General features: G+C 40.1%; 3 protein-coding genes across 3 annotated transcripts; 2 read left to right on the top strand and 1 right to left on the bottom strand.

Moving 5' to 3' along the window:
* Positions 1-6260: 6260 nt before the first annotated feature.
* Positions 6261-7988, top strand: npbwr2b (neuropeptides B/W receptor 2b). Its single transcript, XM_055188972.2, has one exon. It carries the CDS (start codon positions 6261-6263, stop codon positions 7266-7268), a length of 1008 nt encoding a protein of 335 aa, XP_055044947.1. The 3' UTR covers positions 7269-7988.
* Positions 7989-37255: 29267 nt separating this feature from the next.
* Positions 37256-40489, top strand: LOC129454584 (uncharacterized). Its single transcript, XM_073875705.1, has 2 exons — positions 37256-37401; positions 38111-40489. Exons 1-2 carry the CDS (start codon positions 37256-37258, stop codon positions 40485-40487), a joined length of 2523 nt encoding a protein of 840 aa, XP_073731806.1. The 3' UTR covers positions 40488-40489.
* Positions 40490-83032: 42543 nt separating this feature from the next.
* oprl1 (opiate receptor-like 1) lies at positions 83033-140076 on the bottom strand. The gene is made up of 4 exons (XM_055188240.2): positions 139749-140076; positions 139209-139420; positions 100965-101317; positions 83033-84705 (listed from the first exon to the last, which is right to left on the bottom strand). Exons 2-4 carry the CDS (start codon positions 139415-139417, stop codon positions 84182-84184), a joined length of 1086 nt encoding a protein of 361 aa, XP_055044215.1. The 5' UTR covers positions 139418-139420; positions 139749-140076; the 3' UTR covers positions 83033-84181.
* Between the last annotated feature and the right edge of the window lie 4103 nt (positions 140077-144179).

Raw genomic sequence — 144179 nt, 5'->3', positions numbered from 1 at the left:
TCGCCATCATTTATAAAGAAGATTGCATTTATGTATGAATCGAGATCGTGAGTTTTTATAAAAATTGCCTTAAAGGGGAATCAAACCCGGGTTACCCGTGTTATAGGTCCGTGACACTAACACAGTGCCACAGAGTCATATAATAGAAGTTGCTCTCTACATTCCTTCAGTAGCCTCCAGCAAAATTCACGTTCAAAAAAATTGTGTGGAGGAAGTGACGTATGCCATAAAGCAGTCGAATTTTGTAGGGTTTTTTGTGCTCTGGTTACTACCCGAAACCCTAAGTTTTAAAGTACGAGTAAAAGGGATACAAACCCCGTCAGGCTATGGTAGACATGTCATTCAACCTATTTAAAGTCGATGTACTATCACAAGGGTCTTGAAAATTTATTATGAAGGTTGAAAAATGACATGGTGTCACTTTAATACTGTATGTTACACTAAATTAAAACTTCTACACTTAAATATACGTTTTCATTTTTGTCTGTTTTAATTAGGGATGCACCGAATTCAGGATTCGGATTCGGCCGAATACTGGGCTTTTTGACGGGGTCGGGTTCGGCCGAATCCTAGATTTTTTTTCCACCGAACCGAACCCTAGGCTTGCGCTACGCTGGTCGACGTCACGCGGCCGTTGATTACACACATCGGGTGCTGACGTGGAGATGAGCTTTTTCTTTCGGTGAGCCTTAGGGGCTGGACACACCAAAACTTTTAAACACGTCTGAAAATGCCTTGAGGACGCCAAATGCCAGCTGTTTTTCAGCCGAGCGCTTGGTAGCTGTGATGCTTCAGCTGTGAGCCGGTTGGTTGCTGTGGTAATGTCCCGCCCCTCCTCCACTGTAATTTGACGGCCGTGTGAAAACGGACATTGACGAGCGGAGCTTCTCACTCAAAGTTAAATATAGGCTGTTTCTCAATATGCGTTCTTCAGCGATCTTGCGTCCTCGTGTCCTCGCTCTACGTCATCATTAACGGTCGAAGTTCATTCCAATTCTCAAGAACGCAAGGACAGAGGACGCATGAAAATACCCGGATGTGTTCTTGATATCGAGGATGCATCGAGTGCAGACTTGCTGAAATCGCTTTACGACCCAGAAGTCATTGCGGCAAAACTTCCGAGTTCGTTCTTCCAAGGTCGCCTGGCAAGACCGATCTCCACGAGGACGCAAGTCCGTTCTTTGCGTTCTTGGAATTGAGAAACAGCCATAGTTTTCAGCGCGGAGCTGCTTGCTTATTGGAAAAACGAGTGTGTCGCAACGCATCGCTTTCATTACGCATAGGCTTACCATGGTAATTGTCAAAATAGTTTTCCAACTTGTCATCCTGGCATAATGTACAGTTCAAATTAAATAAAATGTAAAAATACATTGCTGTGGACGTTGTTTACTTCATTAGTGTGTTTTACTGTGTTGGAATAAGGATGCGAGTAGGATTCGGTATTCGGTTTCGGATTCGGCCGAATCTTAAACGGTGGATTCGGGATTCGGCCGAACCTAAAAAATCTGGATTCGGTGCATCCCTAGTTTTAATTTAACTGCTATGAAATTTTTTCTGTCTTTCTTGTGAGGAAAAAATAAATATGAATGTCTTTATGTGTGCGGAAGACAAACAGCAGAAAATATACTAAATATGGACTTTATTTTAAACTTGTGTCAAGCCAGCCAATGAGATTAGCTCTTACTGTAGGTCCAGAAAGTCTCACTGCAAAAGGTTGCATTACTCTGTACTACTAATAATACAAACCTGCTTTATTTAACACTACCTATTAACTCAGAAACTATTAATATACTCTATCAACCTTGTTCTATAACTTGGTTGAATATAAAATAATCTGTGGATCTCATTATAAGTAAAAATACTAACATTAAATGTATTGAACAGCTACCCAGAGGTTTCTGGTGCTGTCTGAACATTATGAGAGACATAATTTAATTTAATTTAAATTGTAATATTACAGCAATTCGGCACTGTGATGCCCACAGGTCTAAAAGCACTTTCAGTACTTGGGACCTGCCCCTCTCGTCATGCACTTGCAATTAACTCTTGATATGTGCATATTAAAAGTCAATTTGCTTTGATTGTTGTTAAGAGGGCCAATCAGACAGTAGTCCCTCTGAAACAGTCCTGTTACTGTGGCTTATGAAGCACATCATTTGAAGACACAGATCAGGGGCGCTGGTGCAGAAAGAGAGTTTCCCCTTTAATCACTGAGTCGAATGAGAAACACAAGTTGTATAATTAAAAAAGAAGGAAATTGAAGGGACAGAAGATGCTTCAAACAGGATATTTACTATTCCAACTTAGTAATTCACAATTCATAACACTGCAGCGCCTTTGTTTCATTTTTCAAGATCCACATCCTTACCACATGACCTCGGAATTCTCACTTGAACAGCTGAAGTCAATTAAATGAAATCATTTGATCAAGCTTACAGAGATGAACTCCTAAGTACAGCTTTGACAAGAGTAAAAGCGTGTGCTTTATACTGTATACAGTTAGTGACTCTATATTTAATTATGACTGATTGCAGTTCCTATTATTGAATATCTTTAAATACAATAGTAGCTTGTATTGACATACTGTACTGTATAGCTATAGCTTCACAATAATTCAACCTTAATACACAATACTTGTTGTAAAGACATCAAGATCAGACAGATATGCTTGCTATGTTGGTGCAGTTAAAACACTATAACATTTTTTCCCTATAATTATTTAAACCCATAATTATAAATTCATGGTTTTATATATTAGTTAAATGCATCTATTAACTGTAACTGTTATCTGTAAACACCTCTGAGAAAAGTAAATTTTGTTTTGTGATGCGAATTTTCATGATTGAAGATTATAACAGATTCTTTAAATTTTATTCAACTTGTATTGAATGCCACACATGATGTCAGTCACAGCTCACGAGCTCATCAATAATTAACCCCCATTCCAGTTTTTTTTACACCAAAACCCATCTAATTGCTACTTAAAAACTAGGTCAAAACTAGCCCAATCGCATTTCGAGGGGGATTCTCTGCACAGCAAAATGAGTACCACCAGGTCTGATGGTAAGAAAAAACGCCAATGGCAACAGTAGTAGGTTAATTACGCTGGAAAACCGCAGACTTGGCAACCCTGCCTCAAACCAAACATTCAACCATTGCTTAACTTTTAAATAACTGGATCCGATTTTATTTGGAAAAAAAAACAGCCAATAACTGGTGCTGATGGTGAGCAATCAGCCAATCATTTACACTCATGATAACTGGTTGAGGTTAAATAAAACAGCTAATCCCTAGACCCCATCTCACTTTGATATGCGGCTTTCTTTATGAAACACTGGACTTGAGCAAAATAATAAAGACTTCTAATATGTTTGGTATTAAACTATTTTTGCACATGACTGATGTGCATTTATTTATACATTATGCATAGATCTGCATCACAAATTTTAGGAAACTTCAAATACAGTGTTTGTGACAGCTTTATTTTGCCACAAATACAAATACAAATCTGTAAAGCAGTGCTAATAAGAACACTATCAAATAAACATTATTGCTAATCAGATGCTGTGTTGTTTTAAACTATGGTGGGAAAATTTAGACAAACTCATCCATTGATTGAATCAACCCAGAAAATGTCTGGATCAGACAAAGCCATGGGCCAATCTGAACCCAAAGGGTGGGTCTGCCATCCAACCGTAGACTAAAGCAACCCAGCATTTTAAGAGGGTTATAAAACACTAATACCACAAATAAATGAAAATATGCTTTTCAGCATCACTTTTTAAACATGCCTAAGGTAGTGCCATTAAAACATGGATAAGGATAGCAGTTCTCTCTGTAGATTTAACATCTAATGCTTTACATGCACATTCATGTCTGTTTTGTAGTGTCTCCTTACACTGTTCACATCATCCGTTTAGTTCCTTTCAAATTTATTGAACAAAACAATGGTGACTCTTTCTAAAATCCGCGCTCTAGAGGAGGGATATTGGGAGCGCGCGGCTGATTGTGACCAGGGGCGGATCTAGAAAATTATTTATGGGGTGGCAAGGGGGTGGCATGAGAACTACGAGGGGTGGCAATAAAGTAAGCATCCTTGCATGGTTGTCGTGGATACAAGAAATTATATACTGTATATACTATATTCGGTGTATACACTGGACCTCAAATTTTTATAACATAAAAAAATGCAACAACAAATGTTCCTATAAGTACCCAAGCAGCTACCTTTACCATCTCTACTGTAGCACCCTTTGTCTTAATACACACATCTTACCAAGACCTAAACACACTGACTCTAATGATGAGCAAGGTTGAACATAAAGACTGTTATATAAATAAAATAGGTTTGCCTAGTTTATATTAATGTAAAACATATTTGAAAGGCACACATCTCTTTCTCTCATAAGCCTCTTCTTTAATCCTTTCACTCACTTCATGATGGATTTCTGTCTTTTCACTTCTTTTAGCTATTTGCCATCCATATGTTTCTTTCTTTCATGACTTCATCTACTCCTTTCCCCACAACATATTTTTGTGTTTTATTTGTACCTTCCACTCCCATAGTATTTGATTCTTCTATTATTTTTGGTTAAAAAATGGATATCAGCCTTCTTTTCATAGTATCATTAAGTTTTGTCTTTCAAGCTTTCTAAACATACACAACACTGAATAGTTTTGTCTCCTTAATGAAGACTATATCATAACGAGTGATTTCATATATGCACGTTTGGAATATTTTGATTGCTGCACTAGCTAACAAGACATGACGGGCGGCTAACTCTAGAAAGAACTGCTTAAAAGATATTTACTGCTTACACAAACGTGCAGGTTCAGTTGTTTTATATATTAATATTAAACAATCAACAGTTTAACTTTTGTATTTTTATCCTGATGCAACATTTATCTGTAAAATATGACCGTATTCAGTACTCTGATTTGCTGATGTGATGCTCAACTTAATCACTTAAAGACACTAAAGAGAAACCACTAATGTTTTGCCAGCATGTGATGATGTGAGGTGCTTTATTAGATCAGAATTACTTGCTACAGACGTGAAGAGACTCTTTCTTCATGGGCATAAGTTGCACATTCATAAACATTCTTGCCTTTCACTTCAAAGATGGAAAAGTAACGTTTGTGCTTTTTATACTTTGTGCTTGCGTCCGCTACCTTTGTTTTGAGCTCGTTGTACTTTCCATCGCTCTGTTGTCGCGGGTTTGTGCGACTCGGATCACGGATGGACTGCAGCGCGAGAACCGTGCTGCATGTGAATGCCTTGGATGGGGTGATGCATGCTTTCACGGCAGTTTCCAAAAGTTTCCAACGACGCCAGAAAAGATCGCTAGATTTGTCCTAGTCGTTTTAAATTAAGTCGCTAAAGGGGTCTAAAAAGTTTCTTAATATAGCGACCAAGTTGACAAGACTGCACGGACTTTTTTTACACTGTAAAAGCCTTTCTGCTCTGACTGACTGTTCGTGCTTGTATATGAACTCTGCTGGCTCTGGTTGGCTAACGATGGAAATTAAGCCAATCACAATCAGCTATGTGGTTGTCCCACCCCCTCTAAGACACACACACCAATCATCGTCAGATATGTGTCTCCCACCCCTAAACACACGCAGAGAAAAACTACATTGCCTTTCTGGTTAAAAGAGCCTACTCGGGTATATATTATATATATTAGGATACCAGCGCTGGGGTGGCATATGGGGTGGCAATGCTTTTATTTAGGGTGGCAACTGCCACCCCGTGCCACCCCGGTAGATCCGCCCCTGATTGTGACGTCACCAGGCGCACTTGGTTCGACTTCTCGTGGAAAGCGCGAGGCGAGCTGTGTGGCACAGAGAGTGGAGAGAGCGCGCTGAGAAATAATATCCTACAGGGTAAGAGCTTGCGCGCTTTTACTGCAACACAAGTTAGCTTTTTTAATACCATGGGTTACATTTGCGTTTTGTAAGTAAATGGGATTATTTTAGTAAAATGCATTTTTATCTCTTTGTATATTTTACAATGTATATTTTGCAGTCTCCTACTAAGCTAAAGTGATCGCGCGTGCGTATTTCCAAAGTATTCATCCTACAACGTGCATTTGTTTATGTCGCCTTCAATTTTGTTTGCTTGAGTGTGTCAATGTTTTGCATCATCCTCAGATCTCGTGATGTGCAAAGAGACAGATGAGAGACATCGACCACCTTAGTTTCGTGGACATATCCAAAACGCTTTACAAAGTAAAGAAAGTAACCACAACTGTGACAATATGGAAAACATCACGAGCATATCGGACCCAAATCCAACATGCAACTTCAGCATGGACTTATATTACAACTCTCTTAATCGGAGTGATCTGAACTGCACGCCTCCAGCCGACTACTTCTTTTACGCGGACCTCTATGTGGTCCTGCCGGTCATTTACTCCGTGATATGTGCCGTAGGTTTGACGGGCAACACGGCGGTCATCTATGTGATCCTCAAAGCGCCCAAAATGAAGACCGTGACCAACATGTTTATTCTCAACCTGGCGATCGCCGATGACCTCTTCACTCTAGTGCTGCCCATCAACATAGCCGAGCATCTTTTACACTACTGGCCATTCGGCGACGTGCTTTGCAAAATCATTTTAAGCATTGACCACTATAACATCTTCTCGAGCATCTACTTTCTCACTGTTATGAGCATAGACAGATACCTGGTGGTGCTGGCGACGGTGCGCTCCAAGCGCATGCCGTACCGCACATACCGGGCAGCAAAGATAGTCAGCCTGTGCGTGTGGCTCCTTGTGATCCTCATCGTCATCCCCTTCACAGTTTTCGCAGGAGTGTACATAAGTCCCGAAAGAAAAAGCTGCGTGCTGAGTTTCCCCAGTCCTGAAAGTTTATGGTTCAAAGCAAGCCGGATTTACACCCTCATTTTGGGCTTTGCCATTCCGGTGTCCACCATTTGCATCCTTTACACCATGATGCTGTACAAATTAAGAAACATGCGGCTGAACACCAACGCCAAAGCACTGGACAAAGCGAAGAAGAAGGTGACTATAATGGTGTTCATCGTACTGGCCGTGTGTCTGTTCTGCTGGACGCCTTTCCATCTCAGCACCATCGTAGCGCTGACCACGGATCTGCGGACCACACCGCTTCTCATCGGGATCTCGTATTTCATCACCAGCCTGAGCTACGCCAACTCCTGCTTAAATCCATTCCTGTATGCCTTCCTGGACGACAGCTTCAGAAAAGCTTTTAGGAAGATGTTAGAATGTAGACCTGCTTGAATGTAACTTTGTTTTTAAAATGCAGTTATCCAACATGTAAAATAGTATACTTTAGCATTTACTAAAGTAAATTGTAGTATGCTTTAGTAATTAGCATACTACATTTTGTCAATGTATAGCCTACTACCGGAATTGATAAACTGTGAAAAATACTGTTGCATACTTTATTATTTAGTATGGTAATGTTTAAAGCACTATAGTATTTTGGAAATGTACTACAGTTCACTATAGTAAATACTAAAGTATCCTATATTTTTTTATCCTAACAGAATAAAAAACCTAGTGAGCAACTCCTGTAGACACTATCAAGTTTACTAGATTATCATTGTGTCTGCTACTCATTTTAAAATCAGTATTGACAATAACAGGATGTTTTCCTAACTGTGCATTCAAAAGTAAGCGTTTGTCTCCCTCTTGTGCTTTTCAAGCGCCTGTGCTTTCTATATAATGAAATATCGGGACTAAAATCTTTTCAGATGTACTGTAGCATTTTAAAAACACAACTGTCTGCAAAAAAGCTTGAACTTTTAGTAGTACATTACTAAAACTAAAATAAAGGTTCCAAAAAGGTTCTTTATGGTTACACAAAGAACCTTTAACTTTCTGATGCGGTTATGATTGTACAAAGTAAGAAAGAAATGGTTCTTTAAAGCAGTGGTTCTCAAACTTTTTTAGCGTGTGGCCCCCCTTGTGTACGGTGAATTCCTTCGCAGCCCCCCCCCAAAGAAAATTTATGACAATTTTGCTCTAAAACATAACATTTTAATTAGATAAAACATATAAAAGTATACAAAGTAGTGCTGTTGGTTATAGTAGCCTTATTTTTTTTTAGGTTTAATTACACAGAATTCGTGATAAATTTATGTATTTTATAAAATATCATAAAAATTGGGCCCCCCTGGCACCATCTTGCGGCCCCCAGTTTGAGAACCACTGCTTTAAAGAACATTTGACTATAAAAGGATCTTTGGGGAACAGAAATTGGTTCTCCAAGAACTTTTATTTTTAAGAGTGTTGCTGACATCACATGTTTAAGCAGAGGTTAATTAATATGTACTGTATATATTTGTATAGGCCTGCTTTTGTCACATGAAACATCATTAGTTTAATAGCAAATCAGAGAGTTGTTTAAACATGCAGCTTATTTCGTTTAAATGAATGAATATAATAAAAAACTTTATGCTTGTGTTATCAATAGATGTTGATCTAAAATGCTTTAATACACTGAAAAGCTATATATGAAAAAAAACTGCTTGCTGGGATGCCGATTTGAAATCATGCAGATGAGGCATACATTAGGTACATGGCTTTTTAGATGTTGCAATTAAAATGGAATAAATATGTTTTTTAGATATAAAACTGGTGTATATTGTCTTATTTGGTAGTTTATAATAGTTATTTTGCCCAAAGTGCCCACAGTTTAAAGCATCATCTTTTGGAGACCTCCAATCAGGGTGCTACTCAATGGAGGGTAAGTGAAGCAGTGATAAAGTTGCATCCTACCAGGACTGTTGCTTATATGAATAGTACATTGCCCAAGTTTATTTTAAAAAACAAAAGTGAGGACATGGTCTGTAATGCTTAATGATATTAATAACATAGTGGCAGTGAAACCACTAAGCAAAATGACAGCAGACTTAATGAAGTCTTAGGACTTTTACAAGGCTGGACCCCATCTTTACATGCACATCACCCAGTTCGATACCACTTGATTAAGTTATTAATATTAAATAGTATGAATATTTATGGCATTTTGCTGTCCAGGATGTTAGTTTACTCTTGGTAATTAATGAAGTAAGTAAAAAAATGAAAAAAAAATTAATGGTGATGAGGGACTTTATCGTACGTTGCGCTTGACAACAATATAAGACATCATTCATACTAAACCCTTGTCTAACTCCATCCAGTAATATTGACAGCCGTAACCACGCTTTTACTAAATAGGCTTGACTAAATAAAACATACTGTTCATTTCATACATTTGCAGTACTTGTCAAACCTTGAGACAGACAGACAAAGAGACAGACAGATTCTCTTACTTTTTCGTCTTCAAGAAGCAGAGTGAGGACTCGCAGTATTTTTCACGACGAAGGTTCCAAACAAACATATGCCACCTGTCGGTACAGAAAGTCAGTTGTACCGCATTTATGCGCGCTCCTGCTTGGATTGTCACCAGTGACGCGCATCGAGGGTGAACGTGCGCAGACAAGTCCAGTTTGTGCTAGACATACAGAGTACAGACCTCTCAACCTTGATTGAAACCATATCAACTAAACGTTTATACCACTTTCATTTCCCCCAAAATGTTACTGTAAAAAGACAGTGGTAACTTGCCGTAAAAAATAAATTCATTAGGATTTTTCAGTAGTGGAAACGATGAGGGTGTCATATGAATAACTTCACACTGCAGTCGACGTTTGTGAACTTACAGCACGCGCATCTGCGCGCAACAGACAGCAGAGGGCAACGCGCGCTCACATTTGCAGCATGTTGCGCCCTTTATTTAGTCATTTATAATACGAACGTGTTTAAATGACTCAGATTGTGACATTATCAACGTTTGCAAATTACCGTAAAGCGTTCAGTGTTTATCACGTTGATTTTTGTGCAAGTCTGGCAAAGTGTGAATGAATCGCCTTTTTATCATTTTCAAATATAATTTAATATAACATGTCTTCCCCGTAAGCCATCAGATCAAACTTTAAATAATTCTAGTTCAGAATTACACTAGATGGCGCTCATTTATCACCATAAACCATATCTTGCAATGCGCCATTTAACACCTGCGAGATCTCGTGGCATTTGATATTGGCTACCACGTACATCCAAGTGTCACTATAATTATGGTTGACCAGACTGATAAGGCATTCAACACTCGCCGATACTGATCCCGTAGCCCTATCCTTACAAAGTTGATGGCTTCATAGAAAAGCTCTGCTGTTGCCTGTCGTTGTGATCAGGTTACATTGCTTCAATTGACTTTGTGACACTCAGCCAGCTCCGTTGCAAACACAGGAACTGCTGGCCTTTGATTTGTCTGTCATCGTATGTGAGATTGAAGTCCCTGCTGCATCCTGATGTGTCCACAAGTCAACACTCTCATACACGCTTACAGGCACCCAGTCAGGAACTTCAATTACGGTCCAGTCTCACAAATCAATGACATGCTGTTACAGAGAAATGCATATCCTGTCTGATGGGATGTGTCTGTCTGCGATAAACAAAATGGAGAGCATTTTGAAAAGAGGAAGTGGAATGCACCGCTGTGTTAAGGTTTCTGTTGTTCTTCATTTATTGTGCATAACATTCAGTACAGGACTACAGGTTGATAACGTGTAAAAAGTATCGTCTCTCGAAATTTTAAAGCTGGAAAGATAATGCTGCAGAAATCGTAGGATATTTTCCGTGTTTGAATGACACACACAGCTTTAAATTGCAACATTCAAAATATTTTGATTAATGCAGTTTTTGTGTGATATCATGTTCAGTGCAGGTGAACGCAGCAGATTTGAGCACACTTTTGAAATAGATATTGTAGTATTAGTTAGATTGAACTGCAGAGACCTGAAACCAAAACATAAATGTCCTCCTGAGACCCCAATCTATATTGCTTCTAGGATTATCATTTGCCATTACTATACACTGTTAGAAAAAATTGTCAAAATATGTTCCCCAGTTGTCACTGTGGCAGTACCCTTTAAAAAAATATCAATAATATATACCATTCTACTATATACCATTAGGTACAAATATGTATACATTTGGTACCAACATCAACCTTTTACTAATATCTTTGAGGTACTGTACTAATATGCCGTTTTGGTACCAATATCTGAAGTACTTTACTATTATGACCATTGGCAGCCGGTGACTTCTTTTTCAAGGGCGCATGCTCGTCACAACATGTATGTATTTACGTGAACTTATGCATGACATGTCATGTCAAAATAAGTGCCTGCTGCAAACGCGTCAACGAGGTTTGTGATAAAAGAGACGCTTATGTTTGCCAGATACTCACTTAATCTCATTTCAAGTTACTGTCTTGCGAGTATTTTGTGAACTTGAGTGTCTCTTTCATCATAATCCCTTTTGACACATGTGCAGCAGGCATGTATTTTGAAACGATTGCACCTGATTCACATGATGCACACATATTTTGACATGACTAGTAACACACATGACACTCCGAACATGTATTTTAAATTTGCACCCCTCGGAAGAAAAGTCACCAGCTGCCACTGATTATGACATGATTATATTAAATACATAACATTTATTTTATGTTACTTAAACTTAAGTTCAACAATTTCAATTTGTTTTTATAAGTTATGTCAACTTATCACAAGTCAAAATTTATAGGTGAAATGTGTAACTTTTAAGGGGATCTCTTGACAGAAATGAAAATATAATAAATGAAGAGTTTGGTTCCAAAACGCAATAAATCCATTTTGACTAATTTGGGTAAAAATGTGTTTTCTATACCATGAAAGTGACAAGATGAAAACCACTTTTTTTCTGTTACAAACCTTTACATAGCATCTTTAGATTATAAAAACATAAAAAAATCAAATCCATAATTTTGTTTTCAAAGAATTATTATAAAACAGATTATTTTTTTCTGTGAAATGCGATAAATCCATGACATTTTTTTTCAAAATGCTGTAAATCTATTGAATCAATATATAAATGTGCATTCATCTTTGCCAGGTTATATTCATTTACTGTAGTTGACAAGTGGTATACACTGATTAAAAATCAAAACATTAATGGCATTAATCTAAACACTTACTTTGTCATACTAAGAAAAATGTCATTGCTGCTGTTATACTTGGGATGTCTTCACTGAACTTTATTGACAGCGATCAGCTGTAAAATGTTTTTGTCCTGCTCAATTTTCGTTGACTTAGTAAAATGATGGAAAGTTTTTCCCCTGGGGTCAATGTGTTAGCGTGACAGAAGCTTGATGCTGTCGTGTAAGAACAAGCAACAGCCTGCATTTTTCCTTCACCCGAGTGCCTCTTCCATAAATTATTAGATTTTGATGGCTTACGCTTCTTCCCCACCACAGAAAAGTACCACAGGTTTATGAAAACTGTTAGACTTAACTGTAATTTCTACAGTTACTTACCATAAAATACCCAGTACTTACCCAGTAAAATACCATAATTTTCTTTTCCAGTTCATTACTGTAATATGCATTGCATTATGGGCATTAACATTTAATTTACAGTGATTTGCTGTATGTTTTGAATTTGCAGTAGACTCCTGTAAAACAACAGCAGTAGTGCTACTGTAGTTGAATAAAATAGTGTAATAAAAGCATATAAAATGGAAAAATAAAATATATCTATGAAATGAAATACATTTTATTTGTTCTGCTTTTAGAAGTGAAGCAAATTTCAAAATGTGAATTGTTTTTAAGCAGTGTAAATAATTGATTGAGAATTGACAAGAAAGGGATTATGGATAAATGCTTGACCATCAGATTTAAATTTGACCTCAAGACTTCAAAACACTAGTGATGCCAAGATTTTGCTCCTCCGAGTTTAGGGAGAGTTACAGAAGAGGCTACTTGAGGAGGAGTGTAGCAAGTAACTTTCATCAAGTGACTCTGTAGCACTGTGGTAGTGTTATGGACCTATGACATGAGCAACCTGGGTTCGATTCCCCTTCAAGGCAATTTTTAAGAAAAAACTAGGTTACATTAAGGGTATAATACTGTAAAATGGAACTGCGGTAAAGGCATCATACTGTAAAAAACATGTACAGTTATGGTACTGTAATGGGGCAGTTACAGTAACTCACTGGCGTTACCGCATATATACAACAAAAAGTCTAACAGTGAATGCCATCAAAGTATTATTGTGTTTGTTTGTTGATCACGAAGTACAAAGTAGATGAGGAAAACTAGGATTCTGTGTGTATTCATCGCACCACCATTGTTGTTTACAATGCGTGGAATGGTGAGCTGTGATTTGTTGAACGGATTTATTGCATTCTGCAGAGAAGAAGGACTGGCGTTTATTGTGTTTTGGGAAAAAAGGAGAAAATATGACAAAATAACACAGCGGATATTGGATTTTGGCGGTAACAATTTTTTTTAAAATGCTGGTTATCACGTTTTTGAACCAAACTCTTCATATATTATCAGTGGTGTATAAAGACCTTACATAATGAACTGTATTGTTTTTATTACCTTAGAATGAGGCAATTTTATCTAGATACCATGCTGTCCCCTTTCATAAAAGTCTACAGTGTTCCCTTTCGAGTGAACTCGCGCTGCGTCGCCATACAGACGCTTTGGGAACGCCTTCAGGTGTGAATGCGTCTGAATGTGTATATCAAATCCAACCAATGGTGGGGCGTGACGTCACCGGCGGGGTGACGCAGGAGCCGGAAAGCATAAAAGGCGACGTACAACCACGCCCCCACTATCTCTATTGCCTCAGACGGCTATCTGTGTGTGTGTGTCAAAGAGTGTCTGAATAGCTTAAAAACTGTGTGACTGAATAGTTTAACTGTGTGGCTGATAATGTAGAAAAATAAGAAATCAGAAAGTTTAGGAGCTGACCACGCTCACGCCGCTCTTGAGGGCGCGGTGTGACGTGTGTTCATTATGATAACTTACTTTTCAAAATGCTCCGTTGTTCCTCCGCTGGGTGTGGAAGCCTGCACTGCAGTTACTTCCCCTCATTGAGAGGGACGTGATCTCGTGTAATCTTCCCCCGAGGGGGTTGATATATTCGAGTTTACAGGGTAGTGAGGACGCAAAGCTATCCTCCTTCCGCAATGTAATGATTTAATCAAGCCCAGTATACGAGCTGCATGTGTCGAAGTTTAATCCGAATGGCCGGAAGAGCGTCCGCACGTTAAGCTGCCAGAGCCCTTCCAACATGCTAAAACTCAGCCACACACCACTCGGGCTGTGTGTCGTTGTTTTGATGAGTCAAGACAATGATCGCGTTTCTCGCGGCTTAAGTCCTGCATCCACTGAGGTGGTGTAGTGTACTTTGACCGTGAAAGCTCTGCCTCGGAAGGGTTTGGAAGCACGCATTGCGGTCACTTCCAACCCGAACGGGAGCTCTATGCAATGTTTTACCTCTGAGGAGATATATGTTGTAAACACAGCCCTTTTCTTCACCGACCGGTTCAGATCCGCGTCCGCTAAGGCGGTGTGCACTTATCATTGCTATCGGGAGGGATTCGGGAGCCCGCATGTCGGTTTCTCCCGCCCCGATCGGTAGCCCGTGCTTTACTGTTTGACTGTGTCAGACGATGTTCGCGTGTCTTACGGTTCGAGGCCCGCCTCGACCGGTCTTATTAAATGAGAAGTTTATCGAGGTTGTTTCTCGTAACTGCTAGTTTTAATATGTATGAACCAGCATATATATATATATATAAGAAACCTATATCATCCAGCAAATTAGATGAGAGTTTTCTTACAAAATGAGTGCAATCTCAACCCCAGAGGCTTTCTTTCTTTCCTGATCTCCATTATTATGCAAGTCATGGAAACGACCATCTGACCATGTTTACACAAGCACTTCAGCTAGCTTTTAAACATAATAGGCTATATTTAGATGATGTTTTTATGTTGCCATGAGTGGCTTCATCCCTTAAGCCTCCAACATTGTCAAATATATGTTTAAAGCCCTATCAGGGTATGCCCTCCTGGGGAGTGTGGGTTTTATCCGCCATTTACGGGTCCCCACACTTCTCAGTAGGCCTACCCTCCTGTATTAACTGTGAACACTCTGCCTCTTGTAGTACAGAGCACAGTAAATCAGGTTCCCTTGGTAAAAATTATAATAGCAGGGAAAAACATTCCAAACATATCTCAATGGGTGTTATGCACAGAAAATTAGGCTATCCCTAATTTTAGAGCAGGAATTGGAATTCCTTTTATTTAAAGGCTACACGAAACTGTCACAAAATTATGTTTCATGATGTTGACAGTCACATTAATCTCAAATCAGATCCGAGGACTGGTTTTTGTTAATGGATTTTTCCTGCTTACAGAATCTCAGGTTTGCCTTTGGGGGCATGGCATACCAATATCAGCCTTCCCTTCGGCCTAGATCTATCCCTTCACATATTTACAAATTTTGTAAATGCTGCCCTGGCGCCATTGCATCTTTAGGGCATTTGCATACTATTTATATTGACGATTGGCTAATATTAGCACAGTCAGCACAGATGGCAGCACAGCATCGAGATGTTGTGTTTGCACATCTAGATACCTAGCGTTGAGACTGAACACCAAGAAAAGTATGTTAGTCCTAACATAGGTGATCACATTTTGGGGATAATTTGGAACTCTACGATGATGCAGGCACAGATGTCGCCTGGTCGTGTCATTTCCATTTTTCACATAAGTGAATGAGTTGAAGCTAGGTCAATCGCACACCAAGTGATGGTTTTAAAATCAAGGTTTTTCCTCGAGGGGCAACCCTTTTTGCATGTTCAGGGTTACGCGCACATGTCTTCGTACTCTAGAATATGTAAAGATTTCGGGTTTCTGTCTCAAAGCCGGAGGTGAGGTGTGGTCTGTCGCTGCATGACATTTATGACAGATGCATCTCTCTTAAGCTGCGGATCAGCTATGGAAGGCCAATAGGGCAAAAATGTCCAATCAGCTAAAACGCCAGGAAAAGTGTGCTTCTCCAGTACAGAGGACCTCTTTTCTGGGTGTAGTATGGATTTCTACGATAGCAGGCACTGTTGTCTCCTGCTACTATAGAATCCATCCTTTAACAATGGGGTTCCCTGAGGGGCAACCCGTTTTGCATAATGCTTTGTGCCTTAGTATTATGGCAGGAACTATGGTTCCTTTCTCAAAAGGCCAGTGTTGGCTTTTTTTACATGTTCAGGGTTACGCGCATATGTCTTCGTGCCCTAAGAATATGGAAAAAATGTTGGGTATTTGTTTACAGGCCCCAAGTTAGGTGCGGTCTGCCGCCGCATAACATTAGTGACAGATGCATCCCTTTCTAGCTGTGATCAGTTATGGAAAGCCAAAAGGGCCAAAATGTCCCATCAACTAAACGCCAGGAAAAGTATGCTTCTCCAGCAAAGAGGACCTCTTTTCTGGGCGTGGTATGGATTTCAACGACTGCAGGCACGGTTTTCTCCTGCTCGTAAAGAATCCATCCTTTAACCATGGGGTTCCCTGAGGGGCAACCCGTTTCTCATGATCAAGGTCACACGCAGATGCTTTGTGCCTTAGTATTATGGAAGAAACCATGGTTCCTTTCCCATGAAGGCCAATATTGGGGGCTCAGGGTCGTCACATCAGGCTTACGACGGATGCATCCCTTTAAGGCCGGGAAGTGGCTATGGAAGACCATAAAGTCAAAATCTATGTAAGTCCACATGGAGCAGACGTTCTGCTGAGGCAGGCGTTGAGCTTGGGGAATGAAGACTCCACCCACATGTGGGGGAGCAAATTTGGCTCAGGTTCGGCCAAGCGAAAGCTGACCTGTTTGCAATTCAGGAGAATTCACATTGTACTCTTTGGTTTTCTCTTTTTCACCCAGTCCCACTCGGACTGGTTGCCATGACACAGGAAGGGTCTGAGGGCCTCCTGTGTGTTTTTCCCCAATTGCTCAGCTCCCGGGAGTTCTGGAGAGAGTCCGGCAGCACAGGCACAGCTGTTGCTCGTAGCCACGTGTTGGCTGACCCGAGTGTGGTTTTCAAACCTGGTCTCCCTCCTAGACGGCTCCCCATTTCAGGGGCCGATCTGGAGGGATCGGTTGTCTCAGGCAAGGGGCACGGTGTTTTACCCCTGCCTAGAGTTTTTGGGTCTGGCCTCTGAGGAGGACAGACTCATAGAAATGGGTCTCTCAACTGAGGTTGTGCAGACTATTTTATTTCCAGAGCTCCCACCACCAGGAAATTATATGCATTTACAGAAAGACTTTTATTACGTGGTGCCAAGAGCACTTATATGACCCAGTTAACTGCCCCTTGGTACAGTTCTGGAGTTTTTACAGGAGCAGTTTGCAGCAGGGCTGCCTCCTTTGACCATTAAGGCTTATGTGGCAGTTATATCTGTCTCTCATACCTTAGTGGTTAGTCCCTCATTAAGTAGAGACTATCTATTCATGCGTTTCCTGTGTGGCACTTGGAGGCTGAGGCCTGCGAGTCATTTGAGGATCCCTGTGTGGGATCTGTCTGTGGTCCTGGAGGACTTATCAGGGGCGCCATTTGAGCCATTGGATATCATCTCAGAATGTTTCTTACTCTGGAAACTATATTTCTCCTAGCTTTTACCTCCCTTAAGAGGGTAGGAGATTTAGAGGCTCTCTCAGTTTCACCAACCTGTCTCGAGTTCGCTCCAGGCATGGTAAAGGTTTTTCTATACCCTAGATCGGGCTACATTCCGAAGGTTTTGAGCAATATACCACGCTCCATAGTCTTGCAGGCGTTCTGCCCTCCACCATTTTAGAACGCGAGCCAAAGAAAGCTTAATTTACTCTGTCCAGTATGAGCACTGGACATGTATGTGCTCAGAATAGCGGAGTTCAGAAAAGCAGAGCAGTTATTTTTGTGCTTTGGTTCGGCCCGGAAAGGTTTCCCGGCCAGAAAGCAAACTTTGAGTAAATGGATAGTCGAGGCTATCTCTTTTGCTTATGAAGCCTCTGGACGGCCCTCTCCTTTAACCGCCAGAGCGCATTCAACTAGAGGTATGGCAGCATCTAAAGCCCTGTGGGCAGGTGCCTATGTCCAGGATGTCTGTGATGCGGCAGGCTGGTCCTCACCGCTCACTTTTGTACAGTTTTATGAGTTGGATCTCACTCCTTCTCCTGGATCTTTGGTGCTTAGGTCTTAGTTGTGCTTTTTACACACAGACAGGCACTCGTAGTCTGGCGGATTGGGTATAGCGTTCCCAAAGCGTCTCTATGGCGACGCAGCGCGAGTTCCCTCGAAAGGGAACGTCTCGGGTTACGTATGTAACCCTTGTTCCCTGAGAAGGGAACGAGACGCTGCGTCTCCTTTGCCATACTTCCTGCGTACCTGTAAGCCGTCTTCGGCAGTATTTCAGATAGTGGGGGCGTGGTTGTACGTCGCCTTTTATGCTTTCCGGCTCCTGCGTCACCCCGCCGGTGACGTCACGCCCCACCATTGGTTGGATTTGATATACACATTCAGACGCATTCACACCTGAAGGCGTTCCCAAAGCGTCTCTATGGCGACGCAGCGTCTCGTTCCCTTCTCAGGGAACAAGGGTTACATACGTAACCCGAGACGTTTCTACAGTAGCCCTAAATAGTGCTGCATTTTTTACATTGTGTACATTCTGATCTTTTTTCTGACAATGTAAAAACATACAGTACCATGTCTTCATTGTTACAATACATTACGGCAAATCTAGCTCGACATTGCTCGACTATTTTTATGTTGCAATGTCTCGATCCGTCTGTATGGTTCATTTTCAGTCGATTGGGGACTTGAGTGTCAGCTGGCCTCCCTCTGTGTGAGCACTTGTTATCTTTACACAGAAGCTGAGCTGGCATGGGTTTCTCCTGCAATGGCCCTTTGAAGGTAACATCCATTATTAAAAGACCTTTCCTAAACTCATCTCAACACGCATTTTATGCTTTGTCATCTGCCAGCTGCTTCCACTTCTGCAGCAACATGAGTTCAGTTTTGGAAATACCAAAATGCTGATGGGAGTATTTTCCTATAGTCACAAAGAAGACATGTAAGAGTCTTCAAGTATGAAAACCCCTCAATGTCCGATTACTGTTTAAACCTAAAAGAAACCAATTGTGTCCTCTAACATGAGAGACACTTAAATCAATTGCGTATCGCATTGTCTGGACTCATGTTGCCTACATGCAGATGTGGTTAAACAAGTGGCCAGTCTGTCTGGCTCACATCCATTCAGTGCAATTAACAATTCTGTTTTGTGACATTGATTCAGCCATAAGCAAAGCAAAAAAAAGCCCACATTACATTTCATAAGATGCCATATTTTAGGAAATAACGCTTTTGAAAGGTTAAAAGCAACCCAATATGTCAACAAGTCATGCACACTTAATTTTAAAGACTGATAGAGACCTTTCTCCTCTCCCGGTGTAACATTTGCTTCTGTCTTCTGTCTATTGATCGGGGACAACTTATTTAAAAACAAAATTGATTACCAACTTACAAATTGTTCAATGCCTAGGCAGTTTGCCCTTATCCAAAGAAGACAAATGAGCTTGCCGGTAATTCCATAATGCATACGGATAACAGTGTTGCCATGGAACCCAAAACCAATTGCGGGTCGCCTTTGGTTGTCTTCCAAGTTTCCTTATGAAATTGGTGAAACCTTAATTGACTGTTTCTGCACAGCATACGATACGATTAGTGTATGTGGCAGATAAAAAAACACTTTAAAAGTCCAGCACTGATATTGATTTAAACGCAAGTTATCTGCCCTTCTGCTCTCAAGCAAGGTAAAAATAACAGTGAAAAGGGCAGATAAGTCTAAACCGAAGTTATTTATTTATTTATTGTGTTTTTATGTGGATGTTGTGGAAAACAAATGAAGGTACATGGTTTCCTCACTATTGACTAGAAGTCTTCACACTGTGTCGTAATGTGATCGACAGCCATTTCGGTTTTTGAAATGTGTCAACAGAAAGTGTTTATTTTATGGGCTTCATTTTCAAAATCTAATAAGGAAATGCTTTGTGTGTTATTATCGGGTCTCCCTAGTGATAGTGGATGACATAGGAAAAGCAATGAGGGCCGGAAATGTCTGTGTTTACCTGGAGTGGCCCAAATGATATGTCATCATGAAATGGTCAAAGCATGTGTTAATTCTGTTTGTTTATTTATGTATTACTTAAAGGATTAGTCTATTTTCTTAAAAGAAAAATCCAGATACTTTACTCACCACCATGTCATCCAAAATGTTGATGTCTTTCTTTGTTCAGTCGAGAAGAAATTATGTTTTTTGAGGAAAACATTGCAGGATTTTTCTCATTTTAATGGACTTTAATAGACACCAACAATTAACACTTAACTCAACACAAAACAGTTTGACAGTTTCAAAGGACTATAAACGATCCCAAACGAGGGATAAGGGTCTTATCTAGCAAAACGATTGTCATTTTTGACAATAAAAATAACAAATATACACTTTTAAAGCACAACTTCTCGTCATGTAGATCCGGTTGTGATGCGCCAGCTGACACCACGCAATACGTCATGACGTCAAGAGGTCACAGAAGACGAACGCGAAACTCCGCCCCAGTGTTTACAAGTGTCTAGAAAGAGGACCGTTCCTACGTTGTTGTATGTCAACTGATACTAATTAATGTCTTTTGTGTCAGTTTATTGTTTACAATGGTCCGCAAATGTGCGTTTTATATATGTAACACGTGACCTCCCTGCGTCACTGCGCATTTACGTTAGGTCGCGCTGGACCGGATCTAGACGAAAAGTTGTGTTTTAAAAGAGCATATTTTTTATTTTTATTGTCAAAAATGACAATCGTTTCGCTGGATGGGACCCTTGTGCCTCGTTTGGGGTTGTTTATAGTCATTTGAAACTCCGTTGAAAAAAACTGTTAAGTGCTGATTTAATTATTACATGTTGGGCTCTATTAAAGTCCATTAAAATTAGAAAAATCCTGCAATGTTTTCCTCAAAAAACATAATTTCTTCTCGACTGAACAAAGAAAGATATCAACATTTTGGATGACATGGTAATGAGTAAATTATCTGGATTTTTCTTTTAAGAAAATGGACTAATCCTTTAATGCCATTCCAGAATCTATGGCTATATTCATGGTGAGAACCAGCTAATCTATACACTGTTAAGCCCTATCCGAATGGTAATTGTTTCTCATGAGGATGTTTGTTTGTAAAAATATATTTGCATGCATCCTCTGCGATAAAACTCTTGCATTCGGATGGATGAAGGTCAATTTGCAGTAGATGTGTGAGTTGTTAATTCGAAACACTTGGAAATGCGCTGCATGTGTGGTTACATATATGATAATGTCTATGACCCTGAAACTTGATTATATGTAGGCTATAGAAAACTGTTGTGTAATTTAATCAATTTTTTAATTGTATTTAGGACTTGTTGCTGCTAATATACATTTTAAAAGTTTTCGTGAATTTCTTCTCTTAATTTTTATCAGCTTCTACTCGCTGTAGTGGATCAATGATGAAACTTTCTTCCCATATACTTCATTTTAGTTATAGGTGTCAATGTTTAAAATACAGAATAAGTGCATTACCATACGGTGCTTTTCAGTGGTCTAAAAGGAAGTGCAAAACGACTTTTGCATTGATCCATTTTTATAAACTCGGAGATCTGAATTCAGACAATTAAATTACCACACGACCTTAGTGTTTATCAAAAAACAGTAGGTAATGCGGCCAGGGATTTTTATGTGGGGTGGATGGAGAAAATCACTTCTGAATGTTTTACTGAGATTTCTAATCCCGTCCGAGTTGACCATTAATATTACAGACGTCCTGTGGTAAAATTACATTAAGCCATCTACCCACGTAAAACTAAAATCACTCAGAAGCTCTGATAAAAATAGTTTTACCCCACCTCCCTATGTAAAACTGATCCCGTCCGAATAGTACTATAGAGGGTTTTCACGGCACGTCATCAATCCGGAAGTCGGCCATATTGGCGATACTCAGCGTAAACAATGCCATTGAACCAAATGGACCTCACACATTTTTGCTGCTGAAAATGGTCAATTGGAGAAACAATTGGAGTACTACAGACTGCCAAAAGTTATAACAAACCAAGAAGAAGAGTGCAAAAAAACTGTCAGAGGAAAGAAGGCGCTTGTGGTTGGCCAAACTGAACCAGGATTTCAGGGCAATAATGTTGACAACATTCGTGTTTGTTCTTCCCAACCCACAAGTTGTATTTCTTATCCGTACATCATGAATTTAAGGCCACTTAAGGTATAACTAACATTTTACAAAACTTGTAAATCTTGTACTATTAAAGTAGATTATGAAATTAGAATCGGATTTTTAGATAATATCAATATGAGTGGATACTATTACACTACAAAGTTAGTTAGATATTAAGAAACGGTAAGAACAAACACAAATTTTGTCAACATTCTTAGTCCACGACCAAATAGCCATCTCATATGGATCTTTACTGCTTAATAACTTTAGTTTATCAAAATATAGCGCCCTTTCCTGCTTACCAAGTCCTTCTCTGTATGATTTCCCTACTGAAAAATCCAGCTAAGACCAGCATAAGCTGGTGAGCTGGTTTTAGCTGGTCCCCACCTTGGTTTAAGCTGGTTTTGCTGGTGTAGGAAGCTGGTTTTGCTGGTGTAGCAAGCTGGTCTAGGTGTGTTTTGGTCACATTTTAAGCTGGTCTAGCTGGACTTAGCTGGTCATGCTGGAATACCAGCTGTCCCACCAGCATGACCGGCTTTGTCAGACTGGCAGGACCAGCGTAAACTACCTTAGACCAGCTAAAACCAGCTGGAGCCAGCTACCAGCTTGTGCTGGTTTTGGCTGGATTTTTCAGTAGGGTTAGCAGCTTCCACAAACTTTTTCTTTGCTTTCGTCATCATAATTATGTAGGACAACGCTGTGAATACAACTTCACCATACAATCCATGCTGCTGTTACATCCGAGTATCTCCACCCTGGCCGCGCATCGGGGTCTGACCAAACCGTGACGTCGGTGGGAACCCTCTATAGTGCTTTAGTCTCAACAAGTTAATCTACAGTACACACAAGTTACGGGAAGGACAACTAAACATGCACTTCTTTGGACTGTTGGAGGAAACCGGGGTAAACCATGCTGACAGAGTACATGCAAATTCCACACAGAAAGGCTGAAACCAGGGACCTTTGCTGTGAGGCAACATTGCTACCCTTTGAGCCACTCTGTTGCATTTAAATAATTAAACTCTTTTCTGGGCTGTATAAAGGAGAATTTTTAGCTGATTTTGAAATAAAACTGCAAAAATTCTTATGGATTTCAAGCTAGTATTTATCTATTACTTTCCATGCCTGGAAATCACACTTTAAAAATTCCCTCATAATTCCAGGTTTACCATGACCGTGGGATTTCCACTCCCTTAAGCAGCCTCCTGACCTCTGTGCAGACCCTGTACACAACAAATACATCCACCCCAGAGAGAAGAAATACACCTCCCCCTGCTGACGTTTGAGTTATGGTTGCTGTCTCATTTTGCTTTGCCTTGGGATATGAAGGTATGTGTGAGAGACGCCATATAAGCATTAGTCTGCTATGCATTTTATTACCCCACATGTCTTCTTGTTGTCACCAGATAGCTGATACTAAGACATTAGGCTAGAGGAGTAATAACACGCACACACACAGCACAAACACAAGTTAAGATTTACATCAGCGAATCAGTCCATCCATCCTTACCTTTCATTGCTTGATGGTGTCCCTCCACAACATCAAACATTGGTCAATATTCTGCCATACCGAAGCATCAGTCATAAACGGTAATATTTACCCGGTTAAAAGTATTAGGTCAAGGACTGACAGGATGGAAGGAGGTGGAGATGAAGACTATGCAGGAATCTGTACAGGGGCAAGAGTTCCACCATATGTTAGCCTGTACTAATAAGAGGAGTAGAGAGTGCTAGTGTGCTAATGAAATGTCCTTATGTGACTGCCTGAGGGTGGCACTTGAATAAAATACTGTAGAAACAAGGTGAAGCCTTTTTCCAATCTGTTAATATGTGACCTACATGTTGGTTGTGCATATCAAGCAGGGACAGAGCTCAACATTATTGATTGTGTTACTACTCAGTCAGAGGAATAAATCTTTTGGGTTTGCTAATGCCTACTTATAATTCATAATTATTCACTTTGCAGAGGCTTTTATCAAAAGCAACCTACAGTCCTTTCATTCAGTTTAACATTTTGCTTAGTTTTAATACGGAAATCGGACCTACCATGATTGCTGCAACATGCGTTAGAGAAAACGAACGTAAACGATGAAGCTGCAAATAACACTTTTTCATTTCTTTTGAGTTGTTACTGCCCTTCTAATCAAAAAAGTATTGTTCTTATACCGTATAGCCAGGGTGCAATTTGCTGGGGGGATGGGGGGTTATCCCCCTCTGGTCTTTATATCCATGCCTTTGATTTTTGATAATTTTTTTTTAAACCTGGTGGGGACAAAATTTATCCCCCCATATTTAATGACCATATAAATGGTCTAAAATAAAGATGTTTTAATAATATAACTTAATACTTATGGTTCGAATCTCATTTGAGTTGGACTGGTTACATTTCTATACAAATATTATTTTAAAAGCTAAGAAATTGCTTAATACCGTGAATAATCAATATACAGTAAGCTCTCGGTTCATAATTTATTTTCATAAATAAATAAATAAATAAATAAATAAATAAATAAATATATATATGTCACGGGGTGACGACTTTTCAGGGCGGAACCAAAAGTTGAGGAAGTTTGGTTCCGCCCGGATGTTTCCGCCCCGACCGGAAAAATAGAAACACCGGACATCCGGCGGCTCCGCGAAGGTTGTAATCAGCCGATTGGGCACAGCTGTGCCTAGTTAAAGAGATCGCTGGGTAATTGGATACCTCGAGTGTAAAGAGAAGTATAAAAAGCACAGTTAGATGACAGTTGGGAGTTTTTAGTGTGTGCTGAGGAACGGAGCTGTGCTCATTGATAGACGTGGTGACTGGCTATATTCCTCTCTCTTCCCCCCCCCTCTCTCGTTGCAGTTACGGTGGACCGGCTGAATTTATTGAATAACCCTTCGGGTAGAAAAGGAACTCTGGTTCAACTAGTATTTTGGAAGGAGTAAAGCGAGAAGGGATTTGACTTCGTTGCACAACGTAAACAAAGGCTATCTGCTGTGAGTATGTCCGTTGGTGTAGCATAACTGGCAGAAACCTACATTGTGTGATCGTTGGAGTCCTCCAGGATTAGGAAGGCGGCCCTACCCCTATAATTAGCGTGGTGGGCGAGCCGCTAGAAGCATACGTCCATACAGCCACAGCAACGCGACTTTGGTCTGGTCGGTTTGCCATCGCCTCTACGTTAGCCCCAAGCACAGTGGAGGATATCGGGCGTTTCCCTTGTGGTGTTGCACTTACAGTGTGGTGAGTGAGACTTTACAGATCATAAGCTTTTTCACGTTAGAGTGGTGCTGTGTATTTTGCTGTGGGTTGCTGTGTGTCTTGTCAGAGAAGCCCCGCACCATCCATTCTCTTCCCTGGGCGGAGGACGGAGGGGCCAACGACCTCAGACCTCATTGCCATCATACGCTGTGTGCTGTTTTAAGAGTACGAAGAGACGCAGACCAAGAGCTGTGAAGGACTGTGAGTAAAATACTAGAAGCATTTGTGGTGCAAGCTTACCTGTGTTTGTATTGTCGCAGAGTCGGAGGCGAAAGGGTCCGCCGCCCCCGTGGTCTCTACGAAAGGGCGCCCCTATCCGGGATTCGATCGGCCTACGGACAGTGGGGATAGGGCAGCGCTCGACCCGGCGAGGTGGTGTGTGACCTTCGCCCCCCTGCTGACCTACAGAAGAACCGACTGTGAACGCGATACTTACCCAGAAAGCTGTAAGCAGCGGAGCCGGTGAGAAACATTCAAAGTCCAGTAACAGTGTTTCTGTGTCCTAGCGATCACCTGTGGAGAGAGAGAGGAAAACGAGAGTGAATCAGTAAAGAGCCGACTGTGAACGTGATACTTACCCAGAAAGCTGTAAGCAGCGGAGCCGGTGAGAAACATTCAAAGTCCAGTAACAGTGTTTCTGTGTCCTAGCGATCACCTGTGGAGAGAGAGAGGAAAACGAGAGTGAATCAGTAAAGAGCCAACTGTGAACGTGATACTTACCCAGAAAGCTGTAAGCAGCGGAGCCGGTGAGAAACATTCAAAATTCCAGTAACAGTGTTTCTGTGTCCTAGCGATCACCTGTGGAGAGAGAGAGGAAAACGAGAGTGAATCATTGAAGAACCGACTGTGAACGTGATACTTACCCAGAAAGCTGTAAGCAGCGGAGCCGGTTAGAAACATTCAAAGTTCATTAACAGTGTTTATGTGCCTTAGCGATCACCTGTTGTGAGATAGAGAGGAAACGAGAGTGAATCATTGAAGAGTCGACTGTGGACGTGATACGTACCCAGAACGCTGTAAGCAGCGGAGCCGGTGAGAAACATACAAAGTTCAGTAACAGTGTTTCTGTGCCCTAGCGATCACCTGTGGAGAGAAAGAGGAAAACGAGAGTGAATCATCGAAGAGTCGACTGTGGACGTGATACGTACCCAGAACGCTGTAAGCAGCGGAGCCGGTGAGAAACATACAAAGTTCAGTAACAGTGTTTCTGTGTCCTAGCGATCACCTGTGGAGAGAGAGAGGAAAACGAGAGTGAATCATTGAGGAACCGACGGTGAACGTGATACTTACCCAGAAAGCTGTAAGCAGGGAGCCGGTGAGAAACATTCAAAGTCCAGTAACAGTGTCTTTGTTGTCCTAGTGGCCGCCTGTGGAGAGAGAAGGCGAGAGTGAACCATTGGGCACGGACAGTGGGAAAGACCTCTACCAGTCACACCAAAAATTGTCTGCCTCCAGGAGAGAAGGAGGGCGCCACGGCTAGCAGGGTCCAGGCGGGAGCCTGACGTTTCCCTCTTTCCCCGTTGACGGTGGTTGGCACCCCTGTTGTTCTGTCCCTGTTTACCCGTGGCTGTAGTCTCCCTGGAGGGAGGAGAAGAAGCCCATTAGTTTTAAATTTCCCTTCCCCAATTTTCCCAGTCTTTTTAAGTATTTAAATTCAATAAAGCTTGTTTTAAATTTTACTTACCTGTTTCCGTGTTTGTCTGGTCATTGGGTCGGCTTTGGGGACCTCCTCGAGGTGGGAGTTAAAAAGGGGCGTGGCTTAGTCAAACATAGCCAGCCCCTAGTGGTGACAGATTTTGGCGTAGTCGGCAGGGTCCCACCTCGAGTTGAGTAACCAAGGTCACCCAATGACTGACAACGCGGGGCCAGCAGCCCCACCCCGTGCCACACCCGTTATCATGGGCAGCCCATGGGTCCAGAGATATGGAGGAGCAGAGTCGGAGGTACGCCTGACCGAATGGAAGGCCCAACTGGAGTACTTGGCCGACTTGCAGGGCCTTAGCGCCGCCCAGCGGCTCCAATTTGTGTTGAACTCCCTAGAAGGAGAAGCACGGCGAGAGGTACAAGCCGCCCCCGAAGCAATTAGAGCCACCGCCCAGACTGTGTTCCAGTTCCTTGCTGAACAATATGGTGACCATACCCCCGTAGCTGTCCTCCGTTCACAATTTTTTAATTGTAAGCAAGGCCCCCGACAACCTATCCGAGCTTTTGCCCTCAGGCTGCGGGAGCAGTTCACTCGCCTGCAAGCCCGACGAGACCATGGGCTAGGAGATGGAGAGGCTTTGTTACGCGACCAGTTCCTCCTGGGGATGAAAGACGGCCCCGTGAGACAAAGTCTGAGGGTCCAGTTTCGGAGGGACCCCGGGCTTACCTTCGAAGATCTAAAGAAGGAGGCGCTGGCCCTGGAGGGTGATGAGGTCGAAGTAACCGAAACCCCTGTATGTGCAGCTGTAAGTGGAAACACAGCAGCGCCACCTGAACACGCAGACTGGAAGCAAGCCCTGAGGGTAGAGTTGTTGAAAGATGTCCGAGAGCAGATGTCGGAACTTTCTAAGACCCTCTTGGGAGAACTTCGCCAAAGTAGGGCGCGAGAGGAACCGAGGCCGGCACCCCGAGAGCGAGTTTACTCTGAGAGGGGCCGAGAGCCACCGGGACGCCCGAATCGTTTGAACCGGCCCCGCTTCGAGTGGGATGACCAAGGGCGGCCAATCTGCAATCGGTGTGGAGAACCAGGGCATTACAGTCGCCAGTGTGGGCCTCGCAGGGCATCGGAGGGGGGTTTTTAAGACGACCGGCCACAGTGGGTCGTGTGGCCGGGACCCCTAGAGAAGACCCTGGAAGACGTGGTAATTCTAGAGACCAGATGGTTGGGCACAGCCCAATGGCGGAGGTGAAGGTATGTGGCAAGACAATACAGTGCCTAGTAGATACGGGTTCTCAAGTGACATTGTTTGCGGAAAGTCTCTCGCAGGAAGTATTTGGGAAGCAGAGTACCCAAGGAGGGGAGGCCCCCTGGCTGACGTTGCGGGGCGCCAACGGCCTAGAGATCCCTTATATTGGCTACCGGCTGACGGACCTAGAAGTTCATGGGGTGTTGGTTCCCCAAAAAGGAGTGATTATCGTGGAGGACAGATGTTTGGGTGTCCATCGAGCCCTATTAGGTATGAACGTCCTCTCCGAATGTTGGGAGGAGTTATTTCGGGCTAAGCCCGGCCCTAGGATCTCCCCTGTCGAGAGGCCCCTATGGGAGCAAGTAGTAGCCGACTGTCGTCGGGTCCAGATGACCCAGGTCCGCAGAGGCCGGGAAGAGGTAGGAAGAGTGATGTGTCGCTTTGCTCTGTCTATTCCCCCTAGGAGTGAGGCCATGGTGTGGGTGAGAGTAGCCCCCCGAGGAGTTGGCCCCGAAGAATGGGTATTGGTTGAACCTCACGCCGATTGCCCCCAAGTGGAAGTAGCACGAGGCCTAGCGGCGGTCCGCCGGGGGAGGGTCCCTGTGAAGGTCCGAAATGACCACCCCTACCCAGTATACTTGCACCGACACCAGCGGCTGGCCCGATTAACGGGGGTTGCGCCCCATCAGGTGAGGGAGGAGAGAGATGTTAGTTTCCGTCAGGTGTGCCCCACTGTCATCGAGGTGGCCCTGACCCAGATGGAAGCCCCTTCGAACAACGGGGGGAGGGACGTGCCGAGGCACTTGGCAGGTGAGTCCCTGCAAGGGGAAGAGTTGGAACAGGCGCAGACACAAAGACTCCGAACCCTCCTTCAGAAATGGCAACATGTGTTTGCAAGACACGAGGAGGATTATGGGTGCACTAAGGTGGTGGAACATCATATACCGACTGGAGATGCAGGACCCAGTAGAGAGAGGTACCGGCCGATCCCACCCACCTTGTATACAGAGGTACGCTCACTACTGCAGGGTATGCTGGAGCGAGGCGTCGTCCGGGAAAGCAGTAGCCCATGGGCAGCCCCCATCGTACTTGTGCAGAAAAAGTCAGGAGCTTGGAGGTTTTGTGTGGACTATCGGAAGCTTAACCTGGTGACCAAGAAAGACGCTTTTCCCTTACCCCGGATTGAAGACTCCCTTGCCGGCCTCACACGGTCCGCTTGGTACTCCACTTTGGATCTGGCCAGTGGATATTGGCAGGTGCCAGTGGCCGAGGCCGATAGAGAGAAGACCGCCTTCACGACCCCGTTCGGACTATTCGAGTGGGAACGGATGCCTTTCGGGCTCTGTAACGCTCCGGCCACGTTCCAACGCCTCATGCAGCGCTGTCTTGGAGGTCAGTTAATGGAGTCAGTCTTGGTATATTTGGATGATGTAATTGTGTATTCCCCAGATTTCGATTCCCACCTCCGACACCTCGAAGAGGTTTTCCAGGCGATGGAGAAATATGGGCTGAAGTTGCAACCCGACAAATGCCATCTGTTGAGGCGGGAAGTCCAGTTCCTGGGCCACGTGGTCAGCGCTGCTGGGGTGGCCGTAGACCCTGGGAAGGTCTCCGCGGTAAGAGATTGGAGTGCACCCAAGACTGTGAGGCAAGTGCGGTCATTTCTAGGGTTTGTGGGGTACTACAGACGGTTCATAAAAGATTTTTCAAAGATTGCCAAGCCACTTAACCAGCTACTGGTCGGCACAGGGCGAAATCGGGGACGGGGGTCACCCCCTATTGATTGGGATGAGTTCTGTGAGGGGGCATTTCAGAGATTGAAACAGGAATTGTTACAGGCTCCTATCTTGGCCTATGCAGACTTTACCCAACCATTTCTCTTGTATACAGACGCTAGCAACCTGGGGCTGGGAGCAGTCTTGGCCCAACGACAAGCGGGTACGGAACGGGTGATCGCCTACGCAAGCCGAAGCCTCCACCCAGCGGAGAGGAACGATGCGAACTACAGCTCATTCAAACTGGAACTGCTGGCCCTGAAGTGGGCCCTGAGCGAGAAGTTCAAGGACTACCTCTGGGGTGCTAAGGTAACGGTGATTACAGACAATAATCCTCTGGTACATTTACAGACAGCGAAGTTGGGGGCTGTGGAGCAGCGCTGGGTGGCACAACTTGCCAATTTCAATTACCAACTGCAGTATCGGCCCGGCCGGGAACACACGAACGCGGATGTCTTGTCCCGATTGCCAGAGGTGGACGGCCCCGGTGGCTGTGATGGCCAAGAAGAGGAAAGTCAGGGGGAAGGCTATCTGATAGGGGTCGTGGAAGCACCAGGAGGCCAGCAGGAGGCGGTACCCGGGAGCTGGGGTTGGGACCCCTGCCGGTGGAAGGAAAGACAGGCCCAGGATCAGGATTTACGGCAGGTGAAGATGTGGGTGGAGCAAGGCCGGCGGCCAACGTCGTCCGAGAGGCTGACCCAGACAGAGACGGGAAAAAGACTGCTGGGACAGTGGGACAAGCTGGAGATACAGGAAGGGGTACTTTGCCGAAAAGTTAGTGATCCGAAGCTGGGCGAGGAGGTGCGCCAGATCGTGGTGCCCGCCGACCAAACAGCAGCCCTGGTGTCTGCCTACCATGACCAGCTGGGGCACCAGGGACAAGAACGGACCGCATCGCTGCTGCGCAGGTTCTTCTACTGGCCGGGGCTGGAAGCATCAGTACGTAGCTTGGTCCAAGCTTGCCCCAGGTGTATGTTATTCAAATCTCGACGAGAGGCCCGAGCGCCGATGATACCCATATGTGCCAAAGCCCCCCTTCACATCATGGCGATGGATTTCCTGACACTGGGCCGGCCACAGGACCGCTATCCGAACATCTTAGTAATCACCGACCTGTTTACGAAGTATGCATGGGCAGTCCCCACCCTTGATCAGACGGCAAGTACCACCGCAACGGCTTTATGGCGGCACGTCTTCCAAACGTTCGGATGTCCAGAGTTCTTACACTCAGACCAAGGGGCCAATTTCGAATCAAAGGTGATCCGGGAATTATGCCAGCTGTATGGGTGCACGAAGACCCATACGACGTCATATCACCCTCAAGGAAACGGCTGCTGCGAGAGGTTTAATCAAACCCTGTTGGGGCTCTTAGGGACCTTGGATCAACGGAAGCAGAGTGATTGGGTGAGTGCTCTACCGAACCTCTTACAAGCTTATAATAACAGCATTCATAGTACGACGGGGTATGCCCCCACTTATCTGATGTTCGGTAGGCATGTGCGGATGCCGACGGACCTGGTCCTGGGAGCGGCCGCGGGCCAGGAGGAAGGAAGCGTGACGGAATGGGTGGGGCGCCACCACCAACGGCTGCACTTTGCCTACGAGCAGGTATCCCAGAAAATACGGGCCACAGGAGAAAAGAACAAGCGGTTGTACGACCGGACGGCCCGGGAAGCCCCCTTGTTACCAGGAGAGAGAGTCCTGGTACGAGACAACCGGCGGCAAGGCAAAGGAAAGTTGAGCGACCGTTGGGAGGCCACCCCGTACGTAGTCTGCAGGCAGCAGAGACCGGGCCAGCCGGTGTATACCATCCGGCCGGAAGGAAAGGCCGGCCCGGAACGGGTGGTACACCGAAACATGATTCGCCCTTGTCCAAATTATCCCGAGGTCACGGAGGAGGTAGTTGCGGAGCCGGCACCGACGGCCCCCTGGATGGAAGGATGGGCTGTGGTACCAGGCTTACCTGTGGTGGCACCACCCCCGGCCGCCCCAGGAGAGCCAGAACTAGCGCCTGAGCCAGTTGAACCCCCGGCCGCCCAGAGGCAGCCAGGATCAGCACCAGAGCCAGCCGAACCTCTGGCCGCCCAAAGACAACCTGAGGTTGTGCCCGAGCCCGCTAAACCTGACTCCCCTGTAAGGCGCTCCCAACGGGAGAACCGCGGCCGGCCCCCTTCCCGCTATGGTGAGTGGACTACTCAAAGGCATTCCAGGGACTGGAATGTATTGGCGGGGGAGGATGTCACGGGGTGACGACTTTTCAGGGCGGAACCAAAAGTTGAGGAAGTTTGGTTCCGCCCGGATGTTTCCGCCCCGACCGGAAAAATAGAAACACCGGACATCCGGCGGCTCCGCGAAGGTTGTAATCAGCCGATTGGGCACAGCTGTGCCTAGTTAAAGAGATCGCCGGGTAATTGGATACCTGGAGTGTAAAGAGAAGTATAAAAAGCACAGTTAGATGACAGTTGGCAGTTGAGTGTGTGCTGAGGAACGGAGCTGTGCTCATTGATAGACGTGGTGACTGGCTATATTCCTCTCTCTTCCCCCCCCCTCTCTCGTTGCAGTTACGGTGGACCGGCTGAATGTATTGAATAACCCTTCGGGTAGAAAAGGAACTCTGGTCCAACTAGTATTTTGGAAGGAGTAAAACGAGAAGGGATTTGACCTCGTTGCACAACGTAAACAAAGGCTATCTGCTGTGAGTATGTCCGTTGGTGTAGCATAACTGGCAGAAACTTACATTGTGTGATCGTTGGAGTCCTCCAGGATTAGGAAGGCGGCCCTACCCCTATAATTAGCGTGGTGGGCGAGCCGCTAGAAGCATACGTCCATACAGCCACAGCAACGCGACTTTGGTCTGGTCGGTTTGCCATCGCCTCTACGTTAGCCCCAAGCACAGTGGAGGATATCGGGCGTTTCCCTTGTGGTGTTGCACTTACAGTGTGGTGAGTGAGACTTTACAGATCATAAGCTTTTTCACGTTAGAGTGGTGCTGTGTATTTTGCTGTGGGTTGCTGTGTGTCTTGTCAGAGAAGCCCCGCACCATCCATTCTCTTCCCTGGGCGGAGGACGGAGGGGCCAACGACCTCAGACCTCATTGCCATCATACGCTGTGTGCTGTTTTAAGAGTACGAAGAGACGCAGACCAAGAGCTGTGAAGGACTGTGAGTAAAATACTAGAAGCATTTGTGGTGTAAGCTTACCTGTGTTTGTATTGTCGCAGAGTCGGAGGCGAAAGGGTCCGCCGCCCCCGTGGTCTCTACGAAAGGGCGCCCCTATCCGGGATTCGATCGGCCTACGGACAGTGGGGATAGGGCAGCGCTCGACCCGGCGAGGTGGTGTGTGACCTTCGCCCCCCTGCTGACCTACAGAAGAACCGACTGTGAACGCGATACTTACCCAGAAAGCTGTAAGCAGCGGAGCCGGTGAGAAACATTCAAAGTGCAGTAACAGTGTTTCTGTGTCCTAGCGATCACCTGTGGAGAGAGAGAGGAAAACGAGAGTGAATCAGTAAAGAGCCGACTGTGAACGTGATACTTACCCAGAAAGCTGTAAGCAGCGGAGCCGGTAAGAAGCATTCAAAGTCCAGTAACAGTGTTTCTGTGTCCTAGCGATCACCTGTGGAGAGAGAGAGGAAAACGAGAGTGAATCAGTAAAGAGCCAACTGTGAACGTGATACTTACCCAGAAAGCTGTAAGCAGCGGAGCCGGTGAGAAACATTCAAAATTCAGTAACAGTGTTTCTGTGTCCTAGCGATCACCTGTGGAGAGAAAGAGGAAAACGAGAGTGAATCATTGAAGAACCGACTGTGAACGTGATACTTACCCAGAAAGCTGTAAGCAGCGGAGCCGGTGAGAAACATTCAAAGTCCAGTAACAGTGTTTCTGTGTCCTAGCGATCACCTGTGGAGAGAGAGAGGAAAAACGAGAGTGAATCAGTAAAGAGCCAACTGTGAACCTTACCCAGAAAGCTGTAAGCAGCGGAGCCGGTGAGAAACACCTAACAGTGTTTCTGTGCCCTAGCGATCACCTGTGGAGAGAAAGAGGGAAAACGAGAGTGAATCATTGAAGAACCGACTGTGGAACGTGATACTTACCCAGAAAGCTGTAAGCAGCGGAGCCGGTGAGAAACATACAAAGTTCAGTAACAGTGTTTCTGTGTCCTTAGCGATCACCTGTAGAGAGAGAGAGAGGAAACGAGAGCGAATCATTGAAGAGTCGACTGTGGACGTGATACGTACCCAGAACGCTGTAAGCAGCGGAGCCGGTGAGAAACATACAAAGTTCAGTAACAGTGTTTCTGTGTCCTAGCGATCACCTGTGGAGAGAGAGAGGAAAACGAGAGTGAATCATTGAGGAACCGACGGTGAACGTGATACTTACCCAGAAAGCTGTAAGCAGGGAGCCGGTGAGAAACATTCAAAGTCCAGTAACAGTGTCTTTGTTGTCCTAGTGGCCGCCTGTGGAGAGAGAAGGCGAGAGTGAACCATTGGGCACGGACAGTGGGAAAGACCTCTACCAGTCACACCAAAAATTGTCTGCCTCCAGGAGAGAAGGAGGGCGCCACGGCTAGCAGGGTCCAGGCGGGAGCCTGACGTTTCCCTCTTTCCCCGTTGACGGTGGTTGGCACCCCTGTTGTTCTGTCCCTGTTTACCCGTGGCTGTAGTCTCCCTGGAGGGAGGAGAAGAAGCCATTAGTTTTAAATTTCCCTTCCCCAATTTTCCCAGTCTTTTTAAGTATTTAAATTCAATAAAGCTTGTTTTAAATTTTACTTACCTGTTTCCGTGTTTGTCTGGTCATTGGGTCGGCTTTGGGGACCTCCTCGAGGTGGGAGTTAAAAAGGGGCGTGGCTTAGTCAAACATAGCCAGCCCCTAGTGGTGACATATATATATATATATATATATATATATATATATATATATATATATATATATATATATATATATACCACGTTCTCACCAAGATGCGAACAAATGACACGCAGTGTGATTATCGTGCAATAGATACGCCAAATCCGATTTTGCGTGCATATGATACGCCAGTCCTTCCCATTCACTTATATGGCAAATCGTTTCGTGTCATTTTATTTATTGTTTTCTCATTTGTTTTCTGTTTTTTCCCATTGTCGCTTGGGTTTAGGGTTAGATTTCATATTTGTTTAAGCAGGTTCTCTTTCAAACATTCGCTCGGTATCTCACTATGGGAAACGCCTCTGGCGTGACAGATCATGGAAGCACCAATCACACCACGTCTGTCGGTTGACAGACCAATCACGGCAGTGATGCTGGAGTCCCGCCTCCCCACCTTAAATATCACTGCCTTTGGTACCTTACTTCATTCTCGATCTCTTCCCCGTGAAGATCTTTTTTTTGGGAGCTATCCGTCAGCAGGCACCGTAGGAAATAGCTGTTTAACGGTTCTAAGACGAGCTGTCAAGGTACGTCGTTGAGCGCAGCTGTTCTTTCTTACGGGCGATTTTTCACTGTCACGGTGAATTCTTGCTGCGGTATTGGACATCGATTGTACTAAGTAACACGTTGTGGTGAACTTAGAATGGCTAGTACTTCAAAGGCTAGTGCTTCGGACGACGGGGCAAAAGCGGCGACCCCGCGTCCATGTGCGTGTGGATCGATGATCTCGGCCAGAGATTCTCACCCCTTATGCATCGTCTGCTTGGGGGTGAAACACGCGCAAGCGGCCCACGCTCACCCGGAATGCTGCCCGCACTGCTCTCGATTCCCGTCAAGGGTGCTAGAGCGAAGGGTGCGAGTAGCGGCCGCTAATAAAGGAGACCCCTGTCTTTCCCAGTCAGTCACGGGAGAGACTAAGAAGCCCCCGGAGCCTGACAACTGGGGCGACATGATGGATGAACTCTCCTCTGACCTACCTCCCCTTTTTGGGTCTCTGCCAGACGATGGAGAAGAGGAGGACGATTACGACGATGAAACGATCGCTCGCTTGTTAGAGGAGGGTGAAGAGGATGAGGATGATGCCATCCTCCCACCGAATCCTTCCCGACCGGACAGCGCGTTAAGCGAAGGGTCCCCCCCCCCAGCCCAAGCGGAGTTCGACCTGCTCGAAGTATGTCGAAGAGCGGCGGAGAAACTTAGTATTGACTGGCCGTCTCAACAGACAGAGCAGGGAGCAGAAAGGGACCTTTATGACGGGAAAAGGCTACCGTCGCGAGCCCCGGCGGCGAAGCAACTTATTCCAGCGGTCCCGGCATGCATCTCGGAAATGAAACGTTTCTGGGATAAACCATTCTCTCACAGGGTCCCTGTTAAAGGGTTTTCGAGGTTGGATGTCGGGAATATGGAGGAGTTAGGATTATCAAACCCCCCTCCCGTGGAGCCGTCGGTGGCGAATCATTTAAATCCCAGCCGCAGAGCGGCTCTGTCCTCGGCTTCAACCTCTCTACCGGGTCGTACTGAGCGCCTAACAGCCTCAGTTTTTCAGAAGATCTACCGTTCCTCAGCCCTGGCGGTGCGGGCTCTTAATGCCACTTCTCTTATCACTGCTTATCAGGCAGAACTCATGGAGGAGTTAGGAAAGCAGATGGACGCCGGCACTGTTAACCCGGGTCTCTGGGAGGAGGTGTGTGTTATTTCAGATCTTAATTTGAGAACGTCTCGGGGCGCAGTCCAGAGCTGTGGCCGTAGCATGGGCCTGGCGGTGGCAGGGGAGCGAGCTCTTTGGCTGGGACTGTCGGGACTGTCAGATAGAGAAAAGCTGGACTTCCTGGACGCCCCGGTTGAGCCCAAAGCCCTCTTCGGAGCTTCGGTCGCGGCTATGAGGCAGCGGTGTGACTTAAAGAAACAGGAGGGGGAAGCTTTTCAAACATGCCTTCCCCGGAGGCATACCGCTAGGGCCCCTCCGCCGGCTAGACCCAGTTTTGATGCCCCTCACCGGGGTGGCCAGGTAGCATTTAGAGGTCACAGCCATAGACCTGCACAGCCTCAACAGGCAGAACCGCAGTCAAAGCCCGCTCCGCCGAGAGGAAAACCGTCTTATGCAGCGGCTGCGGCTAGACACCGGCCGGCTAACCCTCAGGGCGGCAAGAAACGACGGGCAACCTAACATTTCCCGCACAGGACGACGGGATGAACGGCAGCACTCACGGAGTCTCTGTCACGTTCCTCCCTTCAGAAAGGTTATTTTCTCCCCCTCCCACCAAGAGAAGGTGTGGGAATCGGGAATGGTTCAACGAAACAGGTTCGTGTTCAACCAGGTCAAGCGTGAGTTCGGCACCAGTTCCCCCAGTGCCCCGCTTAAGAAATTCCCTTCCTCCACCCACGGGGTTGAAACGGAGGACAGAGGACAGTTTGCACAAACACAAGTGTGGTGTGAGTTTAATAAAATCAGTCCCTGTGCATCCAGGCAATGCGCCGAGGGCACAGCAATGTTCAAATATAAAAATAAAAAGTCATATAAAAATAAAGACACAAATGACAATGAATCTGTCTGTTTCGGAGCTGCAATCCCCAGCTCTCCCACTAGATGGCGCCACCGCGCCACTGGTGAACGAGAGTTTCAGCGGCCCCCTTGCTGTTCAGTCGGCGAATTGGCGCGCATGCGCAGTACACCCCTGGGTTTTGTCCACGATAAAAAAGGGGTTATCGCCTGCAATTTGCTGTAAAACCACCACGTTTCAGCAAAATTCTAATGTCAACAGCAGAAGGGGCCTCGGCTCAGGTTTTAGAAGAGGAAATAAACTCTTTATTGAGCAAAAGAGCCATTCGGGTGGTACCACCGGAGCACAGCCATCAGGGGTTTTACTCCCGGTATTTTCTCATCCCGAAACGAGGGGGGGGTCTCCGTCCCATCCTAGATTTGCGGAGCCTCAACAAACACCTCAGGACGTACAAGTTCAAAATGCTCACACTCAAAACACTATGTCAATTTATTCGTCCAAACGACTGGTGTACATCAGTAGATCTGAAGGACGCTTACTTTCACATAAGCATTTACCCAGCGCACAGAAAATTTCTCAGGTTTACCTATCAAGGCACAGCCTACGAGTTTTTGACGGTTCCATTCGGGCTCTCTTTAGCACCGAGGGTGTTCAGCAAATGCGTCGAGGCAGCGCTCACGCCGTTAAGAGTAGCGGGGCTCAGAGTGACAGCTTATTTAGACGATTTGCTCCTTTGTGCCCCGTCACGAGTACAGGCGGAGAGGGATACGAAAAGGCTCGTGTCTCATTTAGTGAATTTAGGCTTCAACATAAACGAGGCAAAGAGCTGCTTAGTACCCACACAGGAGATAATTTACTTAGGGCTCAGACTGAACTCAGCCCGGTATCTGGCTTTTCTATCGGAGGAACGAATCAAATCGATTCGCGGTTGCCTTGCCCTATTTCAGAAGGGGAACAAGGTTTCATTCAGACTGTGTTTACGCCTCCTGGGGCTTATGGCCTCTACGATATCAGTCGTTCCGCTGGGATTGCTGCAAATGAGGGAGTTTCAGCACTGGATAGCGGCGCAGCGCTTGTGTCCGAAACGTCACCTCAACCGCAGGGTGGTAGTGTCGTCTCAGTGCATGGATGCCCTCCGTTACTGGAGACAACGCTCTTTTCTCGAGTCGGGAACCCCGTTAGGGACGGTCTCACAGAGGAAAGTGGTGACGACGGACGCATCTCTGTGGGGTTGGGGTGCAGTGTACGAGGGCAGAGCAATAAATGGAAAATGGCCCGACACGCTCCAGAACGCGCACATCAACTTTCTGGAACTATTAACAGTTTACCTTGCACTAAAGCACTTTGTGCGGTTCCTAAGAAACCACCACGTTCTGATCAGATCGGACAACACAACGGCGGTGGCATACATAAATCGCCAGGGGGGCACTCGGTCTGCTCAGCTTCATTATCTAGCACAGAAGCTGATCGTTTGGGGGACAAAGCATTTTCGTTCACTACGGGCGACACATGTCCCAGGGATATTGAATGCGGGGGCGGACCTTCTGTCCAGAGGGAATCCCCTGTACGGGGAATGGACTCTCCACCCGGAGGTGGTGAGTCAGCTGTGGCTGAGGTTCGGCCGAGCTGCCGTAGATCTCTTCGCCTCGCACGAAAACACTCATTGCCCTCTATACTTCTCTCTAGCAAGAGACGGTGCACCTATGGGTGTGGATGCTCTAGCACACCCGTGGCCAAAAGCTCTGTTGTACGCGTTCCCCCCACTGAGCCTGATTGTGCCAACTCTAAGAAGGATAAGAGAGCACGGACATTCGGTAATACTGATCGCTCCACGCTGGCCAGGCAGGATCTGGCTGGCGGAGATAATGCAGTTGCTATGCGACCAGCCGTGGCCTCTCCCGCTGCGCAGGGACCTTCTGTCACAAGCGCGAGGAGAGATTTTCCATCCTGCCCCGGACAAAATAGCTCTTTGGGCTTGGCACGTGAAAGGTTAAACTTAAGTGCCACCGGATTGTCGCCGGCGGTTATTGAGACGATTCAGAGCGCACGGGCGGCGTCAACGCGCTCTGTGTATGATAAGAAATGGAACGTTTTTGAGCGCTGGTGCGCTCTCAGGAATACGGTTCCTTTTATTTGCTCGTTGGCAGAAGTGTTGTGTTTCCTGCAAGATCTTTTAGACAAGGGCAGATCTTTTTCTACGATAAAGGTATACCTAGCCGCAATTTCGGCGTGTCATGTGGGTTTCGACCGGAATACGGTTGGTCAGCACCCGCTAATAAGCAGGTTTATGAGAGGTGCAAGGCGTTTGAAAAGGGTTGTGAAGCCTTTGATTCCGCCGTGGGACCTATCCGTGGTTCTGAATGCATTATCTCAGCCCCCTTTCGAGCCTTTAGATGATATTGATTTAAAGTTCCTTTCGCTAAAGGTGGCTTTATTGTTGGCTCTCTCAACGGCAAAGCGTGTTAGTGAACTTCATGCTTTGTCTGTTCATAGCTCTTGTATGGTGTTTGCTACAGATCTCTCTAGAGTGATTTTTAAAACAAATCCAGCGTTTATACCTAAAGTGAGCGAGTCAGCTCTCGCGTGTAAACAAGTGGATTTAATGGCTTTTCACCCGCCGCCTTTTTCCTCACCAGAAGAAGAGCGACTTCATTGCTTGTGCCCGGTTCGTGCATTAAGTTGCTATGTGAACAGAACTAGGGCGATAAGGAAGAATAATCAGTTATTTGTTTCATGGGCTGACACTCACAAAGGGAAACCTATTTCTCGTCAGCGCTTGTCTCACTGGGTGGTAGAAGCTATTATATTAAGTTATAATAGCAGAGGTCTTACTCCCCCAGCGGGGTTGAGAGCTCATTCTACCAGAGGTATGGCCACTTCTTGGGCACTTTTTAAAGGTGTCTCAGTTCAGGACATATGTGCGGCAGCAAGTTGGGCTTCGCCTCACACGTTTGTTCGATTTTATAGACTGGACGTTACAGAGCCATCGCTGGCTCATTCTGTCTTAAGTGTATAAAATTTGGCCATAATATGAGTATGCTATTAGGAAGGTAGCTGCTCAAATGACTTTAAGTTAAGTTGCATAATCACGGGTTGGTTGACAAGCCTGCTTCGGACAGCATATCTGCAATACGGGAGTTGTCTATATCCCATAGTGAGATACCGAGCAAATGTTTGAAAGAGAACGTTAGGTTACTTACGTAACCCCGGTTCTCTGATAACATGAGTGAGGTATCTCACCACACCACCCTCCTTGCAGTAGCTACACGGAGAAGAGATATGCTGAGAATGAAGTAAGGTACCAAAGGCAGTGATATTTAAGGTGGGGAGGCGGGACTCCAGCATCACTGCCGTGATTGGTCTGTCAACCGACAGACGTGGTGTGATTGGTGCTTCCATGATCTGTCACGCCAGAGGCGTTTCCCATAGTGAGATACCTCACTCATGTTATCAGAGAACCGGGGTTACGTAAGTAACCTAACGTTATTTAATATACAGGTTTCTCTATGCTTTTGTCTATATTTAAGCCATGGTCGCTTGGAGTTGGGGTTAGAGATGGGGTTTGGGTTAGGATGTCATTTTTATATAACAAAAAGTTGTTCTAACCCTAAATTCAAGCGACAATGAAAAAAAAACAGAAAACAAATGAGAAAACAATAAATGAAATGACACGAAATGATTCGCCATATAAGTGAATGGGAAGGACTGGCGTATCATATGCACGCAAAATCGGAATTTGGCATATCTATTGCACGATAATCACACTGCGTGTCATTTGTACGCTTTTTGGTGAGAATGGGTTGATATATATATCATATATATATTTTCACAAATCGCACCCTGCATCCTAGTGAATGAATGACCAGCAGATTTATAAACAGCTCACTTTGCATCTCAATCTAGGCTACTTGTTTCAAGTGCACAACCTGTTTTTCAATCTCTGTGCTTATTCGAGTGCTGCACTTTCATCAGTTCCAGATGATCGAACTTTAAAATGCACGTATGGATCTCGCCTCACATACTTCAAGCCACATGCAATCTTACATTCGGAGAAACTCTTTTTGTACTTTCCCTGAATAAAATCTGTACATGTGAACCTAGTCTGCATTTATGAAAAATGAAAGATATTATTACTATCATCCAGAGCAGGAGAAAAGAGTGAAAATACAAACTTAAGTTTAAAGTTGCTCCATTGGATACGCTCTCGATTACAGGAGAGATTCTTTGCGGTAAAACCAGATGCATTTTATTGCTTTCACAGAAAAAGAGAAATCTACGCTCATGGTTGTGCATTCTTTAACCTTTTAGATTGTACTATAAATACACAAATGCACAATGAATGAACATTTAATTAAATGAATTTGATGGAAGATTCACACAAAAGTCTATTACTGGCAGCTGATTTAAATGTATGTTATTTACTGGCAACAGTTTGATCAAAGGCAAATGTACATTAAACATTAACAAGACTTTATCCTTACAGGAAAAAACTATAAAAAACAATCATGCAAACTCTGAAAAAAAGATTCATTGAATTTAATCAATGGTAAGTGGTTGTAATCAATTTATTTAAGCTACATTTAAACAAAAAAGATTAGTAACATAAAATAAAATATAATACTTTTGTTTAAATGTAGCTTAAATAAATTGATTGCAACCCCTTACCTTAAAAAAATTGATTAAATTCAATTAATATTTTTTTCAGTGAAGGTTGATGAGGATTTCTGGTTCCCATAATGCTTTGAATGAGGCTGTCTCTTATAATTTTATTCTGTAAAGACAAAGGCTTTTTAATGTTTACCGTTCATTTTTCTTTAAACAGACTGTTGCTAATAAATTAGATAAATATAAATCTACAGTAAGTTACTGGCAAACTGCTGCATAATACAGCAAATTTGCAGCTCTCGTTTATTTTCTTATTTTCTGTGATTTTAAATTATTAGTTGCATTTGCTTCAAAAAGCAATTGCGTCATTGTTGAGATAACATTAATGGCGAGTTCATTTAACATTTCGCTGCATTCTGTGTTTTGTTTCACTCAGTTTACTTTTCATTAACAGCGAGAAACATCAGAGAGTTGACCCGAATCTCTTTATCTCTTAAATATTTAGTTTCACAATGTCGCTTATGACCACATAAAGAGAAAAGATGAAGGACCTATCAAAGGAAACGTCTCGGTTACGTATGTAACCCTCGTTCCCTGAAGGAAGGGAACGGAGGCGTCACGTCGTGACCGACGAATTGGGAACCGCTTCGCGGGTGACCTATCTACTTCGAGAACTATCAAAAACGCCAATGAACTTGGCATGCAGGTATTTGCATAATGCCGGCGCCGCCCCGCCAGGTGCGTATATAAGGCACAGGTGCATAATACCAAATCAGCTATATTATTGCTGAGAAGCCGAGCAACAGTGCCCGGCCTGAACAGCAATGGAACAGCAAACTGTGGCGACGGGACGTGACGTCTCCGTTCCCTTCCTTCAGGGAACGAGGGTTACATACGTAACCGAGACGTTCCCTTTCAGTCGGTCACTACGACGTCACGTCGTGACCGACGAATTGGGAATCCCTACCAAAACGCCACTGCAGCTGAACCCTTCCAGTGCCTGCAAAAGCCCTCCGCCCTCCACATAAGGGGCGGAACCTAAGGCGAAATGCAGAAGGCCGGTCACTACCTGTTCCTTAACCCACGATAGTGAAGCAGCGAACTGGGAGAAGCGTCTAAACTGAGCGGAGCTAGAACACTGCGGAAGCCATCCCCTAAGAAGGTTAAATGGATGACATAAAATATATGAAACAACCGACAGGTTGCTCAAATAAAGTCTCTGAACAATACATGGTATGTTGAGAGATGCAGAGCAGGCTCTGCTAAGGAAAAACGTGGAGGATTAGAACCCCACGGACTATACACACAAATGAACCCCACGTAGGGGACAAATGTGGATGCCTAGCCTACACAGGTTTACAGAAAATACATCAGTGATAGGTTGACAGCGGATGCTCCGCAACACCAGCTATCAGGGCGGTGGAGGAGAGGCAAAAACAGTTTTTTAGACGTTTTTGCCCCGATGGCCTTCCATAATGGTGCAAATGTGCAGCACCAAAATAGAGGCTCCAAGCCGACACACGAGCCGACCCTCGGCATTCTTAACTAGTTAGTAGAAAGAACCCGAGTGGAAACCGGTTCGACACGAACACTATAGAATCTTGTGAACGTATTAGGTGTCGCCCAGCCTGCAGCTCTACAAATATCTGTTAGCGAGGAACCGCGAGCCAGTGCCCAAGATGATGCCACACTGCGAGTAGAGTGGGCACGTAAATTAAATGGACAAGGCACATTCTGCTTTTGATATGCAAGGGCTATAGTATCCACAATCCAATGGGACATCCTCTGCTTGGTGACAGCTTTTCCTTTCTGCTGACCACCGTAACAAACAAAGAGCTGATCTGAGGTCCTAAAACTTTGCGTTCTGTCTATATACACACGTAGTGCACGAACAGGACATAACAAAGCCATGGCTGGTTCTGCCTCCTCCAAAGGCAGTGCTTGGAGATTCACCACTTGATCTCTAAAAGGAGTGGTGGGAACTTTGGGCACAAAGCCGGGCCGGGGTCTCAGTGTTACGCTGGATGCAGCCGGCCCGAACTGAAGGCACGATTCATCGACCGAAAATGCATGAATATCCCCTATCCTCTTAACAGAAGCCAAAGCAAGGAGAGTTAAAGTTTTCATTGTAAGAAACTTAACACTCACACTATGCAGAGGCTCGAATGGGGCTTCCTGGAGTGATTTCAGCACCAAGGACAGGTCCCAAGGAGGAATAGAGGGGGGACGCGAAGGATTCAGCCTTCGAGCGCCTCTGAGAAATCTAATGACTAGGTCGTGCTGACCCACTGTTCTACCGTTTACGGGTGAATGGTGAGCTGATATCGCAGCGATATCGACTTTAATAGTGGATGGTGACAGCCTATTCTCCAAGCGACGCTGGAGATATAAAAGCACAACACTAATCGGGCATTCTCGGGGGTTTTCACTTCGGGAAGAACACCAGTCGACAAACAGGTTCCATTTAAGCGCGTAAGCCTGTCTCGTAGACGGCGCTCGCGCAGCAGCAATAGTGTTAGATACCTCTTGCGGTAAATCACTCATATCCTCCGTGCCCCGTCCAGAGACCACACATGGAGGTTCCACAGGTCGGGGCGCGGGTGCCATAATGTGCCCTCTTGTTGAGAAAGAAGGTCCTTCCTCAGGGGAATCTTCCACGGAGGGGCTGTCGCGAGGAGAGAGAGTTCTGGAAACCAGCTCCTGGTTGTCCAATACGGTGCCACCAACAGCACGCTCTCCTCGTCCTCCCGGATTTTGCATAAGGTTTGCGCAATGAGGCTCACCGGAGGGAACGCGTATTTGCGCATGTTTCGCGGCCAGCTGTGTGCCAATGCATCCACGCCGAGCGAGTCGTCGGCTAGTGAATAGAACAGGCGACAATGGGTCGTCTCTGGGGAAGCAAACAGATCTATCTGCGCTTTGCCGAAACGTCTCCAAATTTGCTGAACCGCAATGGGGTGGAGTCGCCATTCGCCGGGACGCGCAGCCCGAGAGAGCGCATCCGCCTCTACATTGAGCGTGCCCGGGATGTAAATGGCACGAAGAGACCTCAAATTCTTCTGACTCCAAGTGAGGAGGTGACGGGCGAGATGCGACAGGTGACGCGAGCGTAAACCGCCTTGACGATTGATGTACGCCACGGTCGCAGTGTTGTCTGTACGAACTAATACATCTTTGCCCCGTAACTCGTTGCTGAAACGGACGAGCGCAAGATATACAGCCCATATTTCCCGGCAGTTTATGTGCCAATGCAGCTGGGGTGTCGTCCAGACCCCCGAAGCCGCAAGCCCATCGTACGTGGCCCCCCACCCCGTGTCTGACGCATCTGTGCATACTATCGCGTGCCTGGAGACCTGTCTCAGAGGCACACCGGCTCGGAGAAACGCACGGTCTGACCACGGAGTGAAAGTGCGACGACACGCAGGTGTAATGATAACACGGTGAATGCCGCGCAACCACGCTCTCCTCGGGACTCGATCGTGAAGCCAACGCTGAAGCGGTCGCATATGAAGCAGTCCGAGCGGAGTTACAGCTGCGGCTGCTGCCATATGCCCCAAAAGCTTCTGAAATTGTTTCAGCGGGACCGCGCTCTTGCTCTTGAATGAGCTGTCAAATCGATCGAGTCCAATTCCATGCCGAGAAAAGAGATTCTCTGCACGGGGCAAAGCTTGCTCTTTTCCCAGTTGACCCGAAGACCCAAACGAGCGAGGTGTTTTAAAGTTAAATCTCTGTGATCGCACAGCGTCTGACGTGTTTGAGCTATTATTAGCCAATCGTCCAGATACGCGAGAATGCGCACACCTCTCTCTCTCAGGGGTTTTAAAGCCCCCTCCACTACTTTAGTGAATACACGGGGCGACAGAGAGAGCCCGAATGGGAGGACTTTGTACTGGTATGCTCGCCCCTCGAACGCAAAGCGGAGAAACGGCCTGTGTCGGGGGAGAATCGATACGTGAAAGTACGCGTCCTTCAGGTCGATAGATGCGAACCAATCGTTTGGACGAATGCATGGAAATATGCGTTTGGGCGTCAGCATTTTGAACGGCATTCTGTGAAGTGCACGGTTCAGCGAACGCAGGTCCAGGATCGGTCGCAAGCCGCCGCTTTTCTTGGGTACAATAAAGTAAGGGCTGTAAAACCCCGACCTCATCTCGGCTGGAGGGACCGGCTGAATCGCGTCTTTCGCCAATAAGACAGCGATCTCCGCACGGAGGACGTGCGCATCGGCAGCTCTCACCGTAGTGAAACGAACGCCGGAGAATTTGGGAGGACGCCGGGCAAATTGGATCGCATAGCCGAGACGAATCGTGCGTAAAAGCCAACGCGACGGGCTGGGAAGCTGTTCCCACGCCCCCAGATACCGTGCGAGAGGGACTAAAGGCACGATCGGTGTACCCGCGGCGGGCGCAACGGAGGTGATCGCCGGTGTGTGCGTAACGGCCGCACCGACAGCAGTGTTGTGTGTAATAACACTCACCTGAGTCCGTTGCTGGGTGGTTGAGTAAGGGAGGCTCTGCTGAAGACACCTCACACCACTCGATGCACCCTCTGGCGAAGGAGGAGGGAGACGATGGGTTATGAGCCCGTAGCTGTCTCCTACCGGCTGAGAGCGCGGTGGGGTTATGAGCCCGTGCGTCGCTCTCGTTCTCCTCTGATGAGTCGGAGAACGAGGGGGGGTTATGAGCCCTCTCGTATCTCCGGAGCTCATCTGAAGACCTAGAGATGGAAGTGGAATTCGCTCTTTTTGTGGATTTGTGGGTGCCGACTGAAAAGTCGGCGGAACAGAAAAATGAAACAAAAGATTCCCCAACCGGCCCTCCTCCGGTGGGGGGAGTGGTGCCTTCACCATCTCCCGAAGAGCGATCCCCTCCATCTCTAGGTCGCCCGTCTCAGGGCCGCTTTGATCTTCTTTTACCACCCTTTGCAGCGGGCTGAGCGGGCGGGGCGGGCTGCTGACGACCGGTTCCTCGCTTCTTAGAAGAGCCCCGGGGAGGAACGGAGGCGGCCGCCGCAGGACGCCCTCGGCGAGGAGCAGGCTGAGGCGCCGACGTGGATGGGGCAGGCGCAGGACGCTTCCGACGTGGCATGATCTGAGCGATGGCCTCAGTCTGCTTCTTGGCCGCGGAGAATTGCTGGGCAAACTCCTCGACCGTCTCGCCGAACAGGCCGGTCTGGGAAACCGGAGCATTCAGGAGCCGGGTTTTATCGGCGTCCTTCATGTCCGCCAGACACAGCCAGAGATGGCGTTCCTGGACTACCAGGGTAGACATCGCACGCCCGACGGCGCGTGCGGTGACCTTGGTCGCACGAAGCGCCAGATCTGTAGCCGCACGTAGTTCAGAGAACTCCGCCGAGTCGTGACCTCCCGCGTGCAGATCCCTCAGAGCCTTAGCCTGATGAACCTGCAGCAATGCCATGGCATGCAGGGCAGAGGCTGCCTCCCCACAAGCCTTGTAAGCAGCACCGGACAGCGCCGAAGACTGCTTACAGGCCCGTGAGGGGAGAGTAGGCTGGTCCCGCCAGGAGGAAGCGACACCGGCCGGACACAACTGCATCGCGACCGGGCGCTCCACTGACGGGATACCAGTGTACCCCTTGGCATCTCCACCCTCGAGAGAGGTGAGAGGTGAAGGCTGATACGGCCGGTTCCGGGCGGAAAACGGGGTTTTCCACGACCGCGTCAGCTCTTCATGCACCTCGGGGAAGAAAGGCACCGGGGGCGAGGACTGAGAAGCCCTGGCACCCCCGAAGAACCAATCATCGAGGCGGGACGGTTCAGGTGGGGGAGGTTTAGTCCACTCCAAGCCGACCGCCTCCGCCGCCCGAGCGAGCATGGCTGCCATCTCAGGGTCGAACGCAGAAGCCGCAACCTGGCCCGAAGGCGGGAGCGGATCCGGATCGACGTCTGAGGCTGACAACCCCCCCTCCGACGTTACGGTGGATATCGCGTCAGGTGGAGGCTCGACAGAGCGCGAGGACACCGTAGAACACGGGCCACTCGTCTCCATCGGGACCTCCGCTGGCAACGGATCAGGGCGCTGGGAGCTACTGGACGAACCAGCAGACCGACCCAGCACCGTTATACGGAGGTCATCCTTCGCCAATCTGGTAGCTGCGCCCTTAGCAGCACCAGACTGGGAAGGCGGGGGCCGTTGCCGGAGGAACGACACCCGTCTCCGCAAATCCGCTATAGTCATGCCCTCGCAGACGGGGCATGAACTATCACGCAACGCTGCCTCTGCGTGCTGGAGCCCCAAACACGAGAGACAACGCTTGTGGCCATCCTGGGGGGCGATAAACACACCGCATCCAGAAACGGAGCACGGACGGAAATCCATCTTTAAAAAGACGACCCCGACCGTGACACGAATGAGTGGCTGTCTTTAAAAAGACACAAAGCTCAAACGTGCTGCTCTTTTAGGGAAATCACTCTTTTGTGCGAGCTGGTGAAACACACAGGGAGAGGCAAACGCACTCACTCGAACTCAAGTCCTAAATTAAAGAGACAGAGAGAGAGAGAAAGGGTGGAAAAAACACTGCGAGCCTCCACTGAGGTGTCTTTGCCCAACCAACTTCAGCAAGCTGAGATATTCTTTTCCCACACAGCACAGGATCTACGAAGATCAGTAACAGCTTCTCGAGAGCAGATGTCTGCCGGCTTCGAAGCAATAAAGCTGATTTGGTATTATGCACCTGTGCCTTATATACGCACCTGGCGGGGCGGCGCCGGCATTATGCAAATACCTGCATGCCAAGTTCATTGGCGTTTTTGATAGTTCTCGAAGTAGATAGGTCACCCGCGAAGCGGTTCCCAATTCGTCGGTCACGACGTGACGTCGTAGTGACCGACTGAAAGGGAACACCTTTTGATGTGTAAAACTGCTTATAGAGTTCATTCAAAAATCTTAATTTCAGGGAATTACTTTAATTACTAATATCTTGTTATCTCAGGTTGAGGTGTCAATCTTGCTTATAAAAATGGATGGATTTCCATGCAAGTGATGCAGACCATATTTACAGAAGGTTTCAAAAACACAATCAGTCCATCAGTCAAATAGAGGGAATATAAGTAGAGGCCAGATCAACAATTTGGTGCATTCGGACTAAAAAAAATAACACACCGGTGAGCTCAGCAACAAAAAATATCCGAACGTCCATAACAATAGTGGATGATCACATGACCCTTTCCATGATGAAGAAAACCCCATTTTCAATGTCCAGATTGGGGCGGCAGTGGTTCATGTAGGTTGTCTACAAATCGTAAGGTTGGTGGTTCAATCCCTGGCTCCACCTGACCAACTGTCGAGGTGTCCTTGACCAAGACACCAACATCCTGCTCCCGACGAGCTGGATGGCACCTTACATGGCTGACATTGCTGTCTGTGTATGAATGTGTGAGTGAATGGGTGAATGTGAGGCAATATGTAGAGTGCTTTGGATGGCCATTGGTATATGAAAGTGCTATATAAATGCAGTCCATTTACCAATTGAAAAATTTATCTGAACGCTACTGTACTGTCTTCTGTTACCAAAAACACCTGCAACCCAGTGCCTTAGGAAACCATACATGAAAAATGAAATCACACTGCCACACTACACTATTTTACAGAAGATGTTGTTGTATCATGAGATGTTCTTAGCCTTCTCCAATCTTACTGATCTTATATTAGTCTTAAATTCATTTTATCTCTTCAAAAAGGCTTTTATAGAGCTTTTTAGGAGTCTAATCTATTCTTGAGGCTTTTGTATTTTCTGGTGAACTTTCTGTATTTCTCGTCGTAATATCTTCTTTTTTAATATTTTGATTGACAATGCTGTCTTTACCTCCTGTAGTGTGTTATTTTTGTCTGGACATTGTAAAGGGTGTTTTCTTTATCATGGACTGGATAATGTGATCATCCAGCATTGTTATCTTATATGGACGTCCAAGATTTTTTTTGCTGAGCTCCCCAGTGTGTGTTTTTCCTCAAAATGTACCAAATTGTTGATCTGTTATCTACTAATGTTCCTCCTGTCTGACTGATGGATTTGTTGTGTTTTTGAATATGGTCTGTATCACTTGCACGGAGATGATGTGGGTTCAGAGCCACAGCTTTCAAACGCAAATGTCACACTTAAAATCAACTCCAGACCTTTTACATTCTTCATATATGAGGAAATTATTTAACAAATAAACAATCTGTGTCCATTAAATAGCTTTAAGTCAACCATTCCATTACTTTTGTCCTCTTTTAAAAGGGAGAGTTTAGTTACAGATTAAAGGCTGTAATTCCTAAACCCCTCATCCAATTTGGATGTGAATACCGTTTAAGTAGCTGGGAGTAATTTAAGACAATATTCATATAATTGTAACTGGAATAAATGTTGGTAAACTGGTATGTCAACTTAATTTTATAAGTTGTAGCAACTACATTGTCAAAATAAATAAAAGTAAGTTGAAATGCTAGGGACCATTTTTTTCCTGACAATGCACCCCTTTATTAAACTGAAGGACTAGCACCACAATACAAATCCAGTAAGGACATCAATTTGGCCAGAAGCGACCCTGCCAACTACACAAAAAGTGTTCTTGTAGGATCATTTTTAGCTATTAAACTGCATTTTACTTAGCATTGTGTAAAAGATGACATAAGATGAAAATTTCTGGGGATCAAATGAGAAAGTTATAATGTAATACAGTCTATATACACTCAGGTAAAGGAATATAGGAACACCTGTTCAATTTCTCAATAATGCAATTATCTAATCAACCAATCACATGGCAGTTGCTTCAATGCATTTAGGGGTGTGGTCCTGATCAAGACAATCTCCTGAACTCCAAACTGAATGTCAGAATGGGAAAGAAAGGTGATTTAAGCAATTTTGAGCGTTGCATGGTTGTTGGTGGCACACGGGCCGGTCTGAGTATTTCACAATCTGCTCAGTTACTGGGATTTTTACGCACAACCATTTCCTGTAGATGAAAATGCCTTGCTGATGCTAGAGGTCAGAGGAGAATGAGCCGACTGATTCAAGCTGATAGAAGAGCAACTTTGACTGAAATAACCACTCGTTACAACCGAGGTATGCAGCAAAGCATTTGTGAAGCCACAACACGCACAACCTTGAGGCGGATGGGCTACAACAGCAGAAGACCCCACCAGGTACCACTCATCTCCACTGCAAAATGGAAAAAGAGACTACAATTAAAATTGGACAGTTGAAGACCGAAAAAATGTTGCCTGGTCTGATGAGTCTCGATTTCTGTTGAGACATTCAGATGGTAGTCAGAATTTGGCATAAACAGAATGAGAACATGGATCCATCATGCCTTGTTACCACTGTGCAGGCTGGTGGTGGTGGTGCAATGGTGTGGACATTGAACATGACAATGAGTTCGCTGTACTAAAATGGCCCCCACAGTGACCAGATCTCAACCCAATAGAGCATCTTTGGTATGTGGTGGAACGGGAGCTTCGTGTCCTGGATATGCAACCCTCAAATCTCCATCAACTGCAAGATGCTATCCTATCAATATGGGCCAACATTTCTAAAGAATGCTTTCAGCAAATGGTTGAATCAATGCCACGTAAAATTAAGGCAGTTCTGCAGGCGAAAGGGTGGTCAAACACACTATAAGTATGGTGTTCCTAATAGTCCTTTAATTGAGTGTTTATAATACAGTTATAATGTAATACAGTCTGTAATACAGACAGATGTGCTGAAAAGTTGGATGTAAACAGAAACCAAGATTTTTTTTGTCAGAAGCTCTTGAAAGTTTTAGTGGACAGGAGAGGATGAATAACAAAGCAATGATAATGCTGCAGGCCGTCAATCAGCAGGGAGTCTGCACTCATCTCCTTCATACTCAGATTCATGCTGTCCTTTCATTATAAGATGTAAGTCTTGTCCATGCTGGCTATTTTCTCTCCTTCACAAACCGATTCTCCTCCCTCTGATTCTGAATAGAAAATCACTGCTTTCTTCGGACATTTATACTAGCGCCTGGGAATACAAAGCTTTCTTTAGTGCCAATCGATGGGATAGAAATGCGCTGATAGAAATGGACACTATTCTCCTCTTGGTAATTGAGATTCAATCTAGCACTTTTCTTGGACAAAAACTTGGAAAAAAGTGAATAATTGTTAAAAGGATTACAGTAATTTACCAAAGTTAATTGACATGGTTAGAGCAGAATACCACCTGTTTATTGTTGAAGCAGAAGATAAATATGGGCTATTTATATGATATTATAGTTCTGTGAAGAAAGCAAAAGGGCTAAGCATTTATTTTTGAACAGTAAAGACCACAGATTTCTAACCCTGTCAGTAAAATTCGGGCTATAGTAACATAATCTATTTAGGAGCATCAAAGTTTGATTTCAATTATCAATTATATTTTAAAATATTCCTAACTTTTAACACCTCTACATAATAAACCTTATTAATCTACACATGGATGTTTTTACTCATTGCATTCACTGCTGAGTATACGAGCTGAGGTTCTGATGTGAGCAGATGCCATGAGAAATGTCAGGCTGTTGTCAAGCTCTTCAAAGCCAGCATCAGTCCTCAGCACTAGTACACACATACACACACAACACATACTGCCAGCTAAGGGCTATTCTCACTTCAAACAGAAACTTTAATAACAAGCGTCCAATGCATCACTTACTTCTTTATTATTTACTTCTCTCTCGCGCTTTCTCTCTTTACTGCAGTGTGTAGACAGTCTCTGCAGTAGTCACAAGCTGCCTTTCTTTCTTTTTGTCTCTCTCTCTCTCTTTCTCTCTCTCTCTCTCTCTCTCTCTCTCTCTCTCAATCATACCACAATCTTGCCTAAACCCTGCAATAGATTTCTTTACCCCAGTTTACCGCATAGAGAACACAACAATAAATATTACCACTGTACATGTTAGACTGGTCAGCCTAGTCTCACCGTTAATACGTAGTATTTACATGTAAAAACAAAAAATATTTTGTATTTATTTTGTACATTTAAATAGATGCTGAAACGTACAAAGTAGATGCATTTACAACATATAAACGAAGCATTATAACGTTTTTACAACCTAAAAAAAGTAAAACATTCATGCATCTTATAAAGACTGCTGTATAATTTCCCTTTAACCATTTTAGCGATAATGTTACCACTTAAACTCTACCTCAAACCTTACCCTAAACCCAAACCCCTTAAATGTTTAAATAAGTAATGTATTCTTTTTATATTATGCAACGTGACTGACATATATGTTAAGTAACATTTTAGTAACAATAGTAACAATATAGCATTTAAAAAATATTTTAAGCCGCATGACAACGCATGTAAAAAAAAGCAGTTTGTGTTTCTGTGGACAATCAAGTTTATTCAGTGACCGATTTATAGTCATGAATTTTGTGTTATGATGCCATTTATAACACCAAAAGTAAAATAAATGAAATAAAAATAGAAAATATTTGGTAACACTTTACTCGAAGGGATGTTCATAAGACTGACATGACACCTTCATAATAATGACATGACACGTGCTTTGAACATGAAGGAGATTTTATGCACATTTATGACAAATGTCATTAAGTGTAATTTGTTCAGTTACGTCATTTTTAATGCAAAGATGACATTGTTTGAAATGTCTTTGTTATGACAACTTGACATAAACCAATACATTAAAACTTGTCATAAATCTGTCATAAACATGACATAGCAGAATAATTACCACACTTAAGAAACTAATGGTTAACATTACATTAAACTGTCATTTAAATGTCATTAAGTGTTAATACTATGTCAAATAATTTGAAATACCTTAACAAAATGCAACAGACACGTCAAAAGATTATATTTAACTTTATGTATGCGTACAATACATAAAACTTCCTCACACTGAGGGATCTGAAATTTTCTGACATAGAAGAAAAAACATTTAATTAATTTAATTTAATTTAATTTAATTAACTTTGCAGTGATATGGACCCAACACTGCATGGCTTAACCCATTATTGTACTGTTTTCATTTAATTTGAGATGAATCGGTCTCCAAATGCAATTAAATATAATCTTATCAATTTTAATTATTATTATTATTGAACAATTTATTTTATTTGTTAAATACATGGAGGAAACTTAAAAAACATTATGAACTGAAAAATATTCATGTTATAAAACTATTTGACAGACTATTAACACTTAATGACAAATTATATTTGTATCACTGGTAAAAATTGGTCAGTTGTGTTGTCTTGGTAAGTTTTCATGACAAGTTATGATGTATTGGTTAATGTTAAGTTGTCATAACAAAGATTATGACATGATTATGAAGGTGTCATGTCAGTCTTATGAACACACCTTCAAGTAAAGTGTTAAAATCTTTAAACTCAGTTAACTGATTACTAGTTACAAAAGATTTCAAATTAAATCAAATTAAAATAAAGTTTACTTAACTTCCTGAATTAAGTTGGAATTATTAGAAATTTTAAGCTAAATACACTCTTGTTTGAGTTTTTAAGGCAACAACCTTTCTCTGATTTGTTAAGTAAATTCAACAGTGTATTAGGACCAAATAGTGTATGTTAGTACCTTAAAAGGTATATATTAGTACCCTTAAGTTCCATATTGGTACCAAATTTATAGACCATTTTGGAGTAGACGTCACAGTTACGTCACTGCAAGCTGCACGTGCAATGTGGTTGCAGAAAAACAGTGGAAATGAATGAGACACGAGTGAAACAAACAATATAACTCACTAGAAAATGTCCTGTTGTGCTGTTGAGTGTCAGAATCGAAATGCCAAAAAAATATGGCCTTCATTTTTATAGAATACCATCATCGAAGACACTATTTGAAGATAAACGTATGTGTTTATGGTTAATTGCAATAAGCCCTTAAACGGACAGACTGAAGATATGAAATCATCTGGAAATCTATTAATAATTAGAATAGAAAATAATTAGAGAAGATGTCCGGTGTTCTGTCGAAGTCTGTTCCCTCTGTGTTAATTATAGCGTTTTATCATGCTACATTTATAATGTATTTAGAATAAATGTTTTTTATACTGAAAAAGCAATAATATCACCATTTTTTTATATTTCATATTTTTTCGTTTTCTATTATTTCTTTTTATTTCCTTATATTATTTCTTCTTCCTGTTTGTTCTAAAATTATTATGTTTACATACTTAATAAATATAGCACACAGACACGCGAACACACTGGTTGTTATTTAGCAAAAAAGAACAATACATATCCATTACATACATGCATATCAGTAGCCCAGCCATTTAAACCTTTTATTTATCATGTAACATGATTAAAACGCTATAAGAAACATTACACTAAAGGGAAACATAGGGGTATCAGACTTCGACAGAACAACCAGATCACAGTTTAATGTTAAAACACTTCACACTGCTACTCTGGAGCTGTCACTTTCTGCAACCAGTTTGGCTCCGCCCACAAAAAAGTCACCTCTGTTTGCAAACATGAAAGTGGTCTATACATACAGTAGCTGTACCTAATTGGTACATATTAGGACATGTTTAAAGGGAACAGCCCCATTGACAGCTTGGGACTAATTTCTTTTTACCATTTTGTCTGACAATGTGGGTTGTGCTATAAAGTTTCTGTTCTGTTCTTTGTACAACTCTTTATTTTAACATAGACATCCACAGTCATTGGAGCAATGAGACCTATAGCTTGTGTCCCTTAATTGGTTTTGTGGACAACAAATGGTCTCAATCAGAAGTTAAATCGTGAGTCATTGACTGAATCGAAGAAGTAATTGAATTCAGCAGCGCCCTGAGTTCCCAAGGCTGTCTGATTATATAACTTAGAGTAAAAAAAAACATTTGAATGAGGAAAAGCCCAATTTGATTCATCTTATTTTAGCAAATATGTTTCATTATGTTATTAGAATATAATCTCAACAAACGAGGAATCATTGACCAAACATCAAAAGAGAAGTAAATGCATCAATAAATAAAAATTGCAAAAATAATAGTTTAACTAAGCTCAGGAGAAGCTTGGGTATGTTATCCAACCAATCAAAAGAAACCTACAGTAAGAGGTCTCTATAGCAGTGGTTCTCAAACTGGGGGCTGGGGCCGCGAGATGGTGCCAGGGGGGCCCCAGTTTTATGACATTTTATAAAATACATGAATTTATTATGAATTTTGTGTAATTAAACTAAAAAATATAATAGTCGACCGTACTAACCAACAGCACTACTTTGAAAAATTTTATATGTTTTGTTTAATTAAAATGTTACATTTTAGAACAAATTTGTCATAAATTTTCTTCGAGGGTTGCCGAAAGTGCGAAAGCACCACATGTCGGAGCGCTGCCCACTACTCATCTGGTATATCTATCCCAGTTAAGGAGGTTTCAGGCTCATATCCCGAGCTCATAGCCCTCACTTGGGACAGCATGCCAAAAATGCTTGCCATACGTACCTCTGCCTACATTTCTGCATAAGGATAGATACAACGGTCTCTGCACACTCGCAGAAATAAAGATTCAAATACTAATAAATTTTTTAAATCTTTACTTCACACTTCTCAAAAGTAGAACGCCTTTTTATTTATTTTTTAATGACTCGCAACACTTTAATTACTGTATCATATACAATACAATGTTTATAATTCTTGCAACTGTCCCTCTTCTTAAACCTGTAAAGTATAACTGCTGTGCTGAATCCAATTGAAAAAAAATTTCCAAACAGGTAACCGCACCCCACCCTTACACCTATTGAACAGAAAGTTACCATATTGGACAACAAACAGAGCCATGATTTAATAGCGTAGTCAACCTACTAATGGCTTCCTTATAGCTTCACATAAAACAAAAAAGTGAGAAACAAGCTCTTAAAGCACACCATTACACTCCCTCTCTCTCAGACATTACCATTACTAAAAGCTGTGGGGACCTGCACGTAGCCCAGACCATTCGTCTTGCCGAAGAGCACCGTCGTAGGCCCAGAAGAGAGTAAAGTGGGATTCATTTTCAGACCAGTCTGATCCAATCAGCTCCCACTAAGGGAACAGATGAGATCCGGACACTGGTTAATGTCACTGAATGTTGTGCCGTTGTGCTAATGTAAATGATAGCTGGCTGCAGATGACAGGAAGCGACTTTGAGAAGGGAGGGATGCGGTAGGTACAAGCAGCACTTGGGTTTCGAAGCCCAAAGTAAACAGTGTTTACAAACAAGTGTGATTCATGCAATTTCCTATTTATAAACGTCACAGAACCGAATCAGATTACATCTGTGTGAACAAATAACTGAAGTGAAACCTCTTTCATTTTACCATTTTTGACAGCATTTGAAGAAAAAATCAAAGATGGCTCATTAGTAATGAAGTTTTATCAAGGCATAAGCTCATCCATCAAATCTTAACCAACAGCAGATGGTTGAATAATAGAGACACAGTTACGTCTCTGTGAGTTACTGAAAGCCAAAATGATAAAACAAGCATGAGAAATATATTATTTATTATAATATTATATTTCACAGAATATTATTTACATTATGCAGGATGATCACCAAAATTACTTCATCTCGGTTTATACAGGCATGATCACATTTAGCACTTTAAATAGAATTGGCAACCATGTTTTTCTTGTTGTGCCAGTATGAAACGCCATGTGTATTATAGTGTCACAGATCTGTAAGACCAGCACACACACACACACACACACACACACACACACACACACACACACACACACACACACACACACACACACACACACACACACACACACACACACACACACACACTCCTTGATACAGAGGAGATGATGTGATTTGAGTTGCGTGTCACACTGATGCCACTTGCAGGCTTATTAAGCTGTTCACCATGGTGACGATGAGTCACTCGCCATCTCCAGACCCCTTGACACTGTCAACCACAGCTTCCTGAATATAAATAAATATTTCAAAGCCACATATACCACTTATATAGGTTATATTTAGTTCACACGTCCGATTCAAAGTCAAAATATTTCCAAAGTTATGCTTCTAGTCAGAGTAAATCCTTTGTTTAATCTGTCATTTTCAGTAATACTTCCTCTGCAAACCCATTCTGACTTAGAGAGACTATCCTCCAAAAATAATTATTTTACCCAGTCTCATAAAATTATGTACCTATAGTCACGTAATTTTTGTATTTTTTTTCGTGAAACTTTCACGAATTTCCGCGATTTTTCGTGGTCGTATCACGAATTTCTGTTTGTGTGTCATTGTAACGTATTGGTTACTCAACTACTTTTTCCTATTTTCAAACCATTTTCGCTTCGGATTAGGGTTAGATTTGGTGTTTGCGTTAGGATGTCACTTTAAGTATTGGTTTATACTATTTTTTTCGCATTTATTTTTTATATTTTCCAAATTTTAAACCATTGTCGCCTGGCGTTAGGGTTAGAGTTGGGTTAGGATGTCATTTTAGGTCAATCTAACCCTAAACGAAAATGGTAAGAAAATAGGACAAAACATTTTTGTGACTGTATCACGAAAAATAAAAAATTATGTGACTATAGGTACGTATTTTTGTGTGACTGCGCTGCCTTATTACGACGCCGTGTGTGAGGGATTAAGTGCCCTCTTGCGGCCAGTATCTTATACAACCTGTGGTTATGTTTTAAAGTTTTTTTATTGCCTTATATGTCAGATTAGACACATTTTATTGCTGCATTTGTAAATGTAGAAATGGTTTTACAAACATTTATGGGATTAAAAATATTTTGGAGCATTTAACCCCACTCTTACCCTAAAGATAACCACGTCTACCATTAAGACTCAGAAGGTAAGTAATTGTTTGAATACAATTTATTTCATGGTGAATTAATGGAAATCTCAATTTAAATCGATGCTGGAGCCTTGTTGTTAAATTCTTTTGGCATAGGCCCTGCTTTTCATCCAGGTCTAGCTGTATCTTGGCAGATCCTGCCTGAAGATACTGTAAAGGCAGGGGCGGTGCCTACCCCCATACGAAAGGGATCAACCTGATGGTGGTGGTGGTGGGGAGAATGGAGGGAACTTTAGCTGCGACACCTAAGGACAGCAGAAAGAGAAAGTAAGTTCAGCATTTTTATAGTAAGTGTTAGGCTGTGATTGGTTAGCCAGATGTTTATCAATTAATGCTTTCATATCCCAAAACACAACACGCAAGTACAGTCAATGGGTATTCCACGAAAAAACAACAGAAAAAAACGTATTACAAGCGTAGGTTTGCGTTGCGAACTGAAGCCATATGATCCTTTTATATGATCAAATTCATGCATAAATGCAACACACAGTTAGATCTGGGACACATTTAAGTTTAAACTGATGCACAGTTTTCGGGTTGAACGACCTTTTTCCGGGTTGGACCGGTTTTCTCTTGTTTGGAGAGTGTGTCAAGACTGCAGTCCAATCAGCAGCAACAATATGTAAATAAACCACATGGTAATAAAGAGACAGCTTGCACAATGCGTCCAAGTTGGAATGTTCTCTTTCATTCTGGACAGCAAGGGCAGTGACTGTAACATCGAGTGTATTTATCAGGCTTCATTTTAAAAAGAACACAAAGAATGACCTTCTTAACTACAGTTGTGGCAACGCATCACCATTTCTGTTTAAAATACGTTGCCAACGTTATTTGGGGCGGAACACTCCTGAACATTAGAGCATGATGCAATTGGTCACAACAGCCAATAGCGTTTCACATTCTTAGCAAACGTAATGAGGCATATCATTGTTTCTTCTGCCGTCAGTTTTTGAACCAGTGTACACCAGGCACGTTCAAGTTCAAACCAGTGTGTAACGTTTTGCTACGGTTTCCAGGTTAAACGACATGTTTCCTGGAAACTGTGTGCACCTGTCTGCAACAGGTTTGAGATAGGTTTTCTCTTGTTTGGTGTGTGTGTCAGATCTGCAGTCCAATCAGCAGCAACATGTAAATAAACCCCGCAGTACTAGAGACAACTCGCACAATGGGTCCAAGTGGAAATGTTCTCTTTCATTCTGGATGGCAAGGGCAGTGACTGTAACATAAAGTGTTTTCTTACAATATTTAACACATATTTATAGGATCAGGCTCCAGAAACATTTCAAAAAGAACACAAATAATGGCCTACCGTGGTTGCAACTCTTGCATCATCAAAACGTTTACACGTTTAAAAATTTGTACAAAGTTTTGTCGGGGCTGAACACAGCCCTTATCTGAGATTTACATCGGATCGTCATCACTTGCATCTTTTCTTCATAAAAAATCGATCGTTTGACCTTGGTACATTTCAATTATTTTAAAGAGCACCTATTTCATTGCTAAAAAAACAAAGTTATTTTGTGTATTTGGAATAATACAATTTGTTCACGTGGTTTATGTTTCAAAAAACACATTATTAAATACCGTATATTTTTGTAGCTCCAGATTTCACTCTCTTCCTGAAACGCACAGATTTGAAAAGCTCCCTGATTGGCCAGCTAATCTGTACCTTGTGATTGGCCTGAATACCTCAGGAGGAATTATAATAATGTCGGTCTTATTATGATAGGAATTATGAAAATTTACTATATCATCAGTCCCAGGAAGTAAACTGTTGCCTACAATCCGAGTGTTTTGTTGTAGTTCAAGAAAAAAGATTTATGTTGTAGACGATATCTCACGCCATCGTTTTTTTATTATGGGGTATGTAGCCTACCTTTTGCATATTGTTAACGTACTAATACACACCAAAGTAGATTAGGGATTTAAAGGGGTAGGAGTACATAAGTTTTACTTCTTCCTACTCCCTTTTGGACATGTGAATTGAGTTGTTTTATATCTTTAAGTTTTTATTTTTGTTACCGTGTTTTTTTTTCTCTTTTTTTCTTTCTATTTTTCTATTTTGTATTTGCATTTACATGTTCAAAATAAATAAATAAATAAAAGGAAATGTACAAACGTGAATCGGGCAATAGGTGCTCTTTTAGTACTTTTTAAAAATAGTTGGGACTTTTTTGTATGCTTGTGTTTTACTGTATATCATATAAGAAACAAATGGGTACGTTATTTATATACTAATGCTCCTAAAGGCCTGAATAACGTTTGTGTAAAATTAATACAAATAATCCTGGTGGTTTAAATTGAAAATCATATCCAAATACATGTCATCGCAAAATTACAGACCTGTTATACACACACACACACTAATTACAAGCAAACAGATCACAGGTGAGGATGGTTACCTTTCATAGCCATTTAAACCCGTTTGTGACAACTTGTGTGCATGTTATCAGGCCAAAATCAAAAGGTATCCTTTATTCAGGGTAATTTGGGTAGTTTCTGTTTTCATTATGATTTAAAAAGAGTAAACACAGTTAATTGATAATAAATGGCTTCAGCCAAACACTAACCCCATGAGTGAAAGAAATGTTTTTGTGTTATCATTCATATTCTCTGAAAAATGGAAGAGAGATCATAAATTCTGCCAGGGTATGTAAACTTATGAGCACTACTTGTATACCCCATTATATACATACCTTAATATATTAAGTTTCACATGATGCAGCTAGAGGCGCTAATTTATTAAACGCATCTGTTGGTCGTATTTGAAGGGAATGGACAAACGACCAAAACAATTGTATGGGTTGGAGGTATCATTTAAGTTAACTATGTTAGAAAAAATATGCACTGTTACGCATACTGTATATTGACTGCTGAAGTAATGTTGTTACTGCAATATACCGAGGACCCCGGTTGTTTTTATTTATTATGTTTGACAGAGCATTTTCATAAGGCGTCAATGTTGATTTAACTCACATGTCATGCAATTTATCTCTCTGTGGAGTAATGACTTTTACACGGCAGGCACAGCGAGACGAAATGTCATTCACGTGCTACCTTCTGCAAGACAGGATTTATATCACTCCTGCATCATGCCATTCAACCACAATTCATGTCATTACCCACAATTCATCACAGACATGCGGTGTTCCTATAGTCAATATTCATATTATCACACCGGCTTAACTATATCTCAGGCTTAGGGATGTTCACTGGAAAACTCTTTCTTATTTCTTATTGTATTCCAATGTACCACATTTTCAGCTTTCTCTATTGCTCACGCACACATAAGCGTTTTCATAGCTATTTATTTAAAGGAAACACCATGGACAACTTATTACATGTATAGCCTTTTTGAATAGTGAAAACCACTAGAAAGTTCTCACAAGTTGGGTTTCATAAATGTAGTTGTACACACACATTCATACACAAGCACATAATCTTCTCTGTAGCAGCAGGTGATAAGCTAAGCCATTGGGGGAAAAAGGACATAATCTCCTCTACCTCCCTGGACAGTTTGTTACCCAAGAAATAAATGTGTTCATTTTCTTCTCAAGAGTTTATTCCCTACGGGCTTTCACGCAGGATAAACAAATCCAAAACAAGGATCCTGAACGGATCCCAAAATGTTTTCACTGTCTGTTGCATTTAAACCGGCCATACTTATGCAGGTATGCTAATAGGAGATGCACACGCTGTTCCCATCTAATGAAAATTAATTTACTCCTGCCAAGAAATAGATATCATCCACTTTAGGTATAAGGATACCAGGCAAAGGCGAAAGCAATTTATTCATGCCTGACATATCTGTCCACATCAGCAGGGGTCAAGCAAATAAAATGCAAATTGATTTCCTCTCTGTAATTGGGAAGCATTGTGTGCGGAAGAGAAGCAGATGTGGTAGCTCCAAAGACTGCCAGATTCAATAAGTGTCAATCAGGACTTTCTTGTGTCCACATCTGTAGAAGACACATCTGGTAAAGAAGGCTCTTCGGATCGCAGGGAAAAAACACGTGGATACTGAAAGCTTTTCAGAGTAATAGGATTATAAATCATGTCTTGTTTGAGGCTGTCCCACACGGTGCTGTGTGATAGTGGATTATTTGTCAATGCAAGGCTTTTACGTAATATTGCTCGTTTTTGTGGTGTTGGGGTGTCAAGCTTCACCTTTATTGTGAAAGCAAAATGTCCCTTCAGTATGAGCAAAAACAGAAAATCATCGACATTTTGGTGACCAGCCAATGATCCTGACAAGGAAATTGACATACTGAATAATAAATACGAAAGTCAATAACGGTATCCTAAAGGCAAATTGGTTTCTGGGGTCAATATTTTTAGAGATTGGGTTATGGGATAAGAAATATCATAACATGCGTTTATAAATTCACACCAGTTTTCAAAAAGATTTAGAATACCAAACATTTTCTTAAAAATTGTTCAAAAATTTTGAATGAAGAAAACAGATTGTCCTTTTATAACATATGTGGGTGGTTTCCTGGACAGGGCTTATCCTAGTCCCAGATTAAAATGCATGTATAAGCAGGCTAATTTAAAAACATCTTGCACTGACATATCTTAACATACATCTGTGTGTTTTGTCTTAAAATGCATATCAATAATGTTTTTTTCTAGGGTATGTTTGTTAAAACTACTTGAATGTCCTGAAATAACTAAGGCCTAGTCCTGGATTAATCTAAACACTGTCTGCGAAACCTCCATTAAAAGCTGTAAATCATTTTGGATAAGGGGTTTGGAATATTTGTCATTTATAGTTATATAATAAAAAATCAGTGTTACATTGAATAAAGTTATAAATTAATTAAAGGCGGAGTGCACGATTTCTAAAAAACTCTTTGAAAAAGAGATTCGGGCTGACTACCAAAACACACTTGTAGCCAATCAGCAGTAAGGGGCGTGTCTACTCACCAACCTCGTTGCCTGGGTTGCGTATGTGTGGGGCGGGTCTATCAAAAGATGATCCAGATTCTGAATGGAAACGTTGGATTGTCCCCCTTTTAAATTAGCATAACTGCCCTATGTCTCTATTGGGGTAGGACCGTGTTTGTTTAGGTGATTTCAAATGTCAACATTGGCTTTCAGAGATCATGGACCTTGCCTTTAACAGCATACTGATTTGGGATTACATAAAATGGAATTAATAATGACAAATTTTGGCACTTCATCATAGACATTTTAGACAATTTCATGCTCCCAACTTTGTTGGAAATTCAATGCGCGTACCTGCGATGTCAGTATTGCTAGTGTAAGGCGCTTGCCATTCTGTGCGCATGCTTAGTACCTGAACAATTTTAGAAAAAAGTGCTTTTAAAGCAACACTATGTAGTTTTTTTTACCTTTAAATAATGTCTCTAAAATTATTTCAGTGATAGAACAACTTTAAACTTGACAAATTGTACTGTTGCTGCAACCTGAACAGCCTCCTAGCTGCTACAAGTACACTCTGAAAGTGGCGGTGGAGGGTAGAGCACACAGCCCCGCCCCTCTCCCTGCCTGCAAAAGAGTGTCTGATACGAGGCACTGTTGCGCTTTTCAACCACATGGGGGAGCTGTAAGTCATTTTTACATGGAAACTACATGGTGTTGCTTTAAGTGCAATTTGAAGTTAAGAAACTAAATTTATGGTACAGTTGATTGTTGGTCAGAAATATGTTGTGTAATTTTGATTTAAGAGACATTCTATCTATTTGAATGTCTTGCATAACTGAAATAACTGCCCCAAGGCATTGCAAACATTGCTGCCTAGTGCAACTTTCCTAAGGGGACTTTGACTATTCCTAAAACCAGACTATTTATTACGTTTTACTGATATTCCTGCATGAAGATGTGAGGAGAAATGAGTAAGAACTCATACAGACACCCCAAGTCTGCCTGGAGGAACATGTACAGGTCAGTGGTTTCCTCCCAGGAAATGAGGGGTCAACATCAACACTGAGAGAGAAAGAGAGAGAGAGAGAGATGATGATGAAGGAGGTAAACAGTTCAGAGCAATGAGTGGCATAATGAATAAAACATGATGGATAAGTGAAGGGCAGTGACTGAATGATGCACTTGAGTCGATTTTCAACAATTGATCTACATCACATTTCTATAATAGGGCCACTTATTAGGGCTATTTACTATTACAATAGTAATAGCTACACTATCATGCTGTACAGCACTTTATATGCCATCAATGTTAAATGTTAATCCGAATAGAAACAAAATGCTACATATAGCATTCAGGTGCATTTCTGCCACCTTCTGGATGGGAATGTAGAGAAGATAATAGTTAAAGGCGGGGTGCATGATCTCTGAAAGCAAATGTTGACATTTGAAATCACCCAAACAAAACCATGCACCTCGCCTTTAAATAATGAACTAATTAACAAAAATTAACATTCATCGTTGTGATTCCTCATCAATTTAGGACATTACTTTAAAAGCACCTGATGTAAAATGTACTGTATTTGACCCATTGACCTTATTGCATGAATTAGTTAAAAATCTTTTATTCATTCACATTTTAGTTGTAAATGCTTTACTTTTAGTTTTCACTCTTTATTTTGCAAATATATACAACTTGTCTTCCAATAACGCAATTTTTTGCAATTTTAGTTAACATGCAAACTTGTATGGTAAACGGGAACAGCCATATATAAAAGCTTCAGATTTCCAATCTGAAAAAAACTTGTAATTTAGTATTTTAAGAATTCAAATTAATAAAAATAATACTACGTGGCATTATAAAAATCTGTTTAGTTTTTGCTTACAATACAGTACTATATAGTAAACATACCTGTCAAAAAAAATATTTTTTAATTTCTTAAACCATATTGAAGACCTTACTGTAGCCATTTTGAACAAAAGAGTTATTTTCTGCATATCCAAAACAGAACCTGCAAAGCAAACCAGGAATCCCGCATGTTTGAGGTCTTAATCCCATGTTAAGAAGCATCTCCGGTAGTAAATCAGGGTTAAACTGACAGTATCACAGACGGCGAATCTTTCTCTCATCCCATAATTTCCTTCCTCTCCACTTCACCCACCAAACGCTTAATGCCAGCTGGAGCGTGAGAAGATGTAGCTCACTATACTATCCATAAAGATTAACATTTCCTATTTTCGCTCAGACTCTTGCACGTTTTATTCATGGGAGTGCTTGAACTGTGTAATGCTGAATTTTACGAGATTCTCACTCCTATTCTTACTTATTCTTTCTCTTTGTATCAGGACTTAAAATGGAGCCACTCTGGTTTGCTGACTGCCTGTGTGAATCTATCATTTGTAATCTAAATTATGGTAATTTGTGTTTGTTTGTAGGAATGAACCCAATCACTGAGGAGCATACATAAGGTATATAACATTTAAACACACACAGACATGAACCATGTGCAGATATAAACTGAAAAACAATGTTTGGTAATGACATATGCTAATCAGTTGACACAACACAAAACAATAGCTGCCTGGCTACAACACGCTTATCAAATATTCATTACTAAATCTCCCAGGTCATTGGTAGTTAAACGTTTTATATAGCTGAATAACTTGGGCATGAGCATTTCGAAAAGCCTGTATTTGGCAGCATACTCCAACCATACAATGGCACACCATACCAAAATTATTAAAACGGAAACAAAATATAATTTTATAACAAATCTAATTGAGAACAAAAGCTTCAAAACAGTCCTAAACATTAAACTCAATCTTTGACATGACCTTGTAAGATGTAAGATGATTTTATGTAGAAAACAATTGCAAACAAATGACTAGCTGGATTTTCACAACCAGGGTCACAAATCACGTATTGCACAAGCTCAACTATATGCAAATATCTTGGTTTTAAATGTCAATTATCAAACAAGTTATGGAACAAAACACAATTTGCTGTAGTATAATTTATTCTTGTCTATGGTTTTGAGTAAATGCCAGACCCTGTACGTTGCCGTCTGCCTAAATTGACTTAGCTTTTAATAAATAAACTTAATATCGAGTTTCAGTTACGAACCACAGGCACACCCAAATCAATAGGAGTTTGAGATGAAGAAACAGGTTAGAGGAAATGTGTGTCGTCCTCAACTCTATTTTTACCTTTGAATGAAGCAACCCATCCTCACCCCATGTCGTCAATATTTGACGACACTTGACCATTCGTCAATATGTGACGGGGAGGGTATACCTTTCGCGTCATTTTTTGACGAACTGGGGACTTCAATACTATTACGTCCGTTGCATTCTCTTTCCTATTTTCTTACCATTTTCGCATCGGTTTAGGATTAGATTTACATAATGACATCCCTACCCAAACCTAACTCTAACCCCAACGCCAGGTGACAACTGTCGTACCTAACTCTAACACCAACGCCAGGTGACAACTGTTTAATTTCGCGTACACTGTTTAATTTTGCGTCATCTAACCCTAAATCGACGCGAAAATGGTAAGAAAATAGGAAAGAGAATGCAACGGACGTAATAGTATTGAAGTCCCCAGTTCGTCAAAAAATGACGCGAAAGGTATACCCTCCCCGTCACATATTGACGAATGGTCAAGTGTCGTCAAATATTGACGACATGGGGTGAGGATGTGTTGAATGAAGACAAATACATTACTGTGCAGTGTTGGGGAAGTTTACTTTTAAAAGTAATGCATTACAATATTAAGTTACTCACAAAAAAAAGTAACTAATTGCGTTACTTAGTTACTTTTCATGGAAAGTAATGCTTACATTACTTTTTTGCTACTTTTGAGTTACTTTTGAGTTAGTCTAGCTGAGGCTTGATCTCTTTCAGACCTTGTAGGTGTTTTTTATGACTGAAAAGTTCTGCATTCAGAAATTGCATATTTCATCACAAAAATGTCGAGCTCTGGCCTTCCATTTCAGTTTCTGACTCAAACTGTTCCCATACAGACATGTACGCATAGAGTGCATAATGGTAACTTGCATTACTTTTTTTGTAAAAAGTAACTCAAATATTAATGTGTACATTTAAAAAGTAATGCGCCTGGAGCTCTCCCTGCTTTTTGGTACCAAAGGCTAATTCAACTTTACGATTTTGTACAGACTATCAGAAGGTAAACGCCGTAACCAAAGCAGACTGTTACCCGTTGCCAAGGATCGACGACTGTATTGATAGGGTCGGTTCTGCCAAATTCGTTACAAAACTTAATCTATTAAAGAGGTACTGGCAAGTACCCCTTACTGCCTGCGCTACTGAAATTTCAGCGTTCGTTACCCCCGACTACTTTTTCAATATTCAGTGATGGCATTCGGAATGCCCAATGCACCTTTCACGTATTAGCGCTTAATGCAATTAGTACTCCACAGAATACAAAATTGTGATGACATTGTTGTGTATTCTTCCACGTGGGAAGAACATGTTGAAACATTATTTGAGTTTTTTTTCTTTGTTTGGCTGCTGCATTGTTAACGGTAAACTTAACGAAGTGTGAATTCACTAAGGCATTCGTCACCTACCTTGGCAATCGTGTGGGTCAGGGTCAAGTTTGCCCAGTGGATGCTAAGGTAGTGGCTATATCTGAATTTCCTGTGCCCACAAATAAACGTGAATTGTGTCGCTTCATCAGAATGACCGGTTACTACAGAGGATTTTGTCGTAACTTTGCCAGCCTGATTGCACCGCTAACCTATCTTCTCTGGCCAACCCAGACTTTTAAATAGACTTCTGCGTGTCAACGCGCCTTTTCAGGAGCGAAAGCGCTTTTGTGTAACGCTCAAGTCCTGGCCGCCCCTTATTTCGACCAGCCTTTCCAACTAGAAGTTAACGCTAGTGCTGTTGGCTCAGTTGCTGTCCTTCTACAAACCTTGGAGATGGACTTTAAAAAGCCAGTGTGTTACTTTTCAAAGAAATTCAGTCGCAGCTAAGGATCATTGGCTTGCTATATAAGCTTTGCGGGAAGCCTGGCTGTCGAGTTCACTCTCCTGCTTCCCTGGTTGTTGCACGCGTGTGAGGGTGCTTTTCAGACACTGTGTGTATTTGTCGGAGTGCCGGCTCAGTTCTTGTGTGGAGCAACATTGTTAGCTGTATAGGCCGGTAAATGTAAACTTTTCTATTTCTCCTAAGCAGAGGTGGGTAGTAAGGAATTACATTTACTTCGTTACATTTACTTGAGTACATTTTTTGGGTAACTAGTACTTTTAGAGTAAATTTAAGGATGGGTACTTTTTACTCTTACTCAAGTACATGTCTAGTGAAAAAACTGTACTTTTACTTCGTTACATTTGGCAGCGTTACTGCGCTACTTTCAAATGGTAATAATTAATTAATATATATATTTTTTTAAACTTTATAGGGCGTGTTCGAAAGTTTCGCGAGACAGGCTGCTTCAACCTTTAGCGCGAGACCGTGCGTAGATGATAGGAGAAGCAGATGAGGGCGCGTGTGCGAGATATCGGAGGCAGATCATGCGTGGCTTCAAGTTCGGTCTATGTTTTCACTCCAAGAGGTCAAAAAGAATAGTTTCATAATGAAATGCATGCTTTGTTCAATAAACGAGCTGACATCTCAGCGTAGAGGAATTAAAGCTCCAACCTGAAGTGGTAAGTGTCAGTAATGTCTATTTGAACTCTGAATTGGAGCATATGTTGCTCTAAAACTTGGATAAACCTTTCAGCATTGATGGTGCCTTTCCAGATGTGTAAGCTGCCCATGCCACATGCACTCATACAACCCCAAACCATCAGAGATGCAGGTTTCTGAACTGAGCGCTAATAACAACTTGGGATGTCCTTGTTCTCTTTAGTTCGGATGAAATGGCATCCCAGTTTTCCAAAAAGAACTTCAAATTTTGATTCGTCTGACCACAGAACAGTTTTCCACTTTGCCAAAGTCCATTTTAAATGAGCCTTGCCCAGAGAAAACGCCTGTGCTTCTGGGTCATGTTTAGATATGGCTTCTTGTTTGACCTACAGAGTTTTAGCTGGCAACGGCGAATGGCAGAGTGGATTGTGTTCAGCGATAATGTTTTCAGGAAGTATTCCAGAGCCCATGTTACGATTTCCATTACAGTAGCATTCCTGAATGTGATGCAGTGCCGTCTAAGGGCCGAAGATCAAGGGCATCAAGTATGGTTTTCCGGCCTTGACCCTTACGCACAGAGATCGTTCCAGATTCTCTGAATCTTTGAATGATATTATGCACTGTAGTTGGGGGAATTGGTGATTCTCTACCCATCTTGACCTCTGAGAGACACTGCCACTCTGACAGGCTTTTTTTACCCAATCATGTTGCCAATTGACCTAATCAGTTGCAAATTATTCCTTATTCTGTTCCTTATATGTACATTAAATTTTCTGGCCTCTTATTGCTACCTGTCCCAACTTTTTTTGGAATGTGTAGCTCTCATGAAATCCAAAATGAGCCAATATTTGGCATAACATTTGAAAATGTCTCACTTTCAATATTTGATATGTTATTTATATTCTATTGTAAATAAAATATAAGTTTATGAGATTATTAAATTATTCCATTCCATTTTTACTCACAATTTCTACAGTGTCCCAACTTTTTCTGATTTGGGGTTGTATAATATATATATATATATATATATATATATATATATATATATATATATATATATATATATATATATATATATATATATATATATAAAGGGTTAGGAAGCCCTTTAAAATTAGGCAGAACATCCTCCTTTTTGTTTATTGTGTTGGCCGACTAGCCCACTGACTCTGAGCCACTTATCTTTTATATCAAAAAGAATTACCTTTCAAAAAAATAAATAAACTTCTTTCAGTACTTTATTTTGAGACGTTGTAGTGTGTTTGTGGGAGCATGAGACGGGACTCCGGGCAGTACACTTTCCCGTGTGCCGTTACGTTCTTATGCTGTTGGCACAGTTCGTAACAACTTGTTTCTTCAGAAAAGTAATATTATTACGTAATGCACGTTACTTGTAATGCGTTACCCCCAACACTGGTACTGTGAACAGCAAGTTTCAGATGACATGACACTAAGCGAAACAACTTTTCATGTCACAAGACCCATAACATGACATAAGTTATGCAACACCTAGTTATTGACATATTACTTGGACATGACATAAGTTATTGAGCACCTCTTCAGAAACTTCCTCAACTTCTTTTTTTTTTTACTTTACAATCTGCTCAAATGATTAATCAGTAATAAGAAATGATCCTATAATAAAAGCAATTCAAGCCTAAAGCACAATTTCTGTGAATCTTCAGCTGTAGTCAGAGCAGCCTTTCCGTAACAGTACAATCACACTTACTGAAAGCAGACAGCACCGACTTACAGAGAAACCATTCACACAGGACATATGCATTCAGAAAGCTAGACAGACACTAATGGACAAGAACAAGGTTCTTGACATATGGGCCTTGCGAAGTTTTTCAATTGAAATAGCAATTTACAAGACTTCAAACAGCGAGAGGGAACACAGCCAGTGGGTTCATTCTGCATGTGTACATAGACCAGCATTTACGATCATGTATCTCATATGATGCTTTGTTTAACATGGCAACATGCAATAACACGTCTATACAGTAGGAGCATGGCGGGGTGACAGTAGAAATGCGTCAACTAGCAGAGCTGCTTCCATCGCACGATTAAAAAAATCTGACAGCAAGCAAAAAAAAAACTATAATCTATACGCCGATATGTTTCTAATGGAAGCTTTTTAGTTTTGACATGTGTTGTGTAGATATGGTGAAACTATAGGTTGACAAGCATCATTATTGCAACTTGCCACATTAATAATTCAACACATAAGCTGCCTTTCGTTCGTAGGATTATGGAAGATCATAGATAAGTAGTTTTATTTATGCTGCCTTTACAGATAAGCAAGATAAAGACATATCAGCAGACAACATCGCCACTGCCGATTTCTCCTTGCATAAACATAAGAAAAATAAGGCTATTAACAACAGCACTACAATGTATAATTTAACTCTTTTCCCACCATTGACAAGTTATCTTCTCAATTGAGAGAAAACATTTCCCTGCCAATGATGCTTTCCTTGATGGGTTTTTATGGTAATCTTTCATTCCTAGATGGCGCTCCTACCCAATTTGTTAAAAACTGAAGCAAAAACTTATTTAATTAATTTTAAACTCTGTGTATGTTCTGATAATCATTCTGAATCTGATCTATAGACGGTTTCATCAGATGCACGTGCGATGACGCGATACACGTCTGGATCCAAACTTTACTTCCGGTTTAGTTTTTTTTTATGGTCTGACTAGTTGCTTAACTGATCTCTTGAACAAATGCCTCGTTGAAAATAACAAATGTTTTGGTTTCTTAGGTAATATATGTGTTGTTTTTTGCTTGTTATATAAATAAACTATGGTTAAAGAACTTTGTTGTTATTTATTCTTAGCGGAGTTTACCGGAAGTTACGTGCGGACCACGACAGTCGCTTGTTTATGTTGTTACTGCTTAAACAGTTTATATCAAAATTCCATTACAAAAATTTTATTATTTCAGATTTTTGCTTAAATTTGGTATTTTTAAAGACACCTACCCAGGGTGTTTTCACATATAGTTCATTTTAAAAGAACCAAACCCAGTTCACTTAAAGTGAACCAGAAAAAGGACAAGCCGAATGTGACTTCAGTCCTTTTGGTGTTCACAATATAGTGGACTCAAAAGAGGACCCAGTTCTTTTTTGGTCCTCTTCAGAACTGAAGTGATCTCAGACCCTTTCTTGTTCACATTACAACTTCATAAGAACTCAGACCCCAGCTTTCTGTGCAGCAGATTATTTTGATACAATGACAAAACCACACGCGAAAAGGACCGGGATCTCATTGATTTCACATATCATAAAGAAATCGAACCACAAAAGAACCCAAAAGCGAACCGTACTCAGACCACCTCCAGAAGTGGTCTGAGTTCGGTTCGCTTTTTTAGGTCCTTTTAGGGGGGTCTAAGATCACTTGGTTTGTTCACATATACACCCTGAACTGCTCTGAGAGCGTTTGGAGTAGGGGTGTAACGGCACGCAAAAATCACGGTTCGGTGCGAACCCCGGTTTTGAAGCCACGGTTCGGTTCATTTTTGGTACACTAAGGGAAAAATGCAAACATTAAACTGCAGGTTGTTTATTACTATAAACTTTTTTTTACAATTTGTTTACACTTTTTTAAACACTTTTTATTAAATATAACATATAAAATATATATAAAATGAAAAAATAATAAATAAAATACTACTGCAAAGTTCTTTTTTACATTATTTTATAACAGAAGGTAACTCTTTTCTTAACCTTCTCTTAAACTTTTTCTACTAAAACCTTGAACTAACAAATTCAATTCCTGAATACATTTATGAACAATTAGCCTAAATTTTTGCCGCCAAAAATGTTCTGATTTGATTTATTTTGGATTGTTTACCTCACAGTACTGAATTGGCTATGTACCATCTCTGTATAAAAATAATATTACTGCTCTATGTGTAACTGCATAGCAAGCAACATGATGATATACTTATTATACACTCATTTTGAGATTAGTGAGTTGCATGCATAGCCATCTTTAATCTTTTGCACGTTTCTCCTATTCTTTGCTTGTGTTGTCAATGTAAGCTGCCTGTGACTTTACTTACGAACCCCTCCGCAGCTGAGTAACAGCTGAGTAAGCCCGGGTTACAGCTCTTCCGTGTCCCGACCAGCTGATCGCATTGTGACAATGATATGATTGACGTGAGGTGCAGATGAAAAATCTGATCACGCATTCCTTATTCTTGCTGTCACAGAAAGCGCGTCTCATGAAGACGCGCAACCTCTCACTCACTTTTGAAAGAACAAAGCAGCGCGTTTAACATGCGCTTTTAGATACGACACGTAAACGTTTACATCAATAATCAAACGGATATACAACTAAGTAAATAAAAATCTTTCTGCGGGCTGAATTACGTTATATGTTTGACAGAAGACTTGCGCTGAACGAGGAGACTTCCGCCACTTAATATGTTCGTGCGGAAACGCACGTATTATGTTCCGCACAGGCGCACACAAAATGCATTTGGCCTTTCGGTGAACGTGTGCACCGTGCCGAAAGCCCTGAACCGAAACGGTCCGGTTCGAATACACGTACCGTTACACCCCTAGTTTGGAGGGCTCAAACGAACTAGGTGTGAAAACACCCTAAGAGGTTATAAAAAGAGAAAAAATTATGATAGAATGAAACCTTCTTTCACCCTTTTTTTACTTAGTTTGTTTAAAGCAGAAGGTCTGATCTTTCATCTGATATATTTGTATGTTTATATTTATAGAAGATTCTGGAAGGCATTTGTGAAGATCACAAAAAATGCTGGCGGAGAATGAGTTAAAGGGGACAAATCATGAAAATCGAACTTTTTCCATGTTTAAGTGCTATAATTGGGTCCCCAGTGCTTCTAGAAAATGTGATAAAGAACAACCCAGTAACTTATTTTGGGTTGCATGCCGAAAAGTTTGAGAACCACTGGGCTAAAGGGATTTTGCTTTGTGAACACTGAGCTCTCCAATGTGCAGTCAGAATGCCAAAAATGCACCAAGGACAGGCTCAGCAAATCTTCTTGCACTTATGCACTTCTTTTCTCAAGTTTTATGCTTTGTAAATATCACATTAAGACAGAAATGTATTCCTTTTATAAGTTAGCTTACAGTAACTTTATCACTAATCTAAAAGTATTATTTTGAAATGACTTTTATATACAATTTGATTGAAACTTAAAAGTTTGAGACAAAAATTGTATATTCTTTCCCCTAACCTCAAACTTTTCAAATAAACATCATTTACTTTGATTTATAAGCTGTTTTCCTCATGGGGACCACAGGGTTTACCAAGTACACACACTTAACTCCGCAAACATAAGACTTATAGATTGGCAATGTGTTTGAATGTAAATCAATTTTAGGCATAATATGCGATAATATCTCAGTAAAAGTCTACAGAGAGTGTTGTGTTAAGGATCATTAAGCACATGTGGGGCGTCTGTTTCCCTGTTCCAGCAGCTCTGTAACGGATGCATTTAAACTCACTGATCTGTGACTGATAGATCAGCATATACAGTAAACATCATCCAGGCCAAACATTAAAAAATAGCATATGGTACAGTATAAAGGTCTGGCTTGGTTGGAATATTTAGGTTTAGTCTTTAACCTAAATGCCAAGCTTTCTTGTTATGACATGAAACTGTATCAGAAACAGTGAAAAATCAAATAAGGTAATGTTTATTGGACTCCTACTGTAATAACTTTAGAATCGATTAAAGGATCCAAATGGGAAAAATAAGAAATCAAGATAAATATTGGATATTGTGTAATCTTTATTAAAAATCCATTAGAAATCACATTACTGATATTGGAATAAATTGATGTGACAGCCATGTCTGTTATAATGGATTTTGCATTTTCTAGTAAAAATATTTTAAAGAGATAGTTCACCCAAAAATAAAAATTCTGTTTTATTATTCCGCTGAACACAAAAGAAGATATTTGATAAATGATGGTAACCACACAGTACCCAACTTCCATGACAAAACAAATACTAAGTAAATCAGTTGGTACCCCGTCAACTATGTACTTGTCATCATTTATCAAAATATCTTTTTTTGTGTGTTCAACAGATGAATGAAACTTATACATGTTTAGAACAACATGAGTGCGAGTGAATGATGACAAAATGTTCATTTTTGGGTGAACTGTCCCTGTTAATGTCATTTAAAGCCCCCCTAAGTGCCCTAAAATAGACCCCTTCAAGGTTTGTAAACATTTAATTTACAAACCTTTAATTGCGTTCAATTGCTTGTAGCCACAGATATTGTATTTTTTTGTTTTTGAGATTCTGCAGGAATCCCGAAAAACTTATGGGCAGACCTGGTGCTATTTTCAAAGCCCACAACGCAAGTAGGCATTTTTGACTATACCGAATAATACGCAACTCAATCTGCTGTAATGACTTTTCTGACCCTGACATGCGCAGTGGGAACCGCCTGTGATGTGCACTGTGAAGGGGTCTATACGATTTGATCAATAGAGACCTGAAAACCACGCCCACCGGGGGAAAACAATCCAACCGTCTCCATTGACTTTATATTGCGAGAGGCTTAAACATCTGTCCACCCTGCCTGCCATAGAGCCCAAAAGATACATTAACATATTTAATTTGGTCAATATAAAAACATGTCTCTTTCATTCTCCCAGCATCAAATTTGTGTAACAACGCTCCCTATTGGCCAGAGTTGTTATACCCGGACATTTACTCGTACCTCATCGAGTCAATAGGGAAGCAAGTGAATGATTTTATTTCGTATTTGAAAGTTACTTCGTATTTATTTATTATGTCTTTATATTTAGAGTAATGAGTGCACTTTTCCGTCCAGCCATACAACTAACTGGCTTAGCGATATTTCCAGCAATAACTGGATGGCGTTGTTACACAGATTTGACGCTGTGAGAATGAAAGGGACATGTTTTTATATTGACCAAATTAAATGTGTTAATGTATCTTTCGGGCTCTATGGCAGGCAGGGTAGACAGATAAATACTCGACATGTTTAATCTGAGTGATTTCATAAGTTATTTACGCCTGCCGGCTGTGTAAAAACGTTGCTTTGTTCCGCTATTTTGAATGGAAGCCAATGGAAGGTCTGCTTTTTTATCCCCCAAAAAGGGGCGGTGACGAAATTTACAGTCAAGTTCCCAGATGTGTCGGTAGTCCGTATGAGTTGATCTAATTTCCACTGAAACAGGAAGATATTGTGTGGCTCCTCCCCTTTTAAAATAGCCAATAGCATTTACTTTACCTCACAGCCTGAAATCTGATGAGAAGTTGAGGTGCAAAATAAACTCTTTGATCTTTTATGCAGTTTTGAATGCTTTTATTTTTGAATTTGAACATTTTGAAATATTTTACTGAAAAGAAGAACTGTTGAATGACCTTTTAAATAATTTCTCAGAATTTTCACTGTAATAAGATACCTTTCACATATACGTTTGTGAATTTCATCGTACTCCCTCAAAGATGAAATACAGACGTGGGCTGAAGAATTCAAGAACTTAAAGAAAGTTAACACACTCGAGAACAGGTTCTTAAAGCGTATAATCAAAGAGAACCTTCTGCTTTGCCTTTTCTGTGCACTCGGCAATTGTAAAGCAAGAACACCTGAGGAGGGAAAGGATGCAGAGGCGGGGGGAAGATGCCCAGTAATTTGACATTGGACAGAAATGGTGCAAACTTACTGCAGTGCATCAATCAGAGACGCGTGGTCTAAGAAAAAGAGAGTGCAAGTATTTGCTCGCAGGAAAAAGTGATGGTTTTTACAGTAAGTGTTTGCGTGTTGAGTTTTCCAAACGGTCGCTTGAAAGGTCTGAGTAAAATGTATCAGAAAATTATAGTTAACAACTTCAAAAGCGATTCTGTGTACTTTAGTTTGGCAACCTCAATCAAACCTCATTGAAAGGAAATAAAATAATCATCAATTATCGTGTTTGTAAGAGATGCTCTCCACACCAAGGCTCTAAAATGCTTTTGCAGGCTTTTTTTAACAAGATAATAAGAGAAGGAAACCAATTGCACATGCCATATTATCATGGTTGCCCGGTACATGTTTAAGTATACATTTTTAATCAAGAGTTTTTGATGATCCTATTGTTTAACATCAAAAGAAAAGTGTTAAGTATACAATTTCACTGCATCATACATACATACAGCCACACTTTCCTCTATAATTTGCATGAATGGCTCAGGGCTCGCACAACATTAAAACTCAGTGAGTCTGGTTGACCTTGTGTTTGCTTTCAGGCAGTACAAGTTTCTTGCAGGTGGCTCACATACATAAAAAAAGAAAGATTGGTAATAACGCTTTCGAAGAAGCCTGTATTTGTAATGCATTATAAGGCCATTCTTAATGTAGTAAATGAAAGCATAATGTCTTGTAATATGGATAATAAGTAGTCATAGCAACATGTGTGTGTGTCCCTGGTCATCGTCACGTTGCGGGGACCAAAAGTCCCACAAAGAAAGAAAAATCAGTACATTTTTGAGGTCCCCATGAGGAAACAAGCTTATAAATATGATGTTGCAGTACAGTTTGTACCATATAAAAACCATTACGTAAAATCCCCACAAAATATGAAAACCAGAATGTGTGTGTGTTTGTTTGTTTGAGAGTGTGAGACAGAGAGATGCACAAATTAAACAGGATATGACTACTTAATGAGCAACAGGGGAAATATGACTTTAGACATGACATTTCATACTTGTTTGTGTGTGTTTATGTGAGTGTGTGCAAAAAGACCAAAGCCAACAGACTCCTCATTAAAACTCAATTTTTAATCAGAACGGGTGTGGAAAAGCCAAAACAAGACTGCATGGGGTCAGTTATTAGCACTGACACGTTAAACCGCCAAGTGAAATTAAGCATTCACATCTGATAATACTGAATAAAAGCACATGATCATGCTCTGATGTGTGTGTGTGTGTGTGTGTGTGTGTGTATTTGTACATGTATGATTTACCTGAACATAATGGTGCTTGGTGCAGCACATTGTACAGTTTGATGTTGATATATGTGGGCGTCTGGAATGTAACCCTGGGGTGAAACTGATCTACGCATCATCAAAGCACTTCAGATAGATACAGTGAGATAAAAAGAGACGTAGATGTGAGAGAATAAAACTAGCAGCAGGTGGATTCTGAGAATTTATATACTGAGGATTTACTGTATGCAAGCTATACATAAAGGCTTGGTTTCACAGACACAGCTTAGCTAAAGCCAGTACTAAGCCTAAGTTAAATTAAGATGTTTAAGCATCTTTTTAAAACATGCTTTAGAAAAATTTACTGGTGTGTAATGGCACTGACAAAAGTTATATTTAGTTGAGACAGCTCAAACATGTATTTTAGTCTAGGACTTGCCTTAAAGGATTAGATAATTTAATCACCACCATGTCATCCAAAATGTTGATGTCTTTCTTTGTTCAGTCGAGAAGAAATTATGTTTTTTGAGGAAACCATTCCAGGATTTTTCTCATTTAATAAACTTTAATGGACCCCAACACGTAACAGTTTTAATGCAGTTTAAAATTGCAGCATCAACGCAGCTTCAAAGGACTTTAAATGATCTCAAATGAGGGATAAGAGTCTTGTCTAATGAAACGATTGTCATTTTTGGCAAGAAAAATAAAAAATATGCACTTTTAACACACAACTTCTCTTCTTTCTCCAGCTGTCTGAAGAGCCAGTGCGACCTCACCTAATTGCATAATGACGTGGAAAGGTCACATATGATGTGTTACATATGAAACGCACATTTGCGGAACATTTAAAACAATAAACTGACACAAAGACATTAATTAGTATCATTCCACATACAACAACATCAGAACGGTCCTCTTTCTCCACACTTATAAACACTGGGGCGTAGTTTCGATACATCACCCGTGACTTCTTGACATGATGACGTATTACTTGAGGTCGTGCTGGTGTGTCACAAGACCGGAGGAAGACGAGAAGTTGTGGCTTAAAAGTGCATAGTTTTTTATTTTTCTTGCCCAAAATGACAACTAGATTACTAGATAAGACCCTTATGCCTCGTTTGAAATCGTTTAGAGTCCTTTGAAACTGCAATTTTAAACTGCATTAAAACTGTTAATGGGGTCCATTAAAGTTCATTAAAATGAGAAAAATCCTGGAATGCTTTCCTCAAAAAACATTATTTCTACTTGACTGAACAAAAATAAGACATCAATATTTTGGATGACATGGTGGTGAGTAAGTTATCTGGATTTTTTTTTTTTAAGAAAATGGACTAGTCCTTTAAGCCTTGTCTGTTAAACCGGCAAAAAATCACACAGCCAAGATTTTATGCAAAGTTCTCCAATTCCATGCAACCGCCAACACATGCTTGCGTAAATGTGATATAATTACCTCAGTGAGGCAGGTGGCCAGATCCAAGCTCCTAATTGAAGCATTAGTGAAGGTTGCTTGTTACCACCGTAATGGTTCTGTGAGATCAAGAGAGCGTGAACGAGTCATAAAGCAGGTCTGTAAATAAACTTGAGAGTAATTAAGTCACAGCTCTGTGTACACACCGTACCACCATGGGCCATTTTGTATCCACTTTGAGGAAGGAGCCTAACATTTACACGAAGTTGGTACATGGCACAGTGTTTGAGGACACCCGTTTCTAATAAACATGTTTGGCTAGTCGCCTTACTTCCAGTGGACAAATCCTAATGCTACTAATTGACGATGGGCCGGTAAATTATTCGGAAATAATGCACACCCAAAGCAGTAATGCCGTTACACAGCGAGTGTGCATTATTTTCAAATAATTCAAAGGATCTGAGTCAATTATTCAGCTTATAGCACGGTTACCACAGACATAGCTATAGTGGTCAGGTCAGGTGTGCGTTTATCGAAAAATAATGCATATCTGTGGAAAATTTCTCAACCAATCAGAATAAAGCATTGTATAAAGAATGATAAAGTATACAGAGAATTGTGGATTTCCAACTTTGTGACATTATTCTGTATGTAGGGGAGAGCAGGGATACAATTTTTATTTTCAGAAAAACATCATTTTTAAAGATGTTTTAGACATATATTTTTGCTTTGGTCAATAACTCACAAGTGGGGTCTATAAATACCAGGAGGAATTTTAAACAAATGTAAAACAAATTGTTACTTTTGACCCTACAAGTAGCACAAAGGTGGGTCAAAAGTAACATAACAGAAAAGATAGATTTTTGTGTTACACTTGTTTTTAGCAAATATACATGACTCTGACCTTGTTAATATGTAACTGCAAACATATTTTGTCATTTATCTTTGACAAAAAAATAATTACATTTTCATTTTAAATTTCAGTTTTGTCAAATGTTTCAAAAGCAACCCAACAGTTCATACTTGAATTGTTGAAAAGAAAAAAAAATTAACAGTTTGAACACTATAAAATTAAATCAAATTAGAAAAATATAATTTTTTAGCATAATGCAGCAGTATTAGCAGTGGGACAAAAGTAACAACTGTTAGCCTACTTTCATCCCGACAGGATCTTCTTACATTTAAACCCGATTTACTTTTATTTTGAAAAAACTCAGGATATGTTAAAGCACTAAATAACCTGTAATTGAGAACAAATGAAACCAGAAGCACAACGCGCTATAAGAAAAAAATTACCGGTTTAGGAATTTACCTATCATGGTTAAAAACAGCTTTCTGGACCTAGACACGCAAAACGGTAAGGAAATAACACGATATTTGTCAGCTCTGTCAAGGGTTGCGTGCTAAAGATGCTGTCATAGTTTGGGATGCAAATGTCATAAGGGCTCTTTATTACTTTCGTCCCACGTTACTTTTGCCCCGGTTCTCCTCTATTCACAAGTGAAAGTCTAAACAAAAAAGGTTTACCAAGTCTGGTGTGGAAGAACTTGACTGGCCTGCACAAAGCCCAGACCTGAACCCCATCAAACACCTTTGGGATGAAATGGGACGCCGACTGCGAGCCAGATCAAACACAATGCCCTGCCTCGCCGATGCGAATGCTGGAAAATCTCTGCAGTCCCAGTCCGACGTCAAGTGAAAGGCCTTTATTGAAAAGCGAAAGATGGTAGGAAAAAGCAAGTGTTTATTAATGCCACACATATGGGGGCACACATGTTGGGCCATGTAAACTGCAGTGCAGTGCGAGATTTAAATTTCACCGGAAAAAAGGTCTCTGCATACATATAAAACACAAAAAGTAAAAACTAACAAAGTATGTTTTGAGATTAAAGGATAAGTAAATTTTCTTAAAAAATATCCAGATAATTTACTCACCACCACGTCATCAGGACTGTTGATGTCTTTCTTTGTTCAGTCGAGAAGAAATTATGCTTTCCGAGGAAAACATTCCAGGACCTTTCCCACTTTAATGGACTTTAATGGACCCCAACACGTAACAGTTTCAATGCAGTTTAAAATTGCAGTTCCAAAGGACTCCAAACGATCCCAAACGAGGCACAAGGGTCTTATCTAGCAAAACGATTGTCTTTTTTGACAAGAAAAATAAAAAATATGCACTTTTATTTTATTTTTTATTTTTATTGCCAAAAATGACAATCATTTCGCTAGATAAGACCCTTATCCTCTGTTTGAGATCGTTTAGAGTCCTTTGAAACTGCAATTTTAAACTGCATTAAAATTGTTACGTGTTGGGGTCCATTAAAGTCCATTACAATGAGAAAAATCCTGGAATGTTTTCCTCAAAAACATAATTTCTTCTCGACTAATCAAAGAAAGACATCAACATTTTGCATGACATGGTGGTGAGTAAATTAACTGGATTTCTTTTAAGAAAATGGACTAATCCTTTTACATGCTTGACACCTACGTCTAATGTGATCACAGGCCTATATATGTTCAAAACATACAGTACCAAAATTGGAAATTAGATGGGGATGGGAAATCATGTTGCCATGGAAACGGAAATGAAAACATCAAATATTGATGAAATGCAACAGGAGCGTGTGCTTGCTGGAGTTGGGCATATGTCTCATTTTAGGAGCTGTTTGATATAAAAGGTAACACTAAGGTACAATGAGGTACATGTGTGGGCTTTGATACTGTTATACCTGCTGGAGAAAATCTGATTTTATGGTGAAAAACAGTAATAATTTATTTATTAGCTGTATGCTTAAATTCTATACCACACTTGTTGCTGCATTGAAGCTTATATGCATTAAGTATTAAACATACAGGCACTGAGTGCAGCAATGGTGAAGCTGAGCTGGATTTTTGTAAATAATGTATGAACGTCCCTCTGAACTTGTCCAGTCCAGATTGAAGGAGTAAAACATGGTCTAAGGGTTATGAGACTGTCCTCACTGATGGTGTTTCTATCTATGGTAAGAAAAGTAAAGAATTACAGAGCTGCTGTCATTACAGTACACACAAAAAATGAGCTTTCACCCGAAAGACAATCCAGTGACCAAAATTATGTAACATGACACACAGCTTTGTGCTTTTTTAACAAATAGAAAAATATATTAGAATTGTGTTAAATGCACATAATACAAACATTTTTTGATTTACTATTTAAAGTTTATTTCAACTTGCCAAGGAAAATAAAGAATGACACGATTATAGTCTATAGATATATCTTGTCCTTATATATATTTGACAACAATCGTGACAAAGAAACAGAAGTTCCTTTTCATAACTGCTCTTTAATAGATATAGATTCTGTAAACATCCATAGCACTAGTTGGCATTTCATTTCAGTCCATCAGAATATAATTTTACCTGTAAATAAATATGCGATTAAATGATCAGCCAGTCAATGCATCAAGTAAACAAGTCAATAAACAACAACAAATAAACAACAAACCAACACAATATCAAGTTAGAGTTTACAAGAAGAAGCACTGAATTATACAATATCTCTATATTTCACTGACACTTTTAATATATATTTTTTCCATATAAATTTGGCATCTTTTCACATTCAATGGTCTTGATGTAAACCCAATGTACAGTAGTGCTGGCTCTTTCTTGTATGTCTCTTTAGCCAAGAGTCCGTGTGTCGTTAAAAAACAAGATGTCGAGCGGAGCACAAAACATTCGAGAAAAAGTTCATGGAGGTAACGCTGACTGACATCTTCAACAATGCTAAGCCATAAACGCGACTGACTTCATCGTATGCACATTTATATTACAGAACAATACAGCAATACGTTTCTTTACAAATATTTTCTAAATTAAATCTGTGCTACTCAATATACATAATATGAAATATTTTCGCTGTATGTACAGTCCAAGAAAAATAGCAACTTTTTGAAAATAACAATCAGGCTTTATAAGTCTCTGTAGCGTTTGTCTCATAACTGTATATGGTCATATATAATATATATGATCCATATATGTTGTACTTAGTACAGTCCAGCACTTGGCGATACCACAAAAAGGGCAGATACCCACAGGTTCTGATTGTATAAGGCCATGTAATCCTACAGTCTTCGAATAGAAATGTTGATTGTTGTAAAGAATGACACAAAAAAGCATCTGCGACATTAAACAACGACGTGTAAGTATTCTCGATTAAGAACGAAATGATTAATCTAGACGAGGACATCCAAATCCAATTAAGACACTGTAAATTGAGCCCCTTTGTCCCTAAAAGGGCGTGTCATTTAACTTGACCCCGCCCTCACTCCTAGCCCGACCCTTTCCCCCGCCCACCTGGCGGAGGTGACGATGGTGCTAGAGAGTTGTAATCTGAGTGAGCTCAGAGTTTGAGTTTCCTGTCCCTGGATTGGGTCTTGGCTCTGGGCTGACCAGGGGCAGCTCCACGCCTAGTCATGCGGGGTTACTGTTCCCATCCGCAGTCTTGCAGTTGTAGGCAACCTCGCGTGCGATGTTGCGCATGCGGCCCGACTGCTGAGCGTCGAGGCCGAACGGCGATGGGTGGCAGAATTCCCGGAAGCAGCGTTTGAAGTTTTCGTCCAGGAAGGCGTAGAGGACGGGGTTCAGGCTGCTGTTGACGTAGCCCAGAGCGATGCAGAAATGCATAAACACGACCGTCTGGACGCTGCCTAAATTGAAGCCCAACGACTGCGCCAGGGCCATAATCTGGATGGGCGTCCAACACACGACAAAGGCGGCGACCACCACCAGCACCATCCGCGTGATGCGCCGAAGGTTGCGATCTTTCTCTTTGGAGCCGGACAAGATGCGGACGCTCCGGAGACGTTTGACCATCAGGCTGTAGCACACGCTGATGATCGCCACAGGAATCAGGAAGGAGAGAAGGAAAATGCATGTGCCGAACACAGGGTCCCAGTAGCTGCGAGGGTCGGGCAGAACTAAGATGCACTCGATGCCTGGAAGAGAAAACATGGGTGGATTTCAGTGAAAGAGCAGGTCATTGCTTCTCCACCCCGAACTTAAGACCTAATTCCACTTTATATTTGTCACATCTTTGCTTGAATAAATCACTACGTCTCTAATAGCACCAAAACCATGCATAGCATTATGACTGACGCTTCAATTGTGAATATAATTACCTTGTCATTTCAGGTGAATAATGCTATAATCCTTTAAGTTTGAAATCCTATGCACTACTAATCATTACGGCAGGAATTCATTAAGAGCGAACTGTGCCCACTATTTATATGCATGCAATGCCCCAGTCGATTTAGTGCCTGATTTACAAAATATATTATGCAAATGAGATAACAAGTCCAACAATTCCCTCTTGCAGTCCAGTTCAGGGTATTAGGTTGTTGAGGATGAGCACAACTGTGTGTCTATGTTAAAAGAAATGGCAATAATTTAAATATGGTGCAGTGATAAACTTAAAGATGTTAATGGGCCATTGCACCGAATCTGTACCATTTGCATGTTATACCTCATCAAAATTGAAGTTGATATATATATTTTTTAACACTATATCTAATAACAAACATGTTTTACTTTTCAAAATGAATATTGGTCAATCTAAAGTAACTAGTTAATTTTTTAACATGGTTTCTTAATGGAGGATGGAGGCATTTTGATAAGAGCACTGAAAGTAACAGTTTCAAGAGTTTTTAGCATAGATTTAACAAATACATAATATAAAGCTGCAGTAAATGTGCTAATATCATAAAGACACTTAGCGAATTCTACTGATTTACCAAAATGTTTTATATTAAAATAATCTGATAACATCAAAGAAATATTATAAAATGGGCCGTTCTGGTTCTTCATTCTGATTGGTTAAAACGCGTTCCAAGCAGTGATAAAATACACTGGTAAACCCATGGTTCAGACTCCATTACATAAGTATCACTGCGCCACTGTTGCTGCGTACTGATTTTTGAAAATAAACACTACAGTCTTTAATCATATTTTTTATTTTTCTACAATTGCACAATTAATGGCGATATCGAGATAAATGTCAATAAATATTGTTGAGTCATCTCATCAATAAAGAGAAAATGTTCCCTGGGGAGTTTCTACCTCAAATTCATACTACCGCTATTATCCACTGGGTGGCGATCTTACCCAACTTAAACACTGACGCATTCACTCAACACTAAAAAACACTGTGTAGGTTTTGATCTGATCTCTTACAAAAGTTCTTCACAAAAATTTTATTATCTTTGTGTTTCGCTGAAAATTTGAGAGGTGATAAGAGAACAAATGAAGGTAGGATGAAACAGGTTTTTTAAGTGGATGGTTTGTTCTTTCATTTAATATTTTATGTTTATTTAAAGTAGATCATTTTTCTGTAAGGCATTAAACTAAAACTGGGTGGCAAGTTAAAAAAACCACACTGACAGGGAAAGAGTTAAGCATGCTTACAAGCATATTTGATCATCACTTCAACAGTTTCACAATATAAATGTTAATGTATAAATTAGTTGAATGTTGATAAATAAAAATAAATATCACAGTTTTTCATTGTGTCTTTGCTGTGTCTGTATTGCTTGGGAACTGCGCTCTGTTGCAGACACACTTCATTCTGAGGAACTACTTTGTTTGGCGGAAGAGTAATATTTGTACTAATATAATTACAACTTATTTGTGTTTTATTTTATGAAATCCTGCTATATGAAGTAACGGTTTTATAAAAGGAATAAGCCCCGTGAAGCAGTGGTGTTGCAGTGTATTTTATAACAGCTAAGGGGGTTTTAGGCACTTCGTTCGCGTTGTGCCTAACAACGCCCCTTAGCTGTTATAAAATGCACTGTAACACCACTGCTTCTTGGGGCGTATTGCTTTAATATACACTACTCACAAAAAGTTAGGGATATTCGACTTTTATGAAAAGAAAATTATAAAAAATGCAAAAAGTTCATGCTACAGTGAATTATATCATGAAAGAATAGCATGAGAGTAGAAATGTCAAATTAAGCTTACATGTAAAGGTTATAGTGCATTTTAGGTGCATTGTGAAATTTCACCCGAAAGTCGAATATCGAAAGTGTGAGTAGTGTAGATAACAGGACTGAACATTAAGATTGACATTTACAGTCATAGCATCAATAAAATGAGAAAAGAGACTTTTGATCTTCACATGACCTTCAGAAGATCCAGATCAAGTCACTTCCTCTTGAAAACGTGACTTGCGGGATATTCCAAAATTTTCCGAGGGGGAATGTGTTGGGTAACAGGACTGAGTGAAATCCTGGGGACATAACTAAAATGTGCATTTATCTAAAATATTATGACTTTTCAATGCTTAAAATATTTTAAGCAAAGATGGGATATGGACCCACACAAAAATGCAAAAAATTAAAGATATCTAAATATTAAAATATTTAGTTTAAATTTGGTGTTAGATTAACATGCAGGACACATTGCTCAATAATAAAATGTGTTTAGAGTTAGTTTTCTTGCATTTTTATACATATGACCTGGGGACAGAAATGAAACCGATTCGGTGGAATGACCCTAATATATAAAGGGTTCTTCATAGCAATGCCATAAATGAACCATAGGAAAGTGTTTAATAGTAGATGCTGTGTTGAATGAATAAGAGGCCGTATCTACTTTAAACACCAGGGGTCTCATTTATAAAGCGTGCGTACGCGCAAAACGGGGCTGGAAACGTGCATACACCAGTTTCAACACAAAGGTTGTGATCTAACTTGACGGGAGAATGGGCTTAAAGGGTGGGATCTGAGGATGTTTCATGTACGCACACTTGCAGGTGATCTGTAATTTATAAAGCAAACATTGCTTTGTTTTATAAGTCTTAATGTTTTTTGCCGTATGCCATTTTTGGCTTTTGTGCGTACGTAGACTTTTAGTAAGTATCCTACACACAGTTTTATAAATGAGACCCCAGCAGAGCAAAACAAATCAATTTGAAGTAAGACAAAAATAATCGACATTTGACAAATAAATAAATAAATAAAATGTATATGCAACAATGGAATCCTGGATTCCATGCGCATATTTGTGCAGCGATGTCAGTAACATATTGGTCATTCAGTCACTTCGCCAAGGGAGATCCACTGGCATAAATGAGACCATAAATCCTCTACACCAGGGCATTCCTGTTCCTGGAAGTTTAGCTCAAACCCTAATCAAACACACCTGACAATCCTAATCAAAGGTTGCAGGATTACTTAGAAATGTCAATCGGGTGTGTTTGATTAGGGTTGGAGCTAAACTTTGCAGGACAGTGGCCCTCCAGGACCAAAAATGCCCACACCTGCCCGACATCCTGGGTCTTCATCCCTGTTCTTGGAGGGCACCTAATTTCTGAACAATTTGATTAGCAGGACCGGAGTAGGGCATAGGGATAGTCACTTCCGTTTGGAAATCGCCCAATGTCTTCCATGCTTAAAAAAATTAATGTGATTATTTTTTTTAAACATTCACATTAGAGACAGTAACTGGCAGTAACTATGCCAGCGTTTAAAAGCATCACTAGAAATGATCAAATTAATCTGTCATCAAATCTTCAGTTGCTTGTAAATCCCCTGCAGAGTTTCCCTTCACAATATTGAGCTTTTAAAGAGCTTCAACATGCCCTTTACAGAAAAATGTTGTTTTTCACAGCTAATCATTTTCTCCCTGCCACTCCTCTTGACATTTTTGACAGCCTGCCTCAGACAACATTAAAAGCCTTGAGAAAGCTCTCCTAAAACACATCAGTGGTACCTCCATCAATTACTGGTGCCAAGAGAGGCCTTTTCACCTGTACAGCACCTTGGCTGAAGTCACGCTGCAACTGAAAGGTTGTCATACTGTATGGGTTCTTCATATACCTGGGGTCTCATTTTTAAAGCGTTCGTTTTATGAATCACACGTGTGTGCTTTTGAAAAATGACCGTAAAATCAAATTAAGGATGTTTTCTAAGCAGCATTTTATAAATATGGTCCCTGGAGTCTCAGAGTGTGCTTAAAAATCCTCTGATTGCTAATTAGATACACAATAGTTTAAGAAACAGTGACTTTAAAACTATGTGAAGATGCTGAAGGATATGCATTTATTGTGAACATAAAGGTGAAGCCTTGAAGCTTTAATGCTACTGCAATCTTTTTAAGTACATTTTCAGTGGACCTGACCTGAGACATACATCACAGAAGAGCTGTGAAAATGGACTGCCTGTATTCTGCACGAAGCAGAACTTTCAATTGTATACAATGTGATCAAACGTAAATTAGATACAATGCTTGCATTTGTAAAGGCAACCTTCACGAAGGCTTTAAATGCATTCAATTTGTCTTGTGAAAAAAATATCATCTGTGCCTACATACAGTAGAATATGCTACGTTGTTTCAAACCATGGTTGGGTCAAATATGGAGACTCTCTAGTTTATTTCAACCGATTTGTCCATATTTGTAAGCTAAGTCTGTGAAAACCCAGCTAAAGTCATTTATGATGATTCACCATTTTCTACATAAAATCATCCTACACAATGTAAAGAACATTCAGTGAAAATATAACCTTGGTATCTTTAATAATGTCGAGTAAGGCCATGTCAAAGATTGAGATCAATGAGTAAACTCTTAAAAACTTTGATTCTCACAAACTCAATGAAATCATGAGACTTTAGCCTGGATTTTAAAGACCCAACCATGAACTGAACAATGCAGCATATTTATACAACTTCTTTGAAAAACAGCATACATACATAAAAAACTTGATCAGTATAAAGTATGAAAAATAATTGTAATATAGGTATGAAGGTGTAGCATTTTCTCATTCCACCGATTTTATAACTTTACTATTATTATAAATTCTGCAAAACCGTAACATTGAGTGTGTTTACATGCACAGAAGAAGTGGATAAAAATCTGCTTATTATAAAAAACAGTTTCATGCATTTACATGCAAATTAATAAGCCGGCTATGCAGACAACTGCGTTGGGACTTGGTGAATTGTCAGGTTTCTCGCAGGCAGTGACGTCATCACTTACTGCAAAAAATGACTTTCTAACTTAGTATTCTTGTCTTGCTTTATGTAGAAATATCCAAAAATTCCCAAATCAAGATGAATTCTCTTGATAAGCAAAATGACCTAAGAAAATAAGTCTCGAAATCTTATTTTTGTTTTGAAGCACTGATTCACTTAAATTGTATATTTTGGTCTAAAAACTAGACTTATTTTCTTCGGCAATTTTTCTCATCAAGAAAAAGCATCTTAATTTAAGATTTTTTTGATATTTCTACTGAAAACAACACAAAAATACTAAGCAAGCTAGTCATTTTTTGCAGTGTAGATAATAGTTGTTCAAAAAGTCATTCATATCTGTCGTTCATAGCTGTACTGTTGTATCTCTTCTTGTGTCTGCAAAACCTGTAAATGTAACATGAGTTTTTATTTTCAGTTCCTCTGTCAACTGCTTTAGTCGAGCAGAGATTTTATGCGTTACTTTGCGCTTACTTCAGCATGTGATGATTGTCTTTCACACGCGGAGACATGCGCACATGGACAAAACAGTGAGAAACCGCTTAAGGTGTTTACATGCCACACGAAATCGGGGTAATGAGCAAAAACTACCTGTGCCGATCGGTTTTTGCTTACGCCGTTTATGGGCTTTCCCCGATAAAAGAAAATCGTTTTACACATTTACCTGACCCCACATGGTATCAGTTTATTAAGCATAATCGGCGTACGACCATGCATGTAAACAAACTCAATGAAAGAATGAAGAGGAGTGGCCAATCTTAAGTGTACATCCTAATGTGACAAACCTACAGCTGTATTGTTGTAACATAAAGATGGGGAAATTATTTTCGCACTGTAAAAAATGCAGCATGGAGTTAACCTCTTGAAAAGCACCCCCACTCTGGCACAAACCATGAAAAGACCTACTTTCACTAAAAAGCTGTTTTTACTAAACCATTTAGCGTATAAGCATAACTATCATTAGATGGAAGACACTTTGAGCTTCATTTTCCAGGTTTCAAAATTATTTTAAGATAAAAATTAAAAAAGTTAGAGAGGCTGAAGTACATTGTAATATTTTTTTTTGCATAACATGTTTTTTAATACTAAAAATCTTAATGATAAATATGTGTGTGAAACCTAGAAACGCAATGATGCCAAAGCCACTAGTCTAAAGAAGTTATATTTCACGTTTGAAGTCAATAGGCCCAAAAATGAGGTACTTGCAAGAGTTTTTGTAAGACTAGTGCCTTTTTTAAGTGCCAGTCAGCCCAAAATAAAAGTCTTTTGTTTACATGCATACATGTTCGTTATTATTATTATTTATTCTTATGTAAGCGTATAAAATGCCGTTTCCACACCAGGAAATAAAACGTCACACAAAGATCGTTGAATTCGTTATCTTATTGGCTCACGTTCTGTCTATCAATATTTTCCATGAAGTCATTGGAGGAACGAGCGAGTCAGATGACGTCACGATTTTTCACAGCGCTGTTTGGATATTATGTATTATACTCCCGCCTACTTTTACAAACAAGTTTGACCGCTGTTTTTGAACGCAAGTGTAATCTCATATACAAGTGTTACGACGTAAATAGTCCTCAGATTGTATATTATAATCTATTACAGGACGTGCGTGTGAAATCTGATGTAAACAATGGACAATATATCTATATTTCACGGATTATACGCATTTGTGAACAAAAATGGTCATTGGATGTACTTTATTGGAGAGTTTTTATGGGTTATTCACACATCTGAAGGAGACTGGATTCGCGATCATTATACCAACAGAAAGGTAAGGAGTCACGTTTACATTTTGCATGTTGTCATCTGGACTTTTGTAACAAAATACTATATTTATGATGCTAGAGCATCTGTACCTCAAAACAGAGACCATACACTGATGCTAAACCCATAGACCTTTTAAACGATGTATAGTAATGTTAATATTATTATTGTTTGTAGACAGTAGGCTATATATATATTGTTAGCAGCGTTAAAAAACTGACGTCTTTCCGCCCCGAGCTAGTGCGCGTCGAGAGGTTAAAACAACTTGGTTTTGCAAGTAAATTCAACCTATTATTTTAAGTTTTTACCTGCGATACGTTGACGTAACTTATAAAAACAAGTTGAAATTGTTTAACTTATTTTTTAAAGAGACAATAAGTAGGATTTTCCCCTATCTAGTGGTGAAATTGTATTTTGCATTCAAACGAATAGTGCTCTCTAGCGCCTCGCTTTTCCAAATGCGTGTTGCAACTACGGTAGCCGTTATGTACTCACTGATCTCCTTGTCCATTTCAGCTGGTTCACGTGTTCTGAATTAAATGCATCGCGGTAGGCTAGAGCTTTTTGTCCCTCTCTGCTATTATAGTTTTTCAATGTGGCGAAATGACATGGAAACCTTCTAGGACTTACCCGTTCAATGTAAATAAAGAGAAGAAATTCTAAGCTTACAAAGAAAAAGTCAGATCACTGGCAGAGGTCATTTGAAACCAATGAGGACATTTTTATAAATAAAGACATTGATTTTGACTAATAAAATACTTAAAAAAATACACATTGTCCCTTTGAGTAACATAAAAATATATGAAGAGTTTGGTTCCAAAACGCGATAAATGCCATTTAAAAAAAAATGAGTTACTGCCAAAATCAGTATTATATCAGGTCAGTAGTTAAAAGTAAATTCTTAATTTTACGCAAAATCCAATATCCGTCGTGTTATTCTGTCATCTTTTCTCCTTTTTTTCCCAAAATGTGATGAACAACACTCCTCCTTTTTTACAGAACGCAATAAATCCATTCCTGAATTTACAGCCCACCAGTCACGCAATGTAAACAAACAATGGCGGACGCGCTGAGTCCACGGAGTCCTAGTTTTCCTCATCTACTTTGTACTTCGTGATCAACAAACAAAACAAAATAATACTTTAATTGCATCGCTAAACCTGTGATGGTTTTCTGTGATGGGAAAGAAACGTAAGCCATCAACATCTAATAATTTCCCCGAGAGGCACTCGGGAGACGGGTGCTTGTTCTCCCGACAGCATCAAGCTTCTCATGCTAACACATTGACCCCAGAGGATCTTATGAAAAACTTTCCATAATTTTACTCAAAGTCAACGAAAATCGAGCAGGACCAAAAACATTTTACAGCTGATCTCTGTGAAAGACGTTAAGCGACGACGTCAAGTAACCGCAATGACAGTGATCTTAATATGACAAAGTAAGTGTTTGGTTAATAACATTAATGTTTATATTTTTAATTAGTGTGTACAACTAGTCAATTAAATGAATATAACATGGCAAAGATAAATGCACATTTATATAGGCTATTGATTCAATAGATTTATAGCATTTTGAATAAAAACTTGTCATGGATTTATTGCATTTTGTGGAAAAAATAATCCGTTTTTATAATAAATCTTTGAAAATCAACTTATGGATTTTAATTTTTTATGTTTTTATAACCTAAAGATGCTATATGAAAGTTTGTAACAGAAAATAGTTGTTTTCATCTTGTCACTTTCTTGGTATAGAAAACACGTTTTTACCAAAATTTGTCAAAATGGATTTATTGCGTTTTGGAACCAAACTCTTCATATGTTGATTTGACAAAAATGCTGAATTTTTAACAGTGTGTGGGTAATCTGTAAGTCAACAAACAACTATAACAAACTCTTTCAGTAGGCCTATGTTAAATCCTTTTTGATTAGCAATGCTTTGCACAAGGTTGTAATTTATCTTTCTCAGCCAAAGCAAGACTCTCTTGTGTTTTGTAGACCCTTGTGTATAAGGCTACGTGCAGATTTGCATCACAATGTTCTGAAGCTAAAGCTGTCTCTGACGCAAGTGGTAATTGCAGTGAGCTATTTATTTAATATATATTTTCAAAAACACCAATGAGCTCAAATGTAAAACAAATGGAGATCTTTGGCTTAAAGAAATAGTTCACCCCAAAATAAATATTCTGTCATCATTTCCTCATTGGGTACTGTCAACTGTGTGCTTTCAGTTATTTATCAAAAGATGTTCTTTTGTGTTCAACAGAATAAAGAAACTCAACATGAGGGTGAGAAAATGATGACAGAATTTTTATTTTTGGGTAAACTACCTCTTTTACTACCATCTTTTAGGCTACTTCTCATAAGAACACATAAGGATTGTCTCTTTTTCATTCACCACAGTGGGCATTTCTAAAGCGGGAAACATTTGGAAAAGTTTAGCTTTTGCATCTTCTTTCTCTGTTTGTGCAAAAAAAGTTTTTTTGTGTTTATGGTCAGGGTTAAGGACGGAGGCAATCAGCGTGAGACGGACCCCGTCATCTTGTGCACAGATGCGTCTCCGTGCAGTTTCCAAACCATACTCAAGCACAGACAAGCAGTAATGATTTCTCATCCAAAGAAAAACTGATCATATTATTTGGTTAACGATTAACCGGTCAATATGAACATTACTCTTAGGAACATATATGTATACTTTTGGATCAAATATGGTCCTATCAGATACTAGAAATATGTTTCTTAGAAGTACTAATCTGAAGTACAGATTTCAAAACAAGAAAACAGGTCATGGGAAAAGATGTGGTTTGCAACCGGTTGTCATAGTTTCATTTTTAAATAATGTGATGTTTTATTTTTTCTGGCTCTTTAACTGCACAAACAGCATACACAATGTAAGTACAACTCAGTATGCTGCTTATCATGCAATGTTTATTACCAAACAACAACTGCATTCTCAGAGTGCTGTAAAATAAACCTTTTTGTTTGCTTGTTTGGTTTATGTTGAAACAGCTTCTCTGAGAGATTAGACATGGATTTGTCAGCCATTCTGGCTGGACATTTGTTCACAGACTCGCGTTACCATCCCTATTCTCCATCGTCTCTTTCTGTCTGTCTGTCAAAGGCAAACTCGCATGAAGGGATGAATAAATAAACATGTTGCAAGCTGGCAGTACAGGAAAAGAGCGAACGAAAAGTGTTTACGGAGGAAAGCTGTATAAACATTCTGCTTAAGAAAAGACGGTAAAGTACAATGTTTATCCAAAGAGTTTTAGCTATTTTTATGAAACTGTATAAAGCACAGGCAATGCTACACATCAATGTATCAGGGTTTTAGCTCGATCCTCTTAAAAATACTTCTGTGTTTACTTCTGGGAAAATACTTTGACGGGCGTGTGAGAACTGACATTGACGAGCTGAGCTTTTCACCCAAAGTTCAATCCCTTTCAACTCTCGAGCGCCGGCTTTCAGCGTGGAAAAAAAACTAGCTGCTGGCTTATTTGAAAAACGCAGAGGTTCCATTAGAAACAATTGAAAACATGCGCGGCCGGCATAAAATCTTTAGTGTGCACGCCCCCTAACTATGAAATTTTGTCTCTTTTATCATAAATTCTTTCAATGCAGCAGGCAAGTATTTTGACAAGACGCATGATGCACATGGTTCAAATGACATAAAAAACACATATTTTGAAATGACGAGCAATACACATAACACTCCGAACATGTATTTTGAATTTGCACCCCTCGGAAGAGAAGTCATCGGCCGCCACTGCTTAAAATCAAAATTAATCATATAATACTGTTTCCTTATAGTGTGGCTATTTGTTTTATTTTTTTATTTTGAGGTAACTTTAAACTAGACAAAAATACAAGGTAAGAACATTTTTTGCCACGTAGCATCATGCATTAAAAAATATTTGTTATTTCTTTTTTATTGGTAATGGCTTCACAGGGAGGGAAACCAAAATCGAGAAGGTCTTTTACAATGAAAGTAAACAGCTTAATGAGCTTCTGCATTATTCCTCAGGATCTATTAAGCTCATGAATAATAGATTATGAAAGATGATGGCCTTCAACGGATAAGGGCAAAGTGGTCAAATCATCACATACAGACTGGTACAGATAATAATACATGCAACGCCATAACACCTGTCAAGAGCAGGTTGTATTTCACCCCTAAAGAAAATAAATTGATGGTAAATTTCTGATGCTGATTAAAAAAAATATATATAATAATAAGAATCACCTCACAGGCACAGATCTGCTTATACCCACATTAAAGTATTACATCTCCTTCATACCAAAATCTTGATAATACACTCCTCCAAATTATCCAGGATTTTCTCCATATAGTACACTGTCAAAAATAAATGCACAAAGCTGTCACTGGGGCTGTACCTTTTATAAAAGGTCCTAATATGTACCATTTGAAGTACTAATAGAGAAATATATAGAATATAGAATCTGTCACAGTCAATTAATTAAGTCTAAACTAAAGACATATCTTTTTAACAAAGCATTCATATATATTTGTCTAATAGATATACTTTTGCCACAATAGCTAGCTTGTTCGGAACAAAACATTCACGTAATTCGTCTGGGAAAATACTTATGGTGCAACAGTTTGCCTGTCTGGAACCAAGCAGATATTTAACCATGAAGCTTGCACTACATACGAACTGCCCCTATGCTAATAGGATTTTTTTTCTCTTTCCCTGAGACTAACAGACTTATTTCCTGCTGCTGTGAAGGTCATCACACAAGTGATCTACTGACCTTTCCTTGATATATATTAAATGTTTTAATTCACATAATATTTTATTAAATAGTATCTGATGTATAGTATATCCTCTATAGAATCAGCTAGGTCTGGCTCTCTCTCAAGGGTTTTTTTCTCCCTAGGACTTTTCCCACTGGGTTTTTCTAGGAGTTTTTCAACCCCTGTGGAGTCAGCTGACATTGGCTTAAATTAGAACACTCTTCTATACGTTACATCATATATTCGCTAGTACAGTTTAATCTTACCCGCTTTACTCTTATGTTGTCCACCGATTTTTCTGTTTTCTCCTGCTTATATTAAATGTAAAGCTGCTTTGAAACATTACATAATTAAGAAAAGTGCTATATATATACAATTTAATTGAATTATCAATTAAATCAATTCGCCAGCGCAACCTTATGTATTACGTAATCATGTCGAAAGGTCACATGTTATATATGTGAAATGCACACTTGCGGACCATTTTAAACAATAAATAAACAAAATATTGTGTCTATTTAAAGATACTAATTAAAAGACATTAATTAGTATGACTCCACATACAACAACACAGGAACGGTCCTTATTCTCCACACTTGTAAACACTGGAGCAGTAGTTTCACATACATCATGCGTGACCTTTCAACGTGATTAAGTAATGTGTAAGGTCACGGTTACATGGCTATTTTTTTTTTTTTTTTTTTTGGGCGAAAATGCTACCGTTTTGCTGGATAAGGCCCTTATGCCTTCGTTTAGATCATTTAGAGCCCTTTGAAGCTGCATTAAAACTGCAATATTAAACTGCATTGAAATTGTAAACTGTTGAGGTCCCGAAAGTCTATTATATGGAGAAAAATCAACATGATCTCATGGAAAGTCATGTTATGGTCACAAAAATTTTTATTCATTTATTCGTATCCACGGCACGAAATTCTGGTTTTTTTCATGTCACTTGCACAAATTTCTATAAAGTTTTTCATGTCATTTTATGTACTGTTTTCTATTTTTCCCCCTATTTTTTAATCATTGTCGCTTGAGGTTGGGATTAGATTTTGGGTTTGGATGTATTTTTATGTATAGTTTCTACATGTTTGTCTTCCGCTTTTAAAACTATTCTTGCCTGGTTAGAGTTGGGGTTTGGGATCAGGGACGATTCCAGGATGAATAATGGGGGGCACAGGGGGGGGCCAAGAACCAGTCAGGGGGGCCAATCAAAAAATTCAAATGAAAATAAATACTGGTTTAGAAAATATTAAGCATGGTTCCCAAAATCTTGTGCAATGCCACATGCTCTAATATAGATGGTATTAATTTTTTGTATTTTGCATGGATTAGACAACACAGTTCTGTTCCAGAATAGTTCACTTTAAATAAATTGTCATCATTTACTCATCCTAAAGTTATTTCAAACCTGTATGAGTTTTTCTTCTGCTGAACACAAAATAAAATATTTTGAGGAATCTTAGTAGCCAGAAAGTTGATGAACCCCATTGAAAGCCATGTTATTTTGTTCCTACATATGAAGTCAATGGAATCCATCAACTGATTTTGCTTACCCACATTCTTAACTCTTTTCTTTTTTGTGTTCAGCAGAAGAAAGAAACTCATACAGGTTTGAAACAAGTTTATATGACCATTTAAATTAAGTGAACTATTCCTTTAAGTAGGCTATCTACATTGCGTGTAGCTGGTATTAGTTAACGTTCTGACATATCAGGATTTTGGGAAAATATTACACTCTAAAAAAACAAACGGTGCTATATAGCACCAAAACTGTTGATTTGAATCGTGGCCATAGAGGAACCGTTTTTGGTGCCATGTGGCACCGGTGAAGCACCAGTGAAGCACCTGTGTAGAACCACATAGGGGCCATATAGAACCACTATAGCACCACATTTGGTTCTACATAGCACCACTTGGCTCTACACAGGTGCCTCACCGGTGCTTCACCGGTGCTACATGGCACCAAAAACGGTTCCTCCATGAGTACGAGCAAAGAACCACCTCTGGTGCTATATAGCACCGCTTGTTTTTAGAGTGAGCTACTTAAAAAATTGTTTTTCTACTCTCTCTGATCTGACTTTCATTGTTTATTATATTGTATTTTAACACAACTGAATGCTATTTTTACATATTATCTGTTCTGTTGTCAGACATAAAGAAAGAGTTTAAGCTAGTGACTAAACACGACCCAATAACACCTCATGTTTAATCCAACCAGCTGTTACTTTATACTGCTAAAATACTGATTTAAATGCGACATTGTCTGATACAATTTACATTGAAGAGCAGATACGAGGTGATTTCGGATTACCTGTGTGTCTCATGCAGGGTTCCTCTTCTCATCTGATTGTGTTTATGAGCGCTTTTAATTTTAAATGCGAGTGATAGTTTAATTGTAGATCGCGTATAGCGCAGACAATTCAGCGCAAATTAAAAAAATATCAGAGAATACTGTTACGCGTGCGCGCATACCGCACCATAGGGAGGGAGAGAGAGAGCTCGTGCACAGAGAACTGGTGTGTGTGTGGGAAAACACTAACCTTTCGTTAAGTCATGATACTCGATCAACCGTCTTCTCTGTCAGTAACATCTGTTGACTGTTAACTGTTACGTGAAAAGACAACGGAGGAACCCAGGTGGAAAACACCGCCAACTTTTAACTCCTTTACCCAGTGTCATAAGAGAGGCACTGTCGAGGTTCCGCACGCAGCAGTGAGAATGCGTGCACGCGAGAGAGAGGCGCTGCTGAGCGCTTGCAAAAGCGAACAAAGCCATTTTAAATAGTAAAATAAAATGTAAATGTAATCATGGAAAATCTATTTGATTGGTGTTGATTTGTGCCAGTGTTGAGTCTGTGGCGGGGCACCCTCCTTCTTTGCGTTCGCACGAGTCTCAAATCAAACAGTGATTGACAACTGGTCCAATGGTGCGGTGGGTGTCGTGGTGTCTCTTTTCTCCCGTTTTAAAAACGCGCAACTACTGTGCTCTCTTCGTCTTCGCGTGAGTCTCAAATCAAACAGTGATTGACAGCTCTCTGGTCCAATGGTGCGGTGGGCATTTTCAGGTTGACAGTATATCTAGCTGGCCCAATGAGATTGGAGGGGGGGCCAGTGCCACCCCACCCCCCCCCCCCCTTAGACATGCCCCTGTTTGTGATAGGATGTCTAAAAATGTAACAGAAAGTGATTCTAACCCCAACCCCAAGCGACAATGGTAAGAAAATAGGAAAAAAGTGAAAACATACATAAAATGAAAAAAGTCGTGCCAAGGACAGGAAAAAACTATTTATAGAAATTTGTTTGAGCGACACAAAAAAGACATTCCTGTCAAAGCAAGAAAAAAGGTGAATTTTGTGCCATGAACACAATAAATTAATCACATTTTTTGTGACTATAATACAACTTTCCGTAAGATGAGTCTGAGAAGAATCCTGGAATGTTTCCTCAAAAAAAACTTACATTTCTTTTTGACTGAACAAAGAAAGACATAAACATCTTGGATGACATGAGGGTGAGTAAATTATCAGATTTTTTTTATAATAAAAGTGGAGTATTCATTTAATGTCTATACTTGTGTATAATTATATACACTTAGGATGAAGGATAAGTTTGTATGGTGTTAAAAGTGCTTCATGCTGATGCGATTAACACAGCAAAGACCTCTCATGCGTTCTTGCAAATACACCTCATTAAATTATAAAATGCTATGATTATTAGGACTCCAAGCCACAGGGAAGAGAGACCTGTCAGGATCACCTATGGTTCGGCTTTGAGAACCGAGTGCCGAGCAATTAAGTGCATTGAATTTGATAAAAGCTGAATTATTAAAGCAATCTTAAAATGCACTTTTAAAATGCTTAAAATATCCCTCTAATGCCACATCTATTATTGACATACAAACACCCACACAGTATATACTGTCACATTATAATCCCGTTCAAGCCCTAATGATCTTATTTGCTATTTGCTACTGTATTTGAAAGCTGTGTTATTGTGTTTTTGCAGGAGAACTTATTTTTTTACATTGACGTTATACAAGTTCACTTAATTTAAAGTACTTCCGAACGCAATGGTATACTCAGGGAAAGACATGGATTTATCCATCTGGAACGAATTGGAAGTGGAACTTTTTTGAGTTTGCCATAAATTGTGAAAGAATTCTGTCCTTGTGAAACATTCTGCTATCATTGCTGTGACCTTTATTACGTTAACGTTAACTGGTGTTAAATTACTACATTAAATATTGGCAAGATATATAAAGGCTGCATTACACACCATAAAGCACTCCTTAAATAACTATTTATTGTAGCTATCGGTTATATTACTCCGACTAGATGACATCATCCAAAAGGGAAGGTCATTTCAGAGATGAAGCAGCGATGCGAAAAACCGTCACTTGTGCAAAAACAGATCATACTAAAACGTACAAATTAGGTCATACAAATTCATACTATTATTTATTTTTTTTTTCAAAAAATGAATTAGCTTTCACGTAAAACAGTTAATTGAGTCGCATTTTTTGTATAATAAGGTACACTGATGATGAAATGTGCACACAAGATCATGTTCATCCAAGACGAATCATTTTGGATAAAGCGTCTGCTAAATGCATTAATGTAAATGTCATACAGACATTTCAATAGAGTACATTTCGATTTCATCCGTTGAAATAACTGTACGTGCACACATACACACTTGCTCACCATGGTCTTCCTCCACATCTCCGAGCACCATAGCCGGGACCCCTATGGCCGAGGCCAAGACCCACACGCAGATATTGACCACCTTTGCCTTGTGGGGAGTCCTCATGTCCAGGGCTTTGACCGGGTGGCACACCGCTACATATCGATCCATACTCATCACGGTCAGGGTGAAAACACTGGTGAACATGTTATAGTAATCGATGGAGATGACAACCTTGCACAGGGCATTGCCGAAGGGCCAGAAACCGAGGAACACGTCGGTGCCCTGGAACGGAAGCGTAGCCAATACCAGAGCATCGGCCAGCGCCAGGTTAAAGATATAGATGTTGGTGGCTGTCTTCATCTTCGTATACCTGGGAAAGTAAAACAATAAGAGTGTGAGAATGAAAAACATAAACTAAGGAGAACGGCTAAACACGATTATTCTGTCAGATCCTGTATAAGTGAAAAAACAAATCAGTCGTGTCTGCATGAAGGCGCTCCCCGGGGTAGTGTGAAACAATGGCATTAAAATGACATTTCACGACAAATCCGCTTTGCTTCTCGGTGTTTTGTCTGTCCTTTACGTGTGTGCGTGTGTGTGTTAGGCTGCTTTCACACTATGTGAAAGAGTATGAATACAGTACATTTAGTATAATGAGGGTTTCTTTCAGACATCTGTGTGCACCATCTGTACTTTGTGAGCCATTTACATATACTTACACAGACCATATATCTCTCGCTCAATTTTGTTTTATTTTCAAATTGGCATATTGCTTTATATACAGTATTGCCAATGCATAACACATACATTTTTTTTTAAATAGTAAAAATGTACCCATAATGCTAATAAAATAATGAAATATGCAATATAAAATAAAATTAACTTCAGGGCTGTACAGGTGATGAAAAATATGACCCTGGAGACAAAAGCAGGCACTGGTCTCTGGTTCACATGTGCAGGCTGTGATGGATGCACTCTTCCTCCCTTTCTCAAGGCAATTGTGTTTTTTTCCAGGCTATTGAGGAAAATCTGAAATGAGTTTTGGGAGTTTCAAAGCCTCTTTCTTATATCCCGAAACTTATTATAGGGAAGGAGAAGTGTGTCTTTCACTACTGTCGTATATTGACCTCACATTGTCTGCCTTTTCTGTTCTCATCGAGTCTGTACTTGAAGAGGATCTGTCTGCTTTGTATCTCTGAACGAGATTAACGCTTAAACCACATACTGTAGCATTACAATATGTTTTCTTGGGTTTTTCCTTCCTTATTTAATTTGATTTACTCTGATTTGGTTTTGTTTAGCAGCATATTGGTCTGTAACAGAAGTACCTCAGGTGTTAATGGAAGAAAAAAGAGCTGCCATTTCTTCCCTAAACCAACATCAGAGGTAGATGTTGCAGAAGTTTTACTTCTTCTGTTTACTCAGACCGTTATGCAACAGAAACAGCCCGAAGCAGTATGTATTGTGGCAGAGAAGAATTAAATCAACACATCCTCCTCCAGTCGTGAGTCATGCAGGTGTTGAACCATTTTATTCATCCAACATCACAAAAACATTGTGACAAAACTAAAGGACTAACCAGAGGAGATATCAACAATAACATACAAATACTGGGGTGCGTTTCCTGAAAGCATCGTTAGCCAACTACTGTCGTAAGTTTTGTTATTACTGACAAAGTTCAACGATTTGGTGTTTCCCAAAACCATATTTCAAATGAACATTCCCAAGCTGCATCACAAACTTGTGTGGTTTGAACGACAGCTCTTAACCTGTCGTTAGAAGCATAGTTCTTTGTTATTATAATATGTAGACTTACTAGGGCTGTCAAATTTTAATTCGAATTTCGAATATTCGTCGAATGTAAAAAAAATATGCATATTCGAACGTAAAACTTTGCATTCGAATTTATCTGTGTCAGGAAGCTCACGCAACGTTATGATGACGTAACTGACGCGGATTGTTATACAGAGCGTTAGCGGCTCAGCCAACTATGCGGAGCAAGCCAGCGTTATTCATTTGAAAAATAGCAAGAAAAGACAGTGGGGATTACGAGTCGGACAGAATACGTATTAAAAGGGCTGTGTGATGCTTCTTTGGTTTTTGGAGCATCAACTGGAATTCAACCGCAAAGTGAAACTAGCTGAGATGACAGAATTAGTGTCGTCTGGTTCTAAATGCAGTTTTAAAGTTTAAAATAACTGATCAACACGAAAGTGCCATAATACAGCTGCTTGTTTAGCAACATTAAAACCATATGTGCATCTACAGAGTCCACAACGCATATGAGAGAGTTGCAATGTAGCGCCGCGGTGGCTTTATTTTTATGACTGACTGGAAACTTGACTTTCACCTGGACATTTGATATGCAAGTTTTTCATCAACATTATCTGCGTGAAATATAAACATGATGATCATCTGCCAACTCGACTGTTTCAGTACGTTTCTATTAATTACGGAGAGTCTGCTTTATTAACGGCTTCGATCTGCACGTAAGTTAAACATTTCTGTTCTGTACTTTATTACTCGCTTATATTTCTACATATTTTCAACCAAGGAACATTCAAAATATAATATAAGTTGTTGTGAATCGCGTTTAAGCTTGAGAAAATTTAAATGACTAATGATCTTTCCCACTTATTTTGGCTTAAATAAAGATTCATTCGTTTTCATACTTTATTAGAAACACGTACATTTATCTACTTATATATTATATAAAATGGCCTATATTAATATGCATTGTCTATGTATGGCATTCGTTTTGTACATTTACAGGTGCACAAATATACTGGTTAATTTTGATTTCATTAAGACACTGTTGTGTTCTGTATTAACTGAGGCTCTGTAATTTTCTTTTTAAATTTAATTAATGTACGGTACATAAAATAATTTGTAAATGTATACATGGATAGTTTCTTGACTATGTTTGTGTTAATAGCCTATACATGTGGCTGTTGAGGCATTTTGCACTTCCAGATATCTATGTGCACTTTTGTTCCTTTGCATATGAATTTAAGAAATTATCTTTAATTTATTAGTGTTTATAACATTCGTTTTAACCAAAAATATGCTGTGCATGATTTGTTTATATTATTGGGGCTTTGTGCTGCGCCCTCTTGTGGGCTTTTAGGAGTATTTTCTCCAAGATAAAGTAGCTCTTTATAATTCGAATATAATTCGAATTTTATTATTTTTCAAGGACGAATTTCGAATGTACTTGTTCAGCCATTTTGACAGCCCTATTGTGTACTAAGACCGACGGAAAATTAAAAGTTGCGATTTTCTAGGCAAATATGGCTAGGGGTTATACTCTCACTCTGGCGTAATAATCAAGGACTTTGCTGCTGTAACATGGCTGCAGGAGGCGCAATGATATTACGCACCAGCCGAAAATAGTCCCTTTGGTAACTTTCAGTAGCAGGTAGGGATGCTCACATTGACCGTTTAACCGGTAACCGAAGGTAAGAATTTATGACCGATTAACATTATCAGTTAAAATAAAAAAATATTTGTTAATACATGGTGCGTGTCGTCATGAGCCGACAGACATTTCGCCACTTTTTCTATCTTTAATTTATGAATGTCCTGTAAATGACACAAATTATTGCTGCCCTGACGGTCTGATAAAGTAATCATTTGTATGAGAAATCATTTGTATGCATGTTTGGAAGCTGCGCAAGATGGCGCGGTCCGTCTCGCGCACATCCGGACAGACGTTCTCTGATGGCCTCTGACCCTGTCAATAAACATCTCTCTTTTTGCACAAACGGAGAAAGACGACGCAAAAGCAAAACTTTCTGAAAAGCATCCTGCTTTAGAAATGACCACTGTGGTAGATGAAACGGAGACAATCTGCCCTTTTTGGATATTAATCCTCTGGACTGATCGCGTGCTTTTTAATAAGGTAATGTTGTGTGAATATCTGATAATATATGAATCCTGGTTCTGTTGTTGATCTGTCGCTGCTGTTTGCACGTTCAAATACAATTTTTTGTTTTTACTAGTTCACAGACAACCGTCGACTGTATTTTTACTCAATGACAATTTCATATTAAAATCTTATAAGTTAACGGTTAATGTTCCGTTTAGAAGCTACGGTTGTCGGTTGGGAAAATTAACTGATATGAGCATCCCTAGTAGCAGGGGACTATTTTCGGGCAGTGCGTAATATCATTGTGCCTCCTGCAGCCATGTTACGTCAGCAAAGTCCTTGATTATTACGCCAGAATCACGTGTGTTACTGCGCTGTTGCGTCTGCAGCGAAATGTATAATATTGTGCATATTAAACAGAAAAAAAGACAAGTAACAGATTAATGGATGCAAGATTTAAAGGTTGCATGCAAAATCCATTAGGCTCAAATAAATAAATAAATAAACTGAGGGGGTACGTGCCAGTTTGAATGAGCATGATGCATCTGCTGTCATATATGGTTGAAATGACAATAAAGCTGCTTGACTAGGCTTGAAGTTGACTAATGATCCCACCGATACTGTTCATAAATCAATAAGATCTGAATCACATTCTCACAGTTGCTTTTAATATTTATACCAGTAGGACAATAAATGCATACTCACAACCGGCACAACATCATAGAATGTCTCTGAACAGGTTCCCGCCCATTTTTTGGGGAAAACAAACTAGACTTTTCATAGACTTCCAAACAAAATAGCGGAACAAAGCAACGTTCGTACATAGACGACAGGTGTAAATAACTTAAGAAATCACTTAGATTAAAGCGCGAAAGATACATTAACAAATTTAATTTGGTCAATTTAAAAACATGTCCCTTTTATTCTCCCAGCGTCAAATTTGTGTAACAGCCCTATCCAGTGATTGATGGAAATATCGCCAAGCCAGTTAGTTGTATGGCTGGACGGAAAAGTGCACTTAGCACTCTAAATATAAAGACATAATATATAAATACGAAGTAACTTTCAAATACGAAGTAAAATCATTCACTGGCTTCCCTGTTGACTCGATGAGGTAAGAGTAAGATGGCCAATGGGTAGCAATGAAAGGGACATGTTTTTAAATTGACCAAATTAAATTTGTTAATGTATCTTTCGCGCTTTAAGTGATTTCTTAAGTTATTTACACCTGTCGTCTATGTACGAATGTTGCTTTTTTAAATTGACCAAATTAAATTTTCGCGCTCTATGGCAGGCAGGGTGGACATATAATTACTCGACATGTTTAATCTGAGTAATTTTTTAAGTTATTTACGCCTGTAAGCTGTGTAAGAACGTTGCTTTGTTCCGCTATTTTGTATGGAAGTCAATGGCAAGTCTAGTTTGTTTTCCCCCAAGGGGCGGAGACGAAATTTACAGTCAAGTTCCCAGATGTGCTGGTAGTCTGTATTGGCAGCAAACCTGACACAAGTAATAATAATTTTTACTGGACTTCATAGCTATAATTCTAAAGCCGTGTGTCCAGGTCAGTGAGAGCGATACAACAGATATAAACAAGTTGCTCATTAGCCTCTTCAGGTTCATTGATTGTGACAAAAAGAACCAGCAAGTGATAACAACACACTGAGAAAATTTTATTTAACAAGCAGTCATAATTTCAAGAGTGTGTTTAATTTTGATTACTGTATTAAATGGCTTTATTAATTTTCTGAGAAAAAAACAACAGATTGAATCAGTTCTAAGAAGCTTCTAACTGTGTGATGTTAAAACTGAAGCAATACTTGTTTTTCTTTCAGATTCTTTCTCTCACCTGATCAAACTATAAAGTTATGACAAAACTTACCTTATAAAATACTCAATTCTTTCCCCTGGACAACATTAAGATAATGGAAGGCAAATGGACCTTAAAGGCATCTGCTTCTCAAGTGATTCTCATGAGAAACAGAATTCAGTAATCTGACATGAGACTTAAGATTGAAGGATCTTCTGAAACTCATTCTCAGCAGGCAGTAGACAGCTTGACTCATGAATGATAGATAACTTGCTTTGTTTGCCAACAACCCAATACAAATTTAATTATGTATAATCTTTTGTGGGAAAACTCTAATGCTGAGTTTACACCAACCGCGATTCAGGCGGTCTACCGCGTGGTTTGCCGCGTGAACAATTTGGATGCATTTGCGCGTGTAGAGCGGAGTAGACGCACGGAAAAAGCAAGCATTTGACGCACGTCAGAGGCAAACTCCGCTTCTTGTGGGAGGGGCAAGTGCTATGCGGTTGTCTGTTTGCAAGATGACTTATGTTGATTGTGCATTTATCAAGAGAGTTACCAGTTTGTATTTGGTAATCTTACTGTAGGGGAAAATAAACAGCGTGGGTCTATAAACGTGACTCAAAAGTAAAGTGTGTATTACAACTTACCAGGTTGCCCGATGTCCTCACTGACACTCTTCCAAGCAAGGTCCTTTTTATTCCTGTCTCTATAAAAATAAAAACTTGTGTCGTATAGCTCCGGGTGACTGCTTATTGACAATATCAAGAGTTGGTTGAATGAGTGACTCGGGGCGGGGCTGCCACCACAGCAGCAAGCGGGCTCCTGATTGGTTAACGCGGTGCGAAATTCCGCCAAAGTTAAATTTTTTCAACTCGGGCGTTAGCCGCAAATTCGCGTGAACCGCAAAATGCACAAAAAGCACCATTCGCGCATACTGCGCACAACGCTCAATTTGCGCGAGTTTCACGCGTGAATGAAGCGGAAACGCGTCTTCCGTGCTGCACGCCTCTTCCGTGCCGTGGGACGTCCTGACGCGCGTCAACGCGTCTTCACTTTGACTTAACATTGAAATCACTTGCGACATCACGCCTCTACCGTGGTTGGTGTAAACGCAGCATTACACAAATGTCTGCTTGAAATATTTAAAAAGTATATTTTTTGTCACAATAGCAAAAGCAAAAAAGTGCATCTGATATTTTTCTTGTAAATGAGCATATTTATCAGTTTAGGTTCAATAATTTCATTTTAATGTAAGTAAAAAGGTTATTAGTCAGTAATCAAAATGCCTTATTTTCACAAATATCACTTTAGTTATTTAAGTGGTATTTAACAAATTTGTCTTTCGCTGCAAAACCCTGCATGCAAGTGTAATCCACATCTTTCGACAGGACATAGTAAACAGCTGCAAAATCACTAAAGATGCAACTAAAAACATGGCAAACGATGAATTCAGTCAGAATTCAAAAGTAAAAATGAAGAAACTGAACCACACACTAGGGGGCGCTGTGATGCATGCCGCTGCCACATTTGGGTTGTATTCAGGACCAAGTACTCACAAAGGGCCCAAGTTTAAATGTGAGCCATTTGGCATTCTTCTTCCATGTACTTTAAGGACTCATATGGCGCTTTTCCATTGCATAGTACCCCACGGTTTGGTTTGGGTCGGGTCAGCTTACTTTTGGGAGCTTTTCCATTGGGTGCAGTACGTAGTACCCAATATTTTTTTTAGTACCACCTCGGTTGGGGTTCCAAGCGATATACGGACTACCGGCACATCCGGGAACTTGACTGTAAATTTCGTCACCGCCCCTTTTCGGGGGTTAAAAAAGCAGCGCCTCCATTGGCTTCCATTCAAGGTGGCGGAACGGGGCAGCGTTTGTGCACGGCCGGCAGGCGTGAATGACTTGTGAAATCGCTCAGATTAAACATGTCGAGTGTTTGTCTGTCCATCCTGCCTGCCGTGGAGCGCGAGGGATGCATTGACACATTTAATTTGGTGAATATGGAAGCATGTCCCTTTCATTCTCACAGCGTCAAATTTGTGTAACAACGCCATCCAGTGATTGCTGGATATTTCGCTAAGCCAGTTAGTTGTATGGCTGGACGGAAAAGTGCACTCATTACTCTAAATATAAAGACATAATAAATAAATACGAAGTAACTTTCAAATACGAGGTAAAATCATTCACTTGCTTCCCTGTTGACTTGATGAGGTACGTGTTTAATGTCCGGGTAAGACACCTCTGGCCAATAGGGAGCGTTGTTACACAAATTTGATGCTGGGAGAGTGAGGGAGACATGTTTTTGTATTGACCGGGTTGGATGTGTTGATGTGTCTTTCGCGCTCTGTGGCCGGCGGGGTGGACGGATGGTTACTCGACGTGTTTGGTCTGAGTGATTTCGTGGGTTGTTTGCGCCTGCCGGCTGTGTACGAGGGTTGCTTTGTTCCGCTGTTTTGAATGGAAGTCAATGGAACGTCTAGTGCGATTTCCCCCAAAAGTGGGCGTGAACCTGTTCAGAGACATTCTATGACGTTGCGCCGGTTGTGCGTATGAGCTGATACTAAACGTGACGTGAAAACACTGTAGATCACTGATTGGTCTAAGAGAATTGCCCCTACCAGCCTCATCGCTATAATGTCAAGATTAGCTTTACCTTAGTGCTAGCATGCGCTGACTCGAGAAAACATGTTATCATCTGTGTTCTGCTATAAGTTCCCAAACTCCCTTATAGCGATGATAAACATCCACAGGTTGAGAACCAGGAAAACCATACCAGTTTTTTTCCAGACATGCAGTTTGTAGCGGCACATTCGCAACGCACGTGCGCATTATATGTGTATATGCAACTTAAATGAGGCTCAGCGGAGGGCGCCGACTGACGACGGCATGGGTTTTTGCACAGAAACTGTCATGTAATTCAGAGGTAGTGATAAATACGATGTGCAAACATCTTTGTGGTGATCAATTGATTTGATTGAATTGATTTTGTGGCCGACTGAGAAATAAATGAATGTATGGGGATGCAAATATAACCACATGACTATAATCCCTCCCACTCTGGAGTGTTACTAAACTCGATAGAAAAGCTAACCAAGCCAAAGTGAGGTGAGGTGAGCAGACCCAACCTGACCCAAACCGTGGGGTACTATGCAATGGAAAAGCGCCATTAGATTAATGGATTCTGCCAACAAAACAGTATTTCTAAATAGCCTGAGGCCAGAATTAAGCGGATTTGAAGTATTTGATGAACGTATAATTTTTGATCGAGGTGACGTCCAAACACCCAAATATTTATAAATGAAAATCATGGAAACTTTCGCATACGACTGTATACCACCAAAGAAACAAACATTCTCAGACTGTGCCCAGATTTCTTGTATATTTCTTACTGCCAACAATTGTCTCTCATCGTATTTATTTTATGGGTTTCAAGAGAAATATCTTAAATAACAAAGTTGATACAGTTTAACTCTGAGAACTCAATACTATCTTCTGGGCTTTGAAAGCTCATTTTATCAATTCAAACTGATGAGCAAGCAAGGTAACTGCTACAGTTTGTATTGAAAATCTGAGTATGTGAAAACTCAGAGAGAACCCAAACAGCAATAAGGCAAATTTTTTGTGGACAGCATTTTAGCAAGCTATATGTTGTTATATTAAAAAAGGCCTCCAGAACATAAGGGTTAAGCTAGTAAAAGTTGCAGGCAGAATGAGATTTTTAAGGTTGGTCACCAGCTGAGCTATTTTTACATTTCATTTCCCCGCATAGCTTGCTCTGTCAAATTGACATGAGACAATGAAATATTGCACAGCGGCCTGGTTATAGCAAAACATGAAGTGGGATGAGTAAAATCAAACCTCACTGGACGAAGAGGGTTTACTTTAAAATATGAAGACTGAAGCTCTGGTTTGGATAGAGGAAGGGACTCGGGAGAGTTGTGGTTGATCTTTGACAGCACTTTGACTTTTTATAACCAGCCTGAGATCAGACAACGCTGAAACTAGACCCTGATCCTCTTGGAGCATTGAGAGGAGTGGAGGAATGGAAATATAATGAAGGGATGGAGGTTGCAGTATCAGGACATTCAGGACTGAAGAGCTGGCAATGCTGCAATGAGAATGCAACCGGTGGGAATACATTCATACACCCCCCATCTCTCTCTCTCTCTCTCTTGCTCTCTCTCATCTTGTCTCATTTACACAATTTTGGCTCGAATGTCTATAGCATTTTTAACAGGCTGCATTCAGTATCAGCTGGTGCTATAATAGGAAGACTGGTAATAGGGTAATGAGGGACTATGAAACAAGAATGCGCATGCAAGTTCTTAGTCAGTTAAAACTAAAATTAGTACAGAATGCACCATTCACTAAAGTATTGGACAAAATCTTGAACTTAATGTAGCAGAGACAGTATCGATCTTTTTCTCTTGACATATCAAAAGCAAATACATCATATTGATTTTCAAGACGGCATCTTATACGTCTTTCACAGAGATTGTGTGACAAATGAACAGAATAAATGAATGCAACGAGTGCAATATGCATGAAGCACAGAGCAAAAACATTCAACATTTGTGAAATAACTTGCTGAATAGACAGAATCATTGCATTTGATGAAAAACTTGGAGACAGAATTGTGACTATAAATATACTTGTCCTCAATGGTAGAAAGAGAGACACAACTGTACCAATATTTTTTCCATTGTGATTCAATTCTAATACTGGTCTGTGATACAGTCTTTCCATAGATTATATATCCAAAAAATGCAATGATCATATATCATTTGATCTGGCATGTGTATGATGATATATTTATGCTAACTGTATCATTTTTTCTGTCTTTCTGTCATTTTTCTGCCACAGAAGCCACTAGGGAAAGAGTGACGCTTGCCAGAATTTCATTTCATATTCTGCAGTGAAATATATTAAATCTTTATAATGCCAGCATTATTCAGCACAGTGTGTGACTTTGTGTCAGTTCAACAGTGTTTCTGTAGAAACTCTCACTTTGACACCTAAAAGATTCGCCGGTTTCTTCTAAGACCTTAAGAGGTAAGAGTGTTAGACATGAGAAGTTAGTGTTAGACAAACTGTGTGTGCATTATTACAAATTAGAAGAATTGTGTAATTATTTCAGGGTTCCCACACCTTAGTTAACTTTAAATTCAAGTACCTTTCAAGGACTTTCCAGGTCCAATACCCTCAAATTCAAGAACTAAATGTGGGGACACATTTCAAGTAAGAGGAAGGTTACATTGTGTTACCTTTTAAAGGGGACATTCCAGAAGACGTTTTTAAGATATTAAATAAATCTTTGATGTCCCTTGAGTACATATGTGAAGTTTTAGCTCAAAATACCATATAGGTAATTTATTGTGGCATGTTAAAATAGGCACTTTATGGGGCTGAGCAAAAATGCACAGTTTTTGTGTGTATCCCTTTAAATCCAAACGAGCTGCTCATGTGGGCGGAGTCTCAAGCGCTCCCGCTGTAGACAGAGCATCGAGGGAGATTCTCTCACGAAGTTAGTGAGCGATGTTAAGCATTATATATTTGAACATGTTTAAAAAGTCAATTATCTGTTTTATGCATACTGAATACATGTTTATCAGCAGATGGGGAACATTGTGGAATAAAAATAAAGACTTTTAGCTCTAATGCTGCTTTTAAACAGGCACAATGATTAACAGCATGTTAAAATAAATGACACTTCCACAAACACACAGAAGTATACTTTTTGACCAAACCACACGAGCACATTTAAATGATCTGTAATAAAACAACACGTTTAATGCTTAAACTTTAGAGAAATAGATCAAATGACATGTTTAAGTTTATTGTGTACACATATTGAACACATTCGCGTTTCTGTCAGTCTCTCATCTATTTTGTAACTCCTCATTCATTTGAAACTTCAGAGAAACATTAAACAACATATTTACTTATTGTTTATGATAGTGAATACGCGTTGTTCACTCACTCTGTCTCGTGCAGTGCATTAATCCTCGTGTTCATTCATATAAACTTCAGAGAAACATATTAAACAACATAACTTACTTGAAAGCGAACCGTCGCGTTGCTCTCTCTCTCGTTCGTTCGCTCACTCGCTCTCTCTGTTGCACTAAGGTAACGTTAATCCTTTAGAACGTTAATTCAATCTTTAGAAAGATTATTAAAACTACAAGTTATAAGATTGTAGGCTCCTGTTTGTGTTTGATGGAATACAAACGCGTCGTGCTGTCAGTCATTCTTTCTCTCTGTCTATCGCACTCGTGAGGCCGTTCATGGTTGGATAGCACAGTTGAAGGGGCGGTATCATTATAATAAGATCCCTTAGCTACGTCATGCGGGTAGCGAAATCCGCATGACCTATTTATTCACATGCTTGCAAAGAGAGCCTAACCAAAACAAAGTTACAGGGTTGCTATTTTTCATGTTTTCTGGGTTGGTAGAAGCACTAGGGACCTGATTATAGCACTTAAACATGGAAAAAGTCTGATTTTCATGGAATGTCCCCTTTAAGATACATTGTTTCCAGGGTTTAAATTGGGCCGGGGCCATCCGGGGCTAAGCTCCGGCACATAGGCTGAAGGTCTCGCTCTGCTCGTGCCAGTGTACCCGCTGCGCTTGTGCGTGTGTACTCGCTGCGCTGTTGCGTGTGCACTGACGCGAAGGGAATAAGGTGTTTCCATTCATTATGGGGCATACTCACCAACGCAAATTCAATGATTTGCGCGAGTAGATTACATACAAAGTCAATGCAAAGACGCAATCAGACGCGTCCCCGCACGGGGCGATGCAAATGACGCAAATTGGGCAGCGCAATTGCCGTGGAAACACGCGCTTTTCCTTTTAAACGCGTCTTCGCGCAAGTTATGCAACTCGAGCGAAAACTTCAAGAACGCGCTTTCACACAGGATCATTTGACATTGTAGAGACGAGAGAGCGAGAGCGAGAGCGAGAGAGAGAGAGAGAGAGAGAGAGAGAGAGAGCGAGAGCGAGAGAGAGAGAGAGGTAATAATGGTGCCCACGTCGAGGAAACTTAATAGAAGACTAGAAACGTGTTAAGGACTAAAGTATGTATGTCACTCATCTAATTACAGTATGTTAACTGGATAACACTGCATATAACTCATTGTATAGTTTAATACAGTGGTTCTCAAACTGCGGGCCGCGAGATGGTGCCAGGGGGGCCCCAGTTTAATGACATTTTATAAAAGAAATTAATTTATCATGAATTCTGTGCAATTAAACCTAAAAAAAATAAGACTACTAACCAACAGCACTACTTCGTATCATTTAATATGTTTTGTTTAATCAAAAGTTGAGTTTTAAAACAGTTTAAAACAGTCATAAATTTTCTTTGGGGGGGGGAAGAAATCCGCCGTACACAAGGGGGGCCACACGCAGAAAAAGTTTGAGAACCACTGGTTTAATACATTTATGTATTTTGATTACACAAATCAAACCTTACGATTGTTTTAGCTGCTGACCAGCATATGGAATCTCTATTGCTAATTTATTAGACATGTTGATGATACAGTGCTGTGTGTTGTACCTTTTCTTGTTAATTTAATCTTTTTGGGTAGCCTATCTTATGCATATAGAATTATTCAAGGAGGTTGATTCCTTTTACATCATTTAAAGTTTGATCAAATGACATGTGCAACAAAAGGATATAGGGTGTCAAACTCATAGATTTGCATAATTTAAAATTCAGACACTCTTTATAAAATATTTGTGGTCAATCTCTGGCACAGATTTAAAGTTGAAACTTATCAAATCCTATCAGAGGTCCAGAATGTCATTAAAACACACCAGTGGCTTTGCTGTCATCAGTATTAAACATGTTACCCCTTAAAGTACCCTCCCCGCAGAGCCCCCCCACATAACAAATCCCAATTTAACCCCTGATTGTTACAGTTCCCTTTCGAGGGAACTCACGCTGCATCACTGCGGTGACACTTTGGGGACGCCTCCAGGGGTAAGTGCGTCTGAATGTGAATATCAAATTCAACCAATGGTGAGGCTTAATGACAAAGACAGGGTGATACGGGAGCCAGGAAGTATATCGCTATCTGAAATATTGCCAAAGACGGCGTTACAGGGACGCAGGAAATATGGCAAGGGGGACGCAGCGTCTTATTCCCTTCTCGGGTAACAAATAGGCAAAAAAGCATTTTAGTATGAATCAATATTCGCATACAGAAGATATAAGCATTTAAAGCGAACAGTTTAGCATGTGTTATTAAAAGGCTAGAAATTTTATGATATTATCCTACACTACACAGAGAATAATACGGATTTTTTTTTTTTTTAAGAAAACTTCTGGCATAAAATAGATTCAAGCACTTTCAATGACCTGTATCTATGTATGTATATTTTTAAAAACTTCCCAGGGCCTTGAATTGTTTTCCTCAGATTCACAAACTTTCATATAAACATACAATATATCAACTTAAAGAACGGACCATCTGCTTTCTAAAAAAAAAAAAGTTTTATCCTACCTTTATGTGCTCTCTTTTTGTCACCTCTCAAATATGGGAAGGTTTCTTCAAAAATACCAAATTTTGAGCAAAAAGCTGAGACAATTGCATTTTCTGTAAAGGACTTTTGATAGAGATCAAATTCAGAGCGATGATCAAAACATACACAGAGTTTTTACTGTTTGCTCTAAGGGAATACTTCCAGGTTTTATAAGTTGTGTAAGAGTGCCACACGTTGGATAATGGCAGAAACATGGATTGCCATAAAAATTTGTCGTTGGCAGGGAAGCGTTTTCTTAATTGACGAGTTAACTAGTCAATGGTGAGGAAAGAGTTAATGGATTTCGCCAACAGATTGGTATTACAGAATTACCTGAGGCGAGGACTAAAGGAAAACACCACAGTTTTTCAATATTTTATTATGTTTTAACCTCAACTTAGACAAATTAATACATACCTATCTTGTTTTAATGCGTGCACTTTTAATCTTTGTACAGCGCTTTGTGTATGTGTTAGCATTTAGCCTAGCCCCATTCAATCCTATGGCTCCAAACAAAAGTTTTATTTTGTGCCAGCATACTTACTCGTGTAACTACTCATGTAACAAATCTTTAAAGAGGGAAAACATGAAAGTGATTGGTGGCTTCTAAATTCATCCCTGTTTGGATCCTAAGGAATAAACAGGGCTAGGCTAAATGCTAACACATTCACGAGGCCCTGTACAAATATTAAAAGTGCACACATTGAAAAAAGATATATATATATTAATTCATCTAAGTTGAGGTAAAAAAATAGAAAATGTTGAAAAACGGTGGTGATTTCCTTAAAGCAGATTGGAATTTTTTTTTATGAACGTGTAATACCAAATTTGGTTAATATCTTTATCTCATTTTTGATAAGGTGGGTTAAGTGGCTTTTGCATATGAGCTTCTAATATTAAAATTATAAAAGTGTGTGCCATTTGTGGCGTACAGATGAAATGAAGTGAAATCGACCTGTCTAGTAAGAAAACGTTGAAATTTTAATGAATCGGCAGCACTACAAATAAGCCATGTTGTGTACGTCTGTGTCAAGCATTGAGGAAGTCCAACAAAGTACAAAAACAAACAAATATGTACTATTGACATATAAAGACAACAAGGAAAAATAACTGCTAAATAATTTGTGGGAGCTAAAATAGGCAAATTGTTATTCTTTAATATTCTTTGTGTCTGTCAATGTATTATACAGTGCTTGAATAAATCAATGCACATCGACCGCTACCCTATAGGTACATCTTGAAACAACCAAGTAAAAACTATGGACACTCTGTGCTCCGGATGTGACAAAGCCAGTAGCAAGACGCAAATCATGATTCATGGTTGTAAAGTATGCAGGGTAATAAAAACAATTAAACGGCTAATAGTTCCTGAAGTAGATAAGTCATGATTCATGACACATTTTTCACTTCTCTGGTGGTCACATTGGCTGTGCAGATGCCACGGTGCCATTTAAATGTTTTAGTTATCAATGCATAACCTTCCATTTGACCGTGAAATACAATATTACTGTCTTTCAGTCTCAGCTGGCAAAAGACAGTTTGACTCATGAATAATAGATTACTTGTTTTGATTGCTGACATCAAAAACAATACATATTTCATAAAAAAGAAATTCTAAAATATTTTGATGTTTTTTAAGCAGCCACCTGTTCAATAGAAACTCCACCAAGAGCAAAAGCAGAAAAGAGGAGGGGGGCAGTCTCATTTCTCAATCGTACATTTAAGCATTGATCAAGTAGATACAGTTGGTACTTACAGTAAGGATCTTCACATGATTTTGCCCATATAGAATACAGATGACTGACCTATTCAGAACTGTAACCAGAAACTGAAATTGGTCCTTAAGCTGCAGATGGTTGGCACTGAAATTGTGTGAAATGGCTTGTATTGTCACATGTATTGAACATATAGAGAGTCTGCCATTGAGAAAGATGCTTTGGAGGACAAGAAACTGAACTAGAAATGACGCAAATGCATATAAATCATATGCACATACTTCAAAGTCAATGTCATATGAGAGACAGTGATATAGAGAAAATGCAATAAAGAAAGCATCCATTCAAAATTCTCTTTCATATCTAGAATAAATTGGAAACGTATACTTTGAGCACCGATTATATAATTGACTGTAATACCGGTGATCTCATTCTAAATATAAAATGCCATGGACAATTAACCTGTGTAATGAAGCAGAATCCGAACCAACATCAGGCAATATCAGGGACAGTCCATGAGGACCCCATTAATCATCTCAATATAGACTAAATGAACCAGAGACCAATGAAATTTACACAATGACTGGCAGTACAGTCACCATGGTGGGGATACGAATAATATTTTATTCTGCCATGGCAATGACAAGCAATTAATCTATCACGACAAACTATATATCATTGGAAAGGTCTAAAATCTGGAATACATATTTTAACAGTGTTTTATAAAATAAATTATTTAGAGTAATTGATTCATTATAAAAAGTGTGTGCCTCAAAACATTTATATCCTGCTGAATGTCACCGACTGTCCCGCCAGCGGGACACCTATGTTTACTTCAGTGTTTTGCATGTGAATTTTATTTAATAATGACAAACTATATAATGTTTAAAAGCACTAATAGTGTAGTTTTAATATTTCATCCCCATTATTGGAAAATTATGATGTATAGTGAAAGTCAGTTTCTAAAATGTCACAAGGCCACAAGTAAAAACATATTGTGCCTATATATTTATAACACTAATACCCTACTCTAAATCTAAAAACCTTGACAAACTATATATCACTGGAAAGCTCTCAGAATGTCGTTTTCACATCTCAAAACCTTTTAGCAGTAATAATAATGCAGTGACAGTAATTTATTTATTTGTGACAAGAGTATGCAGCAAACCATGTCACCTAGTGGCCGTTGTTGGTAAAACCACTTAAAGTGTGACACAAAGCTCATTTATTTGTGATTTTAACTTGAAATTTGGATTTGGAGAGAGCCCTTAAGGTGACATTAGAGTAAAGAAGATCTAAAGTTTAGTTCACGTGAAACTAACGTGAATCTATTGCGTGCGTTTCACTTGCACACGCGTTAGATTCACGTGCGCACCTGAAATGCACGCAATAGATTCACGTGAGCACGAGATAGATTCACATGCGCACGCGAAACTAAACACGATAGTTTTACGTGCGCACTCGAAATTAAACTTTATTTAATTTTTGCTCCATGTCCCCTTAGGGGCTCCGTAGGATCACAAATAGTTTATACTTATGTATTAAATTTTGTAGCATTTCTGGTGTGCAACATTTTCATTCTTATGATTTTATTTATAAAATATATACTTTATTGCATTATTTTTATTTATTACAATAATATTATCTGCTATAACATTTTTAATTTAATATTTTCACCTCCCGACATTTTCGTGAAAAACTATAAAGTGTCTTCTTTAAAAAAAGACCAACATTAGGATTCCAGACAAAAAAATGCAGATGTTATAATAACTTTTCCCTTCCAGCATTTTTTTTTTTAAGTTGCCAGCCAGCACCAGCATTTTTTATGATTTTCACAAAAGTTTAATGTCTTCCAGAAAATGTTCTTCTTTTCTTTAAATATATAAACAATATATCAAATGAAAGAATATGCCCTCTGCATAAAAAAAAACATTTCATCCTACCTTCATTTGTTTTGAAGCACCTCTAAAATATGGGTAGGTTTCTTCAAAAATAGCTAATTTTGAGCAAAGCTAAGGTAACGGCATTTTTGTGCAAAAACTTTTAATAAAACATACACAGAGTTTAACTGTTTGACCTAATGGGTTGCTTCTGGTTGGGTAAGAGTGCCACCTGGTGGATAACAGCGGAAATATGGATTGCCGTAAAAACTCGTCATTGGCAGTGATGCGTTTTTTCTTCATTGACAAGTATAACCTAAAAAGTACTTCCTCTAATTCAGTACCTATACTGTCAAAGTATGCAATTTTGGACAGAGCCATAGATACAAAATTTGAGGAGATACTGTAGAATCATACTGTAGGTTAGCCTGCATGCATTGAGGGTGGGTGAAAAGTTTGGAGCACCGAAGTTTGAGGGACATTTTATTGTTTATCTTAGTTATTTAAAGAGGTTTACATAGTTTGTCAGGTGCAAAGAAAAATATGGTAGACGATCACGTAACACAGCTTTTAAAAAAAGCCTTTGCCATTGAGTTAAACAATTCACCAATGTTTTTGCTGTCAACCAATGAAGCATGAATAGTTGTCACATAACGTAATGAATATTCATGACCCAAGCTGCACCAAGCATCGCTTATGAGCAGGGTCACTTACAAAGAATAAACTTTCACAGAAGACGCAGACAACAGAAGATGGGTTTAGATGCTTTTATATTCAATGTCCTCAATGCCTAAAAGCTAGACTGACTGATGCTCAGTCTCTCATGTTAATGTATTTGAACCAACCACGCTTAAAAACAATAGTATAAAATCAAGTCAATAATGGAACGGACGAGAAGCACAAACTCAAAAACAGTCCCGATTTCAGTTAACTATAATCAAACGCGATGTGTGCTAATATATGTTTAGTGTTCTGCTTGATGAATCCCATCACTGCTTGTAAAGCTTCTGGTTTGTTTGATTATAATCAAAAACAAAAAGTTAAAGTCTTATACCAGCCTAAGCCAGCAGTTCAGAAAATACCCAGCAGGCTTTGAAATGATTACAGCACATGGGAGAGCACTGCAAGAGAACGCAATGACAACAAACAACTCAATTCATTCTGTGTGGGCACATTACTGTACATCAAACCACAACACAAGCCTTTTAAATGAAATACAATCAATATTGTTAAGAGTATTGTTCAAGGCTATTTAGGGTAGCAAAACAAAATAGGATATTACAAAGATTAGTAAAACCAGCAAATTATAATTATGTTGCTGTTTTGGGTTGCATGTAAAATATACTTAAATGTAAAATATGCTTAAATACATCCTGCAGTTTACATTTTTTGCAGTAAATGTAGCTTTCCTCCATCTTTTAAATGTACATTCAAAATATTGTGAATTAATTTAATATAGAAACATAAGTGTTTCATTCAGACATGGAACTTGCAACAAATTGATAAATGGAGGGGGCGGAGTTAATGCATGCTCTACCCAAGCTGTCAAGCCAACATCATTAGAAAAGGATTGCTGAAAGAAGGTTTTTTTAGATTTTAATGTTTTAAAAGAAAACACCAGTTTTTCAATATTTTACTATGTTCTTACTTCAACTTAGACAAATGAATACATATCTATCTTTATTCAATGCGTGCACTTAATCTTTGTACAGCGTGTTGTGAATGTGTTAGCATTTAGCCTAGCCCCATTCATTTCTTAGGATCCAAACAGGGATGAATTTAGAAGCCACCAACACTTCCATGTGGAAGTGTTTGGTGGCTTCTAAATACATCCCTGTTTGGATCCTAAGAAATGAATGGAGCTAGGCTAAATGCTAATGCTGCGTTTACACCAGTCGCGGTACAGGCGTCAAGCGCGAGTGATTTCAATGTTAAGTCAATGTGAAGACGCGTTGACGTGCGACTGGAGGTCTCACAGCGTGGATGAGGTGTTTGGCGCGGCAGACGCAATTCCGTCTCATTCACGCGTCTAGTTTGCACGAATGCCGCAGTTTGAGCGTTTGGAGCGGTACACGCGAATGGTGTTTTTTGTGCATTTTGCGTTTGACGCGAATTTGCAGCTGACGCCTGAGTTGAAAAATTTGAACTTTTGCGGATTTTTGTGCCGTGTTAACCAATCAGGAGCCGGCTTGCTGCTATGGCAGCAACCCCGCCCGGAGTCACTCATTCAGCATGAAGGCTTGTTTTTGTCCGTGAGCAGTCACCCGGAGCTATACAACACAAGTTCTTATTTTTAGAGACAGGAATAAAAAGAACCTCGCTTGGAAGAGTGTCAGTGAGGACATTGGGCAACCTGGTAAGTTGTAAATACATTTCACTTTTGAGTCACGTTACGTTTATTGACCCGCGCCGTTTATTTTCCCGCTATAGTAAGGTTACCAAATGCAAACCGGTAACTCTCTCGATAAATGCACAATCAACATCAGTCATCTTGCAAACAGACAACCGCATAGCACTTGCCCCTCCCACAAGAAGTGGATTTTGCCTCTCACACGCGTCAAATGCTTGCTTTTTCCACGCGTCTACTTCGTTCTAGATGTGCGAATGCATTAAAACTGTTCAAGCGGCAAACTAGGCACGGTAGACGCGATTTTGACGCCTCAAACGCGGTTGGTGTAAACGCAGCATTACAAATTCATGACGCGCTGTGCAAAGATTAAGTCCACGCATTGAAAAAAGACAGATATGTATTAATTCGTCTAAGTTGAGGTAAGAACATTGTAAAATATTGTAAAACGGTGGTGTTTTCCTTTAAGGGCACACGAATAAAAAAACAATAATGACCAACATAGATAAATTGTTTATAATAAACAATGCAATATTCCTTAAAAATTTTATTTGTCAGTTTTGATATCATGGGGACTTTAACAACAAATATGAAATAAGATTCAAAGTTTTCAATGTGCCCTGTCCTTTATTTGGATATACCATGTTAAGCTGTATGTTTGCCATGGATATATGACATAATGATCGCTAAATTAGCTCAAACTATGAAACTTTTTCATATGTTCGACATGTTGCCTCCCATATAGGCTACTATAAGAAGAGAACATTACGGTATTTCAATATAAAACTGCTTATGTTCAACTGAAGAAAGGAAGTTGTATACTGTGTGTACATGTCATATAATTTTATTTAATGAAATGGCACTAAATACACTAAATAGATGCATTCCATCACTGTTGAGAGCGAGTTAAAACAGCAAGTATACTGTACAGTATGTAGTCACATGTAAAAAACAGTTCTCAGATGTCTCAGTTCACTGTCTTGAATTGCTTGAATTGGAAGAGTTTTCCCAAAGAAAACACAAAAGACATGTCAAAGTTTAGAAAAAACAACCAGTCCTGTCACGCCGTTCTGCTGTTCAATGTCTTTATTTCTCAAGTAATGTTCTTAATTATCTTGCAACGCTAGGAGATTGTAGAGGCGACGCTGTGAATTGGTACTGTTATGGTAAAGCAGCCCAAAGAAATTATCTCCCTGGGATGTAACAGTTGCCAGCTGGCAAGTCAAAGGATGAATACCAAAAATAATTAATAAATGATGTATGTCGTGTGTTATCTGGGTGCACACGTTGGTGATTCTGCTTGTTTTGTAATGCCTGGATTGCAAATGCTCATCTGCTAAATGCAAAAAGGTAAAAAGGAATATTCTCCTGCATTATGATTTGGAAAGGTCAGCAGTTTTTTAGATGTCCAATCTTGGCGCAGTACATACTGTACAAAAAATGTCATGTCGGCATGAAAGACAATATTGAGTGCATTTTACATACTTTATTTAGCGTAATTGTAAATCCTGTATGACGGTACAAACATTGTTGTTGAAAATATGTTGTGCTGAGGTGCCTTTGAGATGTCCGTACCCAAGGGCACTTCAAAGTCATAATCCATCCCTGGACATGAATGAGTAAATTATGGAAGAACTATATTATGGTGAACTATTACTCTGTCAAAATGAAAAAGTCTGTGCTAATTTTGTCTGGAGTCTAGCTGAGTTCACATTTAGAAGCAATTAGAGACTGCATACAAGCAGGCAACCTGTAGCATTTTATTATAACCCATTTAGTGATTTCAAAAACAAACAGCCTGGAAAATATTACTACGCAGTTCCCATGAAACTCAGAGGGAAGTAAATTGAATTAGATCCTGAAAGTTCCCAATTAATGATTTACAAATCCAAATAGGACAAGAGCACGATAGTGTAATTGTTATGTCTCTCGTTTGGCAAGAAGTTAGAAATCATAATTTACTGTCTAAGTGTATTGAAGTGTTTGCATCAGCTTGCCTCTGTGTGTTTTTCTCATCAGCTTTATGTGATAGCTATCTGTAAACATTCACGATAAAATGTTCCAGAGATTTGTTTTATTATAAATTGATTTTTTCTTATATTATTAAGGTAATTCATAAACTTTTTAAAACATAAACTACTTTTTAAATGCCTGTTGCATACTGATGAGTTTAGTTTTTTTTTTACTTTTTAAAATATAATATTTTATTATAATTCACCATTATATATAAATTTAATATTTTTACTTTAATATTTAACTCTTTTCTCGCCAGCGTTTTTTAAAAAAAGTTGCCAGCCAGCGCCAGCATTTTTCATGATTTTCACAAAGGTTTAATGCCTTTCAAAAAATTTTCTTCTTTTAATATATATAAACACACAATATATAAAATGGAAGAACAGACCCTCTGCTTTCAACAAAATCCTACCTATCCTACCTTCATTAGTTCTCTTTTTATCACCTCTCAAATATGGGTAGGTTCCTTCAAAAACACCCAATTTTGAGCATAAAGCTGAGATATTTCCTTTTTTTGAAGGACTTTGGATAGAGATCAGATCCAGAGCGATCTTTAAAACATACACGGAGTTCTCTCTCTCTCATGTGAGGCGCTACTTCCGGGTTGTATAAATTGCCACCTGGTGGATAATAGCGGTATTGCGGAAAGACGGAATTTCTCGTCATTGGTAGGGAAGCGTTTTTCTCGTAATCAATGGCGAGGAAAGAGTTAATATTTTAATATTAATCATTTATTTGTTTTTTTCCCACCAAAACCATGTGAATAACAAAAATCTACTTAAAGGCACGTATACATGTTAACATATAAACAGACTGAGTGTAAAAGTGTGTTGTTTGTTTTACTTAAAAAGTCTACATGGCTGTAGTTGAAGAAACATGTTTGAAATTTTAGGCTAAAACAATCATCAGTATAAAAAAATTGGTAATTTATCTCTGCTGCTTCATTAACACAAATGGCTAACTGCATTATGAAAGTTCTGCATTCACAGCTGCCATTTTGTTAGAAATGTCCTTAATAAACTACAATAGTACAGTCCATGAGGACCACAGGAAAATCTAAATGGTATAAAATATGTCTTCTATATTTAAAGTACTCTAATACTTGGGATATTTTGTTGTCCAGTGAAGGTCTGTAAGCACTCTGGTTTACAAAAACACATCATGCATTCTTATATTAATAAAAATGCAATCTGTAAATCTCTTACAGGCATCAATTCAATGTTGGACAATATATTGGCTGACAGATGGTAAATCAAGGCGCTGGTAATTGCACAGCAACACAGTGTGTAAAACAATCCCTTCAGGATTTTATTTGATAAAAAATGTAATTGTGTTTCAAATTCACTCTGTGAAACTCAGCAGGAATAATAAAGGACATGCAAAGAATTTGATGTTTTTCATTAAATAAAACCAAACAAATGCACTTAGCTATTACAGATGTGATAACATCAACATGTTATTTAAACTTTAAGGGGCGGTTTCCCGGACAGGGATTAGACTAGTCCTAGACTAAAACAGCTGTCCAAACTGAAAACAACTTGCACTGACATATCTTAAAGTATATCAGTGCCCTTTGTTTTGCCTCAAAATGCACACAGGTAATGTTTTTTAGTAAGGCATTTTTGTTAAAACTAGTTATATTTCCTAATTAAACTAAGGCCTAGTCCTGGATTAAGCTAATCCCTGTCCGGGAAACCACCCCTATGTGTAAGATCATGTCTTCTAACACTCAAGGGGTTTACACTGCATCACTGTTACAATGATTATACATTTAACTCTTTACCCGCCATTGACAAGTTAACTCGTCAATTAGAAAAAAACGCTTGACTGCCCATGACGGTAATCCGTATTTCCGCTATTATCCACCAGGTGGTGCTCTTACCCAACTTATAAAACCCAGAAGTATCCCTTAGGGCACACAGTTCAAACTATGTGCATGTTTTGAGGATTGCTCTGAATCTGATCTCTATCAAAAGTCATTTACAAAGAGGCAATTATCTCAGTTTTTTGCTCAAAATTTTGTATTTTTGAAGAAACCTGCCCATAATTGAGAAGTGTTAAAAAGAAAACATATGAGTGTCTTTCATTTGGTATATTGTATGTTTATATATTTAAAGTAGAACATTTTCTGGAAGGCTTTAAAGGAACATGCCCAGATTTTGGGAATTTAGCTTATTCACTGTATCCCCCAGAGATAAATAAGTCCATACATACCGTCCTCATCTCTGTGCTTGCTGTAACTCTGTCTGATGCAGCCCCCGCTAGCTTAGCTTAGCACAAAGACTGGAAGTAAATGCCTTCAGCTAGCATACTGCTCCCAATAAGTGACAAAATAACGCAAACATTTTCCTATTTATGTGTTGTGATTTGTATAGTCACACCGTGTACAAATAACAAAGTCATATGAGACACAGCTATCTTTTAACAGTATATATACTGAGAACTATATTCTCAGAAGGCGAAGCACTGCTACTTGGGCGGAGTGATTTGCTCACAGCACCCGAGAAGCCCCTGGTGAGGAGCAGAGAGTTCGGTCAGAGTTGTGCAAATCACTCCGCCCAAGTAGCAGTGCTTCGTCTTCTGAGAATATAGTTTCCAATATATACTGTTAAAAGATGGCTGTGTCTCATATGAGCTTTGTACACGGTGTGACTATAAAAATCACAACACATAAATAGGAAAATGTTTGCGTTTTTTTTTTTTACTTATTTTGAGCATTATGCTAGCTGAAGCCATTCACTTCCAGTCTTTGTGCTAAGCTAAGCTAGCGGGGGCTGCGTCAGACAGAGTTACAGCACGCACAGAGATGAAAAAGGTATGTATGGACTTATCTAACTCTGGGGGATACCGTGAATAAGCTAAATTCCCAAAATCTGGACGTGTTCCTTTAAACTTTTGTAAAAATCATAAAAAGTGCTGCCGTTCTGCTGAGCGTGGTGTCTCCTGCATCTGCCATGCTATCTTTTGACTGGCTGTAGATAGCTAAGTTAGAGGAGGTTGACTTGCAGCACTTAACACATGTGTTTTCCCCCGCTTGGCAAGCCAACTGGACGTGACCTGGGGGCGTGACACCATCAACGATTCCATTTTTTTCATTCAAAGTTCGAGGTTGTGACTTAATTTTGATCGATTTTAATTTAAAATCGAAATCGTGACACTCTTACCCTATACAGATACTGCAATCAACAGAACATGCAAGCTAAGATGCAGCATCACTCAAAAAATGTAAATACCTTAAATACCAGTGAATTATTAAGACTAAACATGTGTACATGTAAATGCCTTAGATTTTCTATACAATACATACTGCGCAAAAAGAGTGGTTAAGCTTCAAGGCCAAGTACTTTTAGTTGCATAAACACTTCACGTCTGTTAAGTCATGATGCCGTCAACCTCCTTGTGATTTAACACAGCAACAATTTGATATATAGCCTTATGTTTAGTCTCTTTTACTAAAGGGTGAATCGGTACTCAGTAAATGTTAAATTACTTTCATGGAGAAAATATTCTCCACTGCTCGGTCATAAGGTTACATTTTTCCACCATGGTAATACATTTGTTTAAACTTTTCAATCATTATACAAATATGTTCAGTATCAACACATCATCAGCTATGAATGCTGCAGTCGTACAACATGTCAAGGCCAAAGATCTAGGTTAGCACATGCCTGTTGACATTCGTATCTCTGAGGGTGATGTTTAATTCAGTGGAAATGATTGAAATATTTAGATTGCGTATTCTGTGTTTGATCTGAGATCATATTTTATCCCAAAAGCAATTCAGATGTTTGTTTTTGACTGTGCAGTCTGATCACAGATAATGAATTGTTGTGAAAGGAGAACACAATTCAAATTCTCATAATTTTTGCAATACACCAAGAAGCAATCAAGCAAACGAAAAATGCCAAAGGAAACACATTCTTTGTCTTCACCCCCCCACACACACTCTGTGTTGAAAATCACTTGTAAAGGACAGTTTAGATGAAAGCGTCTGCATATTTGATGCATACAGATAGAGAGGAATGTCTCGATTTTATGTTAATGAAGAAGGTGAAATTCTTTGTGATCTCAGCTTTACTTATAATTAGGTCAAGCACAATAATATGTAATCTTAATAATAGATTAACATGGTCGGAAATTAAAGCTTTAGCACTTTGGAATGCTCTAGACCAGGGTTTCGAACCACTGAATTTTTAGTTTTGGCTGTGAAAAGTTGACATAACTTATAAAAATAATTTGAAATTGTTTAACCTAATTTTTAAGTTAAAGTAACATGAAAATATATGTTGATTTGACAAAAATGCTGAGTATTTTTACAGTGCATTAAATCATAAAAAGTAAATAATTTTGTAATTAAAAAATCTAAATAAAACATTTACTTGCAAAAATATATATACTGATATATCTTACTTGTACTTACAGTACAAGTCATGTCAACGTACTATTATTTATCTTGACTAGAGATGAGTTGTTATAACTTAATAGTAACTATAAGAAGTCAACTTCATTTTATAAGTTGTTGCAACTTACCTCTTGTCATGATCAATAATAGTATCTTTGTTGCATTATTAAAGCAGCAAAGATTATTTTTACAGTGTGAGAACTGTCCATGCAAAATGGACAGATAAGTTTTATGTATCAAAAAATAAAATGACAAATTAAAAAGAAACAGTATGTAAGAAATTTATATCAATGAATCATTAAATGGCCCTGATATGTCCGTAGCACTTTATTTTACAGTACGTGTACTTACCTTGTACATATATGGTAAATAAGTTGTACTTACCGACAAATGTGTGGAACTTACTTTTAGGTATCTACATGGTAAATAACTGGTATCATTTCTGTACTTACCAGTGGTACATACTTGGTAGTTATTATGTAACTCTAGATAAGTACTGGGTAATAACAGATACATACTTACTGTACTTACAAATAAATGTACAATTTAAGTATTTAGCATTTACAGACAATTAGGGTAAATGACAGGTATTTATAGTGTACATATATGATAACTAATATCAAACACTTCTGTACTTACAAATTGTATATATACAATAAGTGTGTACTAGTGAATGTACCCAGTAGTTAATGCGTATGATAGTCAATGGTTGGGTTTGCCTGACAATGACATGTATATGATGCTACATCTTAGGTGGTAGGTCCTATGTAATAACTGTGTAAAAAGCAACACTTTATTTTACAGTCCTGTTTCCATGCAGTAACCATGGACGTACTAGTGAATGTACCCAGTAGTTAATGCATACGGTTATTTAATGCTTGGTTTAAAGGACAAAGATACTGAGTCTGAGTACCAAAATGGCACATCAGTAATGTTTGTTCTTAGTTATCATATACATATGGTATAAGTATAACTTACACTGGCCTGCAGGTACCACACACTTATCGTGTATATACAGTTTGTAAGTACACTAGTGTTTCTCGTTAGTTACAGTATACATACACCATATGTGCCTTTCATTAACTTACACTGGCCTACTGGTACCACACACTTATTGTGTATATACAATTAGTAAGTACAGTAGTGTTTGATATTAGTTATCATATATGTACACTATAAATACCTGTCATTTACCCTAACTTGCCTGTAAATACTAAATGCTTATATTGTACATTTATTTGTAAGTACAGTAATGTTTCTTGTTAGTTACAGTATACCTACACTATAAGTATGTATATGTTATTACCCAGTACTTACCTAGAGTTACATATTAACTGCCAAGTATGTACTACTGGTAAGTACAGTAATGATTCCAATTAATTATCATGTAGATACATAAAAGTAAGTACCACATATTTTTTACACACTTATTTACCATATATGTACAAGGTAAGTACACGTACTGTAAAATAAAGTGCAACCGATATGTCACTAGACATTAAGAAATCATTTTCATTTCAAATACTTATATCACTCACAACAGTGGTCCAGGATATTGTCATTTAAAAAGTGGAGTTGCAGCCCTCAACTGATGTTTATGTTGTCATGTTGTGTATTGGCCCCCAGTTGTGTTATTGCAGTACCAGTTTTAGCCACAAGTTTTGTGATTGCAGTACCAGTTTTGGCCACAATCCTACATACTGTTCCTTTAAGGTCCAATAACAGGTAATAATAATAATAACAGAACATTTGTAAAATACTACTGATAAAAACTTTAAAAATGATGAAACAGATGATAAATAAGGTTTTGTGCAATACGGCAATGTGCAAGTTTAGGTCAAGGGGGTTCAGATGACAAGAATGTTTGAAACCCCCTGTGCTAGATTATCACAAATTGCTCTTACGCAAGCGTTTTCATAAATAAATTAAAGACATCTAGACCATCTGAAGGTCCATGGTTGGAATGTTCAGATCTTAATGCATTCAGCAAAGGATTCTGGGGTCTGATTTATTAAAAACAAGCAACTGGAGTTACCATTTACATAAGAGTTGTTCTTTCATGAATAACACTTGGTCTTGAATTATATTTGTTGCTGTGCATTATTTTGCAATATCTAGTTTTTCTTTCACGTTTCATTTTAAATTGAATTCAAAATGTAAGCACATCAGTTTTGGCTGCAGAGCACTCAGCGGAAACATCAGTTCTTCTGCTATTGCAATAAGAAAAATGTTTTGTCAAGGAACCTATTATTTACATGGATCCTAAATTAAATTTGATCACATATGACTGAATCAACCTGACTACATTATGTGACACCAACAAAAGGGTAACTAAGTGTAACCCTTAAAATAAAGGTACTTCAGAAGTTTCTTCACAGCAATGCCATCAAAGAATCATTTTTGGTTTACAAAGGTACCATTCAGTCAAAGGTTTTTTTTACAGTCTAAAGAACCCTTTCCACGACAAAACAACTTTTGTAAAACTGAATGTTTCTGTGGATATAAACATTTCTTTTCTGGAACCATACAGCTAAAAATGTATACTATTATAGCCTATTATAATATGCACTCACCTAAAAGATTATTAGTAACACCTGTTCAATTTCTCATTAATGCAATTATCTAATCAACCAATCACATGGCAGTTGCTTCAATGCATTTAGGGGTGTGGTCCTGGTCAAGACAATCTCATGAACTCCAAACTGAATGTCAGAATAGAAAAGAAAGTTGATTTAAGCAATTTTGAGCGTGGCATCGTTGTTGGGGCCAGACGGGCCGGTCTGAGTATTTCACAATATGCTCAGTTACTGGGATTTTCACGCACAACCATTTCTAGGGTTTACAAAGAATGGTGTGAAAAGGGAAAAACATCCGGTATGCAACAGTCCTGTGGGTGAAAAAGCTTTGTTGATGCTAGAGTTCAGAGGAGAATGAGCCGACTGATTCAAGCTGATAGAAGAGCAACTTTGACTGAAATAAGCATTCGTTACAACCGAGGTATGCAGCAAAGCATTTGTGAACCCACAACACGCACAACCTTGAGGCGGATGGGCTACAACAGCAGAAGACCCCACCGGGTACCACTCATCTCCACTACAAATAGGAAAAAGAGGCTACAATTTGCACAAGCTCAACAAATTGGACAGTTGAAGACTGGAAAAATGTTCTGATGAGTCTCGATTTCTGTTGAGTCAGAATTTGGCGTAAACAGAATGAGAACATGAATCCATCATGCCTTGTTACCACTGTGCAGGCTGGTGGTAGTGGTGTAATGGTGTGGGAGATGTTTTCTTGGCACACTTTTGGCCCCTTAGTGCCAAGATGTGGTGGAACGGGAGCTTTGTGCCCTGGATCTGCATCCCACAAATCTCCATCAACTGCAAGATGCTATCCTATCAATATGGGCCAACATTTCTAAAAAATGCTTTCAGCACCTTGTTGAATCAATACCACGTAGAATTAATCCAGTTTTGGGTCAAAGACAGTGTTAGTATGGTGTTCCTAATAATCCTTTAGGTGAGTGTATTATATTACATATTAGGGGAGGGGGGAGCTGATATTGCATTGTTTTCAATTTTCTGCAATGCAAATTGCAAGATGAAAAATATTGGATGACTTCACCAGATGAGAAGTCTTGTTTGAGAGATTTAAATTCTGTCTTGCATTTCTTGAATAGCTCACAGGTATTTTACAGAGAATTTTGTAATTTATCTTGTTGTTTAAAACGGCAAACGAAACATCCGAAAGGCAACCATTTTCCTTTTGAAAAAAAAATTCTAGAATAGATGTTCTGCGATGTAACTATTGCAGAGGCGCACATTGCGATGTCAATCCTGGAACGGTATATGTTGTGCAGCCCTACTTTAAAACAATACTTTACTTTAATACTTTACACACTTCATCAGACTGAAAACAGCTAGAAGAACAGCACCACTTTCTGAACGTTCTGAACATCATTCAGGAAATTAATTGCAATTCATGTAATTGATCAAAGCTCAGCCAAGGCCATTCATGTCTGGCATTGAATTAATCGTCTGAATGAGCGAAACTAAAACGAAACTGTCTTTAAAGGAAATAATATTGTATCTGCAGGAAAATGCCATTTTATAATTGTTAGTTGCAAGAGTTTACATTTCTAATCCTAATAACTCAACATGATTTTGTTTACATTTCTAATCCTAATAACTCAACATGATTTTTGCAACAAACTACGCAAGTCATTATAAAGCTTGGTACTAAAAACCGTAACCGTGATTGCAGGAGAGCGATCCCACTTCTCATTTAAAAAGCAAGCACAAATGTTTTTTATATGCTGACCCTCTTTTATCAGCTAACCTGAGCTGGTACATACATAAATTGATAGACAATAAAACAAGTGTAATAAGTGTACAGTTTCACTGTATACTCACATAGAGTTAAGTGTGTACCATATAGAGCAGGGGTGGGCATTCTCTGGTCCTGGAGGGTCACTGTCCAACAAAGTTTAGCTCCAACACTAAACAAACACACCTGAAAAATCTAATCAGAGGCTGTAGGATCACTTGGAAATGACGTTCAGGTGTGTTTGATTAGTGTTGAAACTAAACTTTGCAGGACAGTGGCCTTCCAGGACCAGGAATGGCCACCACTGATATAAACAGATGCATGATTAAATAAATAAATGACATGTAATGTGATGTAATGTTAGTGGTGTTAATACATCTGTTTTTAACAAATGAAGTTCTAAACTTAGGTTCGGGAGGAGCCTAAACATTCAGTCCTGTCAATCATCCTGAGAGCCTATCTTAGCGAGTCAGTCCTCAGGCTTACCAGTGACGATTCATCCGGCATCCCTCATCCTCCCCAAATCTCCTCCTTTATTTTGCTCAGTCCTCTCTCTGTACAATCTTACCATGGGGGTTTTTGAACTTGGGGCTCAACGACTTCTTTTTAATGCATTGCCTCATATATCTCGTTCACTGAAGTCTCTTCCTCGAACTGATAGCATTCAAGTGCAATCCATGAAGGATCATTGGTTGAATTTACTGAACAAACAAACCCTTCACTGAATGAGGCAATTGAGTCAGAACGACAGCTTTAATGATTTAAAAAATAAACTGATACTTTCATTAATGGTCCAGTATCTTGTGTCTGTGTGATGAATGTCAAAAGCGTAAACTTGAATACAACCTTAATCTAATTACTGGACTGAAATATTTAAGTTATGACTTATATATGAAAGTGACATGTGAAACACATACTCAAAATGTGAGCTCTGCATTTGAACCATCCCAGTGAGGAGTTTACACCCGGAGCAGTGGGCAGCTATTCACACTGCCTGGAGAGCAATTGTGGTTATGGTGCCGTGCTCAATGGCACCTCAGCCGCAACCTGCCAGCCGTGACATTCGAACCGACAACTCTTGGGTTACAAGCCTGACTCTCTTACCACTACGCTGCGACGGCCTAGTTTAAAAGAACACTCCACTTTTTTAAAAAATATGCTCATTTTTCAGCTCCCCTAGAGTTAAACATTTGATTTTTACCATTTTGGAATCCATTCAGCTGATCCTAGGGTCTGGCGGTACCACTTTTAGCATAGCTTAGCATAATTCATTGAATCTGATTAGACCATTAGAGGGATGATGTGAACTTGGGTCTAAACAAAGCTGCTTGATTGTTTGTATTTATCACTTTGTAAAAGAATGCATATGTGTGAATGCGTGTAATGTTTATTTACAAAGTAACATTGCCATCTACTGGCCTGGCATGCATAAAGCCCCATTCACGTTAGCAACAATTAGCAGTAGCAGAGCGACGAAATCTCATTGATTTTAAAGTCGCAATGAAATTGAAATGAAAACTATATATATATTTTTAATATTGAGGTTTTATTAACAAATGACTTATCTGTGAGCTTCATTATTTTAAAAAATGTGTGTGTGTTCATAATCTTTAATCAAAAATGCAAATCTCCTCCCCTCCTCAAAACGATCTCTCTTCACTTCCGGTCATAATGTATGGCAGGTGGTCGGGGTCCGGGAGAGGATCGCAGCAATTAGCGATTAGCAACACGACCCAACTTCAAATGATCCAATAAGATCTCGATGGACAAATTCAAATCCAGCCCTGCCTTATTTCATTCCAGAAGCCGTTTCATTCGGATATACGTCACCACGGGGAAAATAAGGCAATCCCTACTTCCGTTTCATGCCGACTTAAATGAAAAAGCGACAGTGACCGTTGACGACCAAACGGGGCGTGTTCAGTCTTATGACAAAGTTGAGAAAAGTTTAACTTTATGCAAATGGTGAACGACTTTTTGGAGCGGCTACCAATGAGAGCGAAGCAGTGGAGTTTACGTCATCCGTCTCTCGTCAGTTACTGGTGTGGACGTTAATCATTTGTTTATGAGAACCAGATTTAGAGTAGGGTGACCATAAATGCATCCTGGCCAGGATTTCGGGTGCGTCTTCCGGAAATTGTATTTGTTGACCGCATACGTCATCAAGGTTCTCACATTCCAGTTAAAATCATAAGACATACAGTCGTAGTTTCATTCTTACCTTAAAATGTAACAGTTGCTTTTCTGAAATAATAAACCTTAATGACGAATGTGGTCGACAAATATGACTTCCAGAAGACGCACCTGAAATCCAGGACACGTCCGGGAAGAATGGCACGTATGGTCACCCTAATTTAGAAATGCCTCCTAAAGACCACTTTGAAAGAGACGAGCGAAAAATAGTGACAAAGTCGTGCGTAATGTGAATATGGCTTTATACAGGATTTTTAGTCATCCTTGCGAATCCATATTTTTTTAACGTTGTCGTGTTTATGTGACATTTTCAGAAGCGCAAAGGACATTGCTGTCCTGTAAACGTAGCCCAGGGTTAACAAACTTTAATAAGGTTAAAAGATTAAAATCATTTGCATCTGCATATAAAAATTATAGGGCCAGATTTATCAGCTTGTGCCAGTGCAAACGCCATTATTGCCATTAAAATACAGTCAGGATTTATGAAAGACAAGCAGTAAAAAATTAGCTCTGGTATTTTTGCGACTGACCTTATTGCGTATTCATTTATAGAAATTTATATAAGAATCATCCGCTGAAATTTCCACTCCCATCAGAACTTTTTTAAAATTGCGCTCTTATTTGTATAAGAGATAACCCATTTCTAAATAGTGTACAATACTTAAATATTGCAAAAACTACAGAAATTTGGATCATGTGATGTGGGGGAGGTTACAGTAATAAAGCGTTGGAGGTGAACAATACTGGGTTTGCTCTTGATGATCTTACATGATACAGGACAGCCATAAAGGGATTTGATTATATTAAAATCATTTGACAGAGGAAAAACGTCAAGTGAAACACGCAGGGCCTGACATCAAAACCAGAGCACAGGTTGATTTGACAACGGCCACAAACATTACAAACAACAGCCAAGATGCATTTGCGCAAGGATTAGCAGGGCAGCGTTAACGCTGTTATGCAGCTTTATATTCATCCCTCTTTGTAAACTGCTGTGTGTAGATTACTGACATAGGCAGAATTCATTACAGTTACTGTATCCAATTAACGGGCCTTAGCTGAGTCAACTGGAAGTATTTTTTTTCCAAATGGCCATTCATAAAGACAGCATTGTATGAAAGAGCATAGATGAGTGGATGGACAGATGGCTTGATGGACGGGGATATACAAAATAAACAACACCAAACACATGGTTGGGTATAATATGTCTACCCAGTCTCACAAAATTATGTTTCTATAGTCACGTAATTTTTGTATTCTTTTTCGTGGTATCGTCACGAATTTCCTCGGTTTTTCGTGATCGTACCACGAATTTCTGCTTATGTGTCATTGTCAAGTATTGGTAAGTTTACACGTTATTCTTCACAGAGAGTGTGTGAGGGACGTGAGCAATTCGGCAACATCCGAAAACAGTGGATAGGTAAATACGTCATCTGTATCAAAACATTATGATTGGCCTAAAGCTGTCAGCGTGATCTGACGTCGTCCGTTCTAATGCCAGTATCTTTAGTCTCCATTCACACATAGCGCTTACCAGTAATTTACTGGTAATCTTACAACCTCTCTTACTGGTAAATTGTTAGAACTGATTTACCAGAAAGGTTCTGTTCACATATGACCTGTTAACTGCAATTTACCAGTAATTTACCATTAAAGACTATGTGTGAAAGACACAAATAAAAAGGTAATTAGTCAGTAATTGAAATGCCTTATGCTCACAAATGCCGCTTAAGTAATTTCATTGGCATTTAACAAAATAGACGTTTGCTGCAAAACTCTCCACATCTAAAAAAAAAGTCAGAATGCAAAAAACAAAGAAACTGAAGCACACATTGGGGGCGCTGTGATCCATGTGAATGCAACATACAGGTTGTATTGGGGTACACGTACTCATAAGGCAAGTTTGAATATGAACCACGGTCATTATCAGCATGGCGTTTTAGTGGATTCTGTCAAAAACCGGTATTTCTAAATAACCTGAGGCCGGGATTAAGCGGATTTGAAGCAAAGGTATTTGATGAACATATAATACATACCAAGAGCATTCAGTTAATATAATTATCTCATTTTTGACGGAGGTGGCATTTAGCGGCTGTTGCATCTTAGCTCCTCAAATGTTGTCTGAACCTTTTTACCATTTTACAGTTTGGGTACACTTTCTCTCTCTCTCTGTCTCTCTCTCTCTCTTTATGTTTTGGTGGATAGAAATTGTTAAATTAGATTCTTTTCATTGCATCACAAATTTGTGTATTACTTTTGTCTTACTGAATGTGGTATGCTGTCAACTCATTTTCGCCAGATATTGCAACGTAAACCAACCAATAACAATACTTAAAAAACCCAAAAATAAGTTTAAACCTGTGACACAATAATTCATACAAAAAAAGTCTAAAAATGCTTATAATAATTGGATGTGGCAACACTGTCAATACTGCGCTTATGCCCGTTCAATCTGCCAGCATCTCGACATGAGTCAATTTCCATTTTACACTAAACAATAGTAAACTGACTAAATTGAATTATGTATCCAGATGCATATATATATGCATATATGTTGTTGTTGGTGCCAGATGGGCCGGTCTGAGTATTTCACAATCTGCTCAGTTACTGGGATTTTCACGCACAACCATTTCAAGGGTTTACAAAGGTGTGAAAAGGGAAAAACATCCAGGATGTGGCAGTCCTGTGGGCAAAAATGCCTTATTGATGCTAGAGGTCAGAGGAGAATGGGCGGACTGATTCAAGCTGATAGAAAAGCAACTTTGACTGAATAACCACTCGTTACAACCGAGGTATGCAGCAAAGCATTTGTGAAGCCACAACACGCACAACCTTGAGGCGGATGGGCTACAACAGCAGAAGACCCCACCAGGTACCTCTCATCTCCACTACAAATAGGAAAAAGAGGGTACAATTTGCACAAGCTCGCAAAAATTGGACAGTTGAAGACTGGAAAAATGTTGTCTGGTCTGATGAGTCGCGATTTCTATTAAGACATTCAAATGGTAGAGTCAGAATTTGGCGTAAACCGAATGAGAACATTTTTAAGGAATGATGGCGTTAGAATAAGACTCTACTATAGAAAGATGCAGCATTTATGCTAGTGCAACACAAACTGATTAGAAGATGAATGCGCTGTTTCAGCCAACCCTCAACGGGTCGATAGGTCTGATCGGTTGAGATCAGTGAAAACGCTGGTCAAGCAGGAAGACTCATCTCTCAAAGCTGTAAAGGATCTACTTTCCCACTCACAAGCGCCTGATTGATTCACACACGCTGCAGATCATGCGAGTGGGAGAGTGAGCAATGTATTGTGTGTGGTGAGCGAAACAGAAACCACAGCAGAACCTTCACAGCTGAACTCATCAAACGGGATGGCAGTCATCCGAGCAAAAGAAATGATGCATTGGGTTCATGATTAAACGCTTGCCCGCGGTGAGGGAGGGACTGTAAACACATTTTCGGCCTCCGCGCATGCAGGCAGATGGAGAAGTTGAGTGAGCTGGGCTTGAGTGGGTGAAGGCCTGAAGACTTAGAGTTGGACAAAGATTAGTCAGTGTGTGCCATGTAGAAACAAACACATGAACAGGTCAGATGACCAAAACCAAACGGGATGAAGTGAACTGGCTGCATATGTAACCTTGCCAAAGGATTTTAGAGGAGGTACACTCTAAAAATGTCTGGGTTATTTTTTACCCATAATGGGTAAATTTTGGACAGAACACATGCTGGGTTAAAAATTGACCAAATACTGGGTTATTTTAACCCAACTGCTGGGTTATTATACCCCATGGTTGCATAACAACAAACCAACATTGGGTCATTTTTAACCCAGCACGTGTTCTATCCAATATTTACCCATTATTGGTGAAAATAACTTCATATTGGATCTTCTTATATAAAATAGTATTGGCGTACTAATAGAAATCAGCAAAATGCTTGCTTACAGTGCCATAAACTGTGTAAAAAATTGGGTTAGATCATCTGAAACAATAATTTTAGAAAGCTCTTGATGCTTGAGAAAATTTTAGAAACAATAAAGCACTGAAAGAATCAAAGTGCCACAATAAGTTGAATAGATTTCTGATCTATGACTGTACTGTACATTCACACAATGACACTCCAGGACAAAAGCACACATTTTTAGGAATTAAAAAGAAAAATGAGAGAGGAAGGGGTGGGTGGGGGATGAGTGGGGGTGTTAACTGTGAGTAAATGCATGTACACAAAACAGAAAGTGTGATTAGTGAAAATTAATTTTGTATCTCCAGAGATTTCGATAGTGAATAAGAAGTGCTGGGTAAAGGCTTTTTATACAATAAAGGTTTGGCGTTTTAGCTGATTGGTCAGTTTTAATGTCTCTTTTGCCAAATCAGTGACAGATACAGAAGGACTCCTCTTTTATTATAATCCATGTATTACAAGATATACACATGCCTTTCCCTATTTCTGATACCAGATTCAAGCTAGATTCCATATGCATGTTCCACTAAATTGCAATTACACTGTACATCAACGTGCACATCCCACATTTGCGAAAACAGCTTGATAAAAACAAAACCAGCATTGGTTTTATCCAAAAACTAGGGCAAAAGCCATAAACAAATTGAAATGTTCAGTTCAAAGCCCTTGACAGAAATGCACTTTCTATAAAAAATTAAAATATTGACCAACCACACACACAGCAAAGAGTTCAACAGTTTACCCCTCGACTCCCAATTTATTATGGAATGTTTATTGGAGTGTTTCTCAAACATGCAGTGTACAATTTCTGCACTATTACTGTTACCAGTGAAATAAAGACACAATCTCTTCTAATTGAGTTGTTAAAACCAAAATAGTCCCCACCTTCAGGTCACCTAATCACAATAAGGTCATTTTAATCCAAACATGCAAAACCAACTGTGCAAGAAAAAGAAAAGCTTTCCTTTCAATGTCCACTACAAACACTGAAGTGTGTGTGCCACAAGGTCATGACACAGTGGCCTACAGTGTCAAACTGTGCTGTCTGACCTGTCAGAATGTAGAGGTTCATCCTTGTGGGCCTCCAAAAGACATTCGCAATAGTTTGGTGTTGTCATACTACATTGCTGAACCCAAAAACTTGACAATACTTCACATCAGTCTCAATATATACCTGCATACACATATCATGTTTTAGCATGTCAGGTAAACTTACCTGATGATGACGTACATGACCAAACAGTTTCCCACGAGCCCCACCACGCAGACGATCATATAGACCACGGCAATGGTGATCTTGACGCCCCTAGGGAAGAAGCTGTCAGTCTCGTTATACGCGCTAAAGTTGTTCTGGAACAGGGACTCGTTGTACAGACGGAAGTGTCTGGGGTCAACAAACCCGCTGGATTCATTTGGGAAATCCATGAGCTGAAGCGCAAACAACAAAAACAACAACAGTACAATGCTCATTGTCCATTCTCACATGACAAGACGCGTATAATCAAGATTATATTGTTGATGCAGTTGATATAAAGGCGCGGTTGCGCGCAAGCAAAACTGAAGGCGCACTGTAAACCGCTTACTGTACTGTCAACAGTTTGCGCATGCATCATAAATCAGACCGTTTAGCTATATAGAAAACATGCGTATGTGAAATTCCTGCTACCGGACAGGGCAAAAAGTATGCAATCGTTTCTATCTGCATTGCTTTAGGGAGCAAAACTGCAGCAAAGCGTTCAAACAGAGCACCACATACCGCTGTCTGAAGAAATTCCCCCAAATCCCGGATCCCTTGTGTGTGTTTGCAACGCCGCGCGTCCGACTCCTGTAAGCAAGCGAGGACTTCTTTGTTTGCGTTATTCTTCTCTGTTTAAAGCAGTGTGTGAGGGATATTCACATCACTGTATATCTCCGGCATTACACAAACATGTTTTCTGTGCGAGCGCAATATGGGAGGGGGAGGTGCGGTTGAGGACTTGCTTGGTGTTGCGAATCTTCAGCAGCGACTTGCATCTCCACTAGGTATCTTTTCCTCCCTCTCTCTCTCTCTCTCCCTCTCTCCCTTCTTTCGTTCTCCTGGCACGCGCTAAAAACCCACACGTTGAGTGCGCGGCGGTGGCGCGCGCATGCAGGTGTCTGCGGTGCGCGCGCGCCGGAACAGGTGTCAGTGATGTGATTGACTGTATGCTTTACTGTTGCTTGAAATCTTCAAATATTTAAGCATTCAACATCATCACTGTGCTAACTAACTGTGGTTTGAATTTAAAATAGAACTGTAACAGTACTAGTTTACTGTACGTTATGCATTTGGCAGATATTTATGCATTCAAAACGACTTGCATTGCATTACAAGGTATTTATTTGATCAGTCTCATCCCTGGGGATCGATAATATTTTGCGCTGCTAATTGCGCTGCAATGCACCAATGCGTTAAGATGCAACGTTTGACTTAAGTTAACTTTTGCATGATGCAAAACATATGCGTTACCAACTTTAAATGTCACTGATAGGTACAACATGTGGTGCTATTAAATGTTTAAGCAGTGAGCCTTAATGTGGGTATGGGTGGGAGTGTTGGCTACAGGGGGTGCTCTTGCTCAGGTATCCACGCGCCTGTGATAAATTACAGCGTCGGTAGGTTTGCTTGAATTGTGTGTCAGCAAAGGGGTGGGGAATCAGGCTACTTGGTGCATTAATGTAGTCTCATTAACGTGAATCATTTCTATCTTAAGCTGTTTTTCGCCCAATGACTGCGCTAAAGGAATAAGTAAATCACTGGGTACACTAATAGAAAGCAAGTCGGTGGCCAATCCTGGTTAGTAATAAAATATCGGTTAGGTTGGCTGCTGCCCTTGGTCCTGAAATATAGAAACGCGAAAAAGACAAGCTTAACGTTCATACAATACTTTAAAAGTGCAAACATATACCATGATTTAAGGAAGACAGGGGATACTTATGTTTAAAATGAGAATGGTCTTTGCAGTTCAACATTGCATTGACATGCTCTTTTATTCTTGCTGATCAAAAACACCTACATTAAAAGCAAGGTTGTCATGTGTGTTTTATATGTTATTGAGTGGATTTCCTTATTGTTTTACTGTTTAGAACCTGCTAACAAAGCATTTCTGCTAATTGCAGAATGGCTGTTTAATTGCAGTTACCTATGGTGACAACTCACCCCCTATTGAAAGCCAAAGTGTTTAATGCACCATACATCAAAAGATCACTCTGTGTTTAAAAACTATATGCTGTATGCTTATGAGCTACAACAATAAAAAAATAAATCCTTTTAAATATTCACTAGGGTGAAATGCAGCCCCAGTTCTTTCTACTAATTTAGCATGTATAAATGATTAAATCTGTACTGCCAGGCTATCAAAAATGAGGCACAAATTATTTAAATCCCAGTTAATTAGACCTGTTAGATATGCTAAGAAATATCTCCTTTTACAAGCCAGGGAATTATCGGCATGCTCAAATTCATTTGATCATCAGTGCCTTCTTGAATATAACAAACGTGTTAGCATCATAAACGTCACACCGATATGAAAATGTTGCACCATACGAATGCTAATGAAATCCTTCATGGTGTTGTAAAACCTGGCAGGATTGAACCTGTGCTGATGTAATATCTGATGTAATGCATTATTATATCTATTTTCCCTTCTCTTGTGTACACATGGGCAACAGGCACCCAGTTCAGTCATTTCCCTTAGATATGGATTCATCCAACAGGTTACAGATAAGATATATATTCTTTTTACAACAACTCGATCGATAATCTACATGTAATTTCCCACCCATTCTCTCTAACACAAGGCTCTTTATTAGTACACGGCAAGCATTCAAGTGTAGTAGCCTAAGCCATTCACAAAATAATAAATACACAGTGACATAGCTTACAGTTAGTCTGGGTTATCTTACTGTACTTATACAGGCTTAACTGTAGATTTCATACATTGCATTGAAGTTACCTTATTTGACAGCCACCGAAAAAAAATGACAAACAGAACAACAGCAGAAAATAGGAAACCATAAAATGCTATCATTGTAATAGCACATAAAGTCATGTCATAATGCATGCTGGGAACTTTAGTATGTGAACATGATTTTCCTATATTTAACTATATAAAATGTCTAAAATCATTTTTTACAATGTAAAGTGTAGTGCTGACTACGTCACACCAAAAAATTGAGGAATTATGGAATGTCCAGAGGTGAAGAAAAGGTGATGGAGCATTTAAAGAGCTGAAATGAAAAGAAGCGAGTAGAGGTCTGTGAGGAGCAGATGACTGATAACAATAATGGCTACGAGCGACACAGTGAGAACTGAAAATGACCAATAATAGATGAGAAGAACCAGGGGAGATTAAGTGCTGTACAGCTCTGAAAACACTGAAAAATCTGAAACAATGAGGGAGCGTTAAGAGATAGCCAAGAGAGACTGTGACGTTTCATTGATCATCGATCATTAACAAGCAATGTGTATTTAAAGGGATACTTCACCAATTTAGCATTCAGCTTTGTATCTGTAGAAACCTGGCAGTATTACTGAATGACCATGTTTCCCTCCCTCATTTCCCCCTGAGAGGAGAGATATCTGCATTTTGGTTCTGCAAAAAAGTCCTCCGATGATGTAATATGACGATTTTTGCATCATCGGAGGACTTTTTTGCAGAACCAAAATGCAGATATCTCTCCTCTCAGGGGGAAATGATGGAGGGAAACATGGTCATTCAGTAATACTGCCGGGTTTCTACAGATACAAAGCTGAATGCTAAATCGGTGAAGTATCCCTTTAAGAAGTGTTTATTCTTGCGTCTTGACCACTTTTTCCCAGAGTCCTTTACTGCAACGTGAAGTCAATTCTAAAGGAACTGAAGGCACTTGAGAAATAGAGATGTGTGCGGTCACATCAGCTGGGAGACATGCGGGGGGAGCGGAGACAGAGGTTAGAAAAGGACAGTATACTGGTGAAATAGTGACTCTGAAATGAAGATGTAGCGTTATCTTCTTTAGCCCTCAGTTGTTAAAGGGAGATAAATGCTTCATAGCTTCTCTGTTGCTTTACTTTTTCTCGTGTATTGTACCACTATGTGAGTGAATCTCAATAGCAACAAAATTATCTCCTCTCTCAGATTTTTTTACAGTACCAAGCAAAATTTGTACTTGAAAAATAAATATTAGTACCTCAAATGTACATATTGGTACCAAGTGTATGAATATCTGTATTTTATACTTTGGAAACAAACGGTGCTTAATAGCACTAAAAGTGTTTCACTGGCTTGTAAGGGGGAACCATTTTAAGTGCCATATAGCACCTATGTAGCACCTCTGTAGAACCATATTGTGCTCTGTAGACCCATAAGTGGTTCTATATCACCCTCGTATGGTTCTTCATAGGTGCTTTATAGCACTAAAATGGTTCCCCTATGATTACTAACAATTTTTGAAGTGTAGGAGCTTTTTAAAGGGTACTGCCTCAAAGAGAGCTTTCTTTCTGAGAGTGTACTTATGTAGATCCATGGATCAATAATAGTAAGGTTTCTAAATAAAATAATCAGTTTAAGGACAAGTTTGGTATTTTACACTTAAAGCCCTGTTTTCAGATTGTTTATGATGAAATAGAATGATTTTGACTGTAATTTGGACATATGATGCTGGCCTGAGAATTTTCAGTTTCTGTGGTATAACCCCCCCCCCACCCTCACAATGGCTGCATAGGTGCACTGGAACAATCCTTCCTAAAATGCATTAAACTTTCGTTTACAAAGATGTGAAACTCACCGAGTGGTCAGGGGTGTTTACTGATATGCTCACACAAAAATCGCTGCAAAAGGTGCTTTCCAACAGGTTTTATCGTAGTTTTTGTCCAACTCCATTGACTTGTATTAGATGTGCTGTGAGCAGAGGTGGAAAGTAACAAATTACATTTACTCACGTTACTGTAATTGAGTAGTTTTTTTGTGTATTTTTACTTTTTTGAGTTGTTTTTAAAATCTGTACTTTTACTTTTACTAAAGTATATTTTATTTAAAGTATTGTACTTCGCTACATTTTAAATCATATCCGTTACTGAGTAAAAAATTATTTTAAAAACCAAGGTGATAAAGACGCGCAACGGATGTAAATGGGCGGGGCACGGGGAACGCGCAAAAAGAACCATGGAGACGGACGAGACAGGCGC

Source organism: Misgurnus anguillicaudatus, chromosome 13 (genome assembly GCF_027580225.2).
Source record: "Misgurnus anguillicaudatus chromosome 13, ASM2758022v2, whole genome shotgun sequence".
Classification (NCBI taxonomy): domain Eukaryota; kingdom Metazoa; phylum Chordata; class Actinopteri; order Cypriniformes; family Cobitidae; genus Misgurnus; species Misgurnus anguillicaudatus.
Note: the sequence above shows the minus strand (reverse complement) of the source record. Positions and strands in the feature narration are given on the sequence as shown.

Bases quoted from the DNA above. Each gene is read 5' to 3' on its own strand.
- npbwr2b (XM_055188972.2), top strand. From the start codon at position 6,261: ATGGAAAACATCACGAGCATATCGGACCCAAATCCAACATGCAACTTC.
- LOC129454584 (XM_073875705.1), top strand. From the start codon at position 37,256: ATGGTTCAACGAAACAGGTTCGTGTTCAACCAGGTCAAGCGTGAGTTC. The intron at 37,402-38,110 runs GTGTGAGTTTAA...GGCTCTCTTTAG, and splicing joins TTTGCACAAACACAAGTGTG to CACCGAGGGTGTTCAGCAAA.
- oprl1 (XM_055188240.2), bottom strand. From the start codon at position 139,417: ATGGATTTCCCAAATGAATCCAGCGGGTTTGTTGACCCCAGACACTTC. The intron at 101,318-139,208 runs GTAAGTTTACCT...TTACTTTCCCAG, and splicing joins GTCATGTACGTCATCATCAG to GTATACGAAGATGAAGACAG. The intron at 84,706-100,964 runs GTGAGCAAGTGT...TTTCTCTTCCAG, and splicing joins AGATGTGGAGGAAGACCATG to GCATCGAGTGCATCTTAGTT.